Source organism: Bubalus kerabau, chromosome 4 (assembly GCF_029407905.1).
Source record: "Bubalus kerabau isolate K-KA32 ecotype Philippines breed swamp buffalo chromosome 4, PCC_UOA_SB_1v2, whole genome shotgun sequence".
Lineage (NCBI taxonomy): Eukaryota > Metazoa > Chordata > Mammalia > Artiodactyla > Bovidae > Bubalus > Bubalus kerabau.
In genome coordinates, this window is record NC_073627.1 from 22135856 (window position 1) to 22249298 (window position 113443).

Consider the following 113443-nt stretch of genomic DNA (forward strand, 5'->3'; position numbering starts at 1 on the left):
TCTTTATTTCTTATTGTATTGTGAATTAGAATATAGATACCATGGAGTTGGACATGTATAGATACAGAGTTGGACATGACTGAGTGACTGAACAATAGCAACAACAGAAACATTAATAAAACACATACGTACAGTTTAATAAATAATTATAAAATGAACACCCACATAAACATCACCCAGGTAAGTCAAAAAACATATTGTCAACCAAGGGCTCCCTGTGAGACCCCTCCCCAAGCACAGCCCCACCCCTGCACTGCCACCCCCTGCACAGGTAACCACCATCTTTCCAGTTACTACCGTGGCTGGAGCCCCATGGTCTCTTTCTTGGATTAATGCAAGATCCTTCGAACAAGGTCTCCACATTCTATCCTTGCCCTCTTTCTTCTCAACGCTGGTGTCAGAATATTCCTTCTAAAATAGCTCAGATGAGACTTCTCTGGTGGTCCAGTGGTTAAGAATCCACCTACCAATACAGGGGATACGGGTTTGATCCCTGGTCTGGAAACTAAGATCCCACATGCCTTGGAGCAACTAAGCCCGTGCACCACAAGAGAAGCCCGTGCACCCCAATGAAGACTCAGCACAGCAACCCCCCAAAAACCCAAGAGTTATAAAATATGTCAGATCATGTCACTCTGTGTAAAACCCTACAGTGGTCCCCCATTTCATTCAGAGTAAAAGCTACTCTCCCCATCATGCCCTGAGCTCCAGGCACCTGGCCTCCTCACTGTTCCTTGCACAGGAAGACCCCTGCTAGACTCCTTCCTCAGGACCTTCACACTGCCTATTCCCTCAGCCCCAGTCAGCCTGGGATTGGGCTGGAAGGCTCCCTCCCCACTACTTAACTGACTCTTTCCCCTTCTTTGTGTATTTGTTCAAATCTCTCCTTTGCAATGAGGCAAACCCTGACCACCCTATTTAATACTGCAACCTACTTGCCCTCAACCTCTGATGAGGAAATTCTTTATTCATTTACTTATTTTTAATTAATATTTGTATGGAGGTATAGTTGATTTAAAATACCATGTTGATTTCAGGTATACAACACAGAAATTTAGTTATACACACACACACACACACACACACACACACACACATTCTTCTTCAGATTCTCTTCTCTTCTATGTTATTACAAAATACTGAGTAGAGAGTTCCCTGTGCTAAACAGTAGGTCCTTGTTGGTTATCTATTTTATATATGGTAATGTGTATATGTTAATCTCAATCTCCTAATTTATCCTTCCCTGATTTGGGAATTCTTTATCCTCTGTGTTTTGTTTGTTTGTTTTCTTTTTCCCATAGCCCCACTTTTCAATATACTATTATAACTTCTTTGTTTATTTTATGGATTGTTTATTGCCGCTTCCCCTGGTAAAATGTGAGCTCCACAGGGTGAGCATTTTTGTTTGTTTCCTTCATTGTTGCTCCAGTGCTCAGAGCAATACCTGGCATATTGCAGGATTTCAGTAATTACTCACTGAAGGAAAGAAGGACTGTCCTTCTTCTTCTTCTTTTTTTTTAGCAGTAATAATTTCCAAGGTTTTTTTTTTGTGTGGTTTTTCCAACTATGTATCCCTTCCAAATAATACAATTTAGTTTTTCTTGTTTTAACTCTACGTGATTATTCAAAATGTCTACCCAGAGTAATAAGTCTCTAGCAAAGGCAACAAAAAAAGAGACCTTTAGTAAGTACTCAACTCATAGCAATAAATTCAAACTTAAAGACGTTGTCAGAAATGACTTTCCAAAGGAGTGGTAGAACTGGTTAAAGCTGGTGCTAATACTGTGTGCTGTGTGTATGCTCAGGCACTCAGTCATGTCCAACTCATTCCATGGACTGTACCCCGTCAGGCTCCTCTGGCCACGGGATTTCCCAGGCAAAAACACTGGAGTAGGTTGCCGTTTCCTTCTCCAGGGTTCCATGCGATTTGAATCCTACTGTAACTGTGTTTTTCATGTTCCACTTTCTTTTGCTGAATATTCTGTTATGCGATTCGTTCATGTGTGTGTAGCTGCAGTTCATTCATTTCCCCTGCTGTCAAGTTTCCTATGGTATGAATACACTACAATCCAGCCAGCCAGGTGTTGAAGGACATCTGGGCTCTGTCTAGTTTTTAGACAATCTCGTATATGTGTCCTGGCACATATGTTTACAAGATACATTCACAGGAGTGGAGCTGCAGGGTCTTAGTGTATATGACTCTTCAACTTAATAAGATAATGTCAAATGGTTTCCAAACTAGTTACATCAATCTGCCCTCCCATCTGCAATAAGGGCACCTGTCTGCAATAAGGTCACCTCTTTGGACCTCAATTCTCCCTGTACTTCCTTTGTAACATTAGAGAACTGGACTAGGGTTCTTCTGAAGTCTCTTTTGGTTCTGTCATCAAGGAGCCTTGAATACATAGCACTTGGGGCTGTGCATCCTTGAAGCAACATCTAAATTGTGAGGGAAAGCGGTGAACACAACCCATGCTTTAGATGAGGCTTCCCAACATCCCAGTTTGTCTCTTAAGATTGGTAGTGGGGTTTCCCTGGTAGTCCAATGGCTAAGACTCTGCACTCCCAATGCAGGGAGCTTGGGTTCAATCCCTGGTCAGGGAACTAGATCCCAAATGCCACAATAAAGATCGAAGATCCAGTGTGCCACAACTAAGACCCAGCACAGCCAAATAAACAACAACAACAAAAAAAGATTGGTATCAGGGTAGAGACTGTGGCCCTGTTGGAACTTGACATCTCTTATCTGTACATCATGACCTCTGCTTCTACCTACCCTTTACGTCCCCAAAACAGAACATGACAAAGAGAGACAAGAGGCAAAAATGATGAATCCACTCAGAGGTAAGGTAAAACATGGCAAGTAAAGGCCGAGGGTGAGTGATCTGTTGGGGAGAAGTTGTACAGCTTCTGTCTTGGAAAAGGAAGTGGTCAACTGCCTTCTTAGGGGAAAGTTTCCTGAAAGAAGAGGGAATGTCACAGAAAAACACCTGGTGGGGAGGAAGTGGCAGCAGTTTTTTAGACAGGGTGACGGCTTCCCTAGTGGCTCAGACTGTAAAGAATCTGCCTGCAGTGTGGGAGACCTGTGTTTGATACCTGAGTTGGAAGGTCTCCTGGAGGAGGGCATGGCAACCCACTCCAATATTCTTGCCTTGAGAGTCCCATGAACAGAGGAGCCTGGCGGGCTACAGTCCATGGGGTCAAAAAGAGTCGGATACGACTGAGCAATTAAGCACATAGAGGGTAAATTTGAGGATGACTAGAAAGAAGCCAGCCACGAATCAGTTGGTCTGGCTGGGAAATATTTCCTGAGCACAGATGCTGGCTCTGGTGGACCCTCCCTGGGGCACTTTCCCAGAGCACACCCGCCCTTGGTTCCAACTGTTGTGGGGGAAAAACTGAGTGTTGAAGGAGTGAGAACTCCCCCTGGTTCTCCAGAGGGAGGAGGATGACGGGTCTCTGTAGTCAGAGACCCATGGCTGTCGCATGATAAAGTGGGTTTAGAACTGCAGGCTTTCATAGACCCTCCTCCTGGCTGCATCTTCTCCTTCCTCCCCCCTACTGTTCCCCTACGATTCCTTTCCTTCATTCACATATTCAATCCAGCTGATATTCGGTCATGCATACAGTGAGTGCCTAATATGTGCCTAGCCCCCTGTGAGGCACAGGGGACGGCATAATGAACAGGCACACAGCCGAGTCTTGAGGATCTCATCAGCCAATGGGGAGATGCACTGGACTGGATTATCTTTCCCTCCTCTTCACCTGAAGCGGTTGTAGGGGACTGGGTTTCCCGTAGTAGGTGCTCAATGACTATTAGCTGAAATGGATTAAAATCCAGGGAGGAGTCATTAGGTAGTCTAAAGCTTCTTCTTCTTTTTTTGGCTGCCCTGGGTCTTCGTTGTGGCATGGAGACTTCTCTAGATGGGGTGCCAGGGCTTCTCTTGTTGTGGGTTCCAGAGAGTGTAGGCTTAGTAGCTGCCAAGTGTGGGCCTCTCTAGTTGGGGCTTAGCTGCCTTGTGGCATGTGGAATTTTAGTTTACCGGGATCTAAACCGAGTCCCCTGTATTGGAAGGCAGATTCTCAACCACTGAACCACCAAGGAAGTCCCCAGACTAAAGCTTCTGAAACTGAGATAAAATGCCCAAAGCCTGGGCACAAAGATGGTGAGGCAGGAGGTAGATGCCTCCTCCTCCTGCCCCCAGCATAAAACAATTGGAGATTCATTCCTTGTGGACCAAAACTTTAATACAAGAATAGCAGGACAATTAAGGGAGGAGGCTGAGCCCTGCCCCGACCACATATTTCTCATTCCCAAAGTCAGGAGACCTCCCTGACCACAGGTGCTCAGAAAGGCTCCTTGGGAATCAAAGGAGGAGTGATGTCAAGGGATGCTCTACCCATAGGTCTTTGCAGTAGAATCCGTCTTGGCTAAGAGATGTGTGCACACGTGGAAGGACACTGAGATAAACCAAATATGGACTGTGAACCAGGTAAATCAAAATGATTGGCCAAGGGAAAACTGGAAGAATTGCCGCATTTAAGTGATTTAAATTGCCATAATGGTGCAACACAGGGATTCTCCCTCTGAGTTTGCTGGTTTGCCTACCAACACGTACTGTACTCTTTTTCCTCCTAATAAATACTTACTTGCTTCACTACTTTCTGTCTTTGTGGAAATTCTTTTCTGCAAATCCAAAGGGCCAGGGCCCTTGTCACTGACCACTGGTCTAGTGGCTAGGATCTGGTTCTTTCACTGCTGCAACCCAACCCCAACCTCTGGCTGGGAACCCAAGCCTGGCTCCAAGCCGTTGCAGCCTGAGGCCATCAACAGTACCCAGGGACAGGGACCTGTCCTCTGCCAAGCTGAGGAGGGAGGTGATTCAAATGGGAAAATCAGAAGAGTTTAAAGCTTTAAAGTCAGAGAACAGAAAGGTAAGAATAGGAGGTCCAAATTGATTCATTTGAGGCAGAGGAGCCTCTGCGGTGGCATGGTGGGGTAATGAGGGAGTCTGGGGAGTGTTAGGGGTCTACAATGGGCCCACTGAGGGAACTGAAAAACCTCCATGATTGGCTCATGGATCCTCTGGTCAGCACCTCTCCTCTTTCACTTCTTGGATAGTAACTTTCTTGTTGTTTTTCCCAGGATTAGTCAAACCTGGGTCCAGCAACATCGAGATGGGGAACTTAATCACTCAGCAAACACTTACTGACTAGGTGCATGCATGCAAAGTTGCTTCAGTCTTGTCTGGCTCTTTGCGACACTGTGGACTATAGCCTGTCAGGCTTCTCTGTCCATGGGATTTTGCAGGCAAGATTATTGGAGTGGGTTGCCATGCCCTCCTCCAGGGGATCTTCCTGACCCAGGGATTGAACCCACATCTCTTACATCTCCTGCCTTGGCAAGAGGGTTCTTTACTGCTAGCACCACCTGGCAAGCCCATTGACTAGGTACCAGGCCCTATTGAAAGTGCTGGAGAGAGCAGCCAGAAAATACATACATCTGCAATATATTGAAGGATGAATTGTTAGAAATGGAATTGCTGGGGCTGTGGACACGTGCATTTAAAAATTTTCTCAATATTGTCAAATTGATGTACAAAGTTTATTACAGCCTAGATGCCTGTTTCTGGATGTGTAATTTTTTAAAAAATTTTATTGAAGTATGGTTGATTTGAATTTTATTGAGGAATTTTATTGAAGTATGGTTGATGGCTGGATGGCATCACTGACTCGATGGACATGAGTCTCAGTGAACTCCGGGAGTTGGTGATGGACAGGGAGGCCTGGCGTGCTGCGATTCATGGGGTCGCAAAAAGTCGGACACGACTGAGCGACTGATCTGATCTGATCTGATGGTTGATTTGCAAAGTGTTAATTTCTGCTTACAACAAAGTGATTGTTATACATATATATAATTTTTTTACAGTCTTTTCCATTACGGCTTATCAGAGGATATTGAATATAGTTCCCTATGCTATACAGTAGGACCTTGTTGTTTGGATGGTTGTATCTCTCTAACCGGGGGGATAATTGCTACACAGTGGATTCTCTCTGACTGCAGTCTTCCCACTAGCCCACAAAGATCCTGAGTTGTTCAGATATGCAGATGACACCACCCTTATGGCAGAAAGTGAAGAGGAACTCAAAAGCCTCTTAATGAAAGTGAAAGAGGAGAGTGAAAAAGTTGGCTTAAAGCTCAACATTCAGAAAACGAAGATCATGGCATCTGGTCCCATCACTTCATGGGAAATAGATGGGGAAACAGTGGATTTATTTTTTTGGGCTCCAAAATCACTGCAGATGGTGACTGCAGCCATGAAATTAAAAGACACTTACTCCTTGGAAGAAAAGTTATGACCAACCTAGATAGCATATTGAAAAGCAGAGACATTACTTTGCCAACAAAGGTCTGTCTAGTCAAGGCTATAGTTTTTCCAGTGGTCATGTATGGATGTGAGAGTTGGACTGTGAAGAAAGCTGAGTGCCGAAGAATTGATGCTTTTGAACTGTGGTGTTGGAAAAGACTCTTGAGAGTCCCTTGGACTGCAAGGAGATCCAACCAGTCCATTCTGAAGGAGATCAGTCCTGGGATTTCTTTGGAAGGAAAGATGCTAAAGCTGAAACTCCAGTACTTTGGCCACCTCATGCGACGAGTTGACTCATTGGAAAAGACTCAATGCTGGGAAGGATTGGGGGCAGGAGGAGAAGGGGACGACAGAGGATGAGATGGCTGGATGGCATCACTGACTCGATGGACGTGAGTCTGAGTGAACTCCAGGAGTTGGTGATGGACAGGGAGACCTGGCGTGCTGTGATTCATGGGGTCGCAAAGAATCGGACACGACTGAGTGACTGAACTGAACTAAAGGCCAGAAAAGGAGTACCTTCACAAGAGGTGTTTTCTTTAGCTGTGGAGAGGTGATCCTTCTCCAAGATGGGTGCTATTTGGGGAGATTCTGAGTAAGTGTGGAGCTCATTCCATGTAGGAGTGGAAGGCTCTCTATGACCAACAGGAGAGAGGAACTGAGGAAATGCTGTTTCAAAAAGATGCCTGTGAGGGAAGGGACCAGAAACTGACGTCATCAGGGATCACTTTGTTCAGGCATGGCCAACAAGTGTATTGGGGGGAGAAGGATTTGGCCAGGTTTTTGTGTACAGCAATGTGGTAGCACTGTTACAGTGTGACCCCAGCGCCTGGCAGGAACACAGACATGTGGTCTGTTTGCACACTGCACTGACCCTTTCACCTGAGCTGCTCAGCGCATGATCCTCCTTCCTGGAGCTACACAGCTGTTAGGGTCAGGGAGCAGCTCGAGAGACCTAGAGGACTGGGATGGACATAGGAAAGCTCCAGGATGTCTCAGCAGTAAATCTATGTCTTGGTTTCTAGGACTGTCTGATTTAAAAAATTCTGTCCCACAAGTTCACCAATACCTGTCAGACCGGGTGTCCCAGTTTTTGATTTGGAAAATGCACTCTGTTTCCCCGGTAATGGAGAAGGGGAAGGCGGCAGTTCATTCATTCCTCTTGTCTAAGCGTGAGATAGTGGGGGCGGGGCGGGGAGCCCGAGCAGCAGAGATGGCCCCAGCCTTGAGCTAGAATCTCTCATTGAATTCTCTGCTCTGTGCGCCCAGGTGAGTGGATGAGTGGTGGTGACTGACGCAAGGTGGTGACTGACCCCTCCTAGCCCCACCTGCTCACGCGGTCCTCCGCCCTATCCCATTTACAGTGGGAGGTCTCATCTATTAGTCTCTCCTCTCGGCCTCGCTCCACCAGCTTAAGGAAGAGAGTCCACGTGCAAATGGGCAAGCAGTCTTGCAAAAAGCAGGTCTAAGCAACTGGGTTTCATGTGGCCGATTTCAAGCTGCCAGGATACGGACGTCAGTTTCTCCCAAAGCGAGCTGGGAAGGAGACTCTGGGTCCCCAAGGCTGCGATACAGCCCATTCGGCCAACACCCCAGCCCCCACTCCCCAACACCCCATCGCAGCGGCTCTAGGCCCACCTCCTAAACGATCAGGCCATGGCCCCCAGCCTCGTAAGCTCCCCTCCCAGCGTAGCCCGGCCCATCTCCCCACCGGAGGCCCCGCCCCCGACCCCTCCCTGGCTTGGCAGGCTCCGGAGAGGCGGTGCCCGCCAGCCGTCCGGGACAGACGCACCAGCGGGACTACAAGTCCCAGCAAACCCTGGGGCCTGGCCTCGGGGGCGGGGCTATATCAGGCAGCGAATTGGGAGGAGCTCTGGCGCTCAGGCTAGGGAATGCGTATGGCCAATGGCCCGGCGGCTCGCGTTGTGTGCCGATGGGGGCGGGGAGAAGCCCGCCAGCGCCCGGACAAAAGCCAGGTCTCCGGCGGCTGCGGGAGGCTGGAGCGCTCCTAGCAGTGGGCGGTGACTTGGGTCCTGTAGACTGAACGCCGCGCATAGACGTTCTCGGAGAGGTGAGTGGCGGACGGCTGTTTTAGCGAGATGGACCTCACCTGGTCCAGGAGCTTCCTGCTTCCCTCCCCCAACCCGGAACCGCCTCCTTCGAAGCCGGCTTGGGGCTCACACGCGCTCCCTGCACCTGCTTGGAGTTTTGGGGGTCTTAGTTTTAGGTTAGCCTTCGCTGGGATCCCGGCCGGTGGCCTCGTGTCGCCCTCCCCTCCCCCGCCCCACTCCTCCACATTCTAGTTCCCGGAGTTTGCACAAGGCTGGCCGCCGTTGTTGCCTGCCTTCCCTCCGCCGTATTACATCGCCCCTAACTGGCTCCCCTCATCCGCACCCCGGGACTAGTCGCCGGGCCTCATCGGGCTTTCTGTGGCCACCTCTTGCCCCGATCTGGGTCCCTCCACCCCCGCCATCGGATGCCGGGCAAAGGAGGTAGAGCTGTGGCTAGTCTCCCCCACTCCTACTCCTCACCAGTCGGTTCAGGCCCTCCCTTTTAGTTCTGTGGAGAGTCGACTGAGCCCCGCGCCAAAGTGGAAGGAGCGAGCAGGGCGCGCAGCCGCCGAGGACCACACTTGGCAGGGCCAACCCAGGCCTCGCCACGAGGACCTATCCTTGGATGGGCGGTGCAGGGAGGACTCGCCCAGCTCTGGGGGTGCCGTCAGGCCCAGCCGCTAAGCGACAGATGGCCGGGGTGCCCTTCTCTCTCCCCACCCTTGGCGTTGATGCCGAGCTTGGCCGAGACAAGGTCCTCCAGGGGCTGGAGAATGCTGCCGCCACCCTGCTGTCGGGCTTGGCAGAGGGCCAGTCCCAGCGCCTCCTGCCCTCTCCAACCTTGGCGGATACCAAGGAGTTCTACCATTAGGTGGTCCTCCGGAGTCTGCCTGGGAAGAGGATTTTGCGGGGGGGAAGCAGTGCATAGCACCGTTTGGTCAACCAGCCCACTCCTCTCTCCACCCATTAACTTTGCACTGTTTCAGCCAGCTCAGATCATTGGATTTGTGAAATTCTGAAATATTGGGTGAAGGACACCTGGTAGACCCAGCTGCCCAGAGGGTTGTTTTCACTTCTTAAAGAGCTACTGCTGCTTTTTTTTTTTATTTATTTAAAGGGCTTCTTAAACAGCTTGGAAAATGATAATGGGAACAGCTCTTGAGCTCAGCTGGGTGGTAGGTGTCTCCACCCCCATTCTCCATTATGTTTGCTGCAGTAGGGGACCCTCAGAATTTTGTCCCTCTCTTTACTCCAGGGATTGCCTGGCCTTTCCAAACAAAACAAAACAAAACAAAACAAAACCACTCCTGTGGATACTAACCTTAAAATAAGTGCTCTTTGTCCTCCTCACAGAGACCCTACATAGCATCCCCAGTGGTTCCTCTCCACAGGCTGTGTCCCAGGGGTACAGTCCTGGGGAACAGACTCCTTTCATTCAGCCTTCCCTGTGGGCTACTTCTGCCCTCCGTGGCTGCTGTGGATGAACTCAATTCTGGGTCACTTATCCTGTCTGCAGAAAAGACCCCATTCAGCTCAAAAGGGCCGTCCTTTTGATTGAGAGAATGTGTGTGTGTGTGTGTGTGTGTGTGTGTGTTCAGGTCCCCTGGCATGATTTTCCCCAAATTTACCTAGGTAACAGTTCCTGGGACCCCAAAGTGGACCCCTTGGATCTTAGCTCTGCCCTGAAATCATCTCTGACCAGTCTGACAGCATATTCAGTTATTCAGTTACTGGGGAGGCAGCCCAAGACTCTGCAGTGGGGTGTGTGTGTGTGTGTTGTGTTCCCAGCCCAGACTGGTTTACACTTTAAGTCCCTTTGTCACTTGAGCCAGTGTTCTTAGCTATGGGTCTCTGGGCTGTCAGATCATGGTCACAGGTCACCATCTTGAAGGGATAAGCGAAACTGGGTATGTGTACATTTTTCTGGGCTTTTCTTCTGACCTCAAATAGGTTAAGATCCACCACCTTCAAGAGACTTCCCGAATGATTAAACTTGTGATTTATCTCTACCCAGTCCACTCCCTGGCTTTGTGAGCCTTCTTACCCTGTCTTGATAAATATGCAGAGGCCAGATTCTTTCCCTGTCTTTTTACTCTATCCTGTAAATTCTCTGTCTTGGCCTTGAGAGGGCCTGCCCCATCTATGCCAAAGTGTTCTGATGGCCAGTCTGTGTTTTGGTGAGCTGGCAAAGCTTTTCTATCTTGTGCCATTCCCCTGTTGTCAGCTCTCCCATCCCTCTCCTGAGCACCAGAGATGAGTTCTTGGATCTGAGATCTGAACTAAGGCTCAAGGAAATTGTGATTTTTTTTCAGCTGCAGAAGGTCCCTTTTCTCATCCAGGTTCTTTCCAAAGTTGGGTCTTTGTATGGGGGTAGGGGGCGGTCGTTGTTCTGGGAGTGTCTCTCTGCTGGAGAGGCTTAGCCGGGGTTGGGGGGGCGGGGGCGGGGCTTCCTTTCTCTTGGAATTTGTGATTAGCTTGTGAGCAACTGAACTGAACTGATGTGTCCTAACCACTAAGGGTGGTCGGCGGCTGCTTTCTCCTTTATCTGCTTGATCTGCCCTGGGTTGCACTCTGTTTGGGAGAGGGTAGGGGCACATGTATGTACCCATCTGATTTCAGGACCAGTTTTTCTGGTCTGAGTCAAGAAGGTTGGGAAATGGAGCTGGAGTGGGTGGGGGATGGAGGGGTATGGGGGAGTGGGGCTGATTGAGGCGTCTCCTTTGGAAACTCATATTGAGAAGGAGCCCGAAGTCATCCCAGGGGAAGGCGAGAAATGGAACGTTTCCTTTGAGCCCCTTCCCAGCTACCCGCCTTTGGGCCAGACACCAGACTGAATGCACCCTTTGTGCCTTGCTGGAGGATAGCTGGGAGGCTCAGCCAGCCAGTCAAGCCAGGATTAGAACCTGAAGCCCAGCCTGGCGAATTGGAAAGGAGGTGCAGAGTGGCCCCGGAAACTCTGGCCTTCCCTGAGCTAGAAATGGAGAGACCAGCCTTCCTGAGTATGTAAAGCAGCCAGCCCTTCAGCTCCACCTTCCTTTATTTACACTTGGCTTTTCTCTCCCAGTAAATTCAACAACCTCAATTCTGAATCTTTGTGAGATAGGAGTGACTTTTCCTGATCTGGCCAAGCTCTTGTCAGGAATGACTTAGTTTCCTTTCCCTTCCTGTCTCCCCACCCTTTATCTCCCCAAATTGCTCCAGGCACTACCCCAAGGGAGAAGGGGTGTGTCAGGACAAAGTGACAGGGAGGGAAGGTGAAGTTGTCATCACAGACCCTTCTGTGAGGTGAACGGGGGAAATGGCCTGGCTCCTGGACAAGTGGTCTTTTCTGTCAGGCTGACTGTGGGATTTTCTAGGGACCAGGAGTGAGAGGGTTTGAGTTCAAGTCTCAGGACCCCTGCATATTAATTAGGCTTCTTGGGCAAGTTGCCTTAACTCCTCTGAGCTTTTATTCCTCATCTAAGAAATAGGGCTGTGGGAACTTCCTGGCGGTCCAGTGGTTAAGAATCTGTGCTTCCACTGTGGAGGGCATGGGTTTGATCTCTGGTTGGGGAACTAAGGTCGTGCGTGCCACGTGGTGTGGCCAAAAATAAAAATAAGAAATAGGACTCTCAATCTCCATGCACCTCCCAGGGCTCACCTACATGTGACCCAGGATGGCTTCTGCCTCTCTTCCCCTAGTTCTGGCTCGGTTAGAAATGACCGGTATGGGTGGTTCCCAGAGAGGACTCTGTTTTGCTCTAAATGAGTAGCTGGATGACTCAGTGGGGTGGGTGGGATGCACTGAAGGTCACAGTTCCCCGCCCTGTGTCAGCTCTGAACTTGGGTGGGAGTCTGGTGTCCTGGGAGAAATGGGCTTTGATATAACTCTTCCTCTTCACTCCTGGGGGGCTTGGTCCTGCGTGAGGCTAAATAGACTTGCTTACCCAGCTTTTGGGCTGGTGATGTGTGTGAGTGTGTGAAATGAGTGAGTCTGAGTGTGTTGGAGACCAGACATGGAGGAGGGGTAGGGCCAGTCTTACACTATTTAACTGTGTTCCCCGCAGGTCACAGAATTAGAGGGTGCGTTTCAGGGTCTTTGTGCCCATCTCGGGTGGGACAGGCACTCAGGTTTGGGTCACATGCCGGCTATTATGGTCTCCCCATCCAGCTTTCTTTGCTCCAGGGTGAATGATCGTGAATGTGCTCTTGGGTGAGCTAGTTTGCCTAGAGAGTAGAGGCCACGAGTCCCCGGGGAGGTAACTGCCACCTTTGTTTTTCTCCTCTGTCCTCACCATCATTTCCTAATCCGCACTGTCTGTGGTCAGTGCTGTTTGAGATCTCCCTTCCATCCTTCCTTCTGGGGCAGCCCTCTTCTCCCTCTGGAGAAGCGCTGAGATCAGGTATTATGGTCTGGGGGCAGCTGGGTGGGGGTCTGTCCTGCTGGAGAAGATAGCGCCTCCATCTCCCCGCCCCCTTTGACCAGCCCCTCTCTCCCCAACAGGTAGTGCAGGGCCTTCTGTAACCATGTCAGCCAAGGCGATTTCTGAGCAGACAGGCAAAGAGCTCCTCTACAAGTACATCTGCACCACCTCGGCCATCCAGAACCGCTTCAAGTATGCCCGGGTCACCCCTGACACAGACTGGGCCCGCCTGTTGCAGGACCACCCATGGCTGCTCAGCCAGGTGAGCCCTCCCTGCCCCCCACCCCGCCCCTCCTCCAGGCCCAGATGTCCCCTCAGAACATGTGATGGCAGATGGCCTGCCTGGGTGGGCAGGGTGCAGGGGGCTGAGCAAGTTTTGTGTTCAGCCCTGTGTGCCGCATGCTGAGGTGCTGAGCCTGGACTGGAACTTGACAACTGGAGTCCGGGTAGCGGCTCTCTGGTTATTAACCATGTGGCCTGGGGCAAGCCATTTCACCTCTCTTGAGTTTAAGGACTAGTAATAATGCCTGGAAAGTCTTTAGTCTGCTGCCTGGCATTTGGTAAATGCTCAGTAAAAAGCACCTGCTCCATCAGGAATATGTCAGGGCCATGAGGAAATGTGATGCTGTACTTTGTGTAGATGGCTGATAGAATCCACTCAGAGTAGGGGATCCTCTCTGTAGATCCGTTTAGACGTCTCTGGCAGGTCCCAGAGAACTAGGACCAGTGAGGGGGGCGAGTGGGAGGGTGTTCAGGGATGCAATTTTCCTTCCGCTATGAGGCACCCCAAACCCCAAACCACAAAGGGAGTTGGTGAACTTCCTGGTACTGGAGGTGTGTGAGCAGTGGCTAGGGGCTGCTTGTAGATCTTGTAGATGGGGTTCGGGTACAGGGATAGGGTTGACCAGATGTCTTCTATGGTGCTTTGTCACCCCAGGGCTCTGTCTTTGTAGTCTTTCTTTTTGGAACGTGGGTGCCAGTCCATATTCTGAGATGTTGAATGAAGCTAAGATACCACATAGGGAGGGTAGGGAATCCTTTACTCATTCAGCAGCTATTCAATGAGCACCTACTCTGTGCCAGACCCTATCCTGAGCCAGGACAGCTCTAGATTGCCGGTTGTCAAAGATGTTGGCTGGGATAGGTGAAGGAAGCTTCTGGGAACTGACCTTGAAGATGGGTGGAATTTACCTTGGGGGTGGGGTGAATTGGAAGCCACCCAGGGTATCCTGTGCTTTGGGGCCCTAGACTATTACCTCTTAACTTTCCCCTCTCCTTCTTTGCTCTAAATACAGACCCCTCTTGGAAATTCCCTGGTGGTCCAGGGGTTAGGACTCCAGGCTCTCAATGCCAAGAGCCTGGGTTCAATTCCTAGTCGGAGAACTAGATCCCACAAGCCACATGGCTCAGCCAAAACACAAAACAAGCAAACCAACTCTCTTGTTCCAGAGCCTGGTGGTCAAGCCAGACCAGCTGATCAAACGGCGTGGAAAGCTGGGCCTAGTTGGGGTCAACCTCACTCTGGATGGAGTCAAGTCCTGGCTGAAGCCACGCCTGGGACAGGAGGCTACAGTGAGTCTGGGTGTAGGGTTGGGGTGGATGTGCTGTGGGAACAGAAGCAAACATGGTTGCTTTCAGATCTGCAGCCCTATGGATCACCCCCATGACTGGTCCGATTGCAGCCTGGGGAGGGCAGGAGTCCTGCAGAGCTGGTTTATGTAATAGGGCCAGTTGGATGCTCATTCCGAGCTCCCCTGACAGGGAATGGTGAGATGTGCTGTACAAGTAGAAGTATTACAGGCACTTCTGTGGTGGTCCAGTGGTTAAGAATCTGCCTTCTAATGCAGGGGATGAAGGTTCTATCCCCGGTCGGGGAAGTAAGATCCCACGTGCTGCAGGGAAGCTGAGCCTGAGGAACCCGAGCCAGGCCGAAATAGTCTGTTCCTTTAACAACAGTTCCTTTAACAACAGTTCCCAGACCTACTCTGGGAACTCCTTTCTTTTCAATTACCAGAACGGGTAGGGTAGCTCACCATGACCTGCATACATAAGAGGCACGATAAAGAAAAAAAAATACTCGAAGGGAGATGCAGAATCATTTAGGCAGAAACCATCTTGGGCCAAGAATCTAGGAGGAGACAATTAATCCTGAAGAGTCAATTCAGTTCTTGTCTTCTCCCAGCTTGTTGATTAATTTCAACTCTGTAGGTGAGAGTTGAAGCGAAATATGGCTTAGGAAGGCTAAGCGATGCCCAGAAATAAAATTGCATTTCTTTTTCTTCTCCCCAAGGGAGCTGGAGAACTGAAGGGAGGGAGTGGACCAAGGCTTGGCTTAAGCCGGGGAGGATGTGCTGTCCACACCTGGCTTTGTCCCATCTGGGGTGACTGTGGATCAGGGTTGAGCTGTTCTCTAACTCGATCTCCCCAGAGTAGGATGAAGGTGGTGATGGAGCCATCTTCCTTTTTACCTGGGCTTCCTTAAATCAGTTCTTCTTGTTTAATTTCCTGTTTCTGGCTCTCCTGGATAAAGAGGGATCCCTGAAGTTATACATGGGCTTGGGGGTGGAGGGATCTTGACCTTCATGCCCCCAGGCCTTTGGGGAGAGGGCAGCAGGGTTGGGGGGTGCTGAGCAGTGTCCCCAGGGAGGTCCTCATGCTTCCTTCTTAGCTGGCTTTTGTCAGGGGGCGGGGGGAAACGCTGGGGACATCTGAGCTGGCAGCCGTGTCAGCCCGGGCAGGAGCGGCTCATTGCCTCTGATGGATCGCTGTCTGGTCCCTGACTCAGCAATGACGCACACATGGGCGGGCGGGGGCTTCGGGACACGCGGGGAGGGCGGGTGAGGACTGTCTTGCCTCGGCTGCCGCCAGGGACCCACTCAAACTGATTAGCTCTGCAGGCCTGTTGTCCTCAGCGGGGAAAGTCTGCGGAAAAGTTTTCCCTGTCAAGCTCCATTCTGTCTCCCTTCCCCAGCCATTCCTTGTGCCTGCGACTGGGTCTCCCTGCCTGAGCTCTGGGATCGATAACCTTGATTTGTCCGAGCACGTGATCTGTGGGACAGCAGAGGGGTAGAGGCTCCAGATCGCTGCTTTTGGGGGGCGGGGCCACACTACAGCTCATTTGTCACCCTCCAGAGGAGGTGGAAAAGAAGGTGTGAGACATTTTAGAAGTGTCAAAGTGTGGCTGGCACAAGGGCAGTGGGTGGAAGAGGGGGTCTCATGAAGACTTCTTTCATGTAAGAGTCTGTGACCCCATTGCCCTAGTCTCTGGAAAGATCTCTTTCTGGCAGGTGTTGTGGCAGTAGCGCTGGAGCCCCACCTCCAATGGACGGTTGAGGTGGAGGGAGCAGAGGGTCATCCCTCCTCTTGCCCCGCGAGCAAGGCGTGCCATCCGCCTGAGCTGTGTCTCCTTCAATCTCCATAGGTTGGCAAGGCCACAGGCTTCCTCAAGAACTTCCTGATCGAACCCTTCGTCCCCCACACTCAGGTATGTGTGAGGTGGCTCCCAGCTGGGTCTTTGCCCTCTGGGAGCATTGTGCCTGTTGATCCTAAAATGATGAAAGGAGAACTCAAGCTGCTGGAGAAAAGTCAGAACAACCAAAGTCTCTGAAGCTGCGCTTTTAGGGTCTGAGGGTGCTGCAGAGCAGGGAGTTCAAGATGAGGGGAAGGGCTTAGTTTGCAGCAGAAAGGAACCAGCACTGGTAAAGAGGGGACTTCCCAGTGCTGGAGTGAGAAGGACTTGAAGGGAGGACCTTTACCCCAGAGCAGGTCACATTGGCCCAGTCTGGACTGTCAGCCAGCAAGGCAGTGGCCTCTTGTCCTTGAGGTCTCACCCGGTAGGAGGTGTCTGTGGGATTTTAGAAATGATACTACTGGGGCTGGGCCCCTCACCCATATTTTGCCCTCTTCCCTCGTAAGGAGGAAGAGTTCTACGTCTGCATCTATGCTACCCGAGAAGGGGACTATGTCCTGTTCCACCACGAGGGTGGGGTGGACGTGGGCGATGTGGATGCTAAAGCCCAGAAACTGCTCGTCGGCGTGGATGAGAAGCTGAATCCTGAGGACATCAAGAAACACCTGCTGGTCCACGCCCCCGAAGACAAGAAAGAGTTGAGTGAGAGGGATGGCAGGGTGGTGGTGGTATAGGAACGGGGAAGGCTGACAGCTCTGGGTACAGGGGGGCAAGTGGAGTGGTCTTCCCTGTCTGGGCACCGGCTACCCCGCCCCAGCCTTTGGCTGGAAGATGGGGAGCAGCCAGCAGTCCCAGCCCCTCCCCGTCCCCAGGAGGAATGCGGGGGCAGTGGGGAGGCTGGCTCAGACTGAAATGTCCGTCAGCATCCCTCACCTCCTTGCCCCTGTCTGTCTGGTGTGGGCCCCCCTCCTGCTCCATGCCTGACAACCTCTTTCCGCCTTAGTGGCTGAAGAGTGACATCCGGGGAGCAGGGTTTGGCGAGGAGAGGGAGGGGTCAGCAGAGCGGTTGCTGGGGAGTGCAGCTGTCAATAGCAGTGAGAGATGCTGCTGAGCCTGCTCCCTCGTGGACTGACAGTCCCTCTCTGCCTCCCCCTCTAGAATTCTGGCCAGCTTTATCTCCGGCCTCTTCAATTTCTATGAGGACCTGTACTTCACCTACCTCGAGATCAACCCCCTTGGTAACTATCTCTGCTGGGGTGGGCCCACACCCCCGCTTGCAGAGGGCAGTGCAGACAGGTGTGTAGGGGCAGAGGGATTCCCCAGGCTCCTGTTTCTGAGCTCTCAGGAGACCATGATCATCCTTCTGTTTCACCAACTCCAGTTTCTTCTGTGATGGGGAAGTCCTGGTTATGGTTTGATTCTGCTCAGTGGCTCTTCCCGCCAGTAGATCAGGCTGTTCTCCCAAAGCTGGGCTGCCCCTGCGTCTGCCTGATCAGTCAGGCCCTCCCTTTCTCTTGGTGCCTCAGAGGCCCCCTTCCCCTCCACCCGCTCCAGGAGTTAGTCAATCATTGACCCGCCACAGTTGGAAACACCTTGGCGAAGGCTCTCAGGTTTGCAAGAGGCAGGTGGTGTGGGCTGGCTCTGGCCAGAGCTTCTGAGGTCAGACTCCTGATTCAGATTCCAGCTGGGGGATGTAGCCCCTCTCATGGACCAGATGGCTCTGTGCTAACTAAATTAGCTCAGTGGCCCTGGGTAAAGGGAAGTGGACTCCAGCGAGACAGCAATAAATGAATTCTGCTGGTGGGGGGCCCGGTGCACCCACAGCTCCCCTTCTTCCCACTTCTCTCTGGACCCTAAGAGACCCTGGGGTGCCCACCCAGGGGCCTTAGACATTGTGCTTGAAACACTCTTTTTGTTTTTAAATAGCAGAGTTGTGGATGGGTGAATGGGTAATGTTTTAAAATTGCCATGGCAGCTAAAACAGGGTTCTGCCCTAGTACCTACAGATCAGAGAGTGGGGATGGTCTTGTAGAATTTGTTTTTCCTTGAATGAGGGAAAAGCTGTGTCTCCATAAGAACCAATCTGGTTTCTTGTTGAGCTGGAGAGTCGTGAGGCCTGGGGGCCTTCCGGGGGTGGGTGTGGGAAAGCCTGGAGGGGGTTGGAGGTGGACGGTCACCTCTGCTGGGACCCATGTCCGATCGCCTCTTCTTTTCTTAAAGTCGTGACCAAAGATGGCGTCTACGTCCTTGACTTGGCCGCCAAGGTGGATGCCACTGCCGACTACATCTGCAAAGTGAAGTGGGGTGACATAGAGTTCCCACCCCCCTTCGGACGGGAGGCTTACCCAGAGGTAAGGCTGCTGTGGGGAGGAGACTGAGAGTGAGGGGGGCCCGGGCGGGGTGACTAATCTCAGATGAGCATTCCCCCCACCCCCTTGTGAGCTATATATTTGGCAGGAAATGAAGGTCGAGCCATTTAATTTTCTTAAAACCCCAAAGGAGGTGGGGGTGGGAGAGAGCCAAGCCTCTGAATCCTGGCCAGAAATCCTTTTAGACTCCTCTCTCAATCAACCTCCCTGGGCTCGTAACTTGATTTGTTGTTTCTCAGTAATTCTGAGTGGCTCCCCCTGATCCTGTCGTTAGATAGTTGTCTTGGCCACTTGCTGAGAATTTTAATTGCTGCTTCCCACCCCATCCTCTGAGAGGTCCTCACAGCAGGATCGGGCGTGTGTGACAGAACCTAAGCTAGGGGAAGAGTCTGGGCTGGGGGGATGGATGGGGCCTGGCCGGCTGGGGGAGGGTGGCACCTAATGAGTTAGGCAGGGAGATGCTGGGGGTGGGGCCAGGGTAGAAGCAAGGGACTTAGCAGGACTTAAAATCAGAGGGAAAGCAGTTGGAAAGTTTGTTTCCAGGCAGTGACTGGCCATAGATGGTTTTGGTGCTTACAGACAGCATCCCATTTTGTCCCAGGCCCATGAGGCCCCACACAAACCCTTCTTCCTGCCCCGGTGAGAACAACGGAGGCCCTTTTCCTACTGCTCCAGGGGAAAGGGAGGGGGCCTGGGGTCTGCAGCCTGGTGAAGGGGGTGCCCCCAGGGCCCACCTGTTGCTCTCTGGTCCCCAGGAAGCCTACATCGCAGATCTGGACGCCAAAAGTGGGGCAAGCTTGAAGCTGACTTTACTGAATCCCAAGGGGAGAATCTGGACCATGGTGGCCGGAGGGGGTGCCTCTGTCGTGTACAGGTGACCAAAGGGACTGCTGAGGGGCTGACGGTCGGGTCCCCCACGGGCTTCCCACGTGTGGCCTGAATCAGCTTGACCCCCCTCTCTGGTACAGAACAGGAACCCTCAGGGCATTCCGGAAAGGCCTACCCATGTTGTCTCCAAAACTGTCTTCTTTGCTTCAAAATTAAATTTTTAGTTTTGACTCTTACCATGAGTAACAATGTGCTCCATGCGAAGGTGCCGCAGATAAGGGAAGTGAACCAGGCCGTGTCCCCACCCCTCACCCTAGTGTGTCACCACGGTGTGTGTCCTTCCAGCTGTTTTAGCACCTGTGTCAATAGTCACAGGCTTCCCTGGTGGCTCATCGGTAAAGAATCTGCCTGCAATGCAGGAGACTCGTTGATCCCTAGGTCAGGAAAAATCCCGTGGAGAAGAGAACGGATACCTACTCCAGTATTCTTGGTCGGAAAATCCTGTGGACAGAGGAGCCTGGTGGGCTATAGTCCATGAGGTCGCAAAGAGTCGGACACGACTTAGTGCCTAAACAACAGCAATAGTTATATTTTCACACTCCATAGAGATGTCATGTAGGGCTGGCAGGGTGCTCCCCTAGGAGGGTCTGAGGCAGCACAGTTAACCTTCAAGTATGACTGGTGAGGGGCTTGAGGGTCTGAGGGCCGAGAGGTTGCTTCCAGAGGTGGCCTGGTCTCAAGGCTTCAGGGGTTTCTGTGTGGCCTCCCCAGGCACCAGGCTGCTGCCTTTTGCCAGCACTGACTTCCCTATCTCCCTGGCAGTGACACCATCTGCGACCTGGGGGGTGTCAACGAGCTGGCAAACTACGGGGAGTACTCGGGCGCCCCCAGCGAGCAGCAGACCTATGACTACGCCAAGACGATCCTCTCCCTTATGACCCGCGAGAAGCACCCAGATGGTGAGACACACGGGCTCTTCCTTGGTGCGGCCCAGTGTCCTGGGGTGGGAAGAGCTTTGGCTTGGGTGGGAGGCACGAGGTTGTCCCGGTCCTTTGAAACCTGGGGCTCGTCGTTTAACTTCTGGACCGAGGTTGCCCTGACTTTGCAGCAGGTAGTGACAGCACCTGTCATTCCAGGGGCTCCAAGCAGGTGAGGAAGGGGTGGATACATGAAGTCCTATGAGCAGGTGCAAGGGAGGTGGCAGCGGAGGTAGTGGCGGCAGCATGCTTTTGCTGACGGCTATAAATTCAGTTCTTCATGGCCTGCTTACACCTTTATTATTCAGGCTGTGTGCTTCCCAACTTCCCTTTACCACTTGTGCTGTGTTTTGGGACTACAGATACTGATTCCCCTTCCCATGAGCCAGACAGAGAGTCCCACCAGGGTGTCCAGAAACCATGCTAGGTTTCTCGGTGCCAGCTAGGAACGATGCAGAGATTCTGTGGGTTTGGATTGACCACCTGCTCCGTGGCGTAGGTAAGGGAGGGTTGAGCTGATGAAACTAAGTCAGGAGAGACCAGCTTGCTCCCCACCTCTGCACTGGTATCTCCTACCAATTGGGGGACCTCAGTTGGATTTCTGATACGATGCCTAAGTCTCCCTTTCTAACCCTTTTTTGACTTCTCTCTTGCTCCAAATGCAGGCAAGATCCTCATCATCGGAGGCAGCATCGCAAACTTCACCAACGTGGCTGCCACATTCAAGGTAACCAGCTGCAGGGGAACGTGGTTGGTTGGGGGGAAGCAGGGAAGGGAAGTTTCTGTAAGAAGATTTGGGACAGAAGCAGATCCCCATGAGTTACCCAGGCCAGGGTGGGGGTGGTCTTGACCTAGGGATGCAGAAGACTCTGGGATGGATCTCTCTGAAGTTGTATGTCTCTCTGGACAAGCAGCTGACCCTCTCTGAGCCGTGATTCTCCCATCTACAAAGTGGGGAGAAGGTGAATTTCTGCCTTTCCTGTCTCAGTTCTTAAAGAACTGGCTTGATTGACTCCGTTTCCAACCTTCTGTTGTAAGACTGGGTTCTCTGCACCTCCTGGTGTTTTGTCTCCCAGTCATCTGCCCCTTTTCCAAAAGGTTGGCATGACAAAGTATTTGACGCCCTGGGGTGCAGGGCTTCTGCTTATCTAGTCGGAGGCTAGTCATCCTGGGTCTCTGTACATAGGTCAGGGCCGTGGGCACCAGTTTAAAGAAAGTGTGACTGCCAGTAAGAATGAGAGCTCACGTGTCTCCAGACTCCTCCCCTTCAGGGTGGCTGCCTCAGGAGGCCACTTACTATCCCCTACTGTCGGATGCTCAGGGCAGCTGTTCAAAAGAACGTCGGCCATCTGATAGTTCCACATAAACTTGGAGAATAACATGTAGATTGAGACTTCCTTGGCAGTCCAGTGGCTTACGACTACATCCTCCCAAGGCAAGGAGCCCGGGATCGATCCCTGGTTGGAGAACTAGATCCCCCATGCTGCAATAATGAAGATCAAAGATCCCATGTGCCTCAACTAAGACCTGGCAAAGCAAAAAAAAAAAATCAGAAGTATATGTTATTTAAAAAAAGAAGAATGTGTAAATAAATGTCAGTCTTGGAAGTCTGAGCTATCAAGGAGTAGAGGACAAGGCCTTGTCAGTCTTACCTAAAACAGGTCCCTAATTGGACCTGATTCAACAAATAGATCTGACACAGGTGGATCTCGTCAGCTTTGTTTTAACTTCCAAGTAGTCCTGTCATAAAGGCAGCACCAGTGATATGGGCGATTATGTCTGGAGCAGGCACCGTGGGTAGAGCTTTGCCGTGAAACACCACGAATGATGGAATTTAGACTCCATAAGCTTGCCCTCCATCTGCCCAGACAAAACTGGTCCACACCTGTGCATGTGCCCACGTTTCCAAAGTTATGCCCATTGCAACAGCTGTTCCCAAGTCACTTGGAGAAGCTTTTGTAGAACTTTGCCAGTGAAATAGACTTTGTCCTGATAACCCCAGCAGCTCATGCATAGGATCTTGGTGTACAGCTTCCCCCAGAATTACAGTTTTAAGAAAACAACAGCTGTAGATGGGGTGAGAGACCAGCAAAGCCCCACTGGCATCTGAGAACCAGTACTCAATACTGGCAATACTCTGGTCACCTGAGGCAAAGAGCCGACTCATCCCTGATGCTGGGAAAGATTGAGGGCAGGAGGAGAAGGGGGCGGTAGAGGATGAGATGGTAATAGCATCACTGACCCAGTGGACATGAGTGAGCAAATTCCCGGAGATAGTGAAGGACAGCGAAGCTTGGCGTGCTGTAGCTCATGCGATCACAAAGAGTTGGACACGACTTAGTGACTGAACAACAGCAACGTTGGAGGCCCAATACCCTGTGCACTGAGGGGTGTCACCCCGGGTACCCCATGTTCTCACCTCAGCACCATCACCAGTGGTCACCAGTCCTGGGCCTTTGGGTTGGTTGCGGTAGTCCAGTTTACTCATGGAATTCTTGACTGGCGGGGTCTTTCTGTGCTTCATGAGAAGCAGCCCTGGGTTTTTTTATTTTGGGTTGCATAGCACAGCTAATGGAGTCTCAGTTCCCTGACCAGGGACTGAACCTGGGGCCCTGGCAATGAAAGCGCTGAGTCCTAACAACTGGACCACCAGGAAACTCCCCGCAGCCCTGGGACATTTGTTTCCCATGGTTGTAAGTGCTTGCTTTCTTGCTGCCTTCTTTCTAAGCACTTGAGTGTTGTCCCTTGGTCCTTCCAGGGCATCGTGAGAGCAATTCGAGATTACCAGGGTCCCCTGAAGGAGCACGAGGTCACGATCTTTGTCCGAAGAGGTGGCCCCAACTATCAGGAGGGCTTACGGGTCATGGGAGAAGTCGGTAAGATGGGGGGATGTTTTCTGTCCCTCCCACCCTGAGCGTCTTGCTTCCTCGGGATTTCCTGAGCAAGTCAGTCTTCTAATGTCTCCATGCTCCTCCCACCACCCACCTCACTCCCCGGAGCTACAGCCGGCTTCCGCTGCATTTCTATGCCCTCTAACACACGGCACCTGACCGAAACCTAAGTTCAGGATGGGCAGGAAAGCAGTTATTCAGCTGTTCACTCAACAATTGCCTGTGCCTGCTCCACGCCCGGTGCTGTGCCGAGGGCTGGGGTCACGGCCACACGCGACAGCTGACAGGCAGCAGGCCCTCATGCTGTCGAGGTCAGTGGCTGCAGCCTCAGGCACGAGGCAGGACCACTTGGGGAAGGGGTGGCCTCTGTGGGAGGGGACAGGGCCGTTTTAAATGAGGCAGTCAGACCGCTTGGCCAAAAAGGTGGCATTTGAGCAGAAATCTGAGGAGGAGAGGGAGCAGTTGGTGGTGGCTGTCTGCAGATGAAAGGGCAGGTCCCGAGGCCTTGAGGTGGGACCAACTGAGGGGCCTGGGGTGGAGGTTGGAGGCAGAGAGGCCGAGGGAGAAGCGTGCAGGGCTAGTACAGGTCCCATGGGCGCTTGGCTGTGACCCTGGCAGCTGCTGGAAGACTTGAGCAGAGGTGCAGCACCATTTGACTTGGGGTTGAGGGCTAGTTAGGCTGCCAGGTGGAGATAAGGCCTCCAGGGCAGCCAGCTTGAAGCAAGGAGACCACCCAGGAGGCTGCGGCAGGTCCAGGACAGAGCGGTGGCCCAGACTGAGGGGTGAGGGGAGGGAGACGGGTCAGTGTCCAGGCCTGGATGGAGGTGGGGGTCCAGTAGTTGGTAGAACAGGAAGGAGTTGCCCCCTCTCTGAGCTGAGGGAAGCGAGGGCGTGGGTCCATTTTGGTTTCCTTTCTTCCTTCTCCATTTTGGGTGCCTCCTGCAGGCTCCAGAGACCTCAGACTCAGGGCTTTCAAGAACTGGGGTACCACGTCTCATCAGTGAGGACTAAGATTAGGTCTCTCTGAACTGACCTGATCGAACCAGCGGGCTTTGGTCTTGAGTGAAGCGCAGCCCTGGTGCCAAGAGCAGTTTTGTGAGGGGTGGGGGGTGGGGGTGGGGATGAGGGGTGGGGGGTGGGGGTGGGGATGAGGGGTGGGGTGGGGGTAGGGGTGAGGGGTGGGGAGGGGGATAGGGCGGGGGTTGGGGGGCAGGTGACAAGACAAAGGGGAGGAGATGTGAGCCGCTCCTGCTCAGTGAGTGGGCCCTCTGACTGAGAGACTGGACCTTTCCGCCTTCCCGTTTTCCCAAATCTGGGATCCATGGCAAATATTACAGCCACCTGGATCACTTGCAGTGGTCTCAAGTCCTAATTCTCACCTAAAACTGAAGACCTGCTCTGGGCTCACAGCTTAGTGAATGCTACCCAGTCACTCCTGGGGCCTTAAACTCTGGGGACATTAAGACAAGTAAACAGCGGCTGGAACATGATGCTGTCTACCAGGAATCTCCAGGCAGGGCGGCGTGGAGGGGAACGGCTGTCAGGTCAGGGAGGGCCTTTCTCAGAAGGTGACCCTTCAGCTGAGCTGAGTGACAGCCAGCTGACAGCTCCGTGCGGAGGAAGGAGCAGGGCAGAGCCCTGGGGAGAGGAGAGGAGCCCAGGTGTTCAGAACAGAGGCCGGGCCTGGAGGGCTGTGGTGCGGTGGCCATAGGCGACAGGGGTGGAGGAGGAGGGCAGGCTCTCACGATGCTGTGGTCATTGGAGGGTGTCCATAAAGCCGTTTCATGCTCTTGCTGGCAGGTAGTCTTTACAGAGATTTGTTTACTGGTGAAGAAAATGACCACCAACTTGTCCTGGGATAATTGGGCTTGCACAGAAAGTGCCAGACATGGCCAGGGCTCAGAAGGGTCCTTGGCAGAGTCCTGCGGCCACGGGCACTTCTTAGGAGACTCAAGTGATGAATGCTTTTCCTTCCTCACAGGGAAGACCACTGGGATCCCCATTCATGTCTTCGGCACCGAGACTCACATGACGGCCATCGTGGGCATGGCCCTGGGCCATCGGCCCATCCCCAATCAGCCGCCCACAGCGGCCCACACCGCAAACTTCCTCCTCAACGCCAGCGGGAGTACTTCAGTAGGTTCCAGTCTTCCTCTGCTGCAAAGCCCGCAGAGTCATCTTTGTCGCCCCTCATACCCCATCCCATCCAGGGCCCAGTCCCCACCTTTTGGGGACCTTGGGGAGGTACAGGGAGAAGGCTGTAATGTGGTTAGTTTCTGTGTCTCTGCTGGTTTTTTTCCTGTCCTAGTCAAGGTGGTGGTGTGGAAAGATAGGGGATTTTTAAATCAGACCCGAGTTCAAATCCTGCAGAGGGAGAGATCCCGGCAGTTATCACCAAGAACCTCAGTTTGCTTGTCTGTAGCTTGGGGACATTACTGATTCCTATCTCAGAGGGTTATTAGCATAGTACTTTTGAAAGCATCTTGTGGAGAACAGAGCTGTGTGTAGTTCTTATTACCTGAGTTCTCTGGGGCCTTAAGGACCATTGGCTTTTTCCCCAGGTATTCTCTGTGACCCTTACTTTCTCCCCCTTGTACCCCCAGACTCCAGCCCCCAGCAGGACGGCATCTTTTTCTGAGTCCAGAACTGATGAGGTGGCCCCTGCCAAGAAGGCCAAGCCTGCCATGCCCCAAGGTAACTCCCAACGTGGTTTTAGAACCCTCTGTTCCTTCCTGAGACCCCGCTGGGCCAGCAGAGGTGGACGGAAGCAGTTTGGGCTTCGCTGTGGGCATGGCACATGGGATGGGAATGGGACATGGAGATGCGGTGGCCGGAGCCTTCTCTGCAAATGGGGTCACTCCATTCCTCAGTTGTCTTCTCTGCCTCCTCCCACGGGGTGTGTGATCTGGGCTGGTGGGCTGCGGAGGAGACGGAGTTACAGGAGTACCAGGTCGGGGGAAGGTCCCTCAGGCCCTCCCCCTGAGCAGACAGCAGGAGCCCAAAGCTCAGGATGGCAGAAGACTCTTGTGGCTGCCCCCACCATCCTGGGTCTCACCTTCCTGGGAGCGTACCGCAGGGGCACACGTTGTCTGCCCTCCCATCTGGCTTGCCCGCTCGTCTCTCCCTCCTCTGATTCATCAGAGACCTGATCCCTGCCAGCCAGCCCTTGCCACCAGGACTAGGCAGCCCATGTCAGTTACCCTGGGTCTCTTCCTGGGATGGACAGAGTGTGCTTGAGGCGTTTTGTGGAATAGTGGCACTGGCTCCGGGCTCTCAGAATTGGAAGTCCTCAAAACGGCTGCTTTGTCCCCAGCACAGTGTCAGGTCCATCTTCTCAGCCTCATCATCTCATTGATGTCCCCTGCTTCCCGGGGACAAAACAGGATTAGGAGGGCGGGCCTGGGCCAGCTGTCCATCCAGAGACCCTGGGCCTTTGGTGTCCAATGCACCCTCTGAGGCTCGGTGCTTTCGCTCCTCTCTCTACGCCCTGGCCCTCCGCCCCTTCTTGGCTCCACTCTGCTGATCGGGGCCCTCCTGTTGGCCGGGCCCCTGTCTGTTGTGAACAGACGAGAGATGGTGAGGGTGGCAGCCTGTCGAGGCTCGTCCACCAACCCTTTCCTGTTCCCACCCTCTCCCTCCAAAGCCTCCAGCCATCAACGGGTCACTCAGTCGCCTTGGTCATTTTCTTTGACAGATTCAGTCCCAAGTCCAAGACCCCTGCAAGGTAGGATGCCCCCAGCTCCGCGTGTGGCTTTCTAGTGGGTTACAGTCTTTTACTCTGTGCTTCTGTCTCCCCGTCCCTGGTGGGTTGCAGTGTTGTCTGGTATCTTTTCTGTCCCTGCCTCGGTGTAGCCTGCCCCAAGTCCTGGTCTTTGCCCCCTCCCTTCCCACCCCTGCTTTATTTCACGTCCCTGCTTTCCTTGCCATGGGGGTTGTCACCAGCTCATACGTGGGGGGGAGTGGACAGTGCAGGAGGAGCAGGAGCCAGGCCCACGGCCTCAGAGAGGGGAGTGGAGCCCAGGAGGAAGCCATGGAAACTGAAGGGGGCTTGGCAGAGCCAGCAGGCCAGGAGGGGAGCCGCTGACCACCTGATTCTCTGCATCCCGTGACGGCTTCATTTTCTTTTCCCACCTCAGTCTCACCACTGCTGACTGCATCCCAGAACTCCCAGCACCTGGGACAAGTTCAGATTTCTCTGGGGTTTGGGAGGAAGACAGGATGGAGGAGAGAGAGAGACCCAGAAGGGTGCACATGCACAGTCAATCTGGACTGGGCTTTGTGTGTGTGTAAGGTCACTGTTTAGCAGGGATAGGATCTGTGTGTGCTCACGCTAGCGTGCACATGTGACTAGGTTCACTGAGGTGGATAGATGCGTCAGTTCGAAGTGTCAGGTCTTCCATTTAACTTTTTGATATTCACAGCTGTGGAAAATCCAGGGCATGGTAGTCTCTTAAGGATGACCTGTGACTCCTTGCTAAGAGGAGGAAAGGGGTAACTAGGTGAGGTCAAGTAGCCCTTCCTCCCAGCCTCTGGCAACATTCGTTGTTTACATAGAAAACCAGACCTGAGGCTGAGCCCTGAATAGACTCTCAATGAGAGCTCTTGGCCGGGATGGGGGTGGGGGTGGAGGGAGAAATGGGTTTGGTCTTACTGTCAGTCCTGAGCTATGTGGGAAAGGAGGGCAGGAAGTGGGGGCAGATTGGCCCAGGACAGTGGAGTTAGTGGAGGAGCCTCGTGGAGGCTTAGCCCCAAAGCACAGGTTCTCTCTGGGGCCTCTGTGCTTCTAGCAGGCTGAGGGTCGCCACCTTCAGCTTGTCTTCTCTGTGTGCTGAGCACTCCAGTTCTGCCCTTTTCAAGCTAGGAGTGCCTGTGGGTTGGTACAGATTCCAGACCTTGTCCTGGGATCCCCGGGAATGGGGAGCTGGGTGGGGCAGTGCTGGCTTATGTCCCTGCTCACTTGCGCGGTTGAGCTGCATCTCAAGGTCGTGTTTGTGTAACCCTGACTTTGATGCTAGATGACCTACAGTTTCCGTCATTTGGCATCTCTGGGCTTCAGTTTGCAGGAATTGGAAAGTGAGGGAACTGGACGAGGTGGCCTCACTTGTTCTGTGATCTCATGTCTCACTGAACCCAGCTGGATCCAGGGCACCGTAAATCCTGGGTGTTGGCACCATTAGGAGCCTTCTGTCATGAGAAGCCTACGGCTGTGATGGAAGAGGCTAGCCTGCATGGGGATGTGAATCCTCCATGCCTGGGGAAAGTGATCTCTAAATTTCATTAAAAAAGAAAAAGTTCTTCAGCTGTATCAGGTCCCAGTTGTGGCACCTGGGATCTTCCTTGTGACAGGCGGTATCTTTTGTCGTGGCGCGTGGGCTCTGGTGTGGCGTTCGGGCTTATTGCTCCTCTGCATGTAGGATCTTAGTTCTCTGACCAGGGATCAAACCTGTGCTCCCTGCATTGCAAGGCGGATTCTTAACCACTGAACCACTAGGGAAGCTTCATCTTAATTTAATCAGACCTTGAACTTGGTTAGCCAAGCCAGTGATAGTACAGCAGGTTAATTAATACTAAATGCCCCTGAGCTTTCTGCATTATGTTTCTTGAAGGAGAGCTGAGAACCTCCCCTGAGGGCTACTTTCCTCCAGCTGAGAGCTGGAGGGTCAGTTGACCCGCCTGCTCTAGGTGACTGCCAGCTCCCAATCCCCTCTGCCCTTTCCTACCCTCTGGTGACCCCTCTAGGAGCAGGAAAGAGTCACCTGGGAGGAGGCTATGGGGAGAAGGTCAGGTGGAAGGTTGATGAGATAAGCCTACAACAAACCTCTTTCTTGCGCCTACACTGACCTAGAATCAAGAGGTTTAAATCCTGACATGAGCTGTCTTATGTCCAGGTTCACAGGTGGTAAGGATTGTTGGGGATCTGTATGAAGTCTTATAGTGAACAACAAGGTCCTGCCGTATAGCACAGGGAACTATATTCAGTATCCTGTGAGATATATATGTACTTGTGTGTGTGTGTGTGTGTATATATATATATATTTGTGTCACTTTGCTATACAGCAGAAATTAATACAACATTGTAAATCAGCTATGCTTCAATTAAAAAATAAAAAGTCTGCAGGACTTCTCTGATGGTTCTGTGGTTAAGACTCCATGCTTCCACTGCAGGGAGCACAGATTCAATACCTGGACAAGGAACTAAGATCCTTCATGCTGAGCAGCATGGCCGCGCCTCCCGCCACCCCCATCTCCCTTGCCCCCACACCAAAGTTAGAAAAAAATATGTCTTTCAGTCACTCTGATTGGGAGAACTTAACTTTTTTTTTTTCAGATGACTTTAAAAATAATTGATCAGGACTTCCCTGATGGTCCAGTGGTTAAGAATCTGCCTGCCAGTGCAGGGGATCCCTGGGCCAAGAACTAAGATTCTACAGCTAAGCCCACGCATGGCAACTGCTGAACCTGTGCCCTAGAGCCTGTGCGCCACGACAAGGGAAACTATCACAATGAAAAGCCCATGCACCACAACCAAGAGTAGCTCCCACAACTAGAGAAAGCCTGCACTCAGCAATGAAGACCTAGCGCAGCCAAAAAAAAAATTGATCAAGCCCTTATTTGCATACATAAACCTTTCCTGTAGGAATTCTGCTGTCTATTCACTGTTGAGCTCTTTGCCAGCCAGGCAGGACCTCTCTGCTCTTTTCTCACTCTCTGCTACCTCTTTGCAGAACAAATCCAGGTGCATCGTTCCCCAGTTTGTCCGAGTTCCATCCTCTTGCCTTCCTTTGCAGTTTTGATGAGTCACTCTCCCTGGACCTGGGGCGAGGAGGGGTCTGGCAGGTAGCCCCTAGGGGTGTGTGTACTGGGTGCACTCTCTGTGTCTCTGCCCACCAGGAAAGAGCGCCACCCTCTTCAGCCGCCACACCAAGGCCATCGTGTGGGGCATGCAGACCCGGGCTGTGCAGGGCATGCTGGACTTTGACTACGTCTGCTCCCGCGACGAGCCCTCGGTGGCTGCCATGGTCTACCCGTTCACGTGAGTCACTCCACAGGGAGGCTGGATGCAACCACCAAGTGGAGGTCCTCATCGCATTTCCTCTGACAGCAACACAGCTGGGGGGCCTTGGCTTATCCCGCCTTGCTGGGGAGGTTTCTGCCCATCTCAGATGGGGGCGGTTGATGTTTCTGGGGGATCTCTTTCCCATAAACTAAACTCTTTGAAGACGGCGACCCTGCCTTTTTACCCTCTGGGTGAAGCCCCTCCTGAGCCCCTGCAGGTTGACCATGTCCTTAGCCCTCCTCTGCCTTTCTCACAGTGGGGACCACAAACAGAAGTTTTACTGGGGTCACAAGGAGATCCTGATCCCCGTCTTCAAGAACATGGCTGATGCCATGAAGAAGCACCCAGAGGTAGACGTGCTAATCAACTTTGCCTCCCTGCGCTCAGCCTACGACAGCACCATGGAGACCATGAATTACGCTCAGGTAGCTCACTGTGCCCTGGGGGTGGGAGGCTGGGCGAGTCCTGAATGGTGTCCACTGGGGACAAAGGCCTTGGGACTCGGGACTGGCCAGCGATTTGGGTGAAAGTGGTGGGAGACTTGATCTTCAGGAGGCAACATGGTCACTGAGGGTAGGCGGGCTGCTCACCTGGGCTGGCAGAGTCCAGGATCATCCGTACCCACCAGCTGCTCTCCGTGCTGAGACTGGTTTTGAAAACAGGATCAAAAGCATTATTTTTATTGTAAGATTGTTACACATTTGTTGTCGAAAAAAATGCCGAGAAGTAAGAAGAGGAAAAATACCTCAAGATTAATTTCCCAGAAACACGGTTGCTGACTCTGTGTACATCCTTATCCATACCTTTTTCTGGATTTGAACAAATGGAATAACATATCTGTTTTATAATCCATCTCTGTCAGTGATGCTTTCCACATCAATATTTACCATTTTTGCTTTTTCAAGTCTCATGATGAGCATATATCCTTCATTGCTTCCCCACGTAAATGTCTAGAAGTCACACTGCTGCACCAGAATGTGCAGCTTTGAAAGCCTTTGATCCATCCTGCTTGCCAACACTGTTGATGTTCAGTTGCTAAGTCGTGTCCGACTGTTGGTGACTCCATGGACTACAGCATGCCAGGCCTCCCTGGCCAACGCTGAATGCTTGGATAAGAACATATATACATGACAGAATGATAGGCATGCTTGCATATTTTTGATTATTAACTAAAATGAGCTTTTGAAAATATGTGTTGGCCATTTGAATTATGTGATATGGCCTCCCTTTTTTTTCTATTGAGGTGTTTATCTTTTTTGTTATTGATTTGTAAGAGCTCTTACAGATTAAGATAGTCATTTTTCTGTTCAAAATTATTGTCTGATACAGAACTGACTTATTTCAGGTTATGACTAGAAAACATAAACTTGTTTTGATATCTAGGTGAAGCGAAAAAAAAAACACACAAAACATTCCCGTTAAAAATGAGCAGCTTTTCTAGTCTGGAGTACAGATTAGTGAACTACAGGCCCAAGGGCCAAACCCAGCCCCCTGCCTGTTGTTGTAAATAAAGTTTTATTGAAATACAGACAAGTTCATTGATTTACACATTGTCCATGGCAGCTTTTATGCTTCAAAGGCAAAATGTACTAGTTACCCCCAGAGACCATATGACCAACAAACCCTCAAACACTGTCTTACCCTTTATAGAAAAGGTTTGTGTGGGATCTTTCTTACTCAATCCCACCTGCTCTGGCTTTTCCCTTAGCCTACTCTCTGGTCCAGGTGTGGAAACAGCTTGTTTCTATCATGTGGATTATTCCTATAGCTGGTTTATAATCAGGCACCTGGACAGATGGGGCTGAGTCATGTCAGTTTTTGGATGGGCGAGGATATAACAGCTTTGACTACAGCAAGGTTTCTGGAACCTTTGCTTCTGCCTGGTTACGGACTCACTGTAATGGTGACCAATGGAGAGCAGTTTCAGGCATCTCTCTTTTGCGGGAGGGTGACCAGAGGCTGGTGGGAAGAAGGAGGTGCATATTGTCATGTTTACTCCTGGGAGAGGTCTGGGAGGTGGGTTCAGGAAAGGTTGCCGCCTCATTGTCTCACGTGGTGAAACGATAACTGTCCCCTGTGCTCTAGATCCGGACCATCGCCATCATAGCCGAAGGCATCCCTGAGGCGCTCACGAGGAAGCTGATCAAGAAGGCAGAGCAGAAGGGAGTGACCATCATTGGACCTGCCACCGTGAGTGTCCCTTCTGCTTCCAGGCTCTCAGAAAGCTCATCGTTGACTCTTCTGTCTCCTGTCTAGTTTGAAAAGATTGAGAGTACCTGCTGAAAGTCAGTCTGTCCATTGCCAGTTTTTGCTTGCTTGTTCTGACTGCTCCTGCAGCCTGCGAGAGCCTACTTCCCCAACAAGCGATCGCTCCTCGGCCCCAGCAGTGGAAGCGCTGTGTCCTAACCACCAGGGAATTCCCTGTCCATTGCCAGTTAATTTTTTAAAGGGCTGTCTCCCCAGACAAGGGAATAACAAGCTTCTTTTGTTTTTTTTTGTTTGTCCATCCTCATACAACCCTAGCATGGTCTTTGATTATTCATTCCTGCAACTGTGAACCAAAGAGAAATCTACCTAGGGGCCTTATTCTTGACACAAAGCTTCTTCGTGTAACAAAAAATGGCCCTGTGAATGTTTTTTGTTGTTGTTTGTTTTTACTTAGTTGTTACACTAAAAATTTGGTTGAAGCTAAGATTTTAGAGCTAAGCCAGGGACCTTTCGTCTCGGAGGTGGAGGGTGATCTTGAGCAGACTACCTGCTTGCATCAGACACCTTTCCTGGATGACATTGTCCTTTTGGAGCAAAAGAGGTTACTTAACCCTGAGTGTGCACATCTATATCTGCAGTTATAAGCCACCACATGGCTCCTTTTTTCTGTGCAATGTCTCTTGAGGGGGAGAAGAATCTTCCTCAGCAGGAAACCACACGTGCAGCTGCTGGCCAGGGTGGGCTTCCTGGGCTCTGTACTCAGCAGAGCTCTGTGGTCACTCAGCCTGTCCTCCTCCCTGACTGAAGTTTCCACCCCGGCAGGTTGGTGGCATCAAGCCCGGGTGCTTTAAGATCGGGAACACCGGCGGGATGCTGGACAACATCCTGGCCTCCAAGCTGTACCGCCCAGGCAGTGTGGCCTATGTCTCGCGTTCGGGCGGCATGTCCAACGAGCTCAACAATATCATCTCTCGAACCACGGATGGCGTCTACGAGGGCGTGGCCATTGGTGGGGACAGGTGATCTTTTTTAACTTTTTATTTTGTGTTGGGATATAGCCAATGGTGACTCAAATGGTAAAGAATCTGCCTGCAATGCCAGAGACCCAGGTTCGATCTCTGATTTGGGAAGCTCACCTGGAAAAGAGAATGGATATCCACTCCAGTATTCTCACCTGGAGAATTCCATAGACGGAAGAACCTGGCAGGCTACAGTCCATGGGGTCACAAAGAGTTGGACATGACTGAGCAACGAACACTTCCACTTTCATAGCCAGTTAACAGTGTTGTGATAGTTTCAGGTGAACATCAAAGGAACTCAGGCATACATATTCATGTATCCATTCTCCCCCAGACTCCTCTCCCATCCAGGCTGCCATATAACACTGAGCAGAGTTCATGTGCTATACAGTAGGTACTTGTTGGTTATCCATTTTAGACATAGATGTGTGTACATGACCATCCCAAACGCCCTAAAAAGGTGTTTCAAAAGGCTTTTGGGCTTTGGGTGTAATTCTGTTGTCTGATTTGTAGCCAGAAGAAGGCAGCAGAGGGCAGTGCTTAGCAGGGCCTATTCTGAAATCGGGCCCAAGGGGTTCAAATCCTAGTTTCTGTGTTTGGGGTAGCAGGGTTTGGGGAGGGGGTGGCTGCTGCAATCCTGGGGAGGTTACCAACCCTCCCTAGACCTCCATCAACCTTATAGAGCAAATGAGTAGAGTAATATCCCCCACGGGGGGTTTTTGGAGGATTGGTGGTGGTGGTGGTTTAGTCTCTAAGTCGTGTCCGACTCTTGTGACCCCATGGACTGTAGCCTGCCAGGCTCCTCTGTCCATGGGGATTCTCCAGGCAAGAATACTGAAGTGGGTTGCCATTTCCTTCTCCAGGGTTTGGAGGATTAAATGAGACTAATACAGGGCTTGATGCTTAGTAAATACTCGGTGTTAATTGTAGTTAATAAGAGTGAAAGGGAGGGGACTTCCCTGGCGGTCCAGTGGTTAGGATTCCAAGCTCTCACTGCCAAGGGCCCAGTTCAATCCCTGGTCTGGGAACTAAAATCCCACAAGCTATGCAGGGCAGCCAAATTAAAAAAAGAGGAAAAGAGAAAACTATTATTTTATTCATTAACACTTCTGGCCACAAATATGAGGGTAATTTTCTAGCGCTGAGCAGTTTTCTGATTCTCTGCAGATACCCCACTCAGAGTCTTACAGTTCAGTTAAATTCTGACATTGTCTATCTGGAAATAGCATCATAGCATCAGATCCCATAGGTTTGGGGCTTGGTCCCCTAGGACTCTGCAAACCCCAGCCTCTGGTACTTCTGAACACTGGCTATAAATCAGTGGGGAGGGGGAAGGGTGGTCCTATGACTCCCTCTCAGGTTTAATAATTTGCTAGAAAGGCTTGCCGAACTCAGGAAAAATTTACTCACAGGCTTCCCGGGTTATTACAAAAGTATGTAACTAATGAGCAACGAGGTGGAAGAGGGCGATGGGTCATGGCATGGAGAGTGTGCGGAGCCTCTGTGCCTTCTCCTTTGAGCACATTGTACCAGCCTGCCGAGAGTTGCCTCATGAAGACAAAACACTGCTGTCCACCCCCGTGACTCAGAAAATGACAAAGGTCTTATGCGTGCTGGGTCAGGAACCAGTGCCAAAGACCAAATATGAAAACAAAAGATGCTCTTAGTACCCTTGTCACTCAGATAGTGAGGGTTTTCAGAGCTCTGTGCCAGGAACTGGAAGCAGAGACATATATATATATATATATATATATATATATATATTTCTTACTATGTCGCAAATCGTGTTCTTATTATTTTTTGTTAGTAGGAACAATGATCAGTAGGTCATCAATTGAGTAACATCTTAGGAGCAATGCCTGGTACTTGTTACCATGATAAATGTTTGCTATTACTGTTTACTGTTATTACTGCTGCTATTGTTTGGCCTAGAAACCAAAAGCTGTTAAGACTGAGTTACCTTGTCAACCCTCCTGGCCCTCCCAGATCATTCCGAATGGAGCACCTGAGTGAGAAGGGACTTTTGCTGAGGTCTCTGGGGAGGTGGTCTTAGGACCCCTAGTCCCCTGGTGCTCCCTGACAGAAGGCTCCAAGTCAGACAAGTCTGGGCGGTGCTGCCAGTTATATTGTCCTCTTGGGATTTAATGCTCCTGAGTATATCAAAAGGACCTTGGAGATCTGAAGCCTGTGTGGCCTTAAGTCCTTCTGCAAACTCAGGTGACAGTAGAAAATTAAAATATTTTGGCCTATACATAGACCTTCTAGCAATAGCCTGGGATGCAGCTTGGCACACAGTATTCATTATCTATTGCTGTGTTTCTTAAAAATCATCCCAAAACAAAGTGGCTGCAGTGATAAACGTGTATCCTCATGGTTCCTGTCCTTTAGAAGCCAGGGCTTGGTTGGGAGGTTCTGGCAGGTGCAGGGGAGGCCTCTGTTGAGAGGTGGTCAGATATGGGCAGGCTGCAGGAGGCTGGCAGGTGGGCTTCTGCCCTGATGGCTGAGAGTCCTTCCCCCAGCCACTACTCTTGGCTGCCTTCCCCCAAAATGAGCTAGTCAGGGGAGAGTGTTGAACGACCCAAATTCAGGAAGAGAGGCATGAATTTCCACCTTTTTAAAGGAACTTATGGACATATTTTATTTATTTGTTTATTTTGGTCATGCTAAGCAGCATGTGGACTCTTAGTTCCTCAGTTCAGTTCAGTTCAGTTGCTCAGTCGTGTCCAACTCTTTGCGACCCCATGAATTGCAGCACACCAGGCCTCCCTGTCCATCACCAACTTCTCATGTCCATCGAGTTCACTCAAACTCATGTCCATTGAGTCGGTGATGCCATCCAGCCATCTCATCCTCTATCGTCCCCTTCTCCTCCTGCCCCCCATCCCTCTCAGCATCAGAGTCTTTTCCAACGAGTCAACTCTTTGCATGAGGTGGCCAAAGTACTGAAGTTTCAGTCTTTTAATTTCATGGCTGCAATCACCATCTGCAGTGATTTTGGAGCCCAAAAAAATAAAGTCTGACACTGTTTCCACTGTTTCCCCATCTATTTCCCATGAAGTGATGGGACCAGATGCGTTTTCTGAATGTTGAGCTTTAAGCCAACTTTTTCACTCTCTTCTTTCACTTTCATCAAGAGGCTTTTTAGTTCTTCTTCACTTTCTGCCATAAGGGTGGTGTCATCTGCATATCTGAGGTTATTGATATTTCTCTCGGCAATCTTGATTCCAGCTTGTGCTTCTTCCAGCCCAGCATTTCTCATGATGTACTCTGCATATAAGTTAAATAAGCAGGGTGACAATATACAGCCTTGATGTACTCCATTTCCTATTTGGAACCAGTCTGTTGTTCCATGTCCAGTTCTAACTGTTGCTTCCTGACCTGCATATAGGTTCTCAAGAGGCAGGTCAGGTGGTCTGGTATTCCCATCTCCTTCAGAATTTTCCACAGTTTATTGTGATCCACACAGTCAAAGGCTTTGGCATAGTCAATAAAGCAGAAATAGATGTTTTTCTGGAACTCTCTTGCTTTTTCGATGATCCAGAGGATGTTGGCAATTTGATCTCTGGTTCCTCTGCCTTTTCTAAAACCAGCTTGAACATCTGGAAGTTCACGGTTCACGTATTGCTGAAGCCTGGCTTGGAGAATTTTGAGCATTACTTTACTAGCGTGTGAGATGAGTGCAATTGTGCAGTAGTTTGAGCATTCTTTGCCATTGCCTTTTTTTGGGATTGGAATGAAAACTGACCTTTTCCAGTCCTGTGGCCACTGCTGAGTTTTCCAAATTTTCTGGCATATTGAGTGCAGCACTTCCACAGCCTCATCTTTCAGGATTTGAAATAGCTCAACTGGAATTCCATCACCTCCACTAGCTTTGTTCGTAGTGATGCTTTCTAAGGCCCACTTGACTTCCCATTCCAGGATATCTGGCTCTAGGTGAGTGACCACACCATCGTGATTATCTTGGCCGTGAAGATTTTTTTTGTACAGTTCTTCTGTGTGTTCTTGCCACCTCTTCTTAATATCGTCTGCTTCTGTTAGGTCCATACCATTTCTGTCCTTTATCGAGCCCATCTTAGTTCCTCAACCAGGGATCAAATCTGTGTTCCCTGAAGTGGAAGCACAGAGTCTTAACCACTAGACCGCCAGGGAAGTCCCTGTGGACATATTTTAAAATTATATGCCATGTGCGCCCTCCAGGTTTCTCTTATTGCCATGGGAACTTCTCTGCACTTATTAATTCCTCTTCCTTCCCTTCCCTTGTGTTCCATTTACTACCTCCACTCCCCCATTATTCCTGAGGCATCTCCGGACCCTCACTGAGCATCCACACCCACAAAAAACTCCACAGTGTTCTCAGTACATGTATGTTTCCCACACCTGTACTCACACCTCACCTCACTGCACCTCCTGCTCTCACCAGGTACCCCGGCTCAACGTTTATGGATCACGTGTTACGTTATCAGGACACTCCAGGAGTCAAAATGATTGTGGTTCTTGGAGAGGTAAGTTTGTTTTGTTTTTATTTTTTTTTCTTTTTATAAAAGTCATGGGATTTTGGTTTTTAAGAAAGTCATGCATTTTGTTTATGTATAACTGAAAGTGACAGTCCCTGGCTGGCCCTAGTCTGTCCCTGGTGGGTGGAGTGGATAGCTGGAGTCAAAGAACCTCTCCGACATGTGCCCCTGATCAGATCTGGCCCTAAATTATCTCATACCCTTAGATCAGGAAGGGGGAATTCTAGGAACTCTCCGAGGATACCCACATCGTTTGAAAATACTTGGTTGCATCTCTCATCTCCATCTTCCAGGCTGTTATTTGACCAAAGCCCCTGTTCCCTCATCTTCAAGTTGGAACTCTGGGCTCCTGCCTGATTCAAGACAGATTTTCCTGCTGCACTGCTGCTCTGGGAGCAGCTCAGAATGGGTTCCACTGACTCAGGGGCTTTTTCTTGTCGCCTGGCAGATAGGGGGCACGGAGGAGTATAAGATCTGCCGGGGCGTCACGGAGGGCCGCATCACCAAGCCCGTTGTCTGCTGGTGCATCGGGACCTGTGCGGCCATGTTCTCCTCCGAGGTAGGGCCGGGACTGGCCTCTGCTGGGCGGGGGCCCTGGGGGAGGGCGTCCCTGGAAAACCACGTGGGCCTCTTAGCAAGCGGCTAGTTCCGTCAATAGCATTCATTACCTGCTTGGTTACCACAAGGGCCAGCTGGCCCCCTCCTCTCTAGAAGCTAAAGTCCAATTGCAAGAGACAAATTCATCCCCAGATTGAGGCCAGAGCAAGGCTTTGAGTCCCTCTTCAGAGTACAAGTAACATTGCCTGGATGAGTTGAGATGGCGTCTAGAACTGCTCCTTAAGGGATAAGAAGGAGTTTCGCTGAGTAAGATGGGGGCCGGGGAGAGAGAGGACATAACCTAGGCTCAGAGCTGGCCAGCGGCTGGTGGAAAGTCCTGTGTGGGCAGGGATTGTAGAGGAAAGCCTCTGGATGTGTTAAGATGACCTGATACATACGAAAGTGCCTGGGAGGAGAAGTCCAGCCTGTAGTGCATGTTAGATAGAAACCCTCTGAGCTCTCCCACTCCTGCTGGGTGTGACTGGCCAGACCTCAGCCCCTGGAGTCCAGCTTAGAGAATCCTCGGTCTTAAAGAAGGCCCACCCGCTAACGATGAAACCAAGGAAACAACCAGTTGTCACCCATCAGTTCGTCAGTAGCTGAGTGTCAGACCTTGACCTCTGCTGTGTGTATATAAAATAAAATTTGGCCATTAAGGCTTCCTGCAGCAGTGATAATTCCTACACTTAAACCCTCAGCCCTTGGACTTCCCTGGTGGTCCAGTGGTTCAGAATCCACGCTACCACTGCAGGAGACACAGGTTCCGTCCTTAGATGGGGAACTAAGATCCCACATGCTGCGAGGTGCGGCCACCCTCAGTTCTTCCTTCCAGTAAGCCTGTCACACTATCCTTTCCCCTTAGGTTGATTACCTTTCTCCTTCAGATTCCTGTCACCTCCAAATAGCACTATTTGTCCGGTTGTAAAATGTACCTCTCCTGTAAACTACCAGCTCAATTTCTGCTAATTTACTTGGTGGATGTGTGTGCAGAAATGTTTAGAAGTATGTGTACTTGGAGGATACTTGCTGCTATGTGGTGATGGCAAGACATGGAAACACCCTGAACACTGGTTGGGAGGGGACTGTGTTGTGTCCTCGTGGCATGACCATGTAATAGAAAACTGAGCCGGAGAAGAACAAGGTGGATCTTGAGATGTCACTGTAGAAAGGGTTCATGTGGGATCTAACAAGGGGCAAGATGTGGCAGATGCTTACCATAGGATCCACTTTGTGTAACTGTGAACTGTACGTGTGTGTATCTTTTTTCCAAATAAATGAAAGGGAAGGGAGCGGGTCATGGATCCTGCCCGTCCTCCAGGGCGGAGCTCCACTTCCACAGGCCTTAGAGTTAGCTCCTGGTGGATCTGTATGACTGGGGCGAGTCGTTTTGCCTCTCTGTAACTCATTTTCCTAAGCTGTAGAAAGGAGATGATTCTGAGGGACTTCCCTGTCGGCCCAGTGGCTAAGACTCCATACTTCCACCGCAGGGGGCAGTAGGTTCGATACCTGTTGGGGGAACTAAGACCCCACATGCTGCCTGATGCAGCCATGAAAAAGAGCAGGTGGGGGGATGATTCAGGATTGCTGTGTGGCTTAGATAAGAAGGTAATTGTAAAGGTGTGGCACATACAGGTCTTAGCAAATACTGGTTTCCAGTCTTCAACACACCTGTTCCATGAAGCCGTTCCTTAGTCTGTTTCTTCATGGCTGCTCTCCATTCCACTACAACAGCTGAAAACAGTTCCTCCCACCCCTCCAGGCTTTCTCTTAACCAGCTCTGCTTTACGGAAGCCCCCAGCATGCTGAGGACCCCTCCAAGAGGGTGAGGACCCTGCTCATTTGTTTCGGGCCAGGTGCTCATCATCACCCTCTGGGCAGGGCAGGTCCTTGAAGTATTTTGCTTTTTTAGGGGGAGGGGGTTAAAAATGATTTTTGGCTGTCCTGGGTCTTCATTACTGAATGGGCTTTTTCTCTAGTGTGGGCTTCTCATTGCGGTGACTTCTCTTATTGAGGAGCACAGGCTCTAGGCTGTGAGGGTTTCAGTAGCTGCAGCGCGTGAGCTCAGCAGTTGTGTTTCCTGGGCTCTAGAACATAGGCTCAATAGTTGTGGCATAGTTGCTCCAGGGCATGTGGGATCTTCTCGGATCAGGGATGGAACCCGTGTCTCCTGCAATGACAGGTGGATTCTTTACCCCTGAGCCGCCTGGGAAGCCCTCAAAGTGTTTTATTTTTGCTTTTTATTCATTTTTTTAAAAAAACTTTATGTAGTTTCAAGAATACACGAACGTAGAGCAGTACTGTGATGGTCCAGCTAATAAGTGTTTTTTGATTCCTTGAACAGGTCTCATGACCTTGCAGAGCTCTCTGCCCCATAGAGGAGGTGAGATAGGTACACAATATCCTCAGTTCAGTGCCTCGGGAAAATGGACTGAGAACCGGGAGATAGGACTTCCCTGGTGGTACAGTGGATAGGAATCCGCCTGCCAGTGCAGCGGACACGAGTTCGATCCATGATCAGGAAAGATTCCTCATGTTGCAGAACAGCTAAGCCACAGCTGCTGAGCCTGTGCTCTAGAGCCCGTGCTCCTCAGAAGAGAAGCCATGGCAATGAGAAGCCTGCGCATCTCAACTAGAGAGTAGCCCCCACCTGTCACAGCTAGAGAAAGCCTGCACAAAGCAACACAAGACCCAGGGCAGCCAAAAATAAATTAAAACATAACAGTTATATTAAAAAAAAAAAGAAGAAGAATCGGGAATAGAGATAAGAGGACAGTGGTAAGATGGCAGTGTCCCAAAATGCTGGTCCTATAGCTGCTGCTGCTGCTGCTTAGTCGCTGAGTCATGTCCGACTCTGTGTGACCCCATGGACTGTAGCCTGCCAGGCTCCTCTGTCCATGGGATTCTCCAGGCAAGAATACTGGAGTGGGTTGCCATGCCCTCCTCCAGGGGATCTTCCTGATCCAAGGATTAAAGCCGGGTCTCCTGCATTTTAGGTGGATTCTTAACTGCTGAGCCATCAGAGTCCTGTAGCGATGGTCCTCAAAACAAAACAAAAACCAATGAAAAGGAAGCTTCTATAAATTCTGAACATGCTCAGATTTCATTATCTCCCTTTTAAAAGCTTTAGCTCTGAGAAATCTGAGTTAAACTTGCTTAACTTCTTTAAGTCCAGTGTTCGTTGAGTTTATGTGAATGCACCCCATCTACCGACGCAGATTAAGTTCTGTACAGAAGGCCCTGGGAACTTGCTTTGAAGCATGTGTCTCCAAGCCTTGCTAACCAGAGAGCGGTTCTGGTTTACCTTTTAACACTACAGCTCTGGGACTTCCCTGGTAGTCCCAGTGGTTAAGACTTTGTACTTCCAATGCAGGGGCTGTGGGTTTTCCTGGTCAGGGAACTAAGACCCACATGCTGTGCAGCACAGCCAAAAATAAATAAAATAATGATAAAATTAAAAAAAAAACCAAAGCCCCATTTCAGCCCCCTTTTGTTATATGTTGGAGTGAGGACCACAGTGAGAGGCCACATCCATTGTCTGGTTTAAATGCTGCCACATACCACCTGTGTGACCTTGGCAAGTTACTCTGTCGCTCTGTGCTTCCACTTCCTTGTTGAGAGGAAACAGTTGTAGGTACTGAATGATGACATTTGTGAAGCTTTTAGAAAAGTGCCCGGAGGCAGTGTTATTTTGGGCTTCCCTTGTAGCTCGGTGTTTAAAGAGTCTGACGGCAATGCAGGAGCCTTGGGTTCGACCGCTGGGTTGGGAAGATCCCCTGGAGAAGGAAATGGCAACCCACGCTGGTATTCTCTCCTGGAGAATCCCATGGACAGAGGAGCCTGGCAGGCTACAGTCTATGGGGTCGCAAGAGTCCGAGTGAGACACGACTGAGTGACTAAGCACGCGCATGCATATGAAGTGTTATTTAAACAGGGAAGATTATCACACCTGCCCTGCTAAGAGTTTTGTACCACATTTCATTAAGTTAATCTCTTTTCCTTGTTGCTTAATCAAAGATACAGTTACCACATAGCTCTTCTGATTGGTTTTTTCTTCCTTCTCTCTCCCCATAACCAGCCCCCTACCCCATATTCCATTGGATTTTTAGTTTAATCTTAGTTCATGCTCAGGTGGAAGGTGGCAATAGCTAATTAGCTCCCTGTGATTGTTGCTATCTGGGAGTATAGGCCAAATGGTGCAAAATGTGGCTTTTTTTTAAAAAAAGTGGAAATTTGGATTTTTACAGGAAATCTTCTGGGGTTCTGTTTTGTTTAGTAAGGGTACATACTTCATACAAAGTATGTGCAGGATAGTCAGATCACACTTAGGAGCTCCGCTTAGCTAGGCTTGGCAGTTTGTAACCTCTCACAGTTGCCCCAAACTGACTGCTATTCTGTGTCTCCTCATCTCCACCCTACCCAGTAAGTGCCCCACGGGAAGCCAGAGGAAGGTGTTTGTGGAGTTGGGCAGCAGGCTTGTATCCTGGCTCCAGTGCCCCAGCTGTGTGACCTTGAGTAAGCTCTTGAACCTCTTGGTGCCTCAGATTCTCATCTGTGCCTGAGAGTCAGCCAGCGCACATATTCAGTGAGCCTTCTGGGGGCCTGAAGTGATTCACGTAGAGCAGGGGTCCCCAGTCTCCAGGATCTGATGCCTGATGAGCTGAGGTGGAGCTGATGTAATAATAATAGAAATAAAATGCACAGTGAATGTATTGCACTTGAGACATCCCGAGACTATCACCCCCCACCCCCCACCCCCTGGTCTGTGGGAAAATTGTCTTCCACGAAACTGGCCCCTGGTGCCAGAAAGGTGGGGGACCTTTGACATAGAGCGTTGAATGGGGTCTGGCCAGTAATCAGTGCCAACATCCTCAGGGGCCTTCTCTCTCTTAGGGGATTGACCGGCCTGCTAAAGCCATTCCCCTTTGCATTCCAGGTCCAGTTTGGCCATGCTGGAGCTTGTGCCAACCAGGCTTCTGAAACTGCAGTTGCCAAGAACCAGGCCTTGAAGGAGGCCGGAGTGTTTGTGCCCAGGAGCTTCGATGAGCTTGGAGAAATCATCCAGTAAGTGGACCTGGAGAGGGTGGCACCTCCCTGCCCCTTTCCCAGTCCCTCTCCAGGGCAGCAGCCTCGCTGAAATACAGGTGTCCGATATGCCTGGTCTCTCTCAGGCGTCTAAGGCAGCTCTTCAGATAGTCCAGAATCTTTCCTTTTTGGCTTTCCTTTTTTCTAACTTGTTTCTAAAAGCAGCAGTTACAGGCTGTTCAGACTGGGCTTAAAACATTCAGTTTCTTTTTTTTTTTTTTTTTAAATTTTATTTTATTTTTAAACTTTACATAATTGTATTAGTTTTGCCAAATATCAAAATGAATCCGCCACAGGTATACATGTGTTCCCCATCCTGAACCCTCCTCCCTCCTCCCTCCCCATTCCATCCCTCTGGGTCGTCCCAGTGCACCAGCCCCAAGCATCCAGTATCGTGCATCGAACCTGGACTGGCAACTCGTTTCATACATGATATTTTACAAAACATTCAGTTTCTGAGCCTACCTACTTGGTAGGCCATGAATGAGCAAGCGTAGGAACATTCATCCATTACATGAGCTGTTGTCTCTTCCCATTCCTCCCCTCTGGCCTTCCTTGGCCTCCAGACTCAGCCTTCTCTAAGGTCCCGTTCAGAGGCAGTGGGGCGGGTCTTGGCTAGAACCTGTTTTCATTTAGTTCTTGGGAATCCACCTAGTAAGGGTAAGCTGCTGACAAGGGGGGATACAGGGCTGGGAATCTCTGGGGTTAGATGGAAGAGCATTCGCGAGATGCCCTAGAAGAGCCCAGAAGAATGAAATCCACGTGGATGTCTCTTCTCCTCCGTTTCCCTGCCTCCCAGGTCCGTGTATGAGGATCTTGTAGCCAGAGGAGTCATTGTACCTGCTCAGGAGGTTCCGCCCCCGACGGTACCCATGGACTACTCTTGGGCCCGGGTAGGTGCCCCGCGTGTCCCTAACCATGTGTGTGGCTGAGGTATGCTGGAGCTTGTGAGGTGGCCCCTTCTGACCAGCCAGAGAAATAGATGCAGGGCCCAGGAGTGGGCAAGGGCAGCGTGTACCTCCCACAGTGGTGTGGCCTGACCTGGAAACAGGGGCTGGAGACAATGTCCTCTAGAGCCGTCTGTACCTGCTAAGAGATTTCAGGCTACTTGTCTAAGGCAGGGACATAGATATAGAGCAAATTCTCTTATCTACAAGATCTCTTAGGAATCTATTTTTAAAAGGCCAATAACCCATTAAAACAATGGGTAGGAGATGTTCTTTCAACATGAAGAATTGCTCGGCTTCACTCCTTATAAAAGAAACCAAAGTAGAAACTGAGATACCAGTTATCTCCTGCTGCTAAGTCGTTTCAGTCATGTCCGACTCTGTGCAACCCCATAGATGGCAGCCCACCAGGCTCCCGCGTCCCTGGGATTCTCCAGGCAAGAACACTGGAGTGGGTTGCCATTTCCTTCTCCAATGCATGAAAGTGAAAAGTCAAAATGAAGTCGCTCTGTTGTGCCCGACTCTTAGCAACCCCATGGACTGCAGCCTACCAGGGTCCTCCATCCATGGAATTTTCCAGGCAAGAGTACTGGAGTGGGATGCCATTGCCTTCTCCGAGATATCTCCTACAGACCAAAAAAAAAAAAAATTCTCTGATATATTGTTTGTATGGGTGTGAGGAGGCTGGAGGGGCTTCCCTGGTGGCTCAGCGGTAAAGAATCCGCCAACAATGCAGGAGCCACAGGCGACATGGGGTCAACCCCTGAGTCAGGAAGATCCCCTGGAGGAGGGCATGGCAACCCACTCCAGTATTCTTGCCTGGAGAATCCCATGGACAGAGGAACGTGGCGGGCTACCGTGCATAGGGTTGCAAAGAGTTGGGCATGACTGAAGCAACTGGGCACACATGATGAGGCTGGTACGTTGATTCGTCAGTGGCGGGAGTGGCATCGGCATGACCTCTCTGAAAGGCACGTGGAGTGTCAGTTCAGTGTGACAGCGCTCATCCCGTATGACCCAGCAGTTCCCTGTCTGGAAAGCTCCTTGAAGAAAATGCTTGCATGTACACATATGTTCAAGGATATTTTTTGAGCTGATGGTCATCGGTGGAGGAATGGCCGACATGTGGGGTTGTCATGGGGGGATATTCTACAGCCGTTAAAAGGAATGAACTAGATCTAGATATATGCTGACATGTATAGCACTCAGATTGATTGAGTAAATAGCGCATTGTAGAACAGTGTTTCTATTATGAGTATGAAAAATGTAGGCATGCAAAATGATGTCTGTTCTCCATGTGTCTGTGTGTGTACATAAAATCATAGAAAGAAAGGTCCATAAAAATGTTCACAAAACTAACAGACACGAAATCAGAAAACTAGGGTGGGTGGGGTGGAGGTCAAAGGCAACATGACTTCATCTGTTCTAGTGTAAGTAAGTAAGTGAAGTCGCTCAGTTGTGTCCAACTCTTTGCGACCCCATGGACAGTAGCCTGCACCAGGCTCCTCCATCCATGGGATTTCCTAGACAAGAGTACTGGAGTGGGTTGCCATTTCCTTCTCCAGGGAATACTTCCCGGCCCAGGGATCGAACCCAGGTCTCCCGCATTGTAGACAGACGCTTTACCGTCTGAGCCACCAGGGAGTAACAAAGGAGAGTGCATTCCTGTTGCTTCTGCAATTAAAATATAATTAGAGGCATTTCTTAAGTTCGGAAGGGATAACTAAAGAAACTGGCATGGGCAGAGTTAGCTGATGCTGCCCGCCTTGTACCCTGACTCTGAAAGTGGAAGATTCAGGACCTCAGTGCCCTCCCCTTGGAAAAGGATGTGTTGAGGGGATTCTCCCACTTCCCCAGCCATGTGCCTTGTTACTGGCAGCTATGTGTAGAGTATTTAAAAATTGTCCCTTTGGAGTCATTCTTCCATTTCTTAGCCAGGTGACCTGGAGCTGGTTATTCTGTTGTAAAAAGGAACCCCTGGATGCCAACAGCTAAGTGCCCTGCCTGAGTCCACATTCAGTAAAGACAAGAAACAGGCCAGGCTGAGCGGGTGCCGTGGAGTGATTGCTCCTATTTTCTTGTCCCAAGTGATCTAATCAGAGGGCTTTGCAATTCCTTCTTGGGAGGACTTTGAGAGTTGTTGATTGGCCACCAGTATTTAAGACCTGGGACACTGGTTCTGGGCACAGATAGTGAGGATGTTCTGGGAGAACCTCTGATCATCACAGCCCTGCTTGTCTCTGCCCCCATCTCTGCTCAGGAATTGGGCTTGATCCGCAAACCTGCCTCGTTCATGACCAGCATCTGTGACGAGCGAGGACAGGAGCTCATCTACGCGGGCATGCCCATCACCGAGGTCTTCAAGGAGGAGATGGGCATTGGCGGGGTCCTCGGCCTCCTCTGGTTCCAGAAAAGGTGAGGCATGGAGGGCAGAAGAGGGTAAGGCCTTGTGATTCAGCATTCATTTTCCTCCCCTGCCAAGGGACTGGGAGTGGGCAGCTTTGGGGAACATGTCCAGGGCCAAGCTTTCTGGCCACAGATCAGTGGAAAGGTCAGAGGAAAGAGATTCAGGTTCCTAAGTCTTCCAAGGATGGAAAGGCCAGCCTGAACCAAGAGAAGTAGAAAGCAGTGACATCATCAAGGATCTTGGATCAAGGATCTTTCCCTTGGGAGCTTTTAAAGAAACGGGCCAGAATTGAATGCAGGCCTGTTGAGAGAAAGGTCAGGGTTAGCACAAATGGCCTGGATGCATCGAGTGGCTTAAAGAGTGCAGGCCTGGTGGAGTTGCTCAACAGGCAGAAAGTACTTTATAGTGTGTCCTCTGAATTTGTGTCTTATCAGCTTGCATGGGGGGGAAAAGTCGGTTTTCTCTGCAACTCCCAAGCTCAGCCCTTCCCTGGGACTGACAGCTGGGCAAGGAGGCCGATGAATATGTAGTCACAGAGCCCTGCCTTGGAGTGGCCCTGGGCAGAAAGCCAGGTGGAAATCTTGGTGTGTGTCCTGGTCTCACCTCCGAGAGATGGGTCTGGGTCCTGCCTTGAGCCCTTCCTGGGAGAAGTTCAAGGCTTGTAATACCTGACAGGTCTCACTGTATGTGCTCTTGCGTCCCCACAGCTCCAGACTTTGGGGGTATTTTGTTTATTTTGTGGGTTTTCGTGTTTTTTTTTGTGTGTGTGTGGTGCACACTTTGCAGGATCTTAATTTCCCAATCTGGGATGGAACCTGCCCAAGCAGTCAAAGTGTGGAGTCCTAACCCCTGGACCACCAGGGAACTCCCCAGACTTTGTTGTTAATCATCAGTGGGAGGTTGATCACTGTGCACTGTGAAAGGGACCAGGGCCCTCCCCTCCTCTCTGCCTGGCACGTGGAGAGTAGTAACTGCAAACACAGATCACATCCTGTCCCAGCAGCTCAGCTGAAAAAACTGCCCAAAGAGGAGGTTTCAAGCCCTACTTGCTAAGCTCAATTTTAAAAGCAGTATTTGATATCAGCAACATCCAGAGCCACTCAGGGATCAAAGAGTTCTGCTTTGGAGTTGTAAGATAGTGTTAGACCTGGATTGGGGGCTTGTTGCCCTTCTAGAGTTTGAGTGACTTGTTCAAGGAGATGGGAAACAGGAGGACCATGGCCTCGTCAGTGTATCTCCTGTTCAGCCCCTCACCTTTGTTCCAGCTCTCATGTCCCCCTCCCCTGTCCTCGCCCTCCTCCAGGTTGCCCAAATACTCCTGCCAGTTTATTGAGATGTGCCTGATGGTGACGGCTGATCACGGGCCTGCCGTCTCTGGGGCTCACAACACCATCATCTGCGCTCGGGCCGGCAAGGACCTGGTCTCCAGCCTCACCTCGGGACTGCTCACCATCGTGAGTATTGTCATCCTAGGAGGTGAACAGCGGGGACACCCACCTTTGGCATCATGCCACTTGGCTGCATTGCAGTCCTAGAGGGAGCCCTGGAGTGTGAGACCCCATGCCGGGGGCTGTTGAGGGGAACCCTGGATCAGCCCGAGAAGCCAAAGGAGACTGACAGCTTGGGGTGACATGGGCTGGCCCCTCCCACAGGGCGACCGGTTTGGGGGTGCCCTGGATGCAGCAGCCAAGATGTTCAGCAAGGCCTTTGACAGCGGCATCATCCCCATGGAGTTTGTGAACAAGATGAAGAAGGAAGGAAAGCTTATCATGGGCATTGGTCACCGAGTGAAGTCGGTGAGTTGTCTTTCTCCTTCAGGCACTGGGTCAACGGGGTGTGGGGCACAGCCGGGCTCTCGGCTCCCAGCAGGCAAAGCTTTGCTGACAGATGCCGACACTGAGCAGCTCTTTTTCCCATTATAAAACGGATTGCCCATAAACAGTTTCTATCATGTTCAGTTGTGGTGTGAAAATGTGATGAACTGGGACCTTGGTATCTTTAGCTTCCCAGGTGACTCTTACAGGAGAAAGGACTAAGGTCAGGGTTAAGGGGACATATCGGTCACTAGATAATGCTGTGGACTGGCGTAACAACTTCCAAAATCTCAGTGGCTCCTGGGGCCGAGTTATGTTTAGAAATCAAAGGGAACGAGAGAAGAAGAAGTGGCAGCTGCTTGGGGCCCCACAAGGACAGTTCAGGGTCCATGGCTCCACCACTCCAGAAACCTCAGGGAGTTAGTCACTCTGCTGGCCTAAGTGGGGTGTATGACTCAGATTAATACAAAAGGATCCTGTGTTCATCCCGGCATCCCCACGGTGGGCCAGTGCAGAGTAAGTCCAGAGGTGGCTGGATGGCAAAGACTGAGCCAGAGACAGTGGTTTCTGCTGAGGGACGTTCCATCTGGGCCTCGCAGAACTTGGACCAGCCACCCCCAGCTCCCAGGCAGACGGTGCTTGCACAGCACAGGGCACCTTGCCTAGCCAGCATCACGTCTGTGCTGCCATGCCCAGTCTTTGGGTGCCTTCCTTCCTGGAGACCATCCTGGCCTTGGGTGTCTTGGCCAAGGGAGGAGGTCACTGTGGTATTGGGACTTGGCACCCAGTCCGTCTCACTCCCCTGCTGATGGGACTGCCTAGTATGGGTCCTGAACCGAGAGTTCATCTACACTCATTGCAGGTCCAGAGGGTTTCTTGGAATTTCAGGGGTGCTTTGCTGCCCCACTGCCAACATGTGCTTCCTTAGTTAAAAACTAAGAACTTTGTAGAACTTGGTTACATCTTGACTAGGTTGCTGATGAGCAGTGTGGCTGGTGGCTAGAACCTCAGACTTCCCGTTGGAAGGTGTGTGCTGCTTTTGGTATTTTTTTGTTTGTTTGTTGTTTGATTTGGTTTTGGCTGTGCTGCTCGGCCTGAGATTTTAGTTCCTCAACTGGGGATTGAACCTGGGCCCCCGTCAGTGAAAGTGCAGAGTTCTAACCGCTGGACCGCCAGGGAAGTCCTGCACCCTGCTGCTTGACCCTGTAGGATCCATGGCTCATTTATCCAACATCTCCACATCTCAGGTGGTTTTGAGGCTCAAATATGAGAGGACATCAGAAACCTTAAACCTCACAGCAGTGCATATGACACGTACAGCTATGTCTACCTGTGACACAAGCAAGAACACGTCCTTTTTTTTTGGCCTGTGTCATGTCAGGTCTTAGTTCTTCCACCAGGGCTCAAACCCATGCCCCTTGCAGTGGAAGTACGGTGTCTTAACCACTGGACAACCAGGGAAATCCCAGGAACATGTCTTTTAACAGCTGTGTCAGAGTGGTTCCTCTAACTTTGGATCACTTCCTAGATCAACAACCCAGACATGCGCGTGCAGATTCTCAAAGATTATGTCAGACAACACTTCCCTGCCACTCCCCTGCTCGACTACGCGCTGGAAGTAGAGAAGATTACCACCTCCAAGGTAAAAGAAAATGTTTCTAATTCCCAAATCAGGGTTTTGGGTGAATTTCTTGGAGAAAATGACTGCCAAGTCACAGTTTGATTGTGCAGCTAAAATCAAACCTGGTTTTCTGAAAGATTTTTGTTTCTGTTGCTTAACTAAGTTGACACATAGTGTCAATGAGAGTCCTCTGCTAGACCTTAGAAATCAAGACAGTCTCTCCTGTAAACTGGGAAGTGTTGGTGGGAGGTTTTTAAATAGCAGTCAGGAATTCATAGTAGTAGTTTTAGTAGTAATAATGGAACATCATGCAGAACAAAAATTAGTAATAATGACAAATGCGTTGAATTTTTTTTTTTTGCCTTCCCAGAAACCAAACCTTATCCTGAATGTAGACGGTTTAATCGGAGTTGCATTTGTAGACATGCTTAGACACTGCGGGTCCTTCACTCGGTGAGCTTGCAGCTATTTTCTTCCTCTTAACGTTTATTGATTTTTCTCGGTGATTCCTCCCAACTCTAAGAGCAATGCACGCTCATTAGAGAGCATTAAGAAACGCCTCTATGCCTACCACCCAGAACACCCTCCCTTTACTAATTAGAGTCCAAAGAGAGCTAGCTTCTCATTCCTGGGCAGAAATTATAGTGTCTGTGGGGAGACGGGCAGTCATGTGAGCCATTTGAAAACTACAAGTGAATTGTGTGTTTCAGGGAGGAAGCTGATGAGTATATTGACATTGGAGCCCTCAACGGCATCTTTGTGCTGGGAAGGAGCATGGGCTTCATTGGTAAGTTGGTAGTAAGAGTTCTGTTTGGTTTCGGTTTGTTTGTTTGTTCGTTTTACCCCATGGTTCAGGTATACCACTTGCCTATGTGGCCAGTTTCTTTTTCTTTTTCTGGCTGTCCTGCACAGCTTCCAAGATCTTAGTTCCTCAACCTGGGTCAAATCTGGGTCCTAACCACTGGACCACCAGGGAATTCCCTAGGCTAGTTTCTATCAGAGAGATGTCACATTGTCTTGATCATTGTTGCTAATTCTTCCTTTGTTTAACTTCCGCTTTATCTTTGTTCCTTTTTTCTTAGAAATGAGTTTGATTGTTAGCCTAGGAAAAACAGAATGAAATCCAACAGTTCCTTTTACCAACTCAAACATCTACCTGTGGGATGGATCTAGATGTACTTCCCTATTTTTTTGTGTGTATTAGTAAGATTTCCCTTCCTTACCTTCTCTCCCTTACCAAAATTCAACACTCACCAGCTCTTAACAAAAAGATGCATTTGCTCTATTTTAGGACACTATCTTGATCAGAAGAGGCTGAAGCAGGGGCTCTACCGTCACCCATGGGATGATATTTCATATGTTCTTCCGGAACACATGAGCATGTAACAGAGCCAGGAACCCTATTACAATAAAGTGATGACGAGAACTCTTCCCCTGGGAAATAGCCACAGACATCTGGCACTGGAGCTTGCTTAAAGGATGGGCCTCGAGTATAAACAGCCCTCAGTGTACAGACATTGAAGACCAACACCCACAGGCTAACACTGTTCAGTCTACACAAAGAAGCTTAATATTTTTTTTGTAAGCATAGAAATAAGAACCCAGCCAATACATTTGCTCTGCTACCTGCTATATTTATTATATGGAAGCATCTAAGCACTGTCAGGATAGTGTTCTTCCTCATTGGAGGGTGTTACAATGTTGCTTTCTTTTATTTTTTCCATTAGCTTAAAAAAAAAAAAGGTTTTCCCTTGAAGGAAGGGAATGACACTTTTAAGACCTCAAGATACTTTCCATTTAAAGGACCCCCGCCCCTAATATCTTATTTTTTCCCGTTTCTTCCTCATATAACTTGAAGAGCATTGTATTAATCTGATTTTTTTTTTTAGGATCTTTTTGTATGTTGTGTGTTAGGAGTTTGGTATCTCCCCAGAATGTTCCCTGTTGCAGACCAGTGTCTGCCTGTGTCAGGGGGAATGGGACCACTGCATCCTTAGCCATTGTCACAGAGTATGGGAAGTGGTAATTTAAAATGTAAACTTGTAATATACATATGTTTAAAATGGAAGCTCAAAGCAAAAAGCTGTGAAATGCCTTGTGTCTTATGTTCTCTGTATTTATGCACCTGACTGTTGTCTGTTACTGACTCTTCTTCAGCCAGTTTGCATCTGTAATCCATAAAGATTCCAGGCAGCTGCCACCTCAGTCTTTCCTCTGTATTATCATAGTTTGGTTTAAATAAACTATATAGTAACACTGACTGCCATCTCATGTCATCCATATATTTTCATCTGCATTCCTTTGAAATGTACTTACTAAGTTTTACTACATGCAGTTTTAAAATGTTCATCCATGGACTTTGCTGATGGTACAGTAGATGGGTATCCGCCTGCCAGTGCAGGAGACACAGGTTCAATCCCTGGTCTGGGAAGATTCCACATGCTGAGGAGCAACTAAAGCCCATATGCTACACCTACTGAACCCACACTCGAAAGCCTATGAGCCACAGCTTCTGAGCCTGAGTGCCTGGAGCCTGTGTTCTGCAACAAGAGAAGCCACTACAATGAGAAGCCCACGCATGGCAGAGAAGAGAAGCCCCTGCTGCAACTAGGGAAGGCCCAAGTGCAGCAACAAAGATAGCTTGCAATCAAAAATAAATAAAATCTTAAAAAAGTTCATACATCTCTTAAAAAAGAATCAAGGGAATTCCCAGTCTCACTGCCAGCAGCCCTGGATTCCATCCCTGGTCCAGGAACTGAGATCCAGCATGCCAGATGCAGACAGATAAATAGGTTTTAAAAAGACACTATCTTCAAAATAAACCCCAGTATCTTCTCCCAAGAAATTGTGCCTCCCATTTCTCAGTGAATGGAAACCAAAGGTTTACTTAGATACTCAAGCTAAACACCTGGAAGGCATCCTTTCCTTCACTTCTCTGGTTGGCAAGTCCTGTAGATTTATCCTTTAAATAACTCTCTGATCTGTCCATATGGGGTCTGCTAACTTAGTGCCCCTAGTTCTACTTTTGTCTCCTTACAGCCCACCAGAGATATTTTTAAAGATGCATCTGATTAAGCCATTCCCTTGCCTGAAGCCTCTAAGTGGCTTTTATTCATCTTTTAAACAAGTATGTATGGAACAGTAATTGTGGACCAAGCACTATGTAAAAATACCTGATGGTTAAATACCTCATTTAACCTTCACAGCGATCTGCCAAGTTAAGACAGTATTCCGTTTTTAAAAGAAAAATTAGTTCAAAGACAGTAAGTTATTTGCTCACCCTCATCCACTTAACTGGGGCTCAGTCTCAAGTCTTTCTTTTTTCCATTTTTACTCCAAGGCCATTCTAAACCTTTAAATAAAAATCCAACGGTGCCACTCAAGACACTAAAAGGTGAGGGTCCAAGGTGACTTTTGTTTCACAAAACGACCACGAAGAACACGCTGTTCTCTAGGAGAAGGAAAGAGCCATCGTCCCCATGGGCATGTGGATGGCCGGCCTCCGGGGAAGACAGTCATAACGGGAGCACAACAGTTGCCCCTTACCAGAGACGGACGCCGTAGGACAGGCACGGCGGCGCGTGCGCAGACCCAGCGGCGGCCGGCTCCGCCCCGCGCCCACTCTTTATTCCCAGAATCCCTCTGTGTCGCACCAGAACGGCAGAATCGTTCGGGGACTGAGGAGTCGGGCGCGGCGGCGTCAAGATGGCGGCTGCGGCTGTGGCGGCGGCGGCAGCGGCGGCCGCGGCAGCATCTCTGCAGGTGCTGGAGATGGAAAGCATGGAGACAGCCGCCGCCGGCTCCGCGGGGCTAGCCGCCGAAGTCAGAGGTAGCGGCACGGTGGACTTCGGGCCTGGGCCTGGTTTGTCTGCAATGGAGGCGAGCGGGGGCGACCCGGGCCCGGAGGCCGAGGATTTCGAGTGCAGCTCTCACTGCTCGGAGCTGTCGTGGAGGCAGAACGAACAGCGGCGCCAGGGCCTCTTCTGCGACATCACCCTGTGCTTCGGCGGTGCGGGAGGCCGAGAGTTCCGGGCCCACCGCTCGGTGCTGGCCGCCGCCACCGAGTACTTCACGCCCCTGCTCTCGGGTCAGTTCTCCGAGTCCCGCTCCGGCCGGGTGGAAATGCGCAAATGGAGCTCCGAGCCCGGGCCCGAACCTGACACGGTGGAAGCCGTTATCGAATACATGTACACCGGGCGCATCCGCGTCAGCACGGGCAGTGTGCACGAGGTGCTGGAGTTGGCCGACAGGTAGGGGACGCAGGCGGGATGCGGAGCGCGGGGGTCGAGATGCTCGCCGACCGCGGGCGGCATCCAGGGAGGGCGCGGGAAAAGGCGCGGAGGGCAGTGCCCTGGGTAGACTCGAGTGAGCCCTAACGAAATGCATTCGTTTGATACTTACTGAGCACCTGCTGTGTGTTGTGGGGCCGCCACTGCGCTGGACACGGAGGGTGCAGCCGGCCAGTCAGGCGAGGGGTCGTGTCTCCAGGTGAAGAGACAAAGGCAATGAAAAAGTCCGCTTTTAATGAGTACAGTGTTGACATTTTAAAAGGATAGTAATTGCGTAAAGACCTTTCTCAGGAGGTGACATTTAAACCGACCTTTAAATGGCAAGGGAATCCTGGCCATGCAAAGATGGGGAATGACCATTCCTGGCAGATAGCGCAAAGGCCCCGCATCTCGTTTGGCTTAGAGAAGTAAAAAAGGAAATTCAGTGATCTAGGAGGTGAAGGGGAGAAGGGTGTGTGAAGTGTTTTGGATAAAGGAGTTTGGATTTACAAGGTGATGTGAAGCTGGCTAAGGAAATGATTTGACTGAAATATTTCAAAGATGATTCTGCTACTGTGGAAAATGGGTTTTAGAGGGCCCAGATGGATATTCCAGAAACTATTTAGGAAGCAGGTGAATGCAGTTTGGAGATGGGGAGGAGCCTTTTGAGGCAGTATTCTATGTGTATATTTGTTATTTGAACGACTATCTCCTGAGTCAGCCCCTGGGTTCTGAGCATCTGGGGATTCAGCAGTAAACAAAATAGACAAAAGTCCCTTTCTGCATTGCACTTATATAAGTAGATGGACGGCAAATAAAACAGCATGTCGGATGATTGCTCTAGCTATTTTGAAAAATAAAGGATGGCGGGTCATATAGAAAATGTTGATGTAAAGAAGCTGTTTTCTAAATTGAATGGATAGAGAAATCCTCCTGAAGAAAAAGACGTTTGCAAAGAATTGAAAGAGGTGTGGTTAAGAGTGTTTCAGGTAGGGGACGTCTCAGGTGCAAAGACCCTGAGATGGAGCTTCTCTGGAGGCTGCTGCTGCTAAGTTGCTTCAGTCTTGAGAATAGCAAAAGGCCAGGGCGGCTGGATCAGAGGGATGCAGGGCAAGAGAAGTAGGAGAGGCCTGAGGGTGGTAATGGGGATGGATCCAGATCCCACAGGGCTGTGTCAGCCTGTGGGAGGACTTGGGCTCCTACTCTGAGTAACATGGGAACGTTTAAGGTAGAGTAATGATGCATTCTGATCTGCAGAATTCTTCTGTGTTGAGAAAAAGTGGGGAAGGGGCTGCAAGGGCAGAAGCAGAGAGATAAGCAGGTTGTTACAGAGGTGGTAGAGGCTTGGACTGAGGAGGGAGAAGTAAAAGTGATGAGAAATGCTTTGATTCTAGATGCATTTTGAAGGCAGAGGAGAGAAATTTGCCAGTGGATTTGATGTGAGGGATGAGGGAAAAGACTGCAGGTAAAGATGTGGAAAAGTTCAGGAAAGTGTTTGGGAGGAAGTGTTTGGTTTTTGGTCCAGGAAATGTCTTCTACTGGATGTCTAATAGAACACTGGATGGAGGAGCATTGGGAGCTAGAGATTGGGAGGAAATTAGCATATAGATGGTAATTAAAGCTTTGGGACTGGATAAAATTACCTAGGAAGAGAGTGTAGATAGAAAAGAGAAACCGAAGGACTGAGCTCTGGGGTTCTCCAGAATGTTAAAGAGACACCAGCAGAGCACCTGATACCATGGAAGGCTAGAGTGTATCAAGGAGGGAGTAGCCAATCATGTCAACTCCGTCACTTGTAAGTGATCATTGGATTTGGTGATAATAGAGGTCATTGATAGCACTGACAAGAGCCATTTAAGTCTGACCATTGGGACTTCTCTGGTGGTCCAGTGGCTAAAATGCTGCACTTCCAATGCAGGGGGCCCAGGTTCTATCCCTGGTCTGGAACCTAGATCCCACATGCCACAACTAAAAGATAATCTCAAGCAGCCAAATAATACAGTATCTTTAAAAAATAGTATTTAAGAAATAGTCTGTCAAGAGGATCAGAAAAATGATACCCATGGACCTGTGTGAGGAGTCATCCAGGGAGGTCTTTTTCCCTCTGTAAGCTGGGAGATGGGCTTCCCAGGTGACTCAGTGGTAAAGAATCTGCCTGCCAATGCAGGAGGTGCAGGAGACCTGGGTTCAATCCCTGGGTCGGGAAGATCTCTGGAGGAGGAAATGGCAGCCCACTCCAGTATTCTTGTCTGTAAAATTCCATGTAGCCTGGCAGGCTACAGTCCATGGGGTCGCAAAAGAGTCGGGGACTTAACTGAGTGACTAAGCACGTACGCACACAACCTGAGAGATCCTGGAGCGTGTTTGTGTGCTGATGAAAATGAATCCGTGGAAGAGGAGAAATTGATGTTATAAGGACTAGAGTCTTTGAAACCAAGAAGGGGATAGAATCCATATTAAAAGTGGAGAAGTTGGACTAGGAACGCAGAGTATAGGGTACAGCTGTAGGCAGACAGATTGAATAGTGGGAGGGAATTCTCGGGTGGTCCAGGGATTAGGACTCATGGCTTTCACTGCTGGGACCCAGGTTGAAGCCCTGGTTGAAGAACTAAGATCTTCCAAGCCTCTCCATGTGGCTGGGGAAAAAAAAAAAAAAAAGGATTGGATAATGGGAAAATGAAGTTTTTGCCTGATTGCTTCTGTTTTCTCAAAGCATGATACTGGGTCATCTATTTGAGGGTAGGGTGGAATGTGGCAGGTGTATGTGTGCAAGGGGTGGTTTGTTGAATGCAGATGGATAGAGAAGGGTCATTGCACTCACTCCAGCTCTGTTTTCTTCTGTCATGTGAGCTTGTGTTCTTTCAGATTTACCCCTCCTTTACTGGAGACTTGGGTAAGGAGAGGAGAGAACACCCCCAGACAATTTACTTAAAACTTCTCTCCATAGGTCAGTTGCTGAGTAGCCACTTTGTGTTTGACAGTATGCCCTGCAACCATCACAGCCAGTCTTACCCATCAGCTTTGAGGCAGGATTCCTTTACAACCCCTCCTCCCCCATATAGTCTGTCTGTTGATCATACCTACCTTGCAGGGCACGTATACTGTAAAGCAATAATAGGAAGTGCCCAGCATGATCCCTGTCACGTGACACATGCCTAGTATACGACAGGCAGCTATTGTTTTCTTAGAGCAGTGTTTCCAAACACCTGTCCAAGGAAATATGTGTTGGCTTACTGGAACACCTGCCAAAAATCACAAGTAGAAGGTGGGGAAGCACAAGAAAGAGTGATCCTGGCGCCCAGGCATATTTGAGAGCCACTAGAGCTCTTAACTACTCTGCCTTGTCTTTGTCTTGTGTCTGAAATGGTATGCTCCCTGAAGAGGGTAAAGGGAGCCTGTCTTGAAATTCATATTCATATCACAAGTCAGTTAGTTATTAAGCACAATAATCATAGTAGCAAGTAGTTACTGAAGTGAGAGAGGCCTGGACTGACTGGTGAAGTCATTCTTAAATTGTTTATGTTCTCCGTTCTGGAGATTTAATCCTTAGTGTGTGTGCTAAATCACTGCAGTTGTGTCCAACTCTGTGACCCTATGGACTCTTAGCCCTCTAGGCTCCTCCGTCCATGGGATTCTCCAGGCAAGTATACTGGAGTGGGTTGCCATGCTCTTACTGCTTAGCAGTAGTCTCAAATTGGCCACCCTTAGGGCTTGATTCTGCCAGATTAATTTATGTGAGCCAACAACATCTAGACAGCTACATGCCAAACCGCTTTTCTTTTTAATGTGGACGGGCCTACACATTTTCTGTTGTTTTATTTCTTGGCTTCTTCAGATCTTTGAGTTTGCCTTGCCACTCCTGCTTTAATGAGAACCCAGCTCAGGACAAAACTCCTGAGCACCACCCCTGCCCCCACCCCTGGGTTACTCAGGGAGAAAGCTCTGGTGATGAGAAGATTAAAACCTCTGACACAAAGCCTGCATTGCCATTCCCTCTGAAATCCGACCAGACAGTTTTTATACCATGGAGTCACAGTTTTTATACCATGTCATTGATGCTTCAGGAAATCTCTTCATTGAGACCCAGCCTCATCTAAGAAGAGACTGGTTGCTAGCCAGGGACTTGGGCAGGATGGCATAGACAAGTTTGGATTGAGGTTTGCCTCTGCCAAGGGTAAATTACAGTGGAAACCGAGTGTAGGACTGTTCTTTATTAAAGGATATTTTCTGAAATACCTTACATAATCAAAAACTCCATTTTGTGTGTGTATCACAAAATTTTGTGTAATATATAATTACGTATAAACTGTCTAATGTAAATAAAATATATAAAGATGATTTTTACATATGCTTTTAAACATACTTTCCCACACAATCCTGTTTAATTTGGGAGGATTTGCTTTTTTTTTTTCAAGTGTTGTGAATGAAGTGAGATGAAACATATTTCAGTTTGTATAATTTAGATGTTCTCAAAGAGCATTTTCAAAGTATGCACATTTGAAAATTAATCCTTCCTCTTGTTCTTGGTTTTAGGTTCCTATTAATTCGTTTAAAAGAGTTTTGTGGAGAATTTCTCAAGAAAAAGCTTCATCTCTCTAATTGTGTGGCCATTCATAGCTTAGCTCACATGTATACACTAAGCCAGCTTGCTCTGAAAGCGGCAGATATGATACGGAGAAACTTCCACAAAGTAATTCAGGATGAGGAATTTTATACTTTACCTTTCCACCTCATCCGAGATTGGCTTTCGGACTTGGAGATCACAGTTGATTCCGAAGAGGTTCTGTTCGAAACAGTTTTGAAGTGGGTTCAGAGAAATGCCGAAGAGAGAGAGAGATACTTTGAAGAACTTTTTAAATTGCTCAGATTGTCCCAGATGAAACCTACTTACCTTACTCGTCATGTCAAACCAGAGAGGCTGGTGGCCAATAATGAAGTTTGCGTCAAGTTGGTGGCTGATGCAGTGGAGAGGCACGCTCTGAGAGCTGAGAACATACAGTCTGGCACATTCCAGCATCCTGCTTCTCATGTCTCATTATTACCTCGCTATGGGCAAAACATGGACGTGATCATGGTTATTGGAGGCGTGTCAGAAGGAGGGGACTATTTAAGTGAATGTGTGGGATATTTTGTCGATGAGGACAGATGGGTAAACCTACCCCATATCCATAATCACCTTGATGGACATGCCGTTGCAGTAACAGAATCCTACGTGTATGTTGCTGGGTCGATGGAACCAGGGTTTGCTAAAACTGTGGAAAGGTATAATCCAAATTTGAATACCTGGGAACACGTTTGTAGTCTGATGACAAGGAAGCATTCTTTTGGGCTAACAGAAGTCAAGGGGAAGCTATACAGCATTGGAGGACATGGCAACTTCAGTCCCGGTTTTAAAGATGTGACTGTTTATAATCCCGAGCTAGATAAATGGCATAACTTGGAATCAGCACCAAAGATTCTTCGGGATGTGAAAGCGCTCGCCATTGAAGACCGGTTTGTGTACATTGCTGCCCGCACTCCTGTGGACCGGGACACTGAAGATGGATTAAAGGCTGTCATTACTTGCTATGACACAGAGACTCGACAGTGGCAAGATGTGGAATCTTTGCCACTTATTGACAATTACTGCTTTTTCCAAATGTCTGTGGTCAACTCAAACTTTTATCAGACAGCCTCATGCTGCCCCAAGAGTTATTCTTTAGAAAATGAAGAGGCGATACGAAAAATCGCCAACCAGGTTTCCGATGAGATCCTTGAAAGTTTACCCCCGGAAGTCCTAAGCATTGAAGGAGCGGCCATTTGCTATTACAAAGATGACGTTTTCATTATTGGAGGCTGGAAAAACAGTGATGATATTGACAAACAGTATAGGAAAGAAGCCTACAGGTACTGTGCTGAGAGAAAGCGGTGGATGCTTCTTCCTCCCATGCCACAACCCCGTTGTCGAGCCACTGCCTGCCACGTGAGAATCCCATACCGGTACTTGCATGGCACTCAGAGATATCCTATGCCTCAAAACTTAATGTGGCAGAAGGACAGGATCAGACAGATGCAAGAAATACATCGACATGCCCTAAACATGCGGCGAGTGCCAAGCTCTCAGATAGAATGCTAGGTTCTTTGATGCATGCAGCTTAAAACAGACCTTTTCATGAGGCTGAAGATACCCAGACTGTTACTTGAAAATGTAGGTCAATAACTTATTTTCTACATGAATGGATTATCACCCCATATAAAGGAAATACAGTTAAAAACTGAAGAATGGGAAAATCAATTCAGTACGTGGTAATTTTTGTTAGTTTGCAGTCTTTATCTGTTGTTGGTTTGTGTGTATGTTGGCAAAATAAGATCTTATTAAAGATAAATGGAAAACCAGGTGTAGTTACTTGGTTGTTTTTCTGCCAGCAGTTTATAACTTCTTTGTTTTAGGGACTTATGTTTTGAACATGCTTTAAGCACCGATTTTATTTGCACATGTATTTTGATCATCTTTTTCATTTTTTTTCCTGAATGGTTGGTTTTGACAAGATCAGAATACATGCATTGAGCCGTCATCTATAGGAGGAATGTGCAATAGTGAGATTGAAGTCTGAAGGAAAAAGCACAATGTTTTAGCAAGATGATTTCACAATGTTTGCATCGCTATTTTGTTGTCTTTGTTTATCTTGAAATACTATCTTGTTTATTTCTAGAAGAAATGACTGATGTGAAATTTGTGATTGGCATTTGTGGAATAGTTTTCATTTCTTTAGCATCTCTGTTGTAAACTTCAGGCCATCACTTTGAGATAATGGTGGTTAGCAAGAGTACTGATCTTTAGCTGATGAATTGATTACAGAGGAAGTTATATCTTTGAAATTTGTTTCTCTAAGCAGAAAAATATTACTAGTCTAGAGTAAGAAATCAAAGCCATTGAAAAATTTTAAAACGCTTTTTTTAGGAGGTATTTGAAGATAAGTTACTGAGTGTAAATAATGCCGATGACAATCGACACTCAACACCTTTAATTTTAAATTTTGCTCTAATGCATATTATATGGAATCCTCATCATTCCTTTCTAAAAGAAACTTTTTTCAAAATAGGAAGGAAGGAAGTAACAGTTTAGGGAAATGTTGCTAAAGAGAAGCCTTATTATTTCTCAACCTGGATTATTATATTTTGTCCATTTGCCCTAGACCTTCATTGAAACTTTGCCTGAGCCTAGACTACAACATTTGGGCACATAATTACGGCTCTTAAAAATTGATCTCTGTGGTTATCTTTTATTTATTCTAATGCATTCTTCTGATCTTCTCACCTGTGCCCAGGCAGTATGCAAATTATCACATAGGTTGACCTTTAGCATCAGTTAATGTAAGAAACTCCTGCTCTAGTGGTTTGAAGTGTGGGGTCCAGTATGCTTTTCTTGTTTCAGAATGTTTCTACCTTCTTGGACATTCTGGAATACTATTCTAGAAGGTAAATTCCAAGTGCAGTGATTCCCCCCCCCCCCCCCCCCCCAGTTAGTTCATTATAGTTCTTACCAGTTGGATCAAACATCAAAAGAAAAAGTACAGCCAGGAATTTTGGCTCTCAGTGTGCTGCAGGACTATTAATGCTTAGCCCTTGGACTCTATACTAAGAAATTATCTGAAATTTCTAAATTGGTATCCTTGCCTAAGAACATTTTTTAAAAATGTGTTGGAAATCTACTTTAAATACATTTAATTTAGTCCAGGGTAGGGATGGGAAACTGCAAGTCTATTTCTATATGAGGATATATTATCCTACCCCATCTCTACCATTTCCTTAATTTCCATTTATTTTTAGCTATTTTAATAAAAGTTATTAGATTCTGAGAATTGCTGATTAGTTGTGAGAGGTCTATGCAAGACAGAAAAGTTCATTGAATGGCGTTCTCATTTCTCTCTGATAGACTATACTAGCAAACTTCCTTTTCTTGATGGTGTTGAAATAATTTAGTAGCTCACTAAGGTACCAGTTTCTTTCCAGAAGGGTGTGATGTCAGGTTTTTTTAATTGCTTTTTTTTTTTTTTTTTTAGGTCTCAGAGATGTCTTCTGAGATAGTCATTACCAAGTTACTTGTAGGGTTGTCTTTTTTTCACATGATGTAGCAGAAGCCATAACTCATAAGATTTAGGTATAATCTGGTTTTGAAAACGTGATTGAAACTGTTGTTTTTTGACTCGGCAGGCAGCCTAGGCCATGGCTGGAAAGAGAGGGTAAGTCCTTCCTTGCATGATCATGTGTGCAGGGTTCCTGACCACTGAATTCTTAATTTTCATATTTGAATTCACATGTGTGATTTCACATCGATAACTTGCATTTCTAAAATATCCTAACTAACTTGTTAATAAGGAAGAAAACCAGATTTGCTTAAATCTGTTCAAGGCTGACATTCTGAAATTTTAAACTAGAAATAACATCCCTCAGCATTTGGAAAGGTTCTGATTATAATGACCAGCCTGCAATGGCTCTTTGGGAAAGAAATTTCCTTTTTAATGAAAACTGAAGATTGCATTTGACAATTTAAGCAGTTAAAAATACAGCTTTAAAAAGGCAGCTTAACATGTATTTAAGCAAACCTTTTTTGTTGTTGTTGCTTTTGTTTTGTAGAAGGAAAAGAGGGGAATTGACTATATCAAAAAGTAAGAACTGTATATAACTTTAAGTGAGGCTGCTTAGATCTTGGAATGGATACCCTTTGAGTATACCTACCCCACCACGGTTTAAAAAAAAAAAAAGCCCGGTGTACATATTGAGAATGTCAGTCATGAGCTTAGTGTTTAAGTAATACCTCTCACTTGCAGTTGTGAGTCTGATTTGCATGATTAGTCTTGTGTATCTTGATATACAACTTTGCTTTTGCTGTGCCAATTCAAAATTATTTTACTTTAAAAAAAAAAAAAAAACCTAAAATTTTATGGACATCAGTTTTGTCTTGATTACTGGGTTTTGTATAGTATTTCTGGGACCAAAAAATAAATTGAAATCTTTTTTTATGTAGAACAGAGGTTTGAAGCTGGAAAAATAATGTTTATGGCAGATTTGTGTGCTTTTGTATATTAAACTCTTCAGGCTGCCGGTAAGGCAGTTTCTAGAGCACACTTACTTTTTTCCTCTTTTATGTTTCTTGACTAGTGTAGCATGTGGTATGTTTAAATACTTCATTCTCTGCTTCATAATTCTAATATGAACACTATACTATAGGTAGACAGGTAAGCTCTTTGTACATTTTAGTTACGTGGCCTAATCAAGCATAACCAAAGGGATGTTTTTTGTACTTGCCTCAAACTAAGCTTAAAAAGGGTGCATCAGCCACATTTCATGTCTTTTCCAAATATGTAGAATTGTGAAGCAAGTCCTCTGCCAACACTAGAAAAATAGGGTGTTTATAGGTTGTCATTTAACCTTAGACTATTTGGAGAAACAATTCAGTCTCTCCTTTTTCAAATTGTTAAACATTTTGGCACAGTTTATCACTCCAGCTTGTTACTTTCTTGAGAATAGTCCATTTTTGTTTTTGTTATAATGCTTATATTATACCATGTTTTGGTCATTGGAAACAAAACAGCTCATAGCCCAGTGATGTAATACAGTGACAGTAACACCATATAGTAGTCATTTGCTTCAAGGAACTTAATTAGGTAGCCAAATAACTGCTCTCTGTTGATTACCTTTGTTGGGCTTGTCTTACTCTGTGTGGCCATTACTGCGAATGTCTGACCTTCACGTGAAGCACACACAGTAGAGCACTTGTTAACTTAATCTTCAGCCTGGTGCACTTGCACTCATTGAAAAGCAGTGCTTGCTGTGTGGTTGAAGATCTTATGGTCTATGTGCAAGGGCTCATTGAGTTATATGTAAAATAAATACTTAGTTCAAGTTGATACAGTGAGTTTTCTGGGCTAGCAGTATTGAGCCCCTGTCTTACCGCAAGTATAATCTTGACTGTCTCCCTTTAATTAAGTCAGAGATGTAGAATTTAGGACAGTCTGAGACATTACCTTGTAAAATAGCTTGTTTTATGTTTCTAAAGCTACCTTGTTCTGTGTTAGAGCTACTAATCGTCTTGATGTAAGTTTTAAATAAACGTATTTCTTTAGAGCTGACTTGCACTGTGATTTCTCCTTTTAATTATGGACCATTGAATATAATTGCTTCCTTCTTCCCCTAGTACTCCCTTCCGTCATCCAACCCTTGGCTCCCTTAAGTTGAACATTTTCCAGTACTCTTACAAGTTTAAACACTGCATTTATTTTAAAAAAGAATTAATTCTTATTGCTTAGACTTTTTATTAGCTAATATGAAGAGGCTTATACAGGTAGGGTACTTGTCGAGGCAGAGTACTTTACTTCATCTCGCAGTGCTAGTCCTGTGAAGTTGTCCCGTCTAGCTGCATATTCCCCAACGTTGGCCAGCCCTGGTACCACACAGCAGCTCAGAGCACTGCGGTATATACTCATGTCATGAGCATCATACCACTCGTCAGTCTTCTCATCATAGCACTCAACATTAAAGGTGGTGGTAAAGCCATTAAAACCACCCACCACAAACAAGAGGTCATCTACCACCTCGATGCCAAAATTGCTACGAGGATTAAACATAGTTGGGATTGTGCGCCAAGTGTTAGCCACTGGGCTGTAGGCTTCTGCACTCCTAAGTCGATTAGCTCCGTCAAAGCCGCCTACCTGTGGACAGCAGAGGAAACACAACTGGCTGTTAACCGTCGCTTCTGTGCACTGAGGATCCCTCCTTGCCGGGGACCCGTGATTTCATACCTCCCTCTTCCACTATCTTCCGTGGATAAGAAGCTTTCAGATACTTCCCACTGGTAGTGTAAACCTATTTGCTAATAGAAAACCTAGGCTATCAGTTTGTTGTGGGAAAGAAACTCACCGCATATACATGTTCTCCATAAGCAATTACACCTATCCCACTCCTCCTGCTTCTCATGGGTGCTATGACTGTCCACTGATTACTCTCAGCGTTGTACACTTCTGCTGTAAACAGGCATTCGTTCCCGTTAAACCCACCACATATGTAGACCTGTGTGAAGACAGTTCCAGGATGAGTAAAATTGTTACTTCTGGGGAGTAGAAGGAAGGAGGGTGTACATGATGGTGGCTGGGGGCCGAGGACACTTCAGATGCCAGTCTGCAGTCTGAGTTTTTTCCACATGTGCACACATTGCTTTTTAATAGGTAAAAGATGGTTACAAAGGGCCACTTAGTCATTGGATGCAGGGGTTAGTATTGCAAGGTGAATACCGCCACTTCTGTTTTCCATCCACCTCAAAAAACAGCATTATTTCCGCCTTCCCCGGGGGTCTCACCTTTCCGTAGAGTGTTGTGGCACTCGCATCACTCCTCTGCTCATGCATGGGGGCAATGAGTGTCCACTGGTTGGTCTCTGGCTCATAACGCTCAGCAGTGTTGAGACGCACGTAGCCATCAAAGCCTCCCATGGCGTAAATAAAATTGCTGAGGACTGTCACACTGACGTAGCAACGCCTGGAGTGCATTGGGGCCACCTGGTGCCAGGTTTTCTTGACTGGGTCAAAACGCTTAACACTATTGAAATAGTCCACACTATCGAACCCCCCAATGATATAAACATAGCCTTTCAAATAGGCTGCCCCATGGTAGGCACGAGGACTCTCTTCCTCACAAGTGACATTCACCCATCTGTCTGCCCGAGCATCATATGCCTCAATGGCATTGGTGGGGCTCCCACCACTCCAGCCACCAATTGCAAATAGGATGGCATAGGGCAAGCGGGGCCTGGTGAGCGGGTTGGTGAAATCAGAATTAGAAGGTCCATTCATATTTAGGTCATACATGGCCTTCAGGGCATTAATGATGACTGGCTTGCATTCCTCACTGTCTTTGACATAGTCATTCATTTTAACATTGTTCATGAAATATTCAGCATGCATTAGGGCCAGGCGGACCTAAGAAGGAAATACAGAAAGTCATTCAGATGAGGCGAGGTGTCTGAAAAACCCATGTCCTTAAGCCCACAACTTCACAGCCTCCACTGAATGCACTAGGGTCATGTTTTATTTTTGTAACTTACATGTGGATGCTGAGAATGAGTGAGATAGAAGCCACCTCAAGTGGTCACAGGGCTAGTCCATTCCTTGGCCCCTGGACAGGACTTTTAGACCAGAAAAAGCTGTGGTCCTTGTTCAGTGATTGGATATCTATGTCTCTCTATATAAAGTAACATGAATTAGCACCAGATGGTTACAATTGAGTGCAATGCTCGTTACCTGGTTTCTAGTCTAACTCCTGTTTTGGTTGGGGAAACTCACAGAAGGAAAGAGGTAAAAGGAAGACCTTTTAGAATTCTTTTGAAGACCTGCTTTCTCCTTCCCCCACTATCAGAATTTTGGTCAAAGAGAAAATAATTGGGGCAGAAGGAACTAGCCATGCCAGGGGCGAAGAAAGCTTTAAAATTCCAGAGAATGGCAGGGGATGCCTTCTACGTATGTACATCTATAAGTGACTGCGTGCTAAATCATTTCAGTTGTGTCCAACTCTTTGTGACCCTATGGACCAGAGCCCACCAGGCTCCTCTGTGGATTGTCCAGGCAAGAATATTGGAGTGGGTTGCCATGCCCTCATCCAAGGGATCTTCCCAACCCAGGGATCAAACCCAAGTCTCTTACATCTCCTGCATTGGCAGGCCGGTTCTTTGCCACTAGTGCCACCTGAGAAGTCCACATATATAAGTATATATTTATATATATGTTATATATAAATATATATAAATATAACGACAACTCTGGCATCTGTCAAACGTCTGAGTGTAGTCCTTGGGACAATCCCTCTGGGATTAATGAATCAAAAGTGAGCAATTAAGGGAATTCCCTGGTAGTCCAGTAGTTAGGACTCCAAGTGAACCTCCATGCTAGGGGCATGGCTTTGATCCCTGGGCACGGAACTGACTCAGTTGGTAAAGAATCCCCCTGCAATGCAGGAGACCCCCATTTGATTCCTGGGTCGGGAAGATCCGCTGGAGAAGGGACAGGCCAACCACTCCAGTATTCTTGGGCTTCCCTTGTGGCTCAGCTGGTAAAGAATCCGCCTGCAATGTGAGAGACCTGGAGTTGATCCCTGGGTTGGGAAGATCCCCTGGAGAAGGGAACGGCTACCCACTCCAGTATTCTGGCCTGGAGAATTCCATGAACTGTATAGTCCATGGGGTCGCAAAGAGTCGGACACGACTGAGCGACTTTCACTTCACTTCGTGGAACTAAGATCCCACAAGTCACATGGCTCAGCCAGAAAAAAAAGAGTGAACAATTAAAGCATCCCACAAAAAAATAACTAAATGACCTTGGGAAGCAAAACTGAAATATGCTGCTTCCTATTTTGGGGGTCATGAGAAATCCATTTTAAAATGGCCTCAAATACAGCATCTTCTTGTTTGACGTTGAGCTCATCTTTCTCAATGATATCCTTAAGTTCAGTGACTGAGAGCTCTAAAAACTCTGCTGAGACTTTAACCATCTCCTCAAAGTTGTGCAGTATGAACATGTAGGCTTTCTGCCTCAGCTCAGGGCAGTAGTAGTAGTCCGTGAACTTGCAGATGCCGATACAGTTATCCAAGCACAGCTCCGACTTGAGGAACTCACAGCAACCCCTGACAATACCCATGATGTTAAACTGGTCTGCAGCAGCCAAAAGTTTCTCCACGTTATCCGGTGTGATGGGGACCGTCCGGGTGTATGCGTATTCGATAATCAGCTTCATCATGTCGGGGGAAATGCCAGGGATGTTGTATATTTTCTTTTCAGTGTTGTTCCAGCCACTTGTAAACAAAGCTCTGGAAGAGAGACAAAAACTAGCAGTCACTGAAATATTTCTCTCCAGTCTGTCATGTTTTCCCCGCCCCCCCCCCGCCCCCCGAACCCCAACCTTTTCTTGTGGGAGAGTTTGGACATTTTCCAAATAGCACACAGTATATTGGAAATACATTGGTGTGAGGTAAGAGGGAGGAGAGTAGGCTTTATATAGTGGTCAAAAGAACCTTTCCAAGATCTTTGGTCACTTTTATTCCTATTTTCATGATCAGTAGCCCTTTTCCCCATTTTAGGGATGGAGAAATTGAGATCTACAGCTGGTAGTATGACCCAGGTCTTTTCTGTTTCAGCCCATCGTCCATCAAACTCTACCCCAATTAAAGAAATTAAACTTGAGCAAATACACTTTTAAAACAAGTATTATTCATATCCAGAATCTGATCACTTCGCACCACTCCTGTTGCTACCTTCTTAGTCTGAGCCACCGCCATCTCTTTCCTTGATTATTGCGAATAAACCCCCTAACTCAGCAGTCCTCAACCTTTTTGGGACCATGCACCAGTTTTGTGGAAAACAATTTTTCCATAGACTGGAGGTAGGGATGGTTTCAGGATGATTCTCATAAGGAGCCTGCAACCTAGATCCCTCGCATGCATAGTTCACAGTAGGGTTCACGCTCCTGTGAGAATCTAATGCTGCCACTTATCTCACAGGAGGTGGAGCTCAGGCAGTCGTGAGAGTGATGAGCACTGGCTGTAAATACAGGTGAAGCTTCACCGGCCTGCCACTCACCTCCTGTTGTGCAGCCTGGTTCCTAATAGGCTGGTATCAGTCTGTGACCTGGAGGTTGGGGACCCCTGCCCTAACTGATCTCTCTGCTTCTGCCCTTGACATCTCCAGAGTTTACAGTCTTATCCCAGCCCCCAGAGTGATCCTTATGAGTTTATGCTCCTCTTCCACTCAGAAACTTCCACTGGCTTCCCTTGTTATTTACAGAGTAAAATATGAAATCCTTACCAGGGACTACAAAAGACCCCTGAGATCTGGACCATGAATACCTCTCTAATCATATTTCCTCTTGCCTTCCTTCTCACCTTATTCCAGCCCTGCTGGCCTTGCTTTCCTTGAATACACCAGAGATGCTTCCATCTTGGGTCCTTTGCATTTTGCTTTCTACTCAGCCTGGAAGGCTCCCCGCCACCCCCCTGCCCCAGACTTCCGTATTTTCTAAGACTTCACCCCCTGGAAGTCTTTCCTCAAATGTCACTTTGTCAGCAAAATGGTAATCCTATTTAAAATAACCACTCCCTGTCTTCTTTTTCCCTAGCAATTATGATCAGATATATATTTTATTAAATGCCTATTACCCCTATTTGAAGGTAAACTTAATGAGAACAGGAATATTTATGTGTTTTCTTTTTTTCCAGTACCTGTCACAAAATAGGCACTCAATAAGAAATTATTGAATGAATAAATGACCACTATTCCACAATTATTTATTGGGTCCTTTCTAAATAGCTAGGTACTTTTCTAGGTGTTGCAGAAGTCCCTGCCCTAATATATTTTTGCATCCTTTTTCTAAGAAGTTTAAGGAAATATGGGCTCAGAGATCAAATTCTCTATCAAAGAAGTCTGCAAACCTATAGCCTCTGGGCCAAATTCAACCCAACTCCTCTATTTTTGTCCTGCCCAAGAGTTAAGAATTTTTTTACATTTTTAAATTGGGGAAAATATTGTGACACCTGGAAATTATAATAAATTCAAATTTTGATAATAAAATAATTTTATTGGAACACAGCCATGTTCTTTCAGTTAGAATTGTCCATGGCTATTTTCCAGTTCTCCTTGATCTCTTCTGCTTCTACTAGGTCTCTACTTTCTCTATCCTTTATTGTGCCCATCTTTGGGTGAAATGTTCCCTTGGTATTTCCAATTTTCCTAAAGAGATCTCTAGTCTTTCCCCTTCTGTTGTTTTCCTCTATATCTTTGCATTGTTCGTTGAAGAAGGCCTTCTTGTCTCTCCTTGCTATTCTGAAACTCTGCGTTTAGTTAGGTGTACCTTTCCCTTCCTCTCTTGCTTTTTCACTTCTCTTCTTTCTGCAGCTATTTGTGAGGACTTCTCAGGTAACCACTTTGCCTTCTTGCTTTTCTTTGGGATGGCTTTGTTTGCTGCCTCCTGTACAATATTACATACCTCTGTCCACACTTCTTCAGGCACACTGTTTACTAGATCTAATCCCTCGAATCTATTCATCACCTCCAATGATATTCATAGGGGATTTGATTCAAGTCGTACCTGGCTGGCCTAGTGGTTTTCCCCGCTTTCTTTAGTTTAAGCCTGAATTTTGTTATGAGAAGCTGATAGTCTGAGCGACAGTCAGTTCCAAGTCTTGTTTTTGCTGACTGTATACAGCTTCTCTGTCTTTGACTGCAAAGAGTGTAATCAATTTGATTTCGGTATTGACCATTTGGTGATGTCCATGTGTAAAGTCGTCTCTTGTGTTGTTGCAAAAGGGTGTTTGCTATGACCAGTGCATTCTCTTGGCAGAATTCTGTTAGCCTTTGCCCTGCTTCATTTTGTATTCCAAGGTCAAACTTGCCTGTTACTTGCCTGTTAGGTTTTCTTGAATTCCTACTTTTGCATTCCAATCCCCAGTGATGAATAGAACATCTGTTTTTGGTGTTAGTTCTAGGAGGTCTTCTATGTCTTCACAGAAGTGATCAACTTCAGCTTCTTTGGCATCTGTGGTTGGGGCATGGACTTGAATTACTGTGATGTTGAAATGGTTTGCCTTGGAAATGAACCGAGATCATTCTGTCATTTTTGATGTAGCATCCAAGTACTGCATTTCACACTCTTTTGTTGACTATGAGGGCTACTCCATTTATTCTATTGGATTCTTGCCTGCAGTACTAGATATAATGGTCCAACCAAATTAAATGACTACTGATGGAAGTAAAGTCTGATGCTGTAAAGAACAATATTGCATAGGAACCTGCAATGTTAAGTCCATGAATCAAGATAAATTAGAAGTGGTCAAACAGGAGATGGCAAGAGTGAACACTGACATTTTAGGAATTGGTAAACTAAAATGGACTGGAATGGGCGAATTTAATTTAGATGACCATTATATCTACTTTTGTGGGCAAGAATCCCTTAGGAGAAATAGAGTAGCCCTCATAGTCAACAAAAGAGTCTGAAATGCAGTACTTGGGTGCAGTCTCAAAAATTACAGAATGATCTCTGTTCGTTTTCAAGGCAAACCATTCATTATCACAGTAATCCAAGTCTATGCCCCAACGACTAATGCTGAAGAAGGTAAAGTTGAATGGTTCTATGAATACCTACAAGACCTTCTAGAACTAATGCCAAAAAAAGATGTCCTTTTCATCATATGGGACTGGAATGCAAAAGTAGCAAGTAAAGAGATACCTGGAGTAACAAGAAAATTTGGCCTTGGAGTACAGAATGAAGCAGGGCAAAGGCTAACAGAGTTTTGCCAAGAGAATGCACTGGTCATAGCAAACACCCTCTTCCAACAATACCAGAGAAGACTCTGCACATGAACATCACTAGTTGGTCAATATCAAAATAAGATTGATTATATTCTTTGCAGCTAAAGATGGAGAAGCTCTATACAATCAGCATAAACAAGACTGGGAGCTGACTGTGGCTCAGATCATGAACACTTTATTGCAAAATTCAGACTTAAATTGAAGAAAGTAGGGAAAACCACTGAGCCATTCATGTGTGACCTAAATCAAATCCCTTATGATTATACAGTGGAAGTGACAAGTAGATTCAAGGGATTAGATCTGATAGACAGAGTACCTGAAGAACTATGGACGGAGGTTGGTGACATTGTACAGGAGGCAGTGGTCAAGACCATCTCCAAGAAAAAGAAATGCAAAAATGCAAAATGGTTGCCTGAGGAGGCCTTACAAATAGATTAAACAAGAAGAGAAGTGAAAGGCAAAGGAGAAAAGGAAATATATACCCATTTGAATGCAGAGTTCCAAAGAATAACAAGGAGAGATAAGAAAACCTTCAGTGATCAATGCAAAGAAATAGAGGAAAACAATAGAATGGGAAAGACTAGAGATCTCTTCAAGAAAATTAGAGATACCAAGGGAACATTTCATGTAAAGGTGGGCGCAATAAAGGACAGAAATGGTATGGGCCTAACAGCAGAAGTTATTAAGAAAAGGTGGCAAGAACACACAGAAGAACTATACAAAAAAGATCTTAATGACCCAGATAACCACGATGGTGTGATCACTCACCTAGAGCCAGACATCCTGGAATGTGAAGTCAAGTCCGCCTTAGAAAGCATCACTATGAACAAAGCTAGTGGAGGTGATGGAATTCCAGTTGAGCTATTTCAAATCCTAAAAGATGATGCTGTGAAAGTGCTGCACTCAATATGCCAGCAAATTTGGAAAACTCAGCAGAGGCCACAGGACTGGAAAAAGTCAATTTTCATTCCAATCCCCAAGAAAGGCAATGCCATAATATTCAGACTACCGCACAATTGCAGTCATCTCGCATGCTAGCAAAGTAAAGCTCAAAATTCTCCAAGCCAGGCTTCAACAGTATGTGAACCGAGAACTTCCAGATGTTCAAGCTGGATTTAGAAAAGGCAGAAGAACCAGAGATCAAATTGCCAATATGTTGGATCATCGAAAAAGCAAGAGAGTTCCAGAAAAGCATCTACTTCTGCTTTATTGACTATGCCAAAGCCTTTGACTGTGTGGATCACAACAAACTGGAAAATTCTTCAAAAGATGGGAATACCAGACCACCTTACCTGCCTCCTAAGAAATCTGTATGCAGGTCAAAAAGCAACAGTTAGAACTGGACATGGAACAATGGACTGGTTCCATATTGGGAAAGGAGTACGTCAAGGATACCCTGCTTATTTAACTTATATGCAAAGTACATCATGTGAAATGTTGGGCTGGATGAAGCACAAACTGGAATCAAGATTGCCAGGAGAAATATCAATAACCTCAGATACGTGGATGACACCACCCTTACAGCAGAAAGCAAAGAAGTACTAAAACGCCTCTTGATGAAGGTGAAAGAGGAGAGTGAAAAACCTGGCTTAAAACTCAGCATTCAAAAAACTAAGATCATGGCATCTGGTCCCACCACTTTATGGCAAATAGATGGGGAAACAGTGGAAACAGTGACAGACTTTATTTTTGGGGGCTCCAAAATCACTGCAAATGGTGACTGCAGCCATGAAATTAAAAGATGTTTGCTCCTTGGAAGAAAAGCTATGACCACCTAGCTGCTGCTGCTAAGTCGCTTCAGTCGTGTCCAATTCTGAAAGCATATTAAAAAGCAGAGACATTACTTTGCCAACAAAGGTCCATCTATTCAAAGCTATGGTTTTTCCAGTAGTCATATATGGATGTGAGAACTGGACTATAAAGAAAGCTGAGCACCGAAGAATTGATGCTTTTGAACTGTGGTGTTGGAAAAGACTCTTGAGAGTGCCTTGGTCAGCAAGGAAATCAAACCAGTTGATCCTAAAGGAAGTCCTGAATATTCATTGGAAGGACTGATGCTGAAGCTGAAACTCCAATACTTTGGCCACCTGATGCAAAGAACTGATTTATTGGAAAAGACCCTGATACTGGGAAAGACTGAAGTCAGGAGGAGAAGGGGACAACAGAGGATGAGATGGTTGGATGGCATCACCAACTTGATGGACATGAGTTTGAACAAGCTCTGGGAGTAGGTGATAGACAGGGAAGCCTGGCATGCTAAAGTCCGTGGGGTCACAAAGAGTTGGACACGACTGAGCGACTGAACTGAAGTGAAATTAAATTCACCCATTTCTGTATATTTTAGTCCACTGATTCCTAAAATATTGATGTTTATTCTTACCATCTCCTGCTTGACCATGTCCAATTTACCTTGATTTATGGACCTAACATTCCAGGTTCCTATGCAATACTGTTCTTTGCAGCATTGGATTTTACTTTCATCACCAAACACATCCATAACTGAGCGTCATTTCCCATTTGGCCCAGCTGCTTCATTCTTTCTGGGGCTATTAGTAGTTGTCCTTCACTCTTCCCAGTAGCATATTGGACACCTTCCAACCTGGGGACTCATCTTTCAGTGTCATATCTTTTTGTCTTTTTATACATTTCATGGGGTTCTCATGGCAAGTATACTGGGGTGGTTTGCCATTCCCTTGTTTAGTCAGAACTCTCCACTGTGACCCGTCCATCTCGAGTGGCCCTACATGGCATGGCTCATAGCTTCATTGAGTTATGCAAGTCCTTTTACCACAGAAAGGTATCCAGAGTCAGACCTTCTGGAGTGTGAAGTCAAGTGGGCCTTAGAAAGCACTGCTGTCGGTAAGGCTAGTGGGACTTCCCTGGTGGTCCAGAGGTTAAGAATCTGCTTGCCAATGCAAGAGACACAGGTTCAATCACTGGTCCAGGAAGATTCCACATATCGCAGAGTATTTAAGCCTGTTTGCCATAGCTACAGAGCCTGAGCTTTGCAATGAGAAGCTTGTGAACTGCAACTAGAGAGTAGCCCCCACTCTCCACAACTAGAGAAAGCCCACGCACAGCAATGAAAACCCAGAAAAGTCAAAAGTAAAAATATAAATTATTAAAAATAAATAAATAAAGCTAGTCAATGTGATGGAATTCCAGTAGAGCCATTTAAAAATCCTAAAAGATGATGCTATCAAAGTGCTGCACTCAATACATCAGCAAATCTGGAAAACCCACTAATGGCCACAGCACTGGAAAAGGTCAATCCTCATCCCAATTCCCAAGAAGGGCAGCACTAAAGAATGTTCAAACCACCAGACAATTGCACTCATCTCTCGAGCTAATAAGGTTATGCTCAAAATCCTGCATGCTAGATTTCAGCATCACATGAACCGAGAACTTTCAGATGTCCAAGTTGGGTTTAGAAAAGGCAGAGGAACCAGAAATCAAATTGCCAACATTCATTGGATCACAGAGAAAGCAAGGGAATTCCAGAAAAACATCTACCTCTGTTTCATCGACCACATTAAAGCCTTTGACTGTGTGGTCATAACAAACTGTGGAAAACTCTCAAAGAGATGGGGATACCAGACCATCTTACCTGTCCCCTGAGAAACCTGTATGTGGGTCAAGAAGCAACAGTTAGAACCCTGTGTGGAACAACTGACTGGTTCAGGATTGAGGAAGGAATATGATACAGCTGTTTGCTGTCACCCTGTTAATTTAACTTACATGCTGAGCAGTTCTTGAGAAATGTCAGGCTGGATGAGTTACAAGCTGGAATCAAGATTGGCAGGAGAAACATCAACAACCTAGATACGTGGATGATAACACTCTAATGGCAGAAAGTGAAGAGGAACTAAAGAACCTCTTGAGGGTAAGGGAGGAGAGTAAAAAAAGCCGGCTTAAAACTAAATATTAAAAAAACTAAGATTATGGCATCCAGCCCCATCACTTCATGGCAAATACAAGGGGAAACGGTGGAAGCAGTGATAGATTTCCTCTTCTTGGGCTCTAAAATCACTGTGGATGGTGACTGCAGCCATGAAATCAGAAGACAATTGCTTCTTGGCAGGAAAGCTGTGACAAACTTAGTGTGTTGAAAAGCAAAGACATTGCTTTGCCAACAAAGGTCTATATATTCACGGCTATGGTCTTTCCAGTAATCATGTATGGTGGTGAGAGCTGGACCATAAAGTAGGCAGAGCACCGAAGAATTGTTGTCTTCGAACAGTGGTGCTGGAGAAGACTCTTGAGAGCCCCTTGGACAGCAAGTCCATCTTAAAGGAAATCAACCCTGAATATTCATTGGAAGGACTGATGCTGAAGCTGAAGCTCCAATATGTTGGTCACCTGATGCAAACAGCTGACTCATTGGAAAAGACCCTGATGCTGGGAAAGATTGAGGGCAGAAGGAGAAGAGGGCATCAGAGGATGAGATGGCTGTATGACATCACTGATACCATGCACATGAACTTGGGCGTACTCTGGGAGATGGTGAGGGACAGGGAGGCCTGGCGTGCTGCAGTCCATGGGGTCATGAAGAGTCAGACACAACTGGGTGACTGAACAACAACAAAACATGGCTGCTATCGCACTGAAAGCAGAGTGGAGTAGTTGGGACAAAGACTGTGTGGCCTGCAAAAGTCCACTTAAAATATGCACTATTCAACCTTTTTGTATACCTTGCTCTAGGTTTACATGAATGAGAATTTTTAGGTGGGACACTCTTACCATATCTTCATTGGAATTGAGTACTCAAATATTTTCAGCTCATAAGCAAGATAGCTCTTTACCTTCCTGATTACAACACTTTTGGCTCAAACTTCCCTTTATTTCTGATAAATATTTCCTGGGTTCTTTCCCTTCACCCTGCTTCCCACCCTCTCTATCCTTGTTAATTTATCACCCTGCCTGAAACAGTCTCAGGGGCTTAAGGGGTAGCTGAGGTGGCACTGTTACCTAGGTTTAAGTAGGAAATCCAGTACAGGTGTCCAACTATCCCAAAGGTTGGGGTGGGTGCAAATCAAAGAAAAAAAAAGCACCTGACCCACCAACAGCTGGTTGAAGTTCAGTTGAAAACCAGAGAGGCTCCAGCCCTGATTGGGCCTCTTCAGAGGCCTGTCTACAAAGAAGCCAGTCTACAGAAGCCCAGGGCTTTGACAGGATCCCTAAACTTAAGATCATGGGGTGGGAAACATGAAATGAACCAAAATGTCTCAGAATGAGCCCAGTTCCCCCTTTGGCTTAGTTCAGCAACCCTGTTATACCTAAAGTAGGAACTGCAGCTACAGAGGATGTTCTTGTGGGCATTGAACTCAAAGCCATTGACCTTGATGACCACGTCGCAGAGCTTGCCCTCTAGCCTAAGCTCGTTGAAGATCTCACAGGTCATCGCACTCATCTTCCTCTCCATGTGAGGCTGGTGGAACCGTGTGGAGGCCGCCGCGCTCTCCATCTCCATGGCACCCTGGGATCAGCGGAGAGAGGCTGCTCTCCTAGGGTGTCGGGGAGGATTGTGGGGGGGCCCCTTTAGCCAGCTGTCGCTCCTTTTCCCTACTACATCTTTCATATAGGGCCCATCAGGCAGTCCAGGTTCCAGAATCCTGGGGCCGCAGTGAGGTCACTCTCAGGATTGTGTTCTCAGGTTCTGGAACTCTCTCGTGTCCCTGTCCTTCTTCCTTCTCCCCTGCCCCAAGGCACCACTCAGGTTGAAGACCACCCCACACCTTCCGCAACCAGAAGACCAGGGCCCCGTGACCACCAGCACCACCATATCAGAGTTCTGTTTCACTCTAACTCCTGTGGCCTACTTCAGGTGTTCAGTTGGGCATCTCTGTAGCATCCATCTACCTTCTTCTACAGCCCGGCACTTGACTCCCAGACAGAGTTCTGGGAAGCTAAGTCAGAGAAGGCAGAAGGAAGAAGTAAAGCTGATGGATGAGCTTTCATTCTGGTCCACCTGTCCAGGGCCTTCCTGCCCTCTGGACGTGAGTCACCCATCTTCTGGGATGAGCGAGTCCAGAGAAGGAAGCACCTTCCAGCTGTTCAACAGAACTCACTTATGTCTCCTTCACATCCCTTCCCTTCCTGCAGCCTTTTGATCATGCAAACTGTAAGCCTGGAAATGACCACTCTGGTCAGGGTTTTTGCTCTACAAGGAATGGCACCCACGTACCCTCCACCTCTTGGGACCCTCCCCGTCCTCAACACAGGGCTCTCAAGCAGGGTCTGCACGTGCACAGCGCCGCGCGGCCCTTCAGAGGCCGCCTGCCTCTGCAGACCCTGCACCGAACCCACCGCCTCTGGGCTCGAAGCCGGCACCCCAACCCCACCCCGCCCCCGGATCCGCCCCCCGCCCCCGGATCCGCCCCGGTCGGAAGCGGCGCCTGCGCAGTGCAGGCGCGGGGGCGGTCGTTGTGTCCACGCCGCCAACCGGCCCGCGAGCGCAATGGCGGAGGAGGTGAGGTGGGAGCAGGAGACCGGTGTGGGGCTGACCCCGAACCCCCGGGCGCTCCGCGACCCCCAGCAGGCCGTCTGGGCCCTGCCGCGCCAGTGCGGCCCGTAGACGCCCAGGCCTTGCCAGAGGCCCCGCTCGCCCCCTGCGCCCCCGGCCCGGCTTCGCGGGGCTCCCTTTGGGCCCTGCGCGGTGCTGGAATCAGCGGTTCTCTCGGGTCTCGGGACAGGTGAGCACCCTGATGAAGGCCACGGTCCTGATGCGGCAGCCCGGACGGGTGCAGGAGATCGTGGGCGCCCTCCGCAAGGGCGGGGGAGACCGCTTACAGGTATCGCGGGGGGCAAAGTCGGGGCCGCTGGGCGGGATGCGGGTGGCTGGGGAGGTGGCCTGCCCTGGGCGCCTTACCGCGTTGCTGCAGACACGTGCAGGTAAGCCTTCAGCCTTTAGAAATAGCCAGGGACTTGAGGGCAAGCCTGTTTTGCCTTGGAGGAGAGCCCACCTGTCCGAGAACCTAGATTTCAATGTTCTCAAATTTCTTTAGACAGAAAGCACCCCACACCAGGCCTCCGGGTCTTGTTGTCCTTACTAGCTGAGGTTGGTGGGCTCCCGAAGAAGGTGCAGATGTGGAGATGAGCCAGAAGGAGGAGGCATCTTAAGAGAAGCCAGGGCATTGAGATGGGTGCTATTGAAAGGGTAGAAGAGGTCCTGATTTTGCAGTCCCCATCCCCACCCTCCACGAAACTGGATGTTCTCTGAGTTGGCACAGGTACTAACTAGAATTAGTTCTTCCTTCCCTCTCCAGTTGTTCCTAACTCCCCCAGGACTGTGTCTGCAGGCTGGGCATAGAGCTGTTTGGCTTTCCGTATTCATATTGATGCAGGGCTACACCGGAAGGTGCCTGTCTAGGCATCATCTCTCTTTTGCATTTCAGGTCATTTCTGATTTTGACATGACCTTGAGCAGGTTTGCATATAATGGAAAACGATGCCCTTCTTCTTACAGTAAGTCACACACAAGCTTGCTTTATTGGACTTGACAGGATGATGGCTTCTAAGGCACAAGTAAAAGGAGTTCTGTGTTTTTGCAGACATTCTGGATAACAGCAAGATCATCAGTGAGGAGTGCCGGAAAGAGGTGGGTTACTCCCTTCTTTGCTCAGAAACGGCTGGCATATACGGCATCCAGTGGTTCTTGTTAGGACCAAAGATTCCAGGGTTGAGACCGTAGAAGGTTAATTTTTAAAAAAAAATTGTTGTGCTCAGGTGGACCTAGTCTTTGTGTGTGTGTGTGTGTGTGTGTGTGTGTGTGGCTTGTGGAATCGTAGGGGTCCTTGACTAGGGATTGAACAGGGCCCTTGGCAATGAAAGGGAGGCGTTTTAACCACTGGGCCACCAGGGAATTCCCAGGTGGACTTAGTCTTATACACTGAGATAGCTTTTCCTTATTGGCCAAGACATGTGATAATGAATGGTTGGAATATGCTTACTGCTAGCTATGGAACTTACAGGAGATGTTTTACTGCCTCCATTTAACAGATGGGGAAACAGAGACTTGGAGAGGTTTGAACAACTTAACTCAAAGTCACATAGCAAGATGCAGAGCTTGGTTTTCCCATAGATCTGATTCTGTTCCCAAACTCTTTTTAACTGTATTATGCTGTTTCCTTGACAGTATAAATTTTCTTGGTGAGTTAGCAGTTACCAAGAAAGACTTCTGAATTAATGTCTGTGTATGAAACTCCCCATTTCCATAAGATGCATACAGATAATATAAGGTGATCCCTGTAGCCTTGGAGTTCATTTTACTTTGTTCCACGTTCTTCCCATCAATGTCCTCTGTGCCGGAGCAGAGCTGTGCTAACTGTTCATTTCTTTGCTGAGCTCTTTCTTCTAAGTAACTGTATCATTTAGTTCCACTTGATTATGAAGTTCACCCAGTTGTGTACTAAGCAGTTTGTTGGCCGGCCGTGGTTGGTCAGCTCTTCCAGTACTCTGCATGATTACTGGTTATTAGGATGGGCAGTGAATTATAGATAGCCTTTCTATTTCTACATCTGTGTCTCTGGAAATGCCATTTGTAGCTTAAGGTAGAGTCTGGCTCTACCACTGATCACCTTTGGGAAGTCACTCTTCTTGGTCCCTCACATCCCCGATCATAGCAACTTCCAGGGAGCTTCATTCACAAATAAAAGGTTTGTGTGCCCTCTCTAGGATGAAGAAGCTAGAGAAAACTAGGATTTCTGGTGTTGATGTTTTTCTGAAGAAATTCATAAGGCAAAATTTATGTAAAGAAATATTTTTTATTTTTAAAAATTTATATTCTGTTGAGTTCTGTTTTACTTTCAGAAGAATGTTCTCACATTCAAATAATTAAGAATCTTTAATACATTTTAGGGGCTTCCTGTCTTTGAATTTAACCCTCCTTTGGACTGATGGTCGGGGACTCCATTTGATCTCATAATATTCCAAGACCATGCACGTATTAAAATTATAATTCTTCACTCTGTCCATTCCTGTTTTTATTGGGCACTGTTACTGACTGAACCATGTGACACATGATCCCTGAAGCAGCCTCCTTAAAGTCTGGAGGGTCCAGGCATGTGGAAGGTGACCTTAGCCAGAGGAGGCACATGGAGATGCTCCCGGTGAGGTTGTCCACCTGACATTGGCAGTGCAGTGGTTATCCCTGAACATACTACAGTGTTCTAGCTCCACTGGAGCATGTTTTTTTACCAGATCTATCTAAATTGCCCGGCTTTTAAAGATTTAAGTGCAACTCGTAGTACTTAAATCTTTAAAAGCAGGGCAGTTGGGGTTCCCTAGTGGCTCAGACAGTTAAGAATCTGCCTGCAGTGCAGGAGACCTGAGTTCGATCCCTGGGTCAGGAAGATGACCCTGGAGAAGGGAATGCCTACCCACTCTTGCATTCTTGCCTGGAGAATTCCGCGGACAGAGGAGCCTGGCAGGCTACGGTCCGTGGAGTCACCAAGAGTTGAACACGACTGAGCAACTACCACTACGATTACTACTTCACTTGCAAAAGAAACAGTCTTTGTGAAAGCAGTAGTTTGATGTGTTTGTTTTCTTTCTTTTTCTGACATAGCATTAAAATGAGTCCCAAACCACTAAAATGAAACGTGTTTTTATCCATGTGCTCCCCTGCCCCTAAGTTATCTTGCCTACTTCCTAAGAAAGCATACCACGTTTTAGGAAATACAGCATTAACTCAGTTCTTACTGATTAGGTGCTGATGCCTGGGCTAATTTATAACAACAACAACGGCAACAAAATTCTAGATGTACCTCATTACAAAGCCTCTTTGTGTTGTTGATGCCTAGACCTCAGTCTTTGGGGCAGTGGGGTGGGGGTGGGGCTGGAATACAGAAGGATGACCAGCTCTGAAGCTCCTGTGACTCCCTTATATGAATTGCATCTTCTGGGTGACTGGTGCTTTTTTTTTCTCATGTGGGACTGTAGGACTCTGCTGGGGAAAACTTGATGTAGACTGATGACTTTTCTCTTCATTTTGGATGTCACAGCTCAAAGTGCTTTTTCACCATTATTACCCAATCGAGATTGACCCACACCGGACCATCAAAGAGAAGTTACCTCACATGGTAGAATGGTAAGCGCCAGTAGTGGTGAATGATGGCTTGGTCTGGCTTTGAAATCAGATGCAGGTTACTGAATGCTCAACCGAATGCCACACTCCCAGCTATTAGAACAGATTGTCCAGACACAGACAGGTCACTCATGGCTGCTGCTGGATGAAGTAGGGGGCTCACTGAGAGTCCTTGGAGTAAACTAGAAGCCCCTTAGTTTGGGGGATAAGCCCCTTAGTGCTTTGGGGCAATAACCCGCCTCAGAAAAACCAGTATCACTGGACAGAGCCCCAGAGAAAGGGTTCAGAAGAACTTTGGCATCAGCAGCAGCTCACCCAGCTGTGGTCTGTAGTGTTGCTGTCTCGCCCCCCTCCTTTAGGGACAACCAGGGTCCTGCAGGAAGTGGCTCCGAGGAAAAGGATGAGGCCTCCACTGCCAGCACTTCCAAAGGGGATTCAGGCCCACAATGGGAAAGGGCATTTTACTTAGTGGTCTGAGTTTAGGGTTTTGTGGGGTGTCTCTCTCCAGGTGGACCAAAGCGCATGACCTCCTGTGTCAACAGAAGATTCAGAAGTTTCAGATAGCCCAGGTGGTAAGAGAGTCCAACGCAATGCTCAGGTGAGCTGCCTGCTCCGGAAAATGCTTCTGCCAGACTGGAATGGGTTTGCTCACAAAGCGAGGCTCGAAGGGAGTTGAAGAGGAGTTAGTTGCTGGAAGAGTCAGAAAGGACCTAGCACCATGAGTAGCTACATGAGGAGAAGGTCTTGCTTTTCCTCTCTGGACTCAGCCAGAGAATTTTCTATCCTTGGGTGTGTCCGAAGACACATTCTGCTGGTAACGGATGTGGTGAAGATGCTCCGTCTTCCAGAACAAACGTGTCTTGGTAATATTTCCCAGTGGTAAAAAGACTTATGGGATCCCCATGGTAACTGGTGTTCTTTATCCAGATATGGGAATCGGCTGGCCTGGGACCCTTGATCATCGGTGGCCTTCAGAGCTCAGCTCTCTCTGCTGGAGCGTTCTTTACCAGAGGAGGGATGGGGGCACGTATAGGAAAAAGTCAGCACGGGTGCCTTCCCTCAAGGATTGTGCACGGGGAGGTTGGGGGTGCTCTCCACTGAAGCCACCCTAGGAGAGCCACCTGGTTGTATTTTGCTCAGGCAAAATCATCTAGAAACAAACAAGCAAATGTGTTTATATGATTTATGTGAAGTTCAGGGACAGGGAAAGCAAATCAATGGTGATGTGAAGTCAAAATGGGGATGGTGGCATCAACTGGGAAGGGACATGAGGGAACCTTGACCTGGTAGGTATCACATGTATGTATACATTTTGTAAATATTAATTGAGCTGAACACTTAATGATTAGTGCACTTTAATGATTTATTCTATGTATTTTATACCTCAATTTAAAATATTTTAGAGGGACTTAACTGGTAGTCCAGTGGTTAAGACTCCAAGCTCTCCGTGCAGGAGCACAGGTTCAATCCCTAGTCAGGGAACTAAGATCTCACATACAGAGCAGTGCAGCCCAAGAGAAAAAAAAAAGTTTAAAGAAAATTTTTACAGATGTAACCCAAATAGAAAATAAAGGGCAGTAGCAGAGGCGATGCAGTTTAGAACCATTCATCTGGTTTCAGGGATGGATACAAGACATTCTTCAACACCCTCTCGCAGAACAACATTCCCCTTTTCATCTTTTCTGCGGGCATTGGGGATGTCCTGGAAGAAATGATCCGGCAGAGGAAAGTGTTCCACCCCAACATCCACATCATGTCTAACTACATGGAGTTTGATGAAGATGTGAGCTGCATCTCATTAGGGCTGGGGCTGGAAGAAGGATGGGGACTGCCAGCCAGTGTGCTTCACCCTGAATGTTAACTGGGATGGGGGGCAGGAGGAGGGAGGGGAAGGCATGCTGGCTTCGTTGCCCTTGGCAGCTATTTATTTTTTAACGCGGCTAGAGACAGTTGCTTTTGAAAGACCCATTCTTGGGTGTCTGGCTGACAGTGGTCTGTCTGCTGGGGAAGACCTAGTTTAGGGCTCAGCCAGGCCCTGTGTCACTGTCATGGGTCATGTGCCATCCTAGGTACTCAGGGGCATGGACTTGGACTTGTTTTGCTTGAGCCAGAGGTGGGCTACACTGACTCACCCATGTTCTGACTTCTTCCCCTTAAGACCAAGGCTGGAATGTTCGTCCCTTTGACTTGTGGTTAGAGTGCAGCCCACAGCTGAGGTTAGCACACATGTAGCCTGGGCAATGCTTGTATCCCAGCTTCTTGCTTCCCCCAGAGCAGGTGATCTACAATATCTGATGGCCTCTGTTAGTTTAAACCAGGGGCTGGAAACATTTTTTTGGAATTCCCTGGTTGTCCTGTGCTTCCACTTCTGAGGCCTGGATTCAGTCACCAGTTGGGGAACTAAGATCTCCTAAGCTGTGTGGCATGGCCAAAAAGAACCCAACCAAACAAAAAATCCTTTTCCTATAAAAGAACAGATAGTAAATATCTTCCTAGGATCATTCACAACTACCCTGTCACACAAAAAAGCAGCCATTGAGAAGATGTAAACAAATGGGCCTATAAATTAAGTTCCAGTAGACCTTGGAGAAGGAAATGCAACCTACTCCAACATTCTTGCCTAGAGAATTCCAGGGACAGAGGAGCCTGGCGGGCTATAGTCCATAGGGTCACACAGGCAGATGCGACTGAACAACTAACACACACAGAACTTAATTTACAAAAATAGTCCAAATCTGGCCCACGAGCCCCAGCTTGCTGACCCTAGTTTGGACTGCAGTGAAGTGTTGGCATTATCTGTGGCTTTCAGGATTCTGTTTCTTCCGTGGCAGACTGGAAAACCAGCCCTCGATGGGTCCCTGTAGCCCTTCTGTCTGTCTCTCGTCTTGACTACTTAGGGCTTCCTAAAGGGATTCAAGGGCCAGCTCATCCACACCTACAACAAGAACAGCTCTGTGTTCGAGAACTCCGATTACTTCCAGCAGCTTCAGGGCAAAACCAACATCCTCCTGCTGGGAGACTCCATGGGGGACCTTACAATGGCTGATGGGGTTCCTGGCGTGGAGAACATTCTCAAGATTGGCTTCCTAAATGACAAGGTAGGTATGAGACCCGGGCTCTTCATGGCTGGCTCCTTCATTCCTGTTATGGGATACACACTGTGTGAAGTATTAGCGGCACAGAGGTCAGACACAAGCCATAGTCTCCTAGGAAACAAGAGGTACCCAGTGGTCAGAGCTGTGTGCACAGCACAGGGCATGATCTGGAGGTCAGAGCACATCATCAGAGCTCACGCTTACAAGTGCTCACTTTGTGCCAGGAACATAAGACCAGCTAATCTGTATAGTCATACTTTGAGGTGTAGTGACTGTTTTACCTTTTCATAAGTGTGGAAACTGAGGCAGGGGGATTTAGTAACTTGCCCAAGGTGACATAGTTTAGAAAGTGGTTGGGCTGATCACCAGTCCTCCTAAATCTTACCTATAAGGGCATGATTGAGATGGGGGATGTTGGTATTCAAGATGTGGGTTTATAATTTAGAGAAGGAAAACGTAGAAACAGACAAGATGTTAGTGGATGAAACCAGGGTCGTAGAGGGGCACAGTATGGCATCAGACTTGGCCAGCAGCTGTGGAAGGCTTTTGAAAATTCAGTTCTCATAGGTTAGAGGTAACATCTGGTTTTTTGTCTCTTAATCCTTGTGACCTTCCTTTTGACACTGACCCAGGGGTTAATTGTGGCAGCCTGCACCCACGGCCATGTGTGTCTCCAAAGGACAGGGCCCGGTAACCCTGAACTCCTTTTGGGGAGTCGTGGCTTGAAGGCCCTCCTCCCCTGCCCCTGGTGCGCAACAGCGGTTTGGGCAGAGGGCAGGGCCCTGGGGGACTCTTGCTCTCTGCTCCCCGGGCAGGTGGAGGAGCGGCGGGAGCGCTACATGGACTCATATGACATCGTGCTGGAGAGGGACGAGACGCTGGACGTGGTCAATGGGCTGCTGCAGCACATCCTGCAGCAGGGTGACTGGACAGAGATGCAGGGCTCCTGAACGCAGGCGGGGCCTGCCAGCTGCAGTGAGGAGGGGCCTTCCCGGAAGGCCGCTCTGCTCTGAGCTCTGCTCCTGTGCGTGCAGAGTCCTCCAGAGAACATTCCGGGCTGCCAGTGGCCGGGAGCCGCTGGCTCACACCCCTCCCTCCTCCTCTCCCCGGCTCCATGGTTTTGTGTTCTCCAGTGTCTCAAGGGAGCCCTGCCAGAAGGGAGGACAGTGAAAGCTATTCCAGGTGAACTGCGGACCTACGCGGTGTTAGCAGTTTAGGAATCAGCTGGTCCAGGGAATCTTTTTTTCCAGAATTTTTTAACATGGGAAGCTGTTCTTCAAACAAGTCAAAGTCTAATATGTGAAACAGATCAAAAATAAAAAAAAAGGAAAAACAGCTGATCTGATTTTGGGGTCTGGGGTGGAGCAGCAGAGCCTGTACCTCTTGGCTCCAAGATGCTGGGATCTCCAAGACCATGGAACACAGTTTGAAAACCACTGAATTCGCCCAGGAGACCCTCTGAGCACAGCTAGCACAGCCAGGTGTGTCTGTGGGGGCCGGGGGAGGGGCGCAGGCAGGGTTGGGAGGATATGTTTCTGACCTAAAATGGTTTGACTTGATTCTCATGCAGCAGTTAAACTTGAGATTCTGTGGGGTCAGCTGCATCTGGCCAGCACTGCAGAACCCCGTCTTTATGGATTTCCTAAAGTGATCCATGTGAGTGTGGGTTTTCCCAGGTACCCCTGGCTCCTGTCCTTCGTCCTCGTCCGGGGCCACTGAAACAGGTGACTTCCAGGGAGTTGAGTCTGGGGAACTGACAGTGCTCTGCGCAGAGTCAACTTCATTCCCTCACCCGCCTGCCCAGCTGCTGGAAAGTCGTGTTTTATCTGCTGCTCTTAAAGGAAAGTAATGGGAGTGTTGACTGAAAGCTGGCTGCATGCTCCCAGAAGCCACAGGTGCTGTTTCATCCTCACGGTGACCCTGCAGGAGTGCAGGTCCATTTAGGAAGGACCAGTCCTTTGCCCAAAGGCTAGAGCTGGGAGCTCGAGCAGGCTTGCAGCATTTCTGACAGAGCCCGCCCTTGCTTGTGCATCACGCTCCCTCCACGCCAGCTTAATCAGGCTGTCCTGTCAGGCTTGGGAGAGGGTGGTTACGCTAAGGCTGGGTCTGTCAACCCTGAGGTGCGATCTGGATGCTCTGGGACCAGGGAATATCAGTCACTGCAGCCGTGGGGAGCAGCTTCTCTCTCTTGGAGGGTCTTGGGGGAGAACTCAGTGCTTGTGGGTTTTGTGGGGGCAGTTCAGGGTGTGAGTCCAGGCTGGTCATTTTCTCTCCCATGCACCTCACCCCCTCCTTAGATGGCTAGGGTCATCTCTCTTACTGGCCAGAGTTCAGCCAAGCAGATGAGGACAGATGGCCTGACTGATGGCTGAAGGGACTCCTTCCTCAACATGAGAGGTTTTGTCCAGTGGCTAAGACTCCACGTCCCCAATGCAGGGAGCCTAGGTTCAGTCCCTGGTCAGGGAACTAGGTCCCACCACATGCTGCAACTACGAGTTCACATGCCACCGTTAAGCCGCACAGCAGCCAAAAAAAAAAAAAAAGACACAAGGTTTGAACTCATTTACCTTTCTGACGAGAGGAAGAGGCATCAGGCAGGTGGGAACAGCTGGCAGCCAGGAGGAGGGAGAGGTGGGAATATTGTATGAGAACTGATCTATGTGAAAGTAGAATCCAAACTGTGGTTTGTTTAAATCGCTGAGCTTTGTACATCGTGTGACTTCAGGGACCTTGTTTTTCATTGAGCTGGGACAGTGAGGAGACCAGGATCCTGGCCCACAGGCTCCTCCCCTCTGTGGACACTTACCCCCTCATGGTGAGGGCCCCAGCTGAGCCTGAGGGAGGCAGGAGGCATAGACCTGGGGACAGCATCTTGAACTGAAGGGCCATGGAGGCAGCCTGCTCAGCTCCCCTTCCTCTGGACGCATGGGTCGAAGGGCCCCTCCCCAAGAAAGACCACATGCCAAGGCCTCTGGTTTAGTGTTTTATTTGGCACAAAGGAGAAAGGGGGTCTGAAACCAGTTTAGTCTTTGGAGTGTGCAGAGCTTTGCTCACCCCTCTGTCACCCCTCAGTCCCCAGTGAGCCCCTCCTCCAACTTTCAGCCCTAAACCAAGGGTTCCATAGTGCTCAGATCCATCCAAGTAGGTTTCCTCATCCCCACCCTCCATTTTTTTCTTGGCCCTTGGTCCCGGCAGAAGGCAACCTTCTTTAGGGATGAAAGGTGACACAAAGCCCAGCTCTGATGTATAGCACCCTGCGAGCACTTCGGCCACCACCACACTGAAGGGGGATGGGACAGGTGAAGGTGAGGTAGGGCTGCCCCCCTGGAACTGCCCCCTTTCCCTAGGAACCAGCCAGAGCTGAGGGTGGAAAGCTGGGGGTTCATGTTCTTGGGGAGATGCCAGGATGAGGAATGCAGGCTGCAGGTGGGGGTTGAAGATGGTGAGGGTAAATACAGGGAAAGGGCAAGTTGCGGGAAATGAATGAGTTTGGTCTTGCTCAGTGGTGACATGGAGGGGAGGTCTGAGTGAGGGGCGGCCAACCCCCACAGTCTACCATCCCCCCGGTGGCTTTGTAGTTCCAAAACTTTTAAGGAAGGGGATTGGGGTTGGGAGAGAAAAACCAAATAGAGGTCTGTGCTGTGGATTTTACTCTCAGGCAGTGGGAAGACCAGAGCTGTCCCCTCCGACCACTCTCTAGATGCTTCCAGACCTCATCCCCGCAGAGGGGAGGGTGGCTGTTGGGAAGCCAGCCCCACTGCCCACTGTCCCCTTCGATGTGAACCTTTGCATCCAGGACCAAGCCTCTGCCCTTCAGAGTTCCTCATGGACCCGCTCCTGGTCTTCATCTGACTTCAGCTTGAGCTCCTCAGCAGTGATCTTGCCATCCTGGTTGCGATCCTGATTCTGGAACATGTCTCCTATGGTTTTCTCAGGATCCTGGCCAGGCAGGAGGCGGCCTTTGCCCTCACTGACTTGAGCCTTGATGAAGGTGGAGAACTGTGGAGAGGGGAGAGCCAAGGGGAGGGGGAGACAGCGTCTTGCCTGAGCAGCTCGGCTGGCCTTGGGATGGGCTCCCAGGAGGAGGGAGAGGAGCTGGTGCTGTGTCCTGGGGGGTGGCGGGGAGGCGGGGGGCAGAGGGTGTGCTCAGGGTCAGGTAGCCAGAGGAAAAGACGGGGACAAGGGGCTTAAGGCACAGTAAGCTGTAGAGGGCCAGGGATGCAGTAGGCACATGCTGTGTTCTCATTAGACACCACCATGCTGGGGGTTTCTGCTGGGTGACTGTGTGGACAGTTATGAGAAGGCGAGAACTCATTACCCACCTCCTCCGCGGGGACCTCGCCATCCTTGTTAAGGTCCATGTGTTCAAACAGGTTGGCAGGAGGGTCTTCGTGCCACACAAACAGGTAGCCCGTGGGCAGCCCATCCTCCCGAGACACTAGCTCCACCTCAAACAGCAGCACAGCACTGCCAGGGACCCCCCGGGCTGCAGGAGTGGGGAGCAGAGAAGGGGAGGGTCCCGCTTCACAGCCTGCCCAGCACACACCCGGCCCTCCGGCCTCAGCTGCCCACAGCGGGTGCTGGAGAGTAGGGCAGGGCACATTTACAGAACCACCCTACAGAACGACCCAGAAGGCTCCCCTCACCCCTCCCACCAGCCAGCAAGGCCCCAGGCGGGCGGGGCAGAGGGGAGGAGAGTTCAGGCCAGTCTCAACCCCTCACCTCCGCTCTCTCCGTGTGCCAGGTGCGGGGGGACCACGAGCTGCCGCCTCTCTCCCACGCACATGCCCTGCAGGCCCGTGTCCAGGCCTTCGATCACTTTGTGGGCCCCCAGAGTCGCCTCCTGAGGGGCCCCGTAGTCATGGCTAGTGGGGAGAGCAGATTCCTGGGTCAGCAGTCGCCCTGGTCCCCGGTTCCTGAGTCATTCCCGGGGCCGCCCCACAGGGCAGGGTGCCAGGGCCCAGTGAGCAGAGGTAAGCGCGGTCCCCTTCTCGGCTGGGCCCTGTCCTGCAGTGTGGTCCCTGCTCCAGCTGCCCTCCACAGAGTGGGACCAGCCACTCCCCCTACTACCTACTTCACCCTCCCTTTGCCTCTGGAGGTAGAAATTTCAGCTTCAGTGGGAACTTAGGGGGTGCTCCTAGGAGGACCCCCCTATGCCTGGCCCATGCCCACCCACCTGCCCAGCCCTGGCCCTGCCCTGGACCCACGAGGAGAAGAGCCTGGTGCCATCCAGCAGAGAGCAGTTGTAGTGGTAGCGAACAAAGTCCCCGAGCTTGGCCGTCTCGTTGCAGGTCTCCAGGGGCCGGGACAGCGTCTTGATTTCCACTGGATCCGCAGGATTGTGGAAGTCAATCACGTGGACGTCAAAGATCAGCACAGCAGAGCCAGGGATCTTGTCTCCTGGGGCCAGAATGGAGGCGTGGATCAGTTGGGGTCACGGAGGGGCTGCTCCAGGTTTCCATGGAGGCCCCTAGACTTCCCCATCCTGGGATTCTAAGCAAGGATGGGATGGGATATTTGTCCACATGGTCAACTCTCATCATATACACTGTAGGGGTGAGGACACAGGGCAGGAGAGGGGAGAGACATGCCAATTAGAAAGCCCTTTACAGGTATATCTTGCAACCTCCCAGTGACTGACTTTGCTGATCAATGTGATTAGTTCCATTTTACAGGTGAGCACACTAAGGTTTCCAGCAAAGCTGGGACTCAGATCCAGGTCTGTTTGCTTCCTAGGGCTGTACCACCCTCCCTCCCCAAGCTCAGAAGTGGGCTGCCCTTTTCCAGTGTGGAAGGGGAGAAGCAGGGGACTGCCCCTGGAGGAAAGGATAAAGTCCTTGCAGCAAGAGTTGGGTGGGGAACCAGTTTTTGTGATGAGAGGGGCAGAGCAGTGGCTGGAAATCCCCCCACCCCATTAGGGCTAGGTCAGGAGGAGCTGAGGTGTTGGCTTGGGGAACTGGGAGCAAGCCTACCAGTCCCGTTCTCCCCGTAGGCAAGGTGCGGGGGGATGGTGATCCTCCGGCGCTCCCCCATGCACGAGCCTTGAAGGCCTTGGTCCATCCCAGGGATGATGTAGCCCTGCCCCACATAGGTATTGTAGGTGTGGTTCCGGGAGTAGCTGCAATACAAGGTGGGGTGGGGGGCCAGCAAGGGGGTCACAGAGGCCCTGCCCTGCCAGGCAGCTCCGAGCCACCTCAGCCCCCACCATCCTCCTCAGGACCCCCTGCCCTCCCCGGACCTGGAATCAAAGAGAGTGCCATCCATTAGGGACCCGTTGTAGTGGTAACGCATGAAGTCCCCAGCCACGGCTCTCCGGACGCAGCCAGGCGGCAGCTCAAGTGTCTCCAGCTGGACAGTGTCCTTTGGGTTGTGGACGTCAATCAGTAGGACGTGGAAGACCAGCGAGGCCTGTGAGGGGATCACAGTCCCTGGGGAAGGGATAGGCTTGAACCATACACGTGGAGAACAGAACGGGGCTTCTCAACTCAGGAAGGCCTATGTGAGCACCACCCAAAAAAGGTGCCAACCCCGCTTTCCAGAGCCCTTTCTGCTTCTTCCAATGCTTCGTCCCTTGTGAGGCCGGAGCCCTGCTTCTTCCCCTGTGAGGCTGGAGCTGGGTTTTCCCCAAGACTACCACCAGCCCATATGAGCCTTTGTGTAAAGCAGAATAAAGCAGAATATGGGGACTTCCCTGGTGGTCCAGTGGTTAAGAATCCAGCCACCAATGCAGGGGACATAGGTTTGATCCTTGGTCCGGGAAGATTGCATGTGCTGTGAGGCAACTAAGTCCATGCTCTACAACTACTGAGCCCACCTGAGGCAACTAGAGCAAGACTGTGAACAGCAAGAAAGACCCAGCACAGCCATAAATAAATAAGTAAAATTTTAAAAGAATAAAGTACTTCTCTTTTTTTGGGGGGTTATGCTCCATGGCTTGCGAGATCTTAGTTCCTCCATCAGGGATTGAACTCGGGCCCCAGTAGTGAAAGAGCCACTGGACCACCAGGGAATTCTGATGCACCCCTTCTTAATGAGGTGATCACCCAGGGCTAGATTTCATCCCATTTTGCCTCTTTGGCTGGGTGTCCTTGTGCAGTATTCAACCTGGACAACTGTACATGGCAGCCCACTTATAGAGAATCCCAGAGTCCCTGCCTGTCCTCACCATAGCCTTTCTCGCCATAGGCCAGGAATGGAGGGATGATGATCTTCCTTCTCTCTCCAGGACACATGCCCAGCAGACCCTGGTCCATGCCCTTGATCAGCCAGCCAGAGCCCACGTAGGTGTCATAAGTCCCACCCTTACTGTAGCTGCAGAGAAGGAGGTAGAGGTGAGGCTGCTGTTGGTGGGAGAGGCAGGATGGCCCCCGACTCCCCACTGCATGTCACAGTCCCCTGGATCCCAGGGCTTCTTCCAGCCCTCACCTGGTGTCGAAGGCAGTGCCATCCAGCAGCGTGCCGTTGTAGTGGTAGCGCACAAAGTCACTGTCCTGGACCATCCGGGGGCAGTGGGGTGGGCGCAGCAAGGTGCTCACCTGCACGGTGTCGTCCTTGTTCCATACATCCAGCAGGACCACGTCAAAGTAGAGGGTGGCATCGGGGGGGATGAGCCCCGCTGTGAGGGCGAAGCAGCCCCAGAGTAGGGGGTGGAATGGAGGTCTCAGCATCCAGCTTGGCCTTGCCCTCCCCAACCCGAGGTCCCCTTCTGAGTCAAGCAAGGATCTTACCCGGGCCTGTCGCTGTCTTTCCTCCCACCCCAGGGGCAGGAGACCCAAACCTGAGTCCCAGGCTTGTTGCTATTCAGTCTGCGCATGCAGTGTGACCTTGGAAGTCACTCTCCCTCTCTGAGCTTCCGTTTTCTGGTCCTGGGGTCCCTGCTTCTGCCTCCCGATCTCCTCCATCCCCAGGCTCGGGCCCCAGCCCTCCTCACCCACGCCGATGCTGCCATAGCCTAGGTGCGGAGGCACAATGAGGCGTCGTCGTTCATTGACACACATGCCCATGAGGCCTCGGTCCATGCCAGTGATGAGGCGCCCCACGCCTACCACGATGGCCACCAAGGTGTGGCGGTCATAGCTGGGGAGGGAGGGGACAGATGCGATGCAGTGACCTCTGCTCATGATCACATACATGCCCGGGAGACACACACACACACAATCCCCCTCCCTACACACACGTGTCGATCCACCGGCTCCTTGTCTCCTCTTCAAGCCTCCCCTGAGGTGGGCCGCGACTCCCACCTCAACAGGGTGGGCTGTGACAAAAGGAGGTCCCCAAGGAGGCCAGAGTGGGAAGTACAGACACGGGGATTGGAGGGCGGCAGAGCAGGGGATTGGGGTTGGGGAGACCAGTTATCCAGCAGGAAGAAATGCTAAAGCTTGGCTTTTTTGGTTGTTGTTGGTGGTGGTTGCACCATGGGGCATGGGGGCATGGGGGGATCCTAGTTCCCATGCCAGGGATCAAACCCTTGCCCCCTGCATTGGAAGCTTGCAGTCTTAACCACAGGACAGGCAGGAAAGTCTCGAAATGCTTGGCATTCTGCATTCATTATGTTATATAATCCTGTCCCCTAAGAAGTGGGCATTATTATTATTTTTGGCAGCACCACATGCTTTGTGGGTTCCTAGTTCCCCAACAAGGGACTGAACCCTGGCCATGGCAGTGGGGAATTTCCAAAATGGGCTTTATTGATTTTATCTTTCCTAGGAGAAAAATTGAGACTTGAGAGACCAAGTGACTTGCCCAAGGTCACACAGATAATGTGTGGTCTCTTGAACTCCACAGCCCACATGTGGGCCACCAAACCATCAATTCATGGAGGAAAGGAAGGGGAAGCAGAGCTGGCCAGGGATAGGAATAGGTTTTCAATTTTGAAAAGGCCTATTCTAAAATTGCCACAGCTTTTGTTTTTGGTTACTGTTTTAACTTATAAGTTTTCCAAAATTAAGGAAGGATGAGAGATTGGCATTTTGATGGAAGGAGTCATGAGTGGTGAAAGTCTTCCAAACTCAGCACTTTGTGAACTGAGCCCAGCAGAGTCCCCAGCAGGGAGGTCATTCGCCAACTGCCAACCCCGCTTCCACTCTGTGGCCACGGGCTCAGAACTGTACTCCTGGCTACTCCCCAGGCCGCATTTTGCCCACTGAGATGGTTGCATGTCTGGCCTGCTCACTTCGCAGAGCCCTTATTAGAGCTGAAGCATGGCAAGAAGTTTCTACCAGTTAAACCAGAGTTCTCCCCAGAGTCAAGGCTAAGGTGTGCTGAAGCTGCTTGCAGACCATCAGATCCTGTGTGAAGTTCACTTTCATTTATCATCTTGAGTCCTAACAGCAGCCTTAGGAAGTAGGGACTCATTTTTTCAGAATGCTTTTTGATCTCCATTTTTCAGATGAAGGAAGTAAAGCTTAAAGAGGCAAAACTCCTTGTCCATGATTATAGTCTGGGTTTGAACCCAAGGTCTTGGTCTCAGGAGTTCGTGTTCTGCCTGGCTCCAAAGCCATGGCCCTTTTTAAAAAAATTAACTAATTAATTATAATTTGGCTACACTGGGTCTTAGATGCAGCACGCAGGCTGTGGCATGCAAACACTCAGTTGCCGTGGGTGGGATCTAATTCCCTGACCAGGGATAGAACCTGGGCCCCCAGCATTGGGAGCATGGAGTCTTAGCCACTGGACCACGAGGGAAGTTCCCATGGCCACTAATTTCTGCAGGCTGAAGTGTGTGTTTTGGTGACGTCTCTAAGAGGGACTGACTTCTTGGGGTGTGGTGTGGGGGCTTGTGTGTGTGATCACCAGGACCTTAATTTTAACTGAGGCTGACCTGGCGTATAGCCCTGCCCCCACTAAGAAAAATGAACTTGCTAGAGCAGACCAGAAGCTTGGGCCAGACCAGAAGCCAGTCTCTCAAATCCCAAAGATGGCCTGCAGCACTGACCTGGTGGAGCCAAGATGGAGAAGGAGGCAGGAAAACCCTCGGAGGAGCCCAGGGTGGCATGTGTGACTGTGTGACACGTAGCAGACAGATCCCTACACCAATCTGTGCCCTGCACTCCCTGATCCATCCTGCTGTCTTATAAGGGCCACCTGCTTTACCCCACTGGCCGCTGAAAACCCCCACCCTTTTCCCCCAAAACCTCTGCTTACTCCTTCTCTAAACACAAAGGCACTGAAAGCTGGGGCTGGAACCACAAAGGGAGTCAACGTGGATGGAAAGGCAGAGGGTCCCGTGCTGAGATCCCTGGACGATTCGCACGCAGCAGGGATCATGCCCTTCTCCCACCTCTATGAACCAGAACACCCCCTCCTTGGCTATAAATAAAACGCCGAGTTCCTCTCGATTCTCAAGCACTTTGGAGGACAGAGGAGGCTTGTGTGAAAGCAAATGAGGTCTTTTGAGAGGCGAAAGTTTGAAACTGAGGGCAGAGATGTCCGGGGAGATGTCTAGTTGTCCCACTCAGGGTGCTGTTTGGGGCTGGGGGATCGCGGTGTGAGGAGGCGCATGCAGACACAGCCTAAAGGCGGCAACAAGGGAACCCTAAGACTGAGAGAGCCTGGCTCCAAGCTCGGGGAAGAGAAATGGTGAGTCTGGGGGCACCCAAGCCATTACCTCGAGTCAAATTTCTTGCCGTCCTCGAAAGTACCGTTGTAATGGTAGCGCACAAAATCCCCCATCTGCACTTCCCGGGGACAGGCCCTGGGGATGTGGTACCTCTCGATGACCACATCTTCCAGGGGGCCCCCGGCCGGGCTGGCGCGGCCCAGCCCCCTCCCCACGGCCTGCACCAGCAGCAGCAGCAGCAACTGCAGCAGGGGGAGCCGGAGGAGGGTGTGGCTGGGGGGACCCGCGCGGAGCATGGTGCCTGGAGCTGGGACGGCCGGCAGTGAGGGCGAGAGAGAGTGCGGCGGCCGCCAGACTCCTTCCCCTCTTCTCCCAGAGCAGGCTCCCCCTCTTCCTGTGCTCCATCCCCACCCCCGCCCTGGCTGGTCCACGTGGAATGGGGGCTGGGGAGGTTGAGCTGGCGGGGCGGGGGCAAGAGGGGTGGGACAGGAGGAGGGCCAGGCTGCTGGAGTCGGAGGAAAGCACCGCTAAGCCCTCCAGATTTGCGCCCTCCCCGACCCTGGGGGCCCAGAGACCTGGGGCCTGGAGGGGTAGGGAAGTTCGGGAAAGTTGAGACAGCGGAGCCGACAGAAAAAAATAAAAAAGTTCCTAGTCTTTTTTTTTCTGGAGCCCCCCGGGTCCTAAAGCCGGGCTGAGGCATTCCTTGATTGTTTGGGAGGCAACCCCCAATTTAGGCCTCTCCAGGTGACTGGTGAAGCTCCAGAATCGGGGGCGGGGAGGCGATCTGAGTGCTCCCTCCCACCCCTCTGTCCCAGGGACAGCCGCTCCCGGAACGAGCTGCTTTGTCCTGCAAAAGCTGGACTGCCAGAGAGGACTTTCTGACGTGGGGATGGGGATCGAATAGGAGGTGGTGAGAGTGGAGGGTGTGCAGGGTAAAACCAGGGATGTGCTTCCCTGTCGCCGGCTGGAGGGTACCCTTGGGGTCACCTCTTGGGGGCTGGGGGTAGGGAGTGAGCAGAAGGACCGCTGTGATGGATGGAAGAGCAGGTTTCAGGGCTTGGGCAAACTAGAGGGAGGTGACACTTGCCTCAATTTCTCTATCTTAAGGCGGGGGCGGAGGGGACCGCCTTTGCAAGGAAGGGGCTTTCTGGGCTCCCCATCCCGGCCGGAAGCGTTCCCCACACCCACACCATCTGCCGAGGGGAGGACCCCCGAAGGCAGGAGGTCAGGGACTCAGGATAGTGTCGGCTCTCCGAAAAGAGTGGAGATCCCTCGGCCCCTTGGGGGATCTGACTCAAGCCACACCCCGCCTCGCAGCCGCCCCCACCCCCCCGCCCCCAGTGCCCGGCGCTAAGACCCAGCGGGCGCGAGGGCCAGGCCCCGGCCCCAGAGCCCGCCCGCCTGCCAGCCTGCGGGACCCGGACGCCTGCTCGCGGCAGGGAGAGCCGGCCGGCGTGGAGCGGGCATGGCTCGGGCGGCGTGGGGGCTGCTGTGGCTGCTGCTGGGCAGCGCCGGGGCGCAGTACGAGAAGTATAGCTTTCGGGGCTTCCCGCCGGAGGACCTGATGCCCCTGGCCGCGGCCTACGGGCACGCGCTGGAGCAGTACGAGGGCGAGAGCTGGCGCGAGAGCGCGCGCTACCTCGAGGCGGCGCTGCGGCTGCACCGGCTGCTGCGGGACAGCGAGGCCTTCTGCCACGCCAACTGCAGCGGCCCCGCGCCGCCCGCCGCCGCACCCCCGGGCCCCGCGCCCCCCGGGCCCGAAGGCGGCGACGAGTGGGCCCGCGAGCTGCGGCTCTTCGGCCACGTCCTGGAGCGCGCCGCCTGCCTACGGCGCTGCAAGCGTTCGCTGCCCGCCTTCCAGGTGCCCTACCCGCCGCGCCAGCTGCTGCGCGACTTCCAGAGCCGCCTGCCCTACCAGTACCTGCACTATGCCCAGTTCAAGGTGCGCGCCCGCCGCCCGGTCGGGTCGCGAGGAGCGCGGCTCTCACTCAGCAGCCCGACCGCCGATCCCTCGCGCGCGCTCCGGGTGGCGGTCTCCGGCTCTGCTGACCCGCTCCGTCCCCACCCTGCAGGCTAACCGGCTGGAGAAGGCGGTGGCCGCGGCCTACACCTTCCTCCAGAGGAACCCGAAGCATGAGCTCACCGCCAAGTATCTCAGCTACTATCGCGGACTACTGGACGCCGCCGACGAGCCTCTCACAGACTTGGAGGCCCAGCCATACGAGGTGGGATGGCGGGGGTAGGACCCGCCCCGACGTAACTCCATGAGTCCCGAGTTGCGTCCCGGCATAGCGCCCGTGGAGGAGGGGGAGGTGTTCGAATCCCCTTGACCCTCCTGCGCGTCCCCTCCCTCCAGGCGGTGTTCCTCCGGGCTGTGAAGCTCTACAACAGCGGAGATTTCCGTGGGAGCACCGAGGATATGGAGCGGGCCCTGGCTGAGTACCTGGCTGTCTTTGCCCGATGTCTGGCTGGCTGCGAGGGGGCCCACGAGCAGGTGGATTTCAAGGACTTCTACCCAGCCATAGCAGGTACATTCCACCCAGATCCCAGTGGGCATCCCTCACACCCGCAGGGCCCAGAACTCCTAAGGCCCCTTGACACAAATATTCATTCCACACGCATTTCTAGAGGCCTCCTAAGTGCTTAGGGCATTTTCCCTAGCGGCTCAGACGATAAAAAATCTGCCTGCAAAGCAGGAGACCTAGGTTCGATCCCTGGGTTGGGAAGATCTCCTGGAGGAGATACTGGCAACCCACCCCAGTATTGCCTGGAGAATTCCATGGACAGAGGAGCCTGGAGAGTTTCAGTCCATGGGGTTACAAAAAGTCAGGCACAACTGAGTGACTAGCAGTTTCTTAAGCGCTTGGGAGGCAGACAGGCATGAGTTGTTAATTGGACCTCAGAGCCTTCAGTTGGCTGACAGAGGCTAACAGAACACCTGCCACCCTGGGTGCAGGAGACACAGCTGAGAGTGTCCAAGGTGCCGGGCATGGGTGTAGCAAGGAGTGACTTCCCGAAAGGATCTGGGGAGGCTGGGTCCATGGACCTTCAGAGGGTGATGTAGGTGCAAAGGTGCTGAGCTGGGAATCAGCCCAGCAGGTGTGTGCAGAAGGCAGTTTGGGGCCAGAAATACAGCTGGTCTGGGGATCTCTAAAGGCAGAGTTCATCAGCAGGAGCAGAAAGGACTGTCCTGAGCATCTATATTTGGGCTTTAGTCCCACCTCCACACCTCACCTGCCATTCTTCCAGAGAGCCCTGGTCTCCTGTGGCTTTAAGGTGGCAGGTCAGCTGTGGGGGTGGTAAGTCAGCCCAGTGCACAGTAGTCTTCCTCAGCATCTCTTGTCACTTTACTGTCTTGTGACATCAGCGGACAGAGCCGGGGTTGGAGGTCATCTCTGTCATCCCTGTCTGCAAGCTGGAGCTGTTCAGCACACCAACTCCTCACTGCTGCCTTCCCCCTCCCCCGCAAGATCTCTTTGCAGAATCCCTGCAGTGCAAGGTGGACTGTGAAGCCAACTTGACCCCCAATGTGGGCGGCTACTTCGTGGAGAAGTTCGTGGCCACCATGTATCACTACCTGCAGTTTGCCTACTACAAGTGTGAGCCTCCTGGTGGGCTTGGGGCGAGGGGAAGCACTGCACTAGGAGCGAAACCGAGTCAGAACTGAGGATCCCTGGCGATGGGAGGGTGGTGGGGGCAGGTGAGAAGCTGAGAGCAGCCTCTGGGGAGAATCCGAGGGCCTCTTAGGTGAAGGACTAGATAGTCAACAACTGCACAGTACTCGACAGTTTACAGAGCCCTGCCACATCTGTTTATCTCACTGGATCCTCTCACAAACCACCAGTAGCTGTTACTGGACCCATTTTTCAGATGAGGAAGCCAAAGCTCATAGAGGGCAAGGGGCCATGAGTCAGTCACCTGGCTAATAAAAAGTAGCACCAGGCTTTAAGGCTCTCCTCACTTGAGGGAGATTTTGGCATCAGCTGGGGCTAAGAAGGTCAGTCTCCAGGGTGTCTGCAACTCAGAGATGACAAAATTCAGACAGGCTGGAGTTGGAGAGGAAGAGCTGAAGAACAAGGGGCCAGGAGACCCTTTGGGGTCCAGTTGGCAAAGAGACTGAAGGCTGGGACAACAGCCTCTGATTCCCCAGTGCCTTCATTCTCCAGCTGTGTGAACTTGACCAGTTTACTTAACTTCTCTGTGCCTTGGATTTCCTGTCTGTAACTTGGGGATGACAATAACAGTGAGGCTTAAGTGAGTTATACAGGGCAACGGGTAACTGCTCAATACACTGTAGCTTGTGTTGTTATTGAGTAGGATATTCTGGGAGGCAGCTGGGGATCCAGGGGCACTGGACTAAATTGGGAGCTGCGGATGGGTTAGGTGAGGGTTATCCCTGAAGGAGGGGGACGTGCCAGGGGCCACTCCTCACTCTTGTTCTGCCTGCAGTGAACGACGTGCGCCAGGCCGCCCGCAGCGCCGCCAGCTACATGCTCTTCGACCCGGAAGACAATGTCATGCAGCAGAACCTGGTGTATTACCGCTTCCATAGGGCCCGCTGGGGCCTGGAGGAGGAGGACTTCCAGCCCCGGGAGGTGGGCATCGCCAAGGCGTTCTCAGAACCTGTGATTTGATTTTTAAAAATTCCTGGCTTCCTCCAATGGCAGGATGAAAGATAAAAAGAAAGAATTTGGGTTATGGTTGGAGTCTTAGGTTCAGACCCACCAACTGTGTGGTCCTGAGAACACTACTGATCTTTCTTTATTATTTACCTATTTGGCTGCACCAAGCCTTGGTTGTGGAATGCGGGATCTTTAGTTGTGGCATATGAACTCTTAGTTGCGGCATGTGGGATCTAGTTCCCTGATCAGGGATCAAACCCCGGGCCCCCTGTATGGGAAGCATAGAATCTTAGCCACTGGACCACCAAGGAAGTCCTCCATTACCGACCTTTTCTGAATCGGCTGCCTCACCTGCAAAATGGGGGTAGTCCAGCTTACGTCTTCAGCACAGCTCCTGGGATGTGGGAGGTAAAAAGTATCTGTGTGTCCCTGCCTGTTCCCTACCCATCCTCCCACCCTCACTGCTTGCCTTTACCCTTCTTCCCCAGGGACCTCCTAACCTGACCCACCTGAGGAAACCCCTTGGGAGTCTGGGCATGACTGGCAAAAAAACCTCTCAGTTTCCTTGTCAGTGGCAGACATTGCTAATTGATTGAGGCGCTTTTTCTCACTGAGCCCTCAGAATCCTTCTTAACCCAGCATCAAGCAACTGCAATGTTTTGATCAGCATGTAAACTGACACCCGTTTCCTGCTCCTGGAGTGGAAAAGGACCAGAGGACTCAGAGTCTAGAAGCTCTGGCTCCTCCACTATCTGGCAGCAGGAGGCCTGGCTCACCTGTTTTTCTTCCCTCCTCCCAGGAGGCCAGACTCTACCACAACCAGACAGCTGAGCTTCGAGAGCTGCTAGACTTCGCACACATGTACCTGCAGTCAGATGATGAGGTAAGGGGGCCTTTGCCCTACAGGCCTGGTGGGCCGCTGTGCCAGAGCTCAGACACAGCTCCTGGCAGTCAGCTGTTGTGAGGCAGGGGCATTTTACCTGTGCCTTCTTTGCACCTGCCCCCTCTCCCTGCTCCATGTTCCCATGCCCCACTTCTCTACACGTCTGAATCTCGCTTCTCCTGGACCCAGGTCTGGTGGTGCCTCCAGGAAGCCCTCGCTACATGTCCTGGCTCTGCCATGCCATTATGACTCTCTGTGCCTCCCTGCACCAGAGTTATTTGCAGCCCTCATCCATCTCACTTCGCCCCTTTCTCCAGCCAGTCTCCTAGAGAACTGTGCTCCAGGACAGTTCAGTTCAGTCACTCAGTCATGTCCGACTCTTTGCAATCCCATGAACCGCAGCATGCCAAGCCTTCCTGTCCATCACCAGCTCCCAGAGTTTACCCAAACTCATGTCCATTGAGTCAGTGATGCCATTTAACCATCTCATCCTCTGTCATCCCCTTCTCCTCCTGCCTTCAATCTTTCCCAACATCAGGGTCTTTTCAAATGAGTTAGCTCTTCGCATCAGGTGGCCAAAATATTGGAGTTTCAGCTTCAACATCGGTCCTTCCAATGAACACCTAGGACGGATTTCCTTTAGGATGGACTAGTGGGATCTCCTTGCAGTCCAAGGGACTCTCAAGAGTCTTCTCCAACACCACAGTTCAAAAGCATCAATTCTTCTGCACTCAGCTTTCCTTATAGTCCAACTCTCACGTCCATACATGACCACTGGAAAAACCATAACCTTGACTAGCTTATTCCCAGTCCTCCCACAGCACCTGGCACACGGCTGGCTCTCAGAAACTGAATCTGAACAAACCACTGAATGAATGAATGAGCACAGTACACCAGGAAGGAAAGACCCCCATTGTGTTATCACGTTGATTCTAAAGGAAGGTTTGAGAGTCTGAATTCTGAGGCATTGCCGCCCAGTACTTATTCATCTATCCTCTCCACTGTTCATGTACCCATGCCCCCCACCCCTCATCAAACAGGGGGCCGGGTCTGCACTGTGAGTCCCCAGGCTTTGGTGCTCACCAGACTTGGCTCCACCACATCCCAGTTGGGCAGCCTCCAGGCCAGGCTTAAGTAACCCTCAAACTTCCATTGCTTCATCCATTGAATGGGGAGAATAATGCCCATCTCACACTGCTGTGGTGAGAATTAAATGAGATCCAGGATGTAAAGCACTTAGTGTACAGCTGGCACATGGTAGATGCTCAGGGGGTGGTAGCTATTTTGATTACTGTTATTTATTGTCTGCTGTTTGCCAGACTTTTTGACTGGAGCTGAAAGGCACAGCCCCTCACCTAAGGAGCTCACAGGTAGTATAGTGAAATGAGAGGGGTCAGCTTGGGGCCCTGGATGCTCAGGGCACTCCTGACCCAGCATCAGCATCAAGGGCCACATCCTGGAGCTGATGCCTGGTGTTGGAGCGATAAACAAGAGCACAGGGGAGTAAAGGCATTCCTGGCTGCAAAACAGCCTGAGCAGACAGTATTCACAGATGAGCAGTATTGCCCAGGTATTTATGCGTAAAAGCGGGGGAGAGGGAGATGCGTAAATGTGGAGAGGGAGATACTTCCACCAACCCTGAAGCTCTGCCGGTGGAGCCCATGCATCATTTCAGGGAGGGGACAGCTTGGGATCAGGACTTTGGGAGAAACCCTCAAGTCATTCCTGTGTGAGATCTTGAATGAGGCTGGGAAGCGGGGGGTGGGGTTGGAACTGAGACGGGATGGGAGAGTCCCTTGGTCAGGAAGGGAACCGATCTGGGTTTGTGCCTGTTGTGACCTGGTTTCTCCACCCATCCTGGGCTGCTCTAGATGGAGCTGGAGGAGACAGAACCACCCATGGAGCCCGAGAAGCCCCCATCTGATGCCGAGTTTGAAGGGGAGGGCGACTATGAGGAGAGCATCTATGCTGACTGGTGGCAGGAGCCAGATGCCAAGGGCGACGAGGCTGAGGCTGGTCAGTGACTAGTCCTGTTGGATGGGTGGTACAGCCTGGGCTGGAGGTGAGGGACAGAAGGCTCTGAGGACTGGACTGCAGAGGGTGTTGGCACTCCTTCTTTGGGGACTTCCGGCCTGTTAGCAACCCCTGTCCCACCTGGTCGAGGGGTTGGGGAGCATCCTTCCTGAAGCACGAACCTGTTCCTGAGGACCATCGCTCCTGCCTGCACCACCTGTCCCCAGGACAGCACCCAGATGCCTGTTGACAATGGGAAGGCTAACCCCAATGCCCTCTCCTTTCATTTTTCAGAGCCAGAACCTGAATTACCATGAGAAGAGGCCCCCCTGTACCCATCAAGAGCTTGGGAAGCCTGGGTCCAACAAGAACTATTTATTAAACATGGAAAATGGACAGAGCTGACCAGGCCCCATCCTGTCCCACCTGTGAGCACTGCTCCCCAGACCCCTCCTGCCTCCTCTCTGGGTCTCTGGACCACAGGGTGGTGGTATTGCAGCTGCTGAAGGCCTGCCCTCCTCCCAGTGTCCTCCCCACCCAGTGGGGACAGTCTCCTGGAGAAGATTCCAGCTCTCCTGAGTTGGGTCTCAGCCTGAACTGCACACACAGCAGAGGGGCAACTGGCATCATGAAGAGCACTGGACCAGGAGTCCCGTGGTTGGTTCCTGGCACACTGGCAGTGGGTGCTCAATAAACATTTCTTGTTGAATGAATCACAGAATTAGGGTCCAGATTTCCCTGGGCGGAGTCGTAACGCTGCAGGTCCTTCCTCCCCGCTCTGCACCCATCTCACCTCATCAATAAATATGGAGACAGGTGAGGGGCCATAATTTGGCCTCTATGGACCCAGGGTGTTTGTGACTGCCAGGAGCATCAGCCTGCGACTGCAATCTGCCGCTAGGGGGCGTAAGGATGAAGTTCTGCGTGAGTCCTGGGAAGATGACGGTTTCAGATACCTGAGGTGGGATGTCTAGTATTTTCCTAGTTCATCACTTCCCTCAGGGAGAATGGGGAAGGGGCCAAGGACATTTACTTCCGGTTTTTACTTTCCAAGCTTTTACTGACCCAAATTCCTTAGAGCTAGAGCAAGCATGCCGTCCTGCCCTCTCTGCTCACACCGAAGGGAACTTGCCCTCAGTGGCCAGAGGAGCCCTGGGAGTATGGCTTGATAACATGAGACTTCGTGGGGCAGTGGGACTGCCAGCCCGTGTTGCCCAATCTTGCATTGACTGGGGGTGGGGGGTGGGGGGTAGGGGGTGGGCAGAGAATCTGGAGGTGCCTACCACCCAGCACTATGCTTCACCAGTGTCTCCACCCATCCATGTTTCCATGTTCCAGAGCAGGGACATGGGGGCAAAAGGGGGTCTCTCTGGGGAGGGACCCTAGACTGGGGCCAGCTAGGTGACACTGGGCCCCACTGCCCACATGTCTCCCAGCGGCAGGGCGGTGGAGCTCCTCCTCCTACTGGAGGGTGGAGCTGAAGCTGGTAAGCCCGGTTCTCGGCCTCCACACCCCTGCCCAGATGTGCCAGGTGACCTGGCCGGGGCTCCTGCCCATCTCGGTACCCAGGAGGATTCCCTGCCCCACCGCATGCCCTTCCCTTGGGCCTTTGGTGAAGATGAGGGTAGGAAGGCCAGAGTCTGAGTCTGGAGCTTGGGCGGGGTCAAAGCTGGGGGCGCCGGTGATCTCACTTTTCCCTCCCATAGGTGAGTCTGCAGTGGCAGCGTCTCCAGAGAGCTCCCAGGTGCCAGGGCGGCCCCGCCCCACCCCACCCTCTCAAGCTGCTGTGTTGTCAGCTTCCACCGAGACCCCGCCCCCTGTTTCTGGGAGGGGCTGGCCCAGCGGAGGGTGGGGAGCTGGGACGAGATGGAGCGTGCCTGCAGTGACTACTAGCTCTGGAATCCGGAGGGCTGGGTGTGAGTCTGAAAGCGCCTGTGTGGCTACAGTGAGAAGCTCTGTGTCCTTGTGTGTTGTGTTAGTGTGAGCGTGTGCCTGTATGCACGTGTCTGAGAGTATCCGTGGCAGCTTGAGGGCAGGCGCGGGGCTGGGAGTGGGGGGCAACTGAAGGGGTTTGCGCATGCGTCCCCGAAGGTGCCCGTGGTTCGAGAGGGTTTGTTCATCCCCTCATCACGTATTTGTTGAGCACCTACTGTATGCAGGATTCGCCGTAGGTGCTAAGCATATATAATAGTGGGCAAAGCCAGCCAAGCACCCTGCCTTCCTGAAGCTTATCCTTGCGGGGAGACAGGTAATAAACAATAAATGTTATACAAATGAGTTATCTGGCTAAGAGAAATGAGATGGAAAAATAGAGCAGGGTGAGAGGATCAGGGGAACTGGGAGGGGGGAGGAGGCAATGCAGTTTAAAAAGTGTATGGATGTGTGTGTCCGTGTGCATCGAAGGGTGGCCTCTGAGGATGAGGGGTTGTGTGTGTGTGTGTCCCCTGATAGCAGAAAGCCGCGCCTCTCGAAGCACTCACCCCTATCCCTGCGTTAGCCCAGCCCCTGCCCTTCCAGGGGGCCTTACTCAGCTTCTCCATCCCAAGCAGCCATTAGCCCCTCCCACCTCTCTCTGATGCCAGCGTCTCCCTATTGCCCAGACAGCTTCCCAAACCGGTGAGACCAAGTTCCAGTGAGTCCCAGCGTGGGCCCTCTGGGGCCCTGCAGTTCATTCTTCCAACCCCACCCAGCCCAGACGCCCACGCCCTCGCTCTCGCCTCCTCCACGTCTGTATCTCCCTCAGCCCTCTCCTTACCCGGCTCCCAACTCCCCAGCCGGGCACCTCAGCCGTCCTACCAAGTGTAACATAATGGCTATAAGGTTAGAGACGCAGCCAAAAGGCCAGTGGGGATGACGACCTCACACAATAGGGCCAGACTCAGATGCCACAGAGGTGTCCTGGACCAGAAAGCCTACATTCTAAAGAGAGAATCACTGCTGCAATGTGTCAAATACCTACTGTGTGCCTGGCTCTTGGCAGGTTCTTTACTGCCTCAGAACAGTCTTGCAGGGGCTTCCCAGGCGGCTCAGTGGTCAAGAATCCGGCTGCAAGTCACAGGTTCAATTCCTGGTCCAGGAAGATCTTACGTGCCACAGAACAACCAAGTCTCTGTGCCAAAACTACTGAGCCTGTGCCCTAGAGCTGGTGCTCCGAAACGAGGGAAGCCAACACAGTGAGAAGGCTGAGCACTGCAGTGAAGAGTAGTGCATTGCAACTAGAGAAAGCCCGCACAGCAATGAAGATGCAGAACATACCAAAAAAAAAGTCTTGCAACATAGATATCAATTCCCTTCTGCTACAGGCGAGGCCAAAGAGTGAGAAGCAACCTGCCCAAGATTCCCCTGGGAGAGGGGGGTGACTGAGCTGGGTTTGAAACTTTTCTCCCTAAATCCATGTTGCTCAGAGAAGGGAGCTAGAGAAGGAACCCTCTGGTCTCTCTATCCCTTTAGGCTGTCAGCTGAGGGAGGCAGAGAGTTCCAGAAGGGAGAGAGGAAGGAGAGAGGGGTAGGGAGGAAGGGAGGAAGGGGAGGAAGTAGACCATCCAGCCTTACTCTTGGGCCTGATTCCATAGCTGGGTCCCACCTCCCACAGTCAGCTCCCTAGATTGGACCAAATGTTAGTGGGCCTGGGATCATCACACAGACTCACTGGGATCACTTAGAGTGTGTGTGTGTTCAGTCCCTCAGTCAAGTCCAACTCTGCAACCCCCTGGACTGCAGCCTATGCTGCTCTATCTCTGGGATTTTCCAATCAAGAATATTGGAGTGGGTTGCCATTTCCTCCTCCAGGAGACCTTCCTGACCCAGGGATCAAACCTGCAGGTGGATTCTTTACCACTAGCGCTATCCAGGGAAGCTCTGGGTCATTTAGACTAGCCTCTTTTTGAATCTGGAGAAATGATGGGCAGGGTCAGTGGGGATGGGGTGGAGGAGTCCCATGGGATCCCTGCAAGTTCTTATAAATTCCAATGGAAAAAATTCCCTGCTTAGGTTTGAGAAATAGCTCTTAAAGTTTCACCCTAGTGTTCCCTTTCTCTGGGGGAGTAGGGTTCCCCTGGGGACAAAGAATGATGGGTCAAAGCCCCATGCAGCTTCCCCGCTCAGGGGCCTTCATGGCTCCAGCAGACGGCCCCTATTTCCTGGATGGAGGAAACTGAGGCCCAGGAAGAGTAGATTGGGCTCCCAGGACCGCATGCTCAAACTCCAAGATGGCTTGGGGATTAAGAATATAAACTGTGGACACATCACCCCATAATCACTACCTGCTTGGGTCCCAGCTGGCACCAGGGTACCCGGATAGCATTTCATTTGACCCCTAAACAGCCTTTGGGGTGGGGGCACCACTCATGCCCATGACTCAGGTGGAGAAACTGAGGTAAGAGGAGGACATAGCTTGCTTACCCCTTCCTGCCATGTATACCTGATCCTCTGTATCCGCAGAAGTCACTGTGGTAGGTCCTTTGGTATAGAAGAGGCCAGAACTTGACATCTGTTTTGAGTCATTTTTTCAGCCCTCCTTTAACAAGAGTGCTACATTATAGTCCTGGAGCAAGATAAGTGGTGACCATTCGAAATTCCTTCCTTTTGTTTTGAGCATTTGACTAAATCCTGGTGGCTTTCCTGTAGGAAAAGGCTATGAAAGTGAAGTCACTCAGTTGTTTCCAACTCTTTGCAACCCCATGGATTGTAGTCTACCAGGGTCCTCCATCCATGGGATTTCCCAGGCAAGAGTTCTGGAGTGGGTTGCCATTTCCTTCGCCAGGGTATCTTCCCAACCCAGGGATCGAACCCAGGTCTCCTGCAGGCAGATGCTTTACCATCTGAGCCACCAGGGAAGAAGTGAGACTCAGTCAATCTAGCTGAGGGGGATCTAGTCTCCTTCCCTGGCCCCAGGTGGATGTGGGGGGCAGGGGGCTTTTTGGAGGCTTCACAGCCATGAAGGACATCTCATTAAAATTTTTTGTTATCTCCAAATGAGGTTGTGTACACAGAGACAGAAATCAAGTCAGGAAATGCTTATCACATAACTTTAATCTTTTGAGTTTCCCTGGTGCCTCAGATGGTAAAGAATCTGCCTACAGTGCAGGTAGACCTGGGTTCGATCCCCTGTCCAGGAAGATCCCCTGGAGAAGGGAATGGATACCCACTCCAGTATTCTTGCCTGGAGAATTCCATGAACAGAAGAGCCTGGCAAGCTACAGTCCATGGAGTCCGCAGAATCTGACACAACTGAGCGACTAACACTTTCCAATTTTTTTTTAGACATAATTATTTTGATAACCCATTTTTTGGGTAATATCTTGAAATCCTCAAAAATGGAAATGTCCCTGGCCTTGGTGCTCTTCTCCTGCCCCCAAAACATACTTTGGGTGGAGCTGGCTTCTCAGGCACCATCATCAACGGCCGGGTCCAGGGTTCACCCGCCCCCACTCTCCCTGCCCTCCCCTCTCACTACTTCCAGGTTCTGTGCCGGAGTCATAAATTATACATGAGCTGTAAGTTGGATGCTTCTTCAACTGGAGGCTGAAGTGCTGATGAAATATTCAAGGATCTCAACTCTCAAATTCCCTGGTGGCTGCCGGATGGGACTAGGGCAGCTGGCATTAATGTACCAGGCTGGGGGGCCTCCAAACCTTGGCTCTAGTTCCCAGCGAGGTGGAGTCCAGGGCTGGGAGACTGGGAAGGCCAGAGGGCCGGAGGAGGTGGGGGAAGGGTCTCTTTGCATAATTTGCAAAATTGGTGGCTGTGGGTTGTGGTGTCACGGGCTTAGAGGGCTTAGAGGTTACAGATTTAGACCCCTGAGGAGGGCTGGCCGGCCCTGGGCCGCCCCTCCTCTCCCCCAGCGTGTCTCTCTAATCCCAAGGTTTGCCTCAAGTCCTCCTTCTCCCCCAGGACTCTCAACAGGTGGGGGAGAAACTCCTGCTCTGTGTGTGTGTGTGTGTGTGTGTGTGTGTGTTCACACACATGCACGCGTGTAGGCAAGGGAGGGGTGGCCTCTGCGTGGGAAGGGCACCTGTCAGGGCAGGCATCCCTCCTGGCTTGTTGAGCGAGGGAGGGGCAAGCAGGCTGGCAGGGCGGGTGGGGCCCCAGCTGTGTCAGCCTGTGCACGGAGTCACCCAGGCCAGGAGCAGGAAGTAGGGTGACTCAAGTGGCAAGGCCTCGCCTCCTCCCTTCCCCAACCCACTCAGGACGGGGAGGGGGTTGCTCAGAGACCCAGGGAGACTCAGCTCCAGAATAGAATCCTGATGCTTGAGGCCCACCTTGTTGGGCTCCTGAAGACCTGAAGTGGTACCTTGGGAGGCTGAGGGTAGGTAAGGGCTTCCCTTGTAGCTCAGATGGTAAAGAAGCTCCCTGAAGTGCAGGAAACTGGGTTCGATTCCTGGATGGGCAAGATCCCCTGGAGAAGGAAATGATAATCCACTCCAGTATTCTTGCTTGGAGAATCCCATGGACAGAGGAGCCTGAGGGCTACAGTCCCTTCTCTGTCCGAGAGTCAGACACGACTGAGCGACTAAACCACCGCCAAGGGATGGAGGGAGAAGAAAGACATTCTCTGGAGAGGCCCTGACTTCCTCTAGTCTCTCCGTTCACCACCCCGGGCCCCTGGTATCTCGCCCTGCCTTTTCTATTTCTGGGCCATCCTATCTCTGTTTTCTTGTCTCCCTGTTTTCCCTTTGACATTCCATCCCCGCCCACACGCCTTGCCGAGAAGTGTGGCTGGAGCTACCTCTGTAATTAAAGAGCCCTCTCCTGGTGCTGGGCACACACCCACTGGACCAGGCTGTGGGCAGCCTCTGGCCCCGAGGCGCCTCAAGGACAAAGGGCAGCAAAAATGGCAGGAGCACCCCGCCCTCTCCTCTGGGGCCTTGCACCATCCGGCCCTACTCCCCCTCCCTGCGAGGCGTGGGCCACTCCAGCCAGAAGCATTTGGGAGGCTCTTCTGTAGCCTGTGTCCTCTCCCCAAACCTAACGGGGTCACCCTGAGCAAGTCCCCTCACCCAACGCCAGCAGACAGGGGGCAGCAGCGCACATGGATCTAAATAAGGCTCAAGGCAAGCGAACTCTTCAAAGATACACCAGCAAGGACCTACTGTATAGCACAGGGAACTCTGCTCAATATTCTGTGATAACTTACATGAGAAAAGAATCTGGAGAAGAATGAATATAGGTATATGTATAACTGAATCACTTTGCTGAAACAAACACAACATTGTAAATCAACTCTAATCCAATTAAAATTAAACAAACATGGGTACGTGAAAATGCTTAGAGAAAATGCTGGAAATAGGAACCATATATGAACAGTGATTATTTTACTATGATGGAAATATAGCTGATTCTTTTTCTTGTTTTTTTTTTTTTTTTTTTTTTTAAATACTTAACAGGTATTGTTTTGTAATAAGGAGAAGAATAAGTGTTCTTTTGTTTAAAAAAAAAAAAAAAAGGTACACTTTGCCAAGTATACCTCCACCCTGACCTGAAAGCTGGGATGTAATTGAGACCTCTGGCGCTTTCTCAGAACACGGCAGCCTATGGAAAACTCCTTCCTGGCTCCCAGGCCCCTGGGCCATCTCCCCACTCCTTCACACCCCTGGCTCCGGCCACACCACCAAGGGCCTCCAGCATGTGGGTGTAGGTGACACAGCTTGCGTGTCCCCTCTGTGTGCACCCCTTTCCCATTGCTGCCCCTTTGTCACCCTTGGCCTAGGAAGCACACACCATGCACGGTGCTCTGTCCGAACAGAAGGAAGAGCCCAAGCAAGAGAGCCACAGGCCCAGAAGCAGGGTCAGTGCTGGACAAATACCTGGAGTATGGTCTCTAAAGGGAGAAGCGTGAACTCTGTGTAAGTTCGTTCCCTTTGCCCTGTGTGGAGGGGCGCAGCCCCAGAAGGACCAGATCCAGGGTCGAGGCCCCCTCTCTAGGTCTACAGATGGCTCTGCCCAGTTGCCTGGGACTCCAGTCTGCCACTGGGAATGACTTCTACTTCTCTGTGCTCCTTTTCCACTGCTGGGAAGAGCTGCTGGGTGGTGGGAAGGGGCGGTCATCAGCCTGAAGGTTAGTGTCCCTCTGTTCACCTGGTCTCCATCTGTTAAGGCGGCCATCCTTGAGAGCGCTGATGTGGCTGGGGTTCGCATGTCTGAATCTGTACCCGGGAGTATATGTCCCTGTGAGGTGAGCATGGAAGCTTGTGTGTGTGTGCAACATGGTGTGTAGATCTAAGTGTCTTGCCTGCCTCTGTCTGGGTAAGGGGCCCACAGAGAAAGGGCTGATTGTGAAAGGACAACAGAGATTCTTGTACCTCCTTATATGGCCCAGAGGCCTCCTGGGGGTTGAGAGGAAGTGAGATGGTCACTTTCCTCCAGGAAAGCATTTCCCGATCCCCCGCCAACTCCCCTCATGGGATCCCTCTTTGCCAGTAACTCCTGTCTCAGGCAACTTGGGAGGGGCCCCTTGATGCCCTTTCTTTCTTTACTCTGAGGTCACAGAAATCTCCAAGTTGAATTAACCATATGTGTTCTTGGTGGCTCAAGGACTCTCCTTCCACTGAGCCCTGGGAGAGAGAAATGAGTTTAAATTGTAGGGATATGAACAGAAGCTAGATACTAGGAGGAATTTACCAGTGTTGGAATAAGGACACAAGGGTATTCATATAAGGGAGGCTGGAGAATAGCCTTTCCTGGAGATCTGTCAGAGAAATCCATGCCTTTAAGGGCTTAGAGGTAGGGGACTGGGTAGGATGGTCTTGTGGTCTTGCCTTCAGGTTCAAGTTCCAGAAGGGACTTGACCACAGGGACTCTCATTCCTTATGCCTAGGCACCTCTTTGTTCCGTGAGATCAAATTCTCCTTACAGACAGTTGAATGTAGTAAATATTATTTTCTGATTCTTTTCTGTATCCCACAGATGAATCCTCAGTGCCAAACAGGCAGTAGTAGGTGCTTAATAAACGCACAGAAACCCCCTGGATATGGGAGTCAAAGCTGCTAGCTCAGTCTTTCCTGCTGCTTGTGGTAATGCCTCCACCTAGTCCCAGCCTGAGCTTTGGGGCCAGCTTGTTGCAGCATGTTCCAGGCTGACATGCAGGGAGAATTCTGCATGGGACACACACAGGCTTTATTCTGAAGCCTTATTTCTGCTTCTCCACCCCTCTCAGGCTCCTCCACCCCTCTGCAGTCAACGAACCCTACCCTGCCTACATGCTGAAGTCAAGAGAAAGAAAAGGGTTAAGCCAGGCTTAGGTCTGGGAAGTGTGCATGTGTGTGTGTGTGTGTGTGTGTGTGTGTGTGTGTGATGCCTTTGTGTGGGGTGTGGGAAGTGGGCAGGGAAAGATGGCAGGTGGGAGAGGAAGGAAGTGAAACCCTGGTGGGGGGCAGCAGCCTAGGATTGGGAGCTCTTTTTCTTCCAAGCTGGGGGCCAGCTGCTGCATGGCTTGGCAGGGTGGCAAGCAGGTGGGTGGGGCAGGGGGAAGGTAGACAGGAAGATGCTGAGGTAAGCTGGAAAAAGGGGAGTAAGGGAAACAGCAGAAAGGGCAGTGGCCCAGACATGTGGATGGTAACTGGCTGGGGATGGTAACTGGGGATGTTGATGTCTCCTTGGCCCATTCCAGGAAGACTTCTTGATGGCACAAATCTCAGAAGTGGGACTAGTTTGCCACAACTCCTTTCTCTGGTGGGTAAAGTGGTCAAGGATGCCTCTGAGATAGCTTCATCCAGCCCATCCTGTTTGCTAGCTTTGGGCATGTAGAGGTTTTTTGAGGGGAGACCCTTTCCTGAACAATCACCCCTCCAACACTGACACACACAGAGTTGTTAGCATGACCTATTTACACTTGGCCCTCTGGAAGTCCTTTGAGAGTTGGGGTCATTTTGATTTGCCATGTCACCACAGTCTAACCCAGTGTCTAGCACACAGTTGGTGCTCAATAGTTGTGTTAACAAAGCATTCATTTTTATCAACCACAGAAAGGAAAGACCCTTGTCTTCTCAATGTGCCCATTGGGAAGTTCTTTCCAATAACTAACCCAGACTCTTC

At 50.0% G+C, this 113443-nt stretch overlaps 6 protein-coding genes across 8 annotated transcripts; 4 read left to right on the forward strand and 2 right to left on the reverse strand.

The window, feature by feature from the left end:
- Window positions 1-8285: 8285 nt before the first annotated feature.
- ACLY (ATP citrate lyase) lies at window positions 8286-52822 on the forward strand. 3 transcript variants are annotated; one of them, XM_055575877.1, is made up of 29 exons: window positions 8286-8439; window positions 12903-13084; window positions 14272-14394; window positions 16244-16306; window positions 16738-16928; window positions 17390-17469; window positions 18452-18582; window positions 19356-19474; window positions 20251-20387; window positions 21071-21132; window positions 23164-23281; window positions 25278-25432; window positions 25900-25990; window positions 26940-27020; window positions 30188-30329; window positions 30610-30778; window positions 32439-32543; window positions 33384-33580; window positions 38001-38082; window positions 38543-38653; window positions 43625-43752; window positions 44573-44666; window positions 46981-47135; window positions 48431-48581; window positions 48780-48923; window positions 50470-50583; window positions 50933-51015; window positions 51273-51349; window positions 51854-52822. In XM_055575877.1, exons 2-29 carry the CDS (start codon window positions 12926-12928, stop codon window positions 51946-51948), a joined length of 3357 nt encoding a protein of 1118 aa, XP_055431852.1. In that variant the 5' UTR covers window positions 8286-8439; window positions 12903-12925; the 3' UTR covers window positions 51949-52822. The 3 variants fall into 3 exon arrangements, with proteins under 3 accessions (XP_055431852.1, XP_055431853.1, XP_055431854.1); XM_055575878.1 differs by having other exon boundaries at window positions 26991-27020; XM_055575879.1 differs by lacking the exon at window positions 26940-27020.
- Window positions 52823-54201: 1379 nt separating this feature from the next.
- On the forward strand, window positions 54202-64937 carry KLHL11 (kelch like family member 11). Its single transcript, XM_055575880.1, has 2 exons — window positions 54202-54812; window positions 59364-64937. The coding sequence occupies exons 1-2, from the start codon at window positions 54268-54270 to the stop codon at window positions 60943-60945; spliced, it is 2127 nt and encodes a 708-aa protein (XP_055431855.1). The 5' UTR covers window positions 54202-54267; the 3' UTR covers window positions 60946-64937.
- A 172-nt stretch (window positions 64938-65109) lies between these two features.
- Window positions 65110-77626, reverse strand: KLHL10 (kelch like family member 10). The gene is made up of 5 exons (XM_055575885.1): window positions 77433-77626; window positions 68174-68663; window positions 66166-66783; window positions 65730-65879; window positions 65110-65521 (listed from the first exon to the last, which is right to left on the reverse strand). Exons 1-5 carry the CDS (start codon window positions 77624-77626, stop codon window positions 65147-65149), a joined length of 1827 nt encoding a protein of 608 aa, XP_055431860.1. The 3' UTR covers window positions 65110-65146.
- A 920-nt stretch (window positions 77627-78546) lies between these two features.
- Window positions 78547-86835, forward strand: NT5C3B (5'-nucleotidase, cytosolic IIIB). The gene is made up of 9 exons (XM_055575884.1): window positions 78547-78625; window positions 78849-78947; window positions 79551-79620; window positions 79707-79753; window positions 82158-82243; window positions 82749-82838; window positions 83861-84023; window positions 85138-85338; window positions 86151-86835. The coding sequence occupies exons 1-9, from the start codon at window positions 78614-78616 to the stop codon at window positions 86283-86285; spliced, it is 903 nt and encodes a 300-aa protein (XP_055431859.1). The 5' UTR covers window positions 78547-78613; the 3' UTR covers window positions 86286-86835.
- A 1476-nt stretch (window positions 86836-88311) lies between these two features.
- Window positions 88312-96253, reverse strand: FKBP10 (FKBP prolyl isomerase 10). The gene is made up of 10 exons (XM_055575883.1): window positions 95942-96253; window positions 93266-93411; window positions 92761-92950; window positions 92501-92646; window positions 91574-91763; window positions 91308-91453; window positions 90543-90735; window positions 90058-90200; window positions 89658-89821; window positions 88312-89334 (listed from the first exon to the last, which is right to left on the reverse strand). The coding sequence occupies exons 1-10, from the start codon at window positions 96187-96189 to the stop codon at window positions 89149-89151; spliced, it is 1752 nt and encodes a 583-aa protein (XP_055431858.1). The 5' UTR covers window positions 96190-96253; the 3' UTR covers window positions 88312-89148.
- Window positions 96254-97302: 1049 nt separating this feature from the next.
- Window positions 97303-104124, forward strand: P3H4 (prolyl 3-hydroxylase family member 4 (inactive)). Its single transcript, XM_055579910.1, has 8 exons — window positions 97303-97835; window positions 97966-98118; window positions 98250-98421; window positions 99364-99492; window positions 100343-100488; window positions 101315-101398; window positions 103270-103414; window positions 103706-104124. The coding sequence occupies exons 1-8, from the start codon at window positions 97359-97361 to the stop codon at window positions 103726-103728; spliced, it is 1329 nt and encodes a 442-aa protein (XP_055435885.1). The 5' UTR covers window positions 97303-97358; the 3' UTR covers window positions 103729-104124.
- Window positions 104125-113443: the final 9319 nt, after the last annotated feature.

What these genes read in the sequence shown, in the direction of transcription:
- NT5C3B (XM_055575884.1), top strand. An exon ending in TTACCTCACATGGTAGAATG is followed by an intron (nt 82,244 to 82,748) that starts GTAAGCGCCAGT and finishes GTCTCTCTCCAG; the next exon opens with GTGGACCAAAGCGCATGACC. An exon ending in TTGGCTTCCTAAATGACAAG is followed by an intron (nt 85,339 to 86,150) that starts GTAGGTATGAGA and finishes CTCCCCGGGCAG; the next exon opens with GTGGAGGAGCGGCGGGAGCG.
- ACLY (XM_055575877.1), top strand. Translation starts at nt 12,926, where the DNA reads ATGTCAGCCAAGGCGATTTCTGAGCAGACAGGCAAAGAGCTCCTCTAC. An exon ending in ACGCCAGCGGGAGTACTTCA is followed by an intron (nt 25,433 to 25,899) that starts GTAGGTTCCAGT and finishes TTGTACCCCCAG; the next exon opens with ACTCCAGCCCCCAGCAGGAC. An exon ending in CGGCCATGTTCTCCTCCGAG is followed by an intron (nt 38,654 to 43,624) that starts GTAGGGCCGGGA and finishes TTTGCATTCCAG; the next exon opens with GTCCAGTTTGGCCATGCTGG.
- KLHL10 (XM_055575885.1), bottom strand. Translation starts at nt 77,626, where the DNA reads ATGGAGATGGAGAGCGCGGCGGCCTCCACACGGTTCCACCAGCCTCAC. An exon ending in AGCTGCAGTTCCTACTTTAG is followed by an intron (nt 68,664 to 77,432) that starts GTATAACAGGGT and finishes TCTCTCTTCCAG; the next exon opens with AGCTTTGTTTACAAGTGGCT. An exon ending in CCACAACACTCTACGGAAAG is followed by an intron (nt 65,880 to 66,165) that starts GTGAGACCCCCG and finishes GTCTTCACACAG; the next exon opens with GTCTACATATGTGGTGGGTT.
- KLHL11 (XM_055575880.1), top strand. Translation starts at nt 54,268, where the DNA reads ATGGCGGCTGCGGCTGTGGCGGCGGCGGCAGCGGCGGCCGCGGCAGCA. An exon ending in GTGCTGGAGTTGGCCGACAG is followed by an intron (nt 54,813 to 59,363) that starts GTAGGGGACGCA and finishes TCTTGGTTTTAG; the next exon opens with GTTCCTATTAATTCGTTTAA.
- P3H4 (XM_055579910.1), top strand. Translation starts at nt 97,359, where the DNA reads ATGGCTCGGGCGGCGTGGGGGCTGCTGTGGCTGCTGCTGGGCAGCGCC. An exon ending in TGCACTATGCCCAGTTCAAG is followed by an intron (nt 97,836 to 97,965) that starts GTGCGCGCCCGC and finishes CCCACCCTGCAG; the next exon opens with GCTAACCGGCTGGAGAAGGC. An exon ending in CTTCTACCCAGCCATAGCAG is followed by an intron (nt 98,422 to 99,363) that starts GTACATTCCACC and finishes CTCCCCCGCAAG; the next exon opens with ATCTCTTTGCAGAATCCCTG.
- FKBP10 (XM_055575883.1), bottom strand. Translation starts at nt 96,189, where the DNA reads ATGCTCCGCGCGGGTCCCCCCAGCCACACCCTCCTCCGGCTCCCCCTG. An exon ending in GGCACCAGGCTCTTCTCCTC is followed by an intron (nt 90,201 to 90,542) that starts GTGGGTCCAGGG and finishes TCTCCCCACTAG; the next exon opens with CCATGACTACGGGGCCCCTC. An exon ending in GCGAGGTCCCCGCGGAGGAG is followed by an intron (nt 89,335 to 89,657) that starts GTGGGTAATGAG and finishes CCCTCTCCACAG; the next exon opens with TTCTCCACCTTCATCAAGGC.